Genomic DNA, 144179 nt, shown 5'->3' on the forward strand with positions numbered 1-144179 from the left:
ACCCACTTGCCATTCGATGTATATACAAACTGCAGCAGCATTGAGTGCCGTGTATTATACATTGTGAAATAACTTTATGCTATTAAAACAGCGTAACGTAAAACTGATTCATCAAACAAAGAGTTGACACCTACTTCAGTCGGCGAGCATTCAAGTTTGTGATTACAGCTAAATGTTTAGGAAGACGCAATTATCACGTTGTCACTAGTCGAGTTTCCACTGAGATGATACAATCCTCCACGTCCTACAACGAGACCTTTGTTAACACACGTAGGTAGTGACCGCTTTCATCTTGTGGTTAGTTAGAGTATAGGGCTGAGATGGCCACAGAACAAACTATTCAGTGCGTGTTTCCTTGTCCGAACGTTTCAGGTGTTAGAAACATGAATTTAAAAATACTGATTATATAGCGAATCAGATTTTACGTTTTCGTAAGATAGCTCATACATTAATCACATATATTCCAAAATTATATCATCGTTTTCGTTCCAACAAAGTCAGAGAACACACTGCATTGTTTCCGGTGTTTCAAATACTTTCCAGTCGCCTGCAGGCATTACAATCTACAGACCCTGAATGAAATCTGCGGGCCCATTTTGTTTTAGTCAGTCAACCAATAAAAACAAAATAGACCACATTTCACTATTTGTCTGCAAAATAAATCCATTAGCAAAGCTTATGGTGCAGTGAGAAGATTTTATTCCTTAAAGACTGTGTTAACATTTCAATGCCCGCGAAATTGTATGTTATCGTGATAATTATGGATGATTCATGAACAATAATAACGAAAACAAGAATTGTTTAATTATTGTGTGCACAAAAGCCAGGATGCCTGGACTTTGGACGTACCTTAGAAAATGCACAATAAACATCTGAATATTTGAACACATGAAACGAAAAACGTACGTACGTTATAGTGCCTTTGGTCTTTGGTCCTATTGTTAACTACGAACGTCTCGTGATGAATGGCAACGCAGTACACAGAGTCAGTTAATGAAATATGTGGTAGTATCGAGAGACTTTTCTTGCTGTTTAACACGACAGTCAAGTTTAACACGGTACTATGAGCATGGCCCGATACTGTGAGGAAGGCCCGTTGAGTGGGACCTGACCTGTTTTGTAGTGAGGATCTTTCTCTGAAACAAAAAGTTGAAGTTGTTAAATTGTAACCTGTCCATCATCCAATGATCCATCCTTCCAACCAACCAATCAGCCATCCATTTTTCCACCTATTCATGCATCCATTCATCCACCTATGCATGCATCCATTCAGCCACCTATTCATGCATCCATTCATCCACCTATTCAGCCATCCATTCAGCCACCTATTCATACATCCATTCATCCACCTATTCATGCATCCATTCATCCACCTATTCGTGCATCCATTCTTCCACCTATTCAGCCATCCATTCATCCACCTATTCATGCATCCATTCATCCACCTATTCATGCATCCATTCATCCACCTATTCATGCATCCATTCATCCACCTATTCGTGCATCCATTATTCCACCTATTCAGCCATCCATTCATCCACCTATGCATGCATCCATTCATCCACCTATTCATGCATCCATTCATCCACCTATTCATGCATCCATTCATCCACCTATTCATGCATCCATTCATCCACCTATTCGTGCATCCATTATTCCACCTATTCAGCCATCCATTCATCCACCTATGCATGCATCCATTCATCCACCTATTCATGCATCCATTCATCCACCTATTCATGCATCCATTCATCCACCTATTCATGCATCCATTCATCCACCTATTCATGCATCCATTCATCCACCTATTCATGCATCCATTCATCCACCTATTCATGCATCCATTCATCCACCTATTCAGCCACCTATTCGTGCATCCATTCTTCCACCTATTCAGCCATCCATTCATCCACCTATTCATGCATCCATTCATCCACCTATTCATGCATCCATTCATCCACTATTCAGCCATCCATTCATCCACCTATTCGTGCATCCATTCTTCCACCTATTCAGCCATCCATTCATCCACCTATTCGTGCATCCATTCATCCACCAATTCAGCCATCCATTCATCCACCTATTCATGCATCCATTCTTCCACCTATTCGTGCATCCATTCTTCCACCTATTCATGCATCCATTCATCCACCTATTCAGCCATCCATTCAGCCACCTATTCATACATCCATTCATCCACCTATTCGTGCATCCATTCTTCCACCTATTCAGCCATCCATTCATCCACCTATTCATACATCCATTCATCCACCTATTCACGCATCCATTCATCCACCTATTCAGCCATCCATTCATCCACCAATTCAGCCATCCATTCATCCACCTATTCATGCATCCATTCATCCACCTATTCATGCATCCATTCTTCCACCTATTCAGCCATCCATTCATCCACCAATTCAGCCATCCATTCATCCACCAACCTACCCACCCACCTTTCCATCCACCCCATTAGCCATCCTTCCTTCCATCCATCCATCTTGATAACTATAATTTATCTATTGTGCTCTCGGGACCGGGATGAGTTGTTACCTGGAATTGTCAATATCTGGTAACTTTGATATACACGTAAATAGCCGCGAAGGAAACAATTTTGTATCCACCATTATCTAAATCTGGGTGCAGTTGAACAAAACAACTTTATCGCTGAGACCATCTTAAGTCTATGTTATGTCATCAGTGTTGTACATGCCCCAAAACCAGACCAATCTCAAAAGTTACCAGACCCGTTGGAAAGTTGCCAGTCCAGAATTTTCGGGATTAAGAAAGATAATAAAAAGATAAATAAGAAGAGGGAAACTGCTTCATGTTTTCAAATCTGTTTCAATCAAGGATTTGGTCGTTAAACACAAAGTCATATTCGTCAAAGACCATCGGGCGTGCAACTTTTTAAAACTGACCGTCCGGTCACCAAACTGACCGTCCCGACCGGTGGGGCAGGCGGGAGTTTGCAACGCTGTGTTACAGTATGAGGGTTACGGTCACCTAAGATCGATTTATACAACTTCACCCAGACGTTCTGCGCCACATTCATTATAGTGAAATAATGAATAATCACGGACCAACAAAACACCGACATTACCACTCACTAAAACCCATACTGGAACCCACATTACTGACGTAACATAGCTGCTCAAAAGTACGATGATGATTATTTGGCCTTGAAGCTGAAGAATCTGTAACTACAAGTCTTTGAATGTCATTTAGAAGTGAAAAATGCATAAGTCTACTGAGGACCACCCAACGTCTAACCCAAGCTGAAGATGAACGATACGTCCTGTTGAACGGGGAGTCTGTATGCGTAATAGTTGTAAATCCTCGTAAAACGAGTGAAGAATTCTTTATGCGAGTGTTAGATGTTTCACAATCGGACAATACGTGAGGATTGTTTACAAGACCCATCACCACAGTGCGTCGACAACGCAATATGACGTCATCACAGAGTTCAGTAGGTAATGGTTTGGCTAGGGCGTGAAAGGTGTTTGACATCACTGTCCTACGGAGGTACAATAGACAACCAAACACTAGAGCATCACGGACACCTTGCTCAAATTTGTTTTTTCACCTTTACTTTTATAAAACTAACATGGGGAGGTTTTATTTTTGGACTCGCAAACACATGTTTTTTACACAAAGTTTATTTCTTCGATTACTTGATGGATATAATTTCACTACCATTATAAATATTAGAATAATAATATTAATAACATTAACAGTAAAGAGGATGATAGTAGTGAATCTGTCAGAACCTGATTAGACAGACGCACCTATGGTACCGTGCACGATTTTGATTTAGAGATATTTTTTGTTTCATACATCTATGGATCAACATTCGACATGTACACATTTGGTTCTAACTGTGAAGAACTGTCTATTCTCTTCATGTCAGTTTGTCAGATGACAGTAACTTTAAAAATAAAAAATACTGAAATAAAGGAGGATATCGGAAGTAGGTTACTATTTGACGTGTGTTTCAAAGAGAAGATCCAAACAATCTGATGTTCTCCGCCTATACGGACCATGTCATATTTCACATTATTTACACTACCGACAGTTATATTGTTAAGAATATATTTGCTATTGGGCCGTTGTGTTTTAAGGATATCCATAAAGTTAAGAATAGGAGGACCTTCGATGTTATTTGATATGTATTTAGAAGATGCCGGACAAACCCACAAGACAAACATTTAAGGACCAGACCAGTGTTCAAGGGCTCGTCTATGCCAATGAATTACAACGTCAGCTAGACCATTGGGACTCTTTATTTCTGAATATAAAAAAACCCCAAATATTATAAATAACATAGCGTTACATCTTACATTTGTTCATTGCAAGGGCTTTGAAGAACATTGATATTTAAGTTGACAAATAAAGTATTTAACACAGAGAGAGACTGTTTATTCGTATAGTGGACTCATGACCCAGACTACAAAAATACACGTTTGTTTGTGCGTATCCAATACATATGCATAATTATAGTACGTCAATGTACAGCAGTCAAACAGGTAGGTTTCTCTTCAAATAGATTGCCAGGCTCTTAATAACATTATAACATTATTTGCGCACGACAGCTGCTTAAGAACAGATGCATTTGTATGATAATACCCAGTTATAAACTGCATCCTACTTGTATGGTAGTATTGACTTACTAATTAAAAGTGGTAATCGTCTTCTGCGACATGTAAATGGCACTTATTACATATTGCTGTAGTATTATCTGAAATGTCCTCATTGAAACGCAACTGTTGGACACCTAGTTTGTGCGATAAGCAACGGAAATTACATACGCCTGAAGTCCCTATTTGTTTACAACACAGTTGTATACACTTCTGCTTCCAAAACTGACCTGTACGATGAAAAAACTTGAACAAAGTGACTGCTACAATTGCCACTGCTTCGAAGTTTGGAAACAGACATCCTTGCAGCGTTACCGTTGCTTAAATGTTGCCATAAATATATCTATGTCCCCAAAATCTTGGGTGATCCGTACAAGAGAAAATCCAGATTTAAACAACAGTGAACGCACATGAGAAACCCAGTTAACATTTCCATTATCGTCAAAGACTTTAAGCATTTTATAACAAGTTCATGGATACCTTTGGCTACCCATTCTCACGAGTGTTACTCCAGTACCTGACACAAAATAGTTTACAGCCATTTGACATCTGTCCAATTCCCCTAATACAGCTTTTGTAGACACAAACTTTCCTAAGGCGAAGTATCTCTTGAAAAACGAATCCTGAAGCTTTCCAATATCTGCTTTAAATGTATATTCCCTCATTGTAGCGCCATAAAGCAAAATATGTGCTATTTTTATGTCAAATATATTCTCAGTCATTTTTATGTGACAACATGAGAACCTACATAGTAAGAGACCTCATGTAAAACATGTAGTAATTTGAAAAAAAACACGAGGTAATACAGAATCGGTCAGTTAGACTAAGGGTTAGTCTCTGTAAATGTACAATTTTTATGGTAACAAACAAACCCATTTTAATTGAAAAGGAGACCAAGGGAGACCAGAGATTCAGAACCTGAGGAAATCTAGACTTGCTTTATTTAAGGCTTTAGTACTGCAGAGAGAGCTTGACATTAGGCAAAATAATGTGGTTCAGGACCTGTGAGACAATCGGCCAATGTTTAGGTTCAGATGCTGCCCTTGATTAAGAAAAGGCAACACCTTAGACCTAGCAATTAACTACGTATGGTGATAAAAGTTTCTGTCCCAGGAGAAGGTATGTTATCATACCCTTACAACATGGAGTAGAGGACACGCTATAGGGAATAAATATGTATTTGAATATACAGCCAAGGTCAGTCACCTTACGGGAGAAGGGAGCATTCTCCATCCGCTGTAAAATAGCCATGATTAAATGTAGCATCCAACATTCTGTATAAAAAAATGTCATTGAAAGCAGAATGGTTTGAATAAGGGTGGGATGTCCATTTCTGTGGGATCTGAGGAGAAGGTTTGAATTCAGATATAGTTTGTGGATATTTTTGTGAGATAAGGAGCGTTTGCAAAGAATGCTGGTCTCTAGGGGGTGACTTTGTGGGTTGTACAGGTAGTCGTTTGCGTCTGGAGCAAGGTAGGGTGTGTTGGTGTATTTTGGGTAAGTGTAGGGATAATCTGGGTTGAGTTGGATCTGGGTTGATGCCTGTTAAGTGAATTGAGTGTTTGGGTTTTTGTTCTTTGTCTAGGGGAGATTCGGGGCTGATTTACAGAGGAGAGAAGGATGTGTTAGTGTTAACTGTAGCGGTTGGTCTTTGGTTCGTTTTCGAAGAGTTACGTGATTGTCATGGATTTAGGTTTCTCAGATTGATGCTCATGATGCCAGTCACTTGACTGTTTGGTCCAGTTCCTATTTGCAAACCAAGCTACTCAGACTATAAATTAGCTTACTTAAAAAGCAGAGGTATCAAGAGGACAATGGTTATGACTGTAACTGGCCCTACCCTTCTGTGATTTTTTTTTGGACTAATTCCAAAGCTTATACATGTGTTTGTTTTATGCCCTGTCCCACTCCACCCCACCCCACCTATCTCTAAACCCCCAAAATACAAAACCAAAATGTAATACAAAACATACAAACAAAATAGAAAACAAAAACAACACAAAACCAACAAAAAAAAAAGAACACAAAAACACATCTACGACCCGACACCACCCCCCACCCCCCCAACAAAACAAACAAACAAACCCCCAAGATCACACAAAAACCCAAAACCAATAAGTAGCACCAAAGCAAAAAAAAACAGCAACACACACTCTCCCCTGAATCCCTTTTCCTTCGTCCTAAGATAAATGACTATCAAGCTATACAAATCTGTTGTGATACCTGACGTTTAAAAAGGGAACTGTTCATCAATCTCAAGATCCGAGAACACAGCACGTTACGTAAGGGAAGTTAAGTTTAGTGTTGCGGAAGCAGAATAACATACGTGCTTCTTCAAACAAATGGCTGCTTTGACTCCTGATATAACACGACACGTCATCAAAGTGGAAGTAGTCACACATAGTATGAACCAGTCAGATTTGAGTCCTACACATGACATGAAGGCCGTGGCTTGAATGGCAGTACGCATCAGCATAAGATCAGACTGGTTATTTTGCAAAACATAAAAATAACAGGTAGGGTTAATCTAGATCTAGCGGCAAGACAATTTTGCTATGCGTTCTACAAGTCACTATAGCTACCGAGAACTTTAAGAAACTAAGTTTTCAAAGGGAAAATAGGAAATGCATATGCTATCAAATCGCATTATTTTAATCTATAAGCTTTGTTTTGTTTCTTGTTTACGGTCGCACTCAGCAATATCCCAGCTATATGGCGGCGGTCTGTAAATATTTTATTCAGGACAAGATGATCCAGTGATTTACATGTACATCACGGACATCGATCTATGGAATTGTGATGGGGATTACATAGTAGAGGCTAGTCTCGGGACAATGATGGCCGTTGAAAATAAGATAAATGAAAATATGTAAATTTAAAAATATCCTCCTTTCAGTGTCAATGTATGTTCTGGAGTTGTGACCGGGATAAATTCCTATCACTAACGAAGCGTGTCTGGAACCACTGATATATCCCGCAACAATGAATGGTCACTCGTTTGTGACCGCCATGCAATCAGTACAATGTAATGACAGAGTAATGATAGGTTTCCACCAAATCATTGACTGCTTGTCATCCAGCAGGAAGGCGTATCTTGTCCAAAATATCGGAGTCCCACCATTGATTATATACTGCGTTCCGCTCTGTGATCGTTACTGCCTTGGGACCCGATCCACAAAGCATTCTTAGCAGGGTAAACCGATGGTAAACTATATAGTTACGACAGGTCGCAAGCGGCGAGCCAAATAACCGCCGGCCCGGAGGCCCAGCGCCGGTTGTTATTGTATCGGGCCGAGAGTTTCAAGTATGTGCAGGTCCTTATGGGCTTTAGTAAATTGTCTGTCATCTGGAATGTTTCACCTTTTTTCTGTATTAACTTTCCGGAATCCTCCGCGATCCAACATGCTACGATAACTTACAGTTTCACTTTGCGGCGTTACTTTGGCGTATAGACGTCAACACCAGTCTATCAAATGAAAACCCATCTGTGTGCTATAGACTTCTCTTGATTTTGTAGAAACAATGTGAAGCTGTGCGCAATGTAGTGTATTTTGTTTTTATTGGTTTGACTTTAACCAATGGGCCTGCAGATTTCATTCAGGGCCTATAGATTTCAAAGCCCGCAGATAGCAGCAGGCCCTGATGGTCAGCTAGTAAGTTAATGTATTGCAACCAGTGGACCTAACGTAACGAAATATTTGTGGATCGGGACCATGAAAACACACCATTGTGTTTGAGCTGTAACATAGACTTTGATAAATGAAGCTCTGATGGCATATATTGTAGGACCACTGAGTACATAATATACAGGACAAAACTAGGTAGGGATGTATGTAAATTTTGAAATTGTGAAAAATGATCTATTTATTCATTGAGAGTCTGATGAAACATCGACCATAAAAATACCAATATCCCTAAATTATTTTGTCCAGTATACCAACATGGCTATGCCGACAATTCAAAGAATATACGACTGAACTGGGCATAGATTGTGGAAGCTCTCGTCGTACGTGCCATACATTAACATTACCTTACGACTATCTTAGCGCTAAGAGAGCTTCGAAAATCTAGGCCCTGGGTCACTAACAGAGACATTCCAATGTCTGTATTTCATAAATTATGTGTCCTGAAAACACAGTGTTTGTTGAGGAGCTTTGGTAAATAGAATAGCCTTGTAGCCATGTAACTAACGATGATTCTCAATGTGGACAAAATATGACTGATTGTTGGGGTTGAGGTCAGTGGTGCTCATGTTATCACTCACCGGTTTCTGATATGCTTATCCTATCGTAGGGTGGTACGGTAACCTAGTAAAACGTTCGCTCGTCACACTGAAGACACGGGTTCGATGTCCCACATGGGTACAATGTGTGGACCCCATATGTCTGGTCTCCCCCGCCGTGCTATTGCGGAAATAATCCTACACTCGGTCGTATCGTATAAGCAGTCACAGGTAGCGCATCTTTCAAAATAGATAGGTTTTTGTGAAGTGCGCATCCCAGCGTTCGATATAACCGCCGGCCCTGAGGCCCAGCGCCGGTTGTTATTGTATCGGGCTGGCAGTTCCCTTATGGCCTTCAGTAAATTATCTGTCAATTATTTTTCAACTGGAATGTTTCCCCTTTGTTTCTTTATTTACGTTCTGGAATCCCTCATGATCTATCATGTTACGATAACTTACATTTACACCTCCTGGTACTTCAGCGCTTTGGTGTAGGAATGAGGAATGTCAACACCAGTCTAACAAATGAGTGAGTGAGTGAGTTTGGTTTTACGCCGCTTTTAGCAATAATCCAGCGATATCAAGGCGGGGGACACCAGAAAATGGGCCTCACACATTGTACCCATGTGGTGAATCGAACCCGGGTCTTCGGCGTGACGAGCGAACGCTTTAACCACTAGGCTACCCCACCGCCCTCTAACAAATGAAAACTCCTAAGTGTGACATAAGCTTCGCTTGGTTTTGCAAAAACTGTGTGAAACTGTAGTCTATTTTGCTTTTGTTGGTTTGCCTTTAACCAAATGGTCCTGCAGATTTCATTCAGTGCTTGCAGATTTTAGAGTCTGCAGGTAACAGCTGGCCCTGATGTCCTGCCGATAAATTAAAATATTGCAAACGCTGGCGCATACTTACGGTTGGTATTAATTCAATAATGTACATTTTACATGGCCTGAGAGATTTTCAAGGCCCTGCTTATCAGTTTAGAATAGTAACAACTAACAACGTGCCTTGCATGAGCAACCCATAATTATGAGTTAGGTGTTTAATGATAGGTTTCACGGGAAAACCAGCAGAAATTATGAGAATGCTCTGACGCCACTTTCATCGCATTTCCAGATGGCATCAACTTGTACAAAAAGAATGGACATTTTTATCCTATTTGGCGAATACATCCTGCTCTTTTGTCGTACCGAACAAGCAATTAACCCACTGCTATCTCAGTTAACCCACATATTGATGTCATTGCATCCCAGTTGCGCAGATCAATGCTCATGTTGTTGATCACTGGATTGTCTGGTGAGTGAGTACGAGTGTACGCCGCTATTTCATTGACCCTTTTGGTCCGAGTCTTTATCGCTAAATATTGGGCTATCAGACCTCCCCTTTCTCAGAGAACACATATTGCTGGATAAACCCTTGCGATTTCTTACATGCAGACTTGTCCCCAAAAGTCTCGGTTCGATTCCCCAAGTGGGTATAATGTGTGAAGACCATTTCTGGTGTACCCTGCTGTGGTCCGTAAAACCACTCCTATATGACATTATGAAATGTGTATGAACTGTGTACCACAATTGCAAGGGCAATCACTAAGATTGCACACACTGATAACTCCATAACATTATTAACTTACTTTATTAACCCCAAATCCCATTAATCCTGATCGTATTATCCCATGGCACGGTGCAATACTCGACCTATGTAAGAATAAGAACGTATATATGAACCCGCTGAAACTAGATTGCGTGGTTTTAACGCTGTAACTATGTATCTTTTGATGTTGGCCTGCTTCTGCCATCACTGCCCCATTATCAACGACAGAAAGGTAAGAGGGTGTTAAAAGGGGTGGGATTGTCTACCTGGAGACCGGGCTATCCCGCCGTGTGCTATCTGTTGCCTGTAATCAATTTAAAAAGGATGTTGAAAAAGAAATTAATTTACGTGAGTAAATATTTCAGATGTTGCTTTGTTCTTATCAGTCTGAAGTCTTGTCGAGTGGTGTATGATTATATTTAAACAAAAACAGAAAATATCACGCGCGCGTCGTTTCAAACGAAGTACCAAATCCCATAATAGGGTATAAATAGATATTCGTTGTCAGATGCTCCATATCATACAAAATAATGCCACCCTTTTACTTTGTATACAGTATTAACCAGTGACCTGGTTAAATAACGTGCGACAGTTTCAATGAGATCAGAGATCAATGAGACTTAATCGTGGCATCACGTTAAACGATCAAAGACATAATTTTGGTTGATGAGGGACTATAACCACCGATCTGAAGATCCTGCAGGGACTATGGGTGAAACTGAACAGCTGAGAGTACTAAGGCGCCGATCCACCATTATATGTACATGGTCGAAAAACAACCAAGTTCATGAAAAATGAAAAACAAAATGGACACTGCGTATGAATACGTTGTAAGTTAGGATCTTTGTTGTGTTTAGAATGACACCGGAGTGTATTTCAGCAAAAAAACTTCATGCACATGTACACGGAGTTGAAATATATGGTTATATGATACTGCTATTAGCTGTGTTACTGTTTGAAAGAATATTTTGTTTAGTTTAAACGCGGTCTTTTAAATGAGTGAATGATTTGTTATGGCACTGATGTATGCAATGTTTAGAACTGAAAGGCCATTTAAACGAAACAAAAACATCGAGGAAATATATTAGGGGAACTACAGCGTCAAAACGTTGAACAATAAATTCCACGAGATTGATTATTTGTCGCTGTCGGGAAGTACAACAGCTATTTTTAGACCCGGTTTCTACTGTACGTTTATGAAAAGTTTCTTGACAAGCAAATCCTTCAACCGATACCCCTTTGAAAAGTTTGCTGTCACTGAGTACCAGTGTCCGAACTTGTTAGCCGTTCTGTTAATGAGGTCATCCGCACACTGATACACAGGTATTCTCATCCTAGCCATAGAGCACGAATTGAGAGAGTGAACGCAGGTATTTCAAACTCCACTCTCCCCCTTTCCAACCCACCCACCTGCCTGACCTGTTTAGTCAGTGAGGTCACAGCTTGTGCTCGGTTGAGCGAAGCAGACGATTATATAGTCTACCATCACCACAGGGGCAGGTCTAGCGTATCGTGCACATCTATCGAACTACCATTTCTTAAGCAAGTCGAAGTTTCATTGCTTACTGTTCGCACGGCCATCAGCCCAACGACTGGTGTGATCCAGGTTGTGAAACAATTATGCGTCACATCTCGCGGGAAGCGTTGACACGCGCAGAAGACAGTTTCAGTGAAGGTGTACTGGTCAGTCGCTCGGACTAACTTGGATATAAGTCTCACTGGACAACTGACAAGTAAGTCTTTGTTTGACACATTCTGTTTTGGTTAAGTTTAAAACTTATGTCTATATACAGATGTTGACAATGAAGGTATCCTTTGAATGTTTTAGACTGTAGACACACTGCTCGATCGTGACAGCGGTATGTCTGTGTACACTTGAGTTCTTGTACATGTGGGCGAGGACTTATGAAACTACCAAGTACTGTAGCGCGTTCCCCACTCATGTGTGCTCAGACTATTTACCCTTTTCCGTAAAAACGTAAAAGCAGTAGTTAATTGCTGTGTCACCTGTATATAATTCCTTTTTACGTTTACCTCAACAAATTCTGTGTGATCCGTAATATATTATTTGCTTCAGCTACTACCCATTTATAATGTCGGCGGGTGGGTGTAGGGGTGGGGATGGGAGTAGAGTTGGGATGGGGGAAGGGGATTTAGGTTTGGCAGTGGTACTCCTCCACTGAAAGTTTATTAGATGAGGACTGATACTCTCGTGAAAACGGACGGAAATGAACTCTGCACCGGCCTCTCTCAGACGCATTTCGTGACATTGTGTATGACAACAGTGTTAAATCGACCTCGTTTAACACCATCGGTAAAACATTTATTCAGCAAGTCTGTAATAAACAAGATCTCTCGCTGTATCGCTTGCGGGGAAGTTTTGTGGCAATGCTCCTGACAATTGACATAAACGTGAGGTCGCGGGAATTATACACTTAAACAATTCATTTGACCCCATTTACAAACGTTAGCAATACGTTTCTGGCGTGAAAACAGCACCTAACCTCAGGTGCAAAAGACATATTTTACGAATACAGGGGACATATTTTGGTCATTCTCATTGAACATTACAATTTCACTTCATACTGATTCGCTACTCCTCTCCAATTTTCATTTTATTCATTCATCTTCAAGCAACGTGCCACGATATAATTCATTACTCACATAAATGACGGTAACGTCATCTGGTTCATTACGTGGGATGATGTGCCAACAATAGATTGACTGATATGATGTTTGAATAAAAGACAATAACCCACTCGTCTCTACATTTTCTCTGAGCACAATAGCTTATAGAAAGAATGACCTACTCCCAACTGTGAACTCTGCCAAGGTGTGGAAGTCTAAAATTAATTCACACACGGTATATTCATTCCATGCAGCTAGTAGGTTATTCTCTAAATACGTCTTTGAGATCCAACCATGCCTAAGCAAATGACATATGATGTTATACACGCTATTTTACGGATATGTATTCTTGTTTTGTGTGGGTTGGGGTTCTAATGGTATCCTGTCTCTAACGTCGCTCCTTGTGCTTCATTCCTTGAGACAATATCCTGACATATTAATGACAGCTCGCTCTTTTAGCAGGTGACTCACGAGGGCTTAAAGTGCACTTTCATTAATCAAGATATACATTATAACTGTTCCAGATTATACCCAGTAACAAATTGACTTTGATGGGTTTAAGATGTAAATGTATTTCTTCTCACGGCATTTTGAATATATTTAACATTCGTCGGAATATCAATCATATACGTATATATTTATATTGATTATATAAATTATTTATATTGATTATTATATTGATTATATCGATTATTTGTGGGTTTTTGATGTGCTTACATAATCTTTAATGGGAAACGTGGCTGATGATGAGTATATTAGAGGCACGCCTATCACCTGGTATTTTTGTGCAGCTTTAACTATTTATAAACCCGGCATAATGATTACATCTTAATCACATAACATGTAGACAACAGAATCCTAACTGTTAAAACTCATTGATAATCCGTCCAGTGAGCTTTTACCAGTTTTCGTTTTCATAGTAACGTATGTAAACGATATCACTTCATCATCAAAGGGCCGTGGTTTAGCCTAGTGGTTAAAGCGTTTACACGTCATGTCGAAGTCCCACATTTCCCATATGGGTACAACGTGTGAAGACTATTTTTGGTGTCCCCCTCTGTAATATTCCTAAAGCGGTGTAAAACTAAACTCACTCACTTGCACCAACAGATAGCCTGTTTCACAGACTACAAGTCACATTCCATTCCGTCCAGCCCTATCTGTTATGTAAAGCTCCGAATGAAACATGTCTAGAATTTCCTTACATTTAAGTTCAAAGTCTTCATTCTCACTGGGGTTTCTTTTCAATTTAAATGGAGTTATTTTTTCAGTTATAATTACAAGTATGTTTATAGAGAGTAAATGATAGCAATCGACACATGTTTTAAGAGAGTGTAATATAGGAGATAAGCAGTGAACGAAAGTATGCATTTATTCTTGTGTACCTTCACTTAAATATCCAAGTTACAGAAAATGTCATCGCTGTTTTATTTGCCGTATGAAATCTTTCTACATGTCAAAAATAAAAAAAAAACACACCCGAGGTTAGTAACAGCGTAGTGTTAAGTAGAAAATGGATGAGACAATATGATTCATGAATTTGAATACTACGTAATATTGCAGAAGATTCGTGTTTCAAAGTAAGGCATAACGTATATATAATTTTACGTTTCAAGTAAATGCGTATAACTGTGATTTCAAAATGAACAGTTGTCTTGGCAGTCTTCTTAGTCAAATAATTTATTCGTAATATTAGATTTAAACTTTGACGTAGCTTCGTAAACCCACATGAGAGGAGCCATTTAAATTGACACTCGAGTTATCTATATTTTCTAGCTTCTTTCATTTATACCCAAAGTCACGTATATACGTGACAGAAAAATCTCGTATTTGCGTGACAACTGTGTCTCTCTCGGGTCACGCTATTTTTGTACAACCACCTTTACGAAGACATTCGGAACGAAGAAGGTCAAGTGCATGTAGGTACGTTTACAATACTCGAGAAATAGTTCAAACATACTATATTGCGGAATTACATACATTGAAGTCAAAGACGATAATCGCTTGGAGTGCCACTTACGCTGACATGAGAGGACAAACAATGAACACAAGTATGGAGATGCCTGTTGTTGAGGACATATGGCATCACGATTAATCGTTTTCCAATACACTACTGATGAAACATGTGGTGGTTTTGAATGTGCGACCTTCATATTTCCTTAGAACATCAACGCCCTTTGTTGTTTCATTTTAATCATAAACCTGCACCTAGATGTATGATGACCTTTAACGTAAACATATATAGAACGCTAGGCAGTGAGGGATTTGGCTGCAGAAGATTCTGACATACTTACAGAAATGACATTGTTTTAGTTAGATCACGGTGTGTCAACGTTATGCGACAAGAAAGAGCGAATGATAAAGGGCTCAGACGTTTCACACATCTGGTAATCGTTGACAGATCTAAAAACTCAATCGGACGGAACCAAGATCATAGGTTTCTGGTGTGTGCAGGGGAGGTTACTCTGCGCGGTGAACTGCTAATGTTTAGAGGTTTCACATAAACACCACAAATACATACGGGGACGCTCGCACGAACATATATTAGTGAACATAGACCAGTAATAAATGATAAAACGATAGCATATACCTCATATAACAGACGTATACACAAGCAAACAACTTGTGTAGGTGAGAAGATTGGTCGATCAGATTCCCGGGAACGGCTCCTTGTGGAATACAGTTCCAAATACACAGTCCATCACTCTTTCTTGGTGGTGCTACAAAGGGTTGAGTAGCTTGTGGAAACTCTTATATACGTGGACTCTATATCTATTCTGCCAGGTGTACAAGGATGTGATGTATGAGACGCCTAAAAGAATAACCTTGTTAAGGTATATCTGTATTAGATGGGGCCTATTCTAGTGATATATAGACAGACGAGTGGTCACCAACAGGTCATACGAGGACCCATTGGTCGAGTTTACTACACTGGTTTCGTGAAAGATTTGCCAGGGACTGCTGGTCCAGGAACGTGTATACATGACTGGTATAGTAGCTCTGTGCTGAGCGCCGCACCTCCTCTCAGATACTCTCCGGTTTAAAGTCTAATTTGGAATTGTTCCTTGTAATTGTAAGGTTGAGCCAGAGCAAAGTTATTATTTGCCAAGTTAACCATTTTCTGCGCGTGATATGGGATTATATTTAACTATTCTCTTGGTTAGTCTATGAAATTCATTCATTCATTCAGTCAGTCAGTCAGTCAGTCAGTCAGTCTGGCAGTTTAATTCAATTCCATTCATGCGTTCATTCATTAATAGATAACCAGTGTCAAAGGTCTTATTGGGTAAAGCCCATTACTACGGTGTTATTACTACACCATTCCGTGTTATCCATGCCTGACACAAGTTATCCACGAGTCAAAGAAATGTCCACAACTAATGAATTTTGCCATAAGTATGTGCAATGATCATGCACCGAGATTGTAGAAGCACTATGACTACCAGTTCAAAATATTGTACTACCTGCACGGGCTATATTTGCACTTGTGATGGACATGGCGAACAGTTCGAGTGGTTAGTCTTCAGTGTATACATGTATGTGTTCATTTCCAAAACGTTTAAGTGCAGAACGTCTGTGAAATACACACCATTCATTCATTCATTCATTCATTCATTCATTCATTCATTCATTCATTCATCCAATTCAGTTCAATTCATTTCAATTCATTTCAGTTAATTAATTCATTAATTTATAACCCGTTTCAAAGGTCTTTTTGTGGGAAAACCTTTTACTACGCTGTTTAAAATTTGGAATCTGAAGACACCACAATTCCGTATTATGTATGTGATCCACGAGTCAAAGAAATGTCCAAAATTAATGGAATTTCACCATCAGTATGTGCAATGATCGTGCACCTAGAAGCACTATGGCTACCAGTTTAAAATATTGTACTTCCTGCACGGACTGTATTTACCCTTGTCGTGATGGACATGGCGATCAGTTCGAGTGGTTAGTCTTCAATGCACACATGTATGTTGTTTAGCACATATCCTCGATACGCCAGGTGTGTATATTTGCAATAACACAGGCGAGTAGTTCTACTCATAGGTGGGTGGCCAATCCCTGAATCGCTTTATTTTTTTTCCCTCAAGTCTATCCCTATCCTGCAATGCTAAAGCCCCCCCCCCCCCCCCCCCCCCCCACACACACACACATTTTGGCAGTCTAGATTTTCCCAGGTGTGACTCCCTATCTCCCTTCTCACTTGTGTCCTTTTCCAATTTAAAAGGAATTGTTTCAATAAAAGATTGTATACGTGTACATGTACATGCATATGGCTGTCATTTGTAGGTTTTGATACATTTGGATAAGCAATATGCCTGATAGGTAAACAAAATTTGGCGAGTCCATTTTACTTATCAGATTTCCACTATGTTCAGACACTAAGATTTAGTCTGCACCTCAAAACAAACGGGGGATACAGGAACACTGTGGTAGTGTTGCAGAGCTGTGTTAATCTGTGTTCATTATCAGTCGTGAAAAACGGCATAGATACATCACACCAGAAAATCCGACCTGATACCAGACAAAAGATTCCTGTACAAAGATTACTTTATCTCGCTGCGTTCTCATTTAAGCAGCAAACCAGGCCAAATGCAAAGGTTTATGTGCGTCAACCTGCAGGGTTCTGTATGTACACTTGGGTCACGGACTTTCCTGTTTGCGCATTTTTATGTATTTAACCGTGAAGTCTTTAATAGAATTCGAGAATGACGTCGACGATCGTAACAATAAATTGTACAAAAACACACACTGTAAACTCGTTGCATATTCGACCTCTCCCGTGATATACATACACGCACTGTATCATCCATTTCATATTATGCATCATGCATTGAACAACAGAATATGCATTCCCTTACTGGAATACAGAATACGGACACCCATGTGCTGTCAAAGTAAATGGCCAGTTACGCTTTTGGAATCATTCCAAAGACGACCTATTGTGTATCTTCAATACGCTTAGCTAAACACTTCAATCCTCTGCTGGCGATGTTTGAAATTTAGATTTCCAGTTCTGTGAGAGATCACCATTGACGGTTTTCAAATCGTTGTGAGCAAGTGTCAGTTGCCCAAGGTAACATTTGAATGATGTAAAGGTCGTTGACACACGAACGGCTTCACAAGCTATGGAAGGCCTTTGTCACATCCATTACAGACACAACGGGCAATCCCGTTATAAAAACAGTGTCTAAGATACCTCATTTCATGACACAGTACATGTAATAGACGTGTAATGATCTTATCATAGATTCTTCTGTTTTCTTAATTCTCATGGGTCTTTGTGCCTCAGAAACAAAATCCAGGCTGTCAACAGATTTTAATGACATGCATCGCTCCAGTTGACTTCATCCTTCACCAAAAGTGACTGATTTTAGTTTTACGAAGGACTCAGCAACATGATAAGTATATGACAGCAGTCTGTAAGTAATCGAGTCTACGCAGCACCACTGACGTGTAAAGTCAGCGATCCTGACCACCGGATCCCGTTAGTCGACTCTTACGACAAGCATGGGTTGCTGAAGACCAGTACTAATTCAGATCTTCACGTCTCCCCACATGAGCAGTGCTGGTTATGATGTAAATGAGTTTACAACGTCATTAAACCAACCAATTAAACCTACCATTTATATTAATTGACGTTATTTCAGATACTGCAGACATATCATTATAAATGAAACAAGGGCATCTGATGATGAGCGTTGTCAATGCCCATAGTTGAACTTTCTCCTTTCTTCAAATAGCATTTGGGTAGCATAGTGGTAAAGGTGTTCGCTCGTCACGCCGAAGTCCCTGTTCGATTCCCCAAATTTGTACAAAGTGTTTCTAAAAGCGTCATGTCTCACTCACTGTCATGGGTACAATGTGTGAAGCCAATATCTGGTGTCCCCACCGTGATATTGCTAGACTATTGCTAAGCAGCGTAAACCCTACTCACTCATTCATATATACATACCTTATACTCGTGGTAAATGCCTACAGTGTGGTCAGCTGGGGTATTTATTTCCTACCATAATCGAACTCGCATACTCTCTTATAATAAACTCTCTATATTTGGAGAAACTCTGCGTCAGATGTCAACCACAAATCATATCCTTAGAGCTGCAATACTGACTCATAACACCCACAAAAACAAAAACAAACAATGCTGACCTTCAAACCAAGGTTATCTACCCAAAATACGACCATAGTTATGTGAATGTTTTAATGTGTTGGTTTGCCCGTGCCTTCTGTTTACGATTAAGTCATCTTTATAAGCAAGGTTGTCAGTTATCGCCATAGTTCTCTTTTCAAACAAGAGTCAATTAATTCTGAATAATTTTGTCCAAACATCTCACTATTTATTCGTCCTATTGACAATTTAGGTGGATATTTTGTTGACTATGTAAAGTGATATAAATGTACCCCACACTTGTTTAAAGTTACACCATAACTGTTTAAATGTTTACATAACGGGACTGGGGAGTCGTTTTGCTCATTTATTCTACATCACAGTGTCGTTGTTTGCATTGAATTGAATAGATTCTTTTAAAACGAGATACTTTAACTGTACATGGAAGGGAAGTGAAACCTGTGTTCAGATATGTTTTACGATTAATACGTGTTTTAGGTGCAATTCACCCGGGTTGTAATGAACTCAAAGCCACCACTACTTGTAGTTCATTTCTAGCATACATAGTTCCATAGCATTTCACAGGTGAGTTTGGTTTTACGCCTCACTCAGCAATATTCCATATAGATAACAGCAGTCTGTAAATAATCCAGTCTGGTCAGGCTATCCAGTGATCAAAAGAATGACCACCGATCTGCGCAATTGACACTGACATTAAATAATCGCATCTGGACCAGAAAATAGGGTGATCAACAGCATAAGCATCGATCTTCGCTATTGAGATACTATGTCATGTGTCAATCAAGTCAGCGAACCTGACCACTCGATCCCGTTAGTCGCCTCTTACGAAAAGTATAGCTAACTGATGACAATACTGACCCGACTCTTCGCGTTTGATACGCATTTCCACAGAACTATCGAGCAAGTGGTCTAAATGAAATAGGCAGTTCGTTATAAGAGTGTCTAAACGTTGTTTACTGCTTTGTATAAGGTTAGACATGTATCAGCCATGAGTTACCGTGACATTGTGACATTGTGACATTGTGACATCTTGCGTGTGTAGTGATTACAACAGGGGACATCGATGATAAGGTTGCCATTACACCCGCCTTATCGCACGTGGGCTTTACGCGGCGGTAGCATAGAAATATGCGACACAATCAATCTTGTCAGCCAGGAAAGTAACGACATCTTCAAACCGTTGTCTTATTCGCTCGACAACAGTCATTTAAAAAAACGCACATTCAACACATCTGCAGATGGGGAATGCGTTAGTTAGGTGCCCATGCGAGGAATCGAACACGGGCTTTCGGCTTGACGGACGAACGCTTTCACCATTTGGCAACCACTTGTCGATATCGACCCGTCGATATCAACAATGGCCCTTGTGAAAAAGCGAAGACAAGATAAGAATTAAATATTGCAGTTGATAAGATATGTTTAGCCACATGATGTCAGTATGACACTGCCACGTTGCTCGCAACGTGGTAACGTCATAATGACTGACATGCGTTGCGACATATTGTCTCACTGATGCAGACAGACATTGCTTGGCACATTGCCTCTGCGCACTGAGCTTGTAGCAGGTATTCTCAGGGACACATCGTGCTGTTTAATATGGACAGGAGCAAAGAAAATACGTTTTAAAGGCTTGTAATCTGTCTCTTCAGAAGGCGTTGTAATGCTCCCTAACAAATGATATGGCGCCATGTACACGATCTCATGGTCTACTATATATAACAATTTCAGTGATATCCTTCATGTGACAATCACAGCCACCAGGGCACCAGCTTGTCCCGATACTTTCCCATGTTCCACAATCCACAATCACGGTTTCTGTCTTCGTGACATTACAGGGCGTTCATCTTCATTGTCACAAGACACTTACACGCACCTGTCCATGCGGTTTAATGGTGTAGATTTACGAATTCTGCTTTTTGCGGAACTCTCTCCACATATTTAGGGCGTGTTTGTCATGTTTTTTTTAGCACTGATGACAAACATTGATGTACTTGGTATATTTCAGACACGGTGGGACCCTGTCGCTATACTGTCCTTAAGGGGCTATATGTGTGTTTATAAAAGCCGAATTATGACAGTTTGTAAACCAGACCCAAGGGAGAGCATGAGCCGAGCATGAACTCTTGTGTGTCAAGATCTTTCTTTGAACTTTAGAGATCTTCTCCCCCGACGGGTGCTGCCAATAGTGCCAGATACACTTTTCGCCAGCTCTTGATGTGTTTATTGTGTACGATTTTAGGCCAAGGGATATGTGGCCAATATGGCCAATCTGCAGCCATTTTTGTTCCAACCAGATGTATGTTAGTACGAGTGGCATTATCGTTAACTGTGTATCTGGTATCAAAATCAGTTGAATGTATCAACCGATGTTAAAAATACCCCCATGCACACATACACAACATACATAACTCAGACGATAAACGAGACCATGGTCGATATATATCACCAGTGTCTATTTTATAGCTATCTCTATGTGGACAAAGTGATAGACGTATACATGACAGTTCCCCGTCTTATATCGGGTGCACTCGGGCTTGTCTACCTATCTGTCAAGTCAGTGAGCAGCTAAAAGATATCTCCCATCAAACTGTTAATGGACAAATCGTGTTTTAATAATCTGTCCTTTAACGCCAGTTATTTCCAGGAGGTAGCTAAATGATTTATCGATTATCGTTTAGAATATCGTTTATCGCCAGTGTAAATATTCAGTGTATATATACCGAGAACAAAAAGTTAAGCGCCAGCCTATTTCAAAACTAACACGTGAAACTGTGAAAATGTTAGGCTGAACTGATTGGGAAGACCAATCCATATTTAGAGAAGGTTCATCTGGTAAGTGTTGTAGGGATGTGATAATCGTTTAAATTTACAATCAAAGGAAATATTATTACAGATATGATGACACTGCTTTTTAAATGAAAATACCTATTCCAGTTGTGCTTATACAAGACTATTAAATCTAGGTTTCACTTGTTAAAAGTGACAATCATGTGACCACATAACAGTCATTTCTGATTTTCACTTTTCAAAAGAAGGTAACATTTTTGAGGAAAACAAAATGCATGTTTTCCAAAAGTGCATGCATCCTGTTGAAAGTAAAAGATAATTTCCATTATTATTTTGTTTTTAAACTAAATGTACTAAATCAAATTATGATAGTTTTTTATGAAGGTTTCCAATGTGCCAGCCTATATTTTTGCAAAATATACTGAGTGGCGCTTAACTTTTTATTCACGGTATATGTTCAAGCATATCCTTTTGTATTTATGTTTGTTTCGATTTCCCGTCATGTCACGAAGAACACCCAGGTACAATGTGTGGAGCCCTGGTTTCCCCAACCGTCGTATTAAATATTGCTAAGCTGCATAAAACCATAATCACTCACACGAAGCGCGATCTACAAAATCGACCGCAGCACCACAAATGTAGCAGCTTTGCACTTTGAAATAAACTTAAGACTGTCAATATAAGAGTATTGTCACAGTAGATTGATTTGTTGAATGGACCCGAGGGCGAGATCGATAGACTAATGCCAATACACACGTCCATACGCGTAAGTTACGACCGCCCAAGCGTTAAGATCATTTTGTTGAATGCCATGGTAACTATATATATATATATATATATGGATCCCAGGATCTTTGTACCTCAACATCTGCATTCTGGACGAGGTCAAACTTATTCAGACGACAAAATCCCATATTAAGGCTTTAAGATTATGCATTTGAATTACACAAGGATGTTCTTTGATAATTGTGGCAAACAGGACATTTACCTGCGTTTAGAGACGGAAACTCCGATGAAATATTTAAGAAACTGGGTCAGAAGTACCCAATATAAATATTTTATTCTCATTGGTTGACTATTTCGAAATATGAGGAAGTACTATTTTGCACATTTAAATATACATATGCGGCTCTTTATCTATATCTTCTCTTGTTTAAAAGCAGCCTCAAGTGTTTCCTGTAACTGTTTGCCTGTTTAAATGTGTATGTGTCTATATAAAAGCGTGTGTAGGCATGATGGTGATAACGATTGAAAGGACATTCAAGAAACGTCCATGAAGTCATACTTAAGCAACTGTCAGGAAGTTGTACTGGTTTCTATCGCTTTTGTCATTGTAGTTTACCTGGTGTGAAGTTAAAACCAAATGAGGATATGAATCTTAACATTCATATTTGTGTGGTCATGTGCATGGGATTCAGGTCACAAATCAGCTGAAGTGAAGCAACGGTGTGCGCGGGTGGGTTGACTCTTGAGACTTTCTAGGACTTCAGGCCTGCCCCACAACGAAGCACAGGTGATAAATGTGGCCTCGCCCTAGGCAAGTGAGTTCGTTCAAAATTGCCGTGCAGAATATGGATACCCGGTGGGATAAGTCATGTGACTATAAATTTTAAGCGCCTAAGAGGCAGCTTGGGTTATAAGGGGGAATGACGTGTTAGCGCTTTGAATATGCACATGTGTGTGGAAACAAGCGCTTATAAACTGATATTATTATCTGGCAATTACATTCGCACAAGCCACACGAGCAACAGATATAGAGGTCAAAGTTGATACCTTTAGAGCACAGTCTCAGCAGAAGAAATATTAACAATATGTTTTCACAACCTAATAACTTATTACACAGTAACAACGCTTAAAAGTTTTGATCTCTAGTTAATTTAGTACGTAGTGGTCTCTTGATTTTTGGTTAGAACTGGTACCAAGGAACATATGCCAGTTGTGAGGTTTGCAACTGTGGTGTGGCGACTTGACTGCTCAAAATTTGAATTTTATCCAGCAGCAAATCCGGTATCTTACGGAGAAAAGTAACAACAACACAAATAGCAAACAGATACTTTATCGTATCACCAATAACTAATTACTATAGTTAATAGCCAAGTATTTGCAGAACACTGAATATTGCTGGTTAAACAACAAACCAAGAAAACAAAACATACTATGTGTCAGCGTAAAAATACAATGTTTTACCATTAAGAGGACGATTGAAGATTGTTTACTGACAATGTCTATTCAGCCGTTTTCAAATCGCGGAGTTTCTTGAGAAATCCTAAAATGTCACCAGAATGTACAATCGTGTAACTGTTAGAGGAGATGCATGTCCATTTCTTATCGTATCACTGTTTCCTTGACAAATGATGTCCTGTCGTGTCCGTTTCTCTGCCCCACTGACCTGTAAGAATCGCCTCGCAAGCGGTAACATGATAAATGTATGCCCTTCGGGTGAACAGAATTCTATGAGCACTCCTTTCATCTCCGCCCAAAGGCTCATGTCCCCACAAATGTGCTATCAACAGCATCACGACTTCGAAACATCATATTTTAAAAGAATGTTCGTGTTTGCGTAAAAGGTAAAACGTAACATTTGCACAATTCACATATCCTGAAGGTTTCTTTCTATATCAGTCAATGAGCCAACAATTTTAACGCCATTGTGACAATGGTTACTTATGAACTTGAAATAAAACTATCGTAAAGACGCAGCCTGACTAAACAAGTCATTGAAAAGGTAACACGATGCATAATGATGATTTACATGAACTCGATCTGTAGGCGATGTGCTTCTGAAGATCCGTGTTAGAATTGGTCTTCAGCAGCCCATACTTGTTAACGAACGGAATCGGGTGGTTGGACTTGCTGATTTAGTTAATCACTGGAATGTCTGGTCTGACCTGATTGTAAACCGCAGCCACATATCCGCAATATTGCTGAATGCGACAAACAAACAAAAACGAAAAAAACAGATGATGTTTTCTGATCGGCTGTTCCCCAGGTGATGTTCATTTGTAAAACAAGGGTCTGGTATTCATTTGAGTAGTTGTGTATGTAAAGAAAGACACAGTGCTTCATGGATGACAAGAAGCTGCCATCTATAAATCATGGTGTCTATATTGTTATACTTGTTATTATATAGGTATTAGTTCAAATGAGACTCACAGAGGTTACGCTCCCTTGTACTCAACACCCTCGAATTCTATAGACAGTGCCACGCCTCTACTTTAAATGATTTTCTGTTATGTAGAGTCTGAAAGCGTTTAGAGTGTGTGCAAATCCCAAACATGTTTACATCTAAAAACATTTGATGTGTTGTACCTAACCACCTAATCTAAACACATTAAACGAACTATCCCCCGCGGTCTAAATATCACCCATACGCATCATTATGCGTGTTTGAAATGCTGAATAAGTATATAAAAGGTCTATTGCAGTAGGCATAGTGCAACATGTGCAAACTCTATTGAAATGAAGTGGACATCGATCCACGAAGTTACATCAGCAAAGTCAGCGAAGCTGAACAGCCAGTCACGACCCGTGAAGGTCCGGGGTAGAACAGCCCTTCAGCCACCCATCCTTGCCATAAAACGCAACTATGCTTGTCGTAAGAGGCCACTAACGGGATCGGGAGGTCAGGATCGCTCACTTGGTTGCCACATGTCATCGGTTCCCAGTTGCACTGATCGATGCTCATGCTGTTGATCACTGGATTGTCTGGTCCAGACTCGATTGTTCACAGAACGCCGCCATATAGCTGGAATATTGCTGAGTGCGGCGTAAAACTAAACTTAACCCACTCACTCACATCGTCACGTTAGTCGCCCTTTACGGTAAAGGTTCAATCCCGGAAAGTCGACAAATGAAGATTTACCGCCCAAAATTAGTGTTGTCTCTGCAGGCACCGCGGATAATTGTTGCGCTTGGCTGGTTCCACCCCCACTGACTTAATCCCCTAGGCAAACGGTGAACGCAACAAGAATTAGCACTGGTTTGAAACATTTCATGGAATCCGAATATGCGAAATGTTTCAAACAAATACAAAGCATGCAACGATCAGGATCAACATGTGTAAAAACTTTAAACCAGTGTTTCAGTGAAAACTAGCATTGATGCAGCTGAACACGCATTTAGGTACCCACATAGCCTGCAATGTCTATCCCAGGTGAAGGATAGACGGATTCAGTTTCAAGTCTTTTGATCTCTTCGACATGACGCCATTTACACTCTGTGGGGTGGAAACAACAGCGACGTCTCTGGGTTCCAGGGAAGAGAGTAGCAAGAGCATTGTTGGACGCATTGGTACCAACTGACCAGCTGATGTTCTAGGTTCGCTGAGGTCTGCTTCAGATAGTGTTACGTTTAAGAATTTGCCGTGACAAACGATGTAAGAAACCCCCTGTGAACCAGCAAAACAGAACTAAGACAAGTCTAAAAACATCCAAATTCTGTATTGTTAAGCAACGAGAGCAAGGTATACAAAGTCACAAGTCAATTTCACAATACCGATTTCAAATACAATACAAGTGAGACAAAATCTAAGGTAATGGGTCACGAAATATAATATAGCAAACTCACCAAAGTTTTATTGCGAGAGAGAAACAGTTATGCAGAATGTAACACAGGGAGAGGTCTGACGGCGGCTATGAAGATGAACCGTTGGCAGTGATTGATGATGATACTCCAGTGAATATGAATGTGTGTCCCAATTCAATACAACGACCAGCCTTTTTATATATATTCCGTCATTTCCCGAAAGGTCGATCAAATACGACCATCGCCAACACTGTAGAAATCTCAAGCAGTCTCCCGGAAGTAACGAATAGAAAACAAAGGGCAGATAATTTCCGGACAGCTTAAATGCTGAGCATCTGTTATACGAAATGTGACCCATCATAATTATCATTCAAAACACTGAACGTTGTGACCCAATAATAATTATTACTTAATTAATAACAAAATATACAGAAAATACGCACTCATAACAATAGGTAAACATCCGTGTGTAGGAATCCTCAGTTCTGTCAGTCCACACAAGAGTCCATACTCTAAAAACATCACTACTTAATATATGAACACTACCCGACACAACCTAAGTCAACAAAGGCAGTGCAGGAGCTTAGAATCTGTAAGTTCACAGGCAATTAGTCTCAAAACATCACTACTTAATTATGTAAATACTACCCTGGAAGTCGACAAAAGCAGTAGAGCACCTGTCTTCAAACCAGAACTCAGTTTGTTCACTTTCCGGGATAACTGAAATTTCAACTACCCGGGCGGACACCACGACAAACACGGGTGGCTGAAGTACTACACCAGATAGTAGGGGATCAGTGTCATCTTTTAGCGTCCCGTGGCACGGCGACGTTCTTCTATCTCACGATAATGACTATATCAACTCCAAAACAACGAATTCATGTTTACTGGAACTTGGACTACAACAAATACACAATTCAAACCGGTAACTGTCGGTATTAGGTAACGGAGTATTATCAATAACGAGGTCAATTCAAAGGTTTCGTCTCGATGCCTTTGGGCGTTTCTTTGGCAGGACGGGGTATACTAAAATTATTGTATTGTGTAAATGAATGTAGCTTCATGAATTAAAATCGTGAACGAGATCATGGGGGAGTGTCAAAAATAGATAAACCTCTATACAGATGACGCAAAAGATTTGCGTTCAAGTAGAGTTTATTTGAAGTTCCCAAATCAGATTCAAATAACTGCATGCAATATTTTCTCACATCCTTCAGGGCTATGAGAATAGAAAACGAATCATAGAAAATGAATTATTGAATCCTATTTTGGGTGTGCAACAGTCTGCATGCATTATAAAAAGACTTCCCTCCTCTTCTTTTCACAATGAACTCATTCATTTTAAGCCATCGTTCGTCGACACTCTATATCGTTGATAGTGGCACGATATTAAGATATGACGTCATGTTCATACAAAGTTGTCGAAGGTGTTTCGTCAATGAAATAAATGTTTCTTATTCTAAATATGTCGCCTCTATTTCCTGTGAGGTGCCTTCCTTAGAAAAGCCAGAAAACCATGATCGTGATCTCGAATAAAAACAAATCACCTCAATTATACAGTCACCTTGTAAGGTTTAATCGGCAGCTGCTGCGCAAGAGGGTTTCACTATAGTGCAAACATTTAGTACCGCACAGCTTTCCACCCACACCCAGCTATTGCACTATGATTCTCCTGAAATAATACTCTATTTGCTAACTCATTCAAATGAACGTAAAAGCATTGTTTTAAGCCGTACTTCTTTGAAAATAGATGTTTTGGGGTGACTTTCCAGAATGAAATTCGACATGAATATGAAAAGCAGAGGATGGGTTGTGTTGTTAAGTTGAACGTACTAATGTTGACTCAGAGATGTCCCGAATTCCGACTTCTAGGCTATGTTTCAGCCATCCTATATACCTGATGACGCTGATTCAGTCAGATAGTCAGTATGCGTCACACCACATCATTAAATGGCGTCCACTTAACCCAAGGCAAACATGGTGATGTACTGTTGGCAAGCAAAACACCAACCTCGATTCTTCTCGACTACACACTGTGTACTGACAGGTCGTGTTTCAGGGTTAAGTTAAGCCAAACTAGGTGCTGACCAACCCGTATGTTCAGTGCCTGATGTTTGATGTCGGCCACCTGGGTTATAATCACTTTCTTGCATCAGGAACCTACGGACAAGTGACGTTGATTGATATATGACACACGTGTAATATTACTTTTAAAGTTGCATTCTCACGTGATTGCATATGTGAGTTTAGTTTTACGCCTTCAGCGGCGATCTGTAAAAAGTCGAGTCTGGACAGACAATCCAGTGATCTACATCATGAACATCGACCTACGCAGTTGGGATGCGAGATGTGTCAACCAAGCCAGAGAATCTGACCACCCCATTCCATACTGAATATCAATTCTAATTCGAATCTTCAACGGTTATTGCATAAGTGACACAACCGGATCCATAATGATGTAATACAAACAGTAGACTCCGCCAAAAGCATCCGAGTTCCATGCACCACTGTCGAGTACTGACAATATTTAGGGTTAACCAAAAGGTGTACTTAGTCCGCCCACTTGTGGATGAGTAATCAGCACAGCCCAAAACAAGGGAACTGTTTATCCGGGACAGGAGAAATACTGCATGTGTAAAACTAAGGCATTCATCGAACATCATTTGGCATTGATGCGACAGATTTGGAGATTCCTAAATTGTCCCTCATGACAAACTGACATCTTTATCTAACCTTAAAGTTGTAGTCTAGATAAACAAATTGTGAGCAAGGATCCGCATGGCTCCTTTAAAATTTTCGTAAAAAGGACATACTTGATTGTTTCGCAAGTTTAACTGTAACGCCAGGGACAAGAAACGCCTTGTATGACAACAACAGCAAGCCCCAAAACACCCATGTACAAGTAAACTATCAGAGCCAAGTCTACACCGCACCCAAGTCAAAGCTTTCTGTTCGATGACCAAGCTAAACTACCATGCTTGTCCCTAATCCTCGATTTAGACGTTTAGCAGTTGGTATGGAGTTTTTCATATTACCACTTCGCTGTGATATACATCTGGAACTACACTACCGTTGTCTGTTATGTAATGAATGTCACTGGCATTTCTAGGGTAGGTAATCTGACACGGACTTTGAGCTACCCGACATGTTGAACCGAACACGGCTACCTTGGGATGTGGTGCTTCCTCTATATATTTAGTCTATACATAAAATACTCTTAATTTTGCAATATGAATAGAACAGAGCACTGAAACTCTCATGAAACCGCAATTCACGCTGCCTGTAGTTGCTACACAACTCATAAGTACATTGCGAAATACTTATTGACAGGGTGGTGACGCGAAAGGACTTGATAAAACATGACTCACAAACGTCTACCCCAGCTCACCTAGTAATCCATTAGCCCTACACCTAAAAACCCTCCATAAGAGACATAAGTTACTCTACATAAATAAACGATTATAACATCTTCATCCTAACCGAATGCATTTCATTTGGTAAGAACTAAAACTACAGCTTCAGATGGTGTTTCGCATGCGCGATGCTGGTTATTGCTGTCTACATACTGCAATATTCACATTGTATTTATTACAGGTGGGTATTTTATGCCTGGTTCGCTCAAGTGGGTGGATATTCCGTATAAAGCTCATATGTTAAAACAGGGAGACTATACATATTGAGACTTACTGTGTAGTAGATTATCGTTGGTTAAAAGAGGAACATTGCTATAAAATATTTCTTTGAATTTTCTACATATGTAACGTTCTGGGCCCGCCTTTCACAAACTCTCGTAAGCTTAAGGTGTCGTAACTTTTCTCGTAGCATTACTATTTCCTGTGTTACGATATAGGAGGTACGAATGCGACGACAAAAGTTACGAGATCTTAAGCTTACGAGAGCTTTGTGAAAATTGGCTCTGGTGTCTATAAGTTCGTTACAGGTCTCAGTTTAATGTGCAAGGGCATCCTCAGTTTTACAGTAAGAATAATTTGACGTTGTTTATAGCATACGTTCACCAATATCACGATGGGGGACACTCAGAGATGAGTTTCACAATTATACCCATGCGCAGAATCAAACCCGGTCCTTCCCCGGTAAGAGTTTTCATTTTAACTACAGTGCCACCCTATTACAGAGCCACTCGATCATTTGATAAAGTGTGGAGTGATAAGTGCGAAATCAGTTTGAGCCATTCTCTGCTGTTGACATGTTCCACATGAGTGAGTTTAGTTTTACTCCAAACTCAACAATATTCCAGTTATATGGCCGCGGTCTGTAAATAATCGAGTCTGGACTAGACAATCCTCTGATCAACAGCATGAGCATCGATCAGTGCAATTGGGAACCGATGACATGTGTCAACCAAGTGAGCGAGTCTAACCACCCGATCCCGTTAGTCGCCACTTATGACAAGCATAGTTGCCTTTTATGGTAAGCATGGGTTGCTGAAGGGCTATTCTACCCCGGACCTTCACGGGTCTGTTCAACAGGATATTCGTTTTAACTTATCGTATTTATAATCTGTCTCATGCCCTGGTTTATGTGCGGTTAGATTTACCCATTAAATGCCTGTCTATGGTGCTATGAGGCGTCATGATCAAACGACAGGATATACGTTGTAAACTTGTGGTATTGTATATCTTTCTCATTCTCTGGAGTATGTTGTGGAGTATTTAACATGGGGTCATTAAATGTTTGAGGTTAGAGTGGGTAGGCTACCGTACCGTCTTTTGCGTGTACGTTTTTCTCAAGACTTTGTTAGTGTGCTTTTACGCCGTATCTATACACACTTGTTCTTAACAATATATGTTATAAGACTTGATGATTTTGAGCAGGAACAGGATATCCGTAAAGTTAAATTGAAGCAAGCATGATTGTGTTGAATCATTGAATCATAGATGTAGGATCCTCATAAGTCAGTGGAGGACTGAATTTGAGTTCAGATTACTCTCAAAAACATTTCAGCAAAATCACGTCGGGGAAACCAGACATGGGCTTCATACATTGTACCCATGTGTACCCGGCGTGAGCGAATACTTTAGTTACTAGGCTGGAGATCCTACTCCCTTGCTCACATGTTAAAACATAAACGTAGTCGTGTGTGCATGGAGGTGACTTACGATAAATGGAATGATTTGAATCTTTTTAGATTAATAAACAATAAATACATTCTTTAAAAAGTAGTAAATCAGTTGTGAATGTGTCATATATTTTGGCAAGATGCTAAATATCCGACGGTATAGTATAGTTCCTTGCTGAACCCCGGCTGTGCCAGGTTTACAATTCATGAAATGCATTAGTAGTTATGGCATAGCAAGAATAAATGGATTTGCACAATTATTTGTTTTTCTTGCCTTGTTAGCACTAAGTATGTGACAGTATGTAAGTATTGTTTCTAGGGATGCTAATATATCTAACTTATATGACAGGAGAAAAGATTTGCTCCAGCTTCGTTGGCAAACATTCACTACAGTAGTAATTTACACATGGATTATTCTTCGTATCTTTCCTACGTTGATCAATTGTGCATGTTGACTTGGTTTTGTCTGAAAGATTATTAGGTAAGGTGAATTTTTCTGTTCATTAGATCCTTGTCAGCTACAAGGGGTAGGCGGTATATTTATACACATATACACTCTGCTGGCTGATATTTGGGTGTCGCCCTCAGTGTCAATATATGAAGGATGCTGAAGTATCTGTGGTATTTCCCTGACAAGCTAGGCTAACGAAACTACCCATCCAAAATTTAGACTCACTAGACTCACTAGACTCACTAGAGTCACTAGACTCAATAGACTCACATGACTCTCTTATGTAGCTACTTAACTCAGGCAACTGTTCTGAACTAGATTTTGCAAAATATTCCATACTGTTTCAAGATACTGTTTACACATGAAGAGATGTATTGTAAAACTCGTAACGTTGAAAAGATTAATGTCATGCGTGCAATAAATGATGAAACTCAGTTATGACTGGCGAATCCTTAACGAAATTTACACCAACACGCAGCTACTCACATGCACGATATTTGCACACGCCTTTCAGCAATTTGATGATATGCAATTCATCCGCTTAAAGTTTGCAGTAGGTTCTCCCAAGTTAGTGGAGAACTTCTTCTCCACTATGTAATCATATGAATGTATAACACGTAATGAGTGTTTCTGAACTTTTGATGGGTAATATATGTCTGATCCTAACAACCATTAAACCAGTTGGGAAAGTTTTGTCAATTGTCCTTGGAAGTGTTTTAGCAGCATAACTGATTAACTGGCCTAGGACAATTATTTCTATTTTAAAGAAAGAAAAACATAACATTGTACTTATTTTGATAATCTTGATCATATCTCATACATTACACGCGGATCAAATAAGCATGCCCTCGTGGAGTAATTCGTATATTCACCCTCACTACGATAGTTATTTAAATAAATTCTGCTAGTTCAAAAACCCTCGCAGAGTTTATTTAAATAATTACATTGACGCGGTGATTAATGCATACATAGTCATACGGCAGAGGATCAAACCTTGCGGACAATCTCAGCATTTAGTTTGTTGAAGAACATTTACCAACATGACAGATATCAGTTGGTTATTAAACAGGCGAACACCTGCTGTCAGCCTTTGTTTTCGATTTTACCTTCACACCATAGCATTGCTATTTCGCCTTCAGCTGGGTCATGAATCCGTTAATTATCTGATACCGACGTCATATATTTTACATATAGCAGTTCATTTGTTCATTTGTTACACAAAGCAAGTTCTGTCTTTTAAAATTAAGGTGTATTTGCAATTACACAATTTACGCTTTTTCTTTTCTATGTTAATTTCATATATTTACCGTTGTTACAGGACAGTAAATAAGTAGTTTGGATGTTCTGGTTCCTTATTCTCGGAACTCAAATGCAAGTTGATGTTCCTGAAAGTGTTATTACATTGGAATAGTGTTACATTGATTCATTGCTGTTTTGGGCGATGGGGTAGCCTATTGGTTAAAGCGCTTGCCCATCACGCCGAAGGCCCGAGTTCGATTCCCCACATGGGTGCCGTGTGTGAAGTCCTCGACGACAAATTGCTGGAATATTACTAAAAGCGGCGCAAAAGCAAACTCATTTTTGTTTGAAATTAACTGAATAGTTTTACTCGTCATCTTTCAGTTGACCTCTGGCACCCATATTGTGGAATTCAGACGAGGACTCCAGGAGCGGAACAATGCGGCGAGGATAAATCACACGGAATCAGACCCAAGGATTCAAGGGAGCAATTAAAGGGTATCTGAAGATTTGTGACATCGTGTTGACAACGACTCCGATTAACGAGGTGCACGAAATATGTTGCGGGGATGAGACAGGGGGCCAAAAAGTTGTAATGACGTAGCAATAGATGTGTTTCTTGCTACAACGGCGAACACATGACGTATGATGTCACTCCGCTAAGCCCCATCAGTGTCAATATTTCATAACGGACCACTCAGTCTTTAAGATATATACTGTCTTGGGCGTCGAAGCAATGAAACCAAGCACGTCTGATTGAACATCGAGTAACTGTGAATTGCCTTCGAGAGTATTTAAATGCGGCTTGTTACGGCTTACTAACGAAGACTGTACTGTTACACATGTGAGAATATACGGGAAATGTGCTAAACTGTGCCATGAAGTGGTGTTTACCGTTCACGATGATTCAAAGGAAGAAGTACAAATACATGTGGATTTTACCTGTGTTGATTATCTTTACAACACCTGTAATATGTGAGGAGAGGCCCTACTGTAAAACGAACAGTTGTAAATGTGACAATGGACGAAAGCCTATAATTCGATGTTCAGGAACGGATACTATTACATCTATACCAAAGGACCTATATGCGAATATTCGTGTTTTGTAAGTAGCTTTACATTGTCATATTTGATGTGCGAGTGGGTCAGTGAGTGACTGTGTGTGCGGGCCAGATGGTGGGTAGATGGCTGATTGAAAGTATGGGTCAGTGGATGGGTGGATGGGCGATTGAGTGAATTAGTGGGTGAGTGGATTGGTGATTGAGGAAGTAATTGATAGAGTGAGGCAGCTGTTGGCAGTGTTCCAGCAGTACTGGTGAAGGTGACACTAGAAATGGACTTAGTTCATCCTACCGGAAATGGAAACAGGCTCTTCGGCGTGACGGCTACCCCACCGCCCGCTTCTGTTTCACCTACATAATTATGTACATAATGACCAAATTGCAAATATCGGGCTCAGAAGGTCATACATGCTTCACTGGAATTCTACTTTAGACCCAGATGATATAGAAGCATGGAAAATGATCGCCATGGATAATGGTCATTAAACGGTTTTTCAGAAAAGGACAACTTAAAACTTCAGGCGTGTCAAACCAAAAAACCCTGATATTTTATAAATCCAACATTGTAGATTGTTGATCCGCTATCCCTTCTGACACCAATGTTTTGACAAAATTGATGGGAAACAACGCTTTCTTCCCAAGAGCTTCGTTGCCTCCTCATTGTTCTCGGTGCCCTAGGTTTGTTACCTCTCAAGTTTTCACTCTGGATAATGCAGAAGGATGCACTATTTGTGAGTCTTTACAATCGTAGAGACGTTCCTAGTGAGAAGGGCTGTTATCTCTCATTTGCTGTCTGCAGACAGGACAAAGTCTGATAAAGTCAAATCTCTCCATAATAATACTTGTTGATTATGATTGAGTGAGTAGGCGACTGGGATATAAGTGCTGATGAAGCCACCAAGTGGTTATAGCGCTCGCTCATCAAGTCGAGGACCCTGGTTCAATTTTCCATAGTGGTACAATGCGAGAAACCTCTGCCCTAATTCTGGTAGAGCGTTGCCAGAGTCTGCTTGAGTCAGTTTTTCTACTACGCCATCTTCAACTAAAGGGCACTAGTTTTGCTGGGTTTCGAACCTAAACATAAAGTCGACCATGGATATGACCCCATTCTGTACATGAGATGCTGGCACGCCTAAGGGAGATAACTATGTACAGCAAATTATGTACAGCAAATTCCAGCTCAACTTGATTCTATATTCGTAACGACACGCACAATCAACAGATACTTCGAATGCAATACAGCAGAGCATTACAACCAAATATATGAAACGTAATCGATATTATTTTCTTTTCAGATCACTAACTTCCACCAAGATAACAAGAATAGAAGAGGAAGATTTTAGCACTACAGAGTCTATCGAGACCATGTGAGTTACATATAAATGCATCAGATTATAAATGTGTAACGCTGTAGCGCTGTAACGTCATTGTGGCGAGGTGGGGATTGTCAAGGTCGCTGTTAACACCAAATTGTTAAGCACGCTGGATGCAGAAGGAACCCAAATATCAGGTGTGTCCTTTGCCCCAACTGAATTTGTTTCAAAGAATAATGGAGACTGGTTATTCTCTGGCATTGCCGGGTTTTTTATTTATGTTACACGGTTAGTTGACGTTCATTCATTTGTCGGACCAATAAGACAGGTTTATGGTGTATTTAGCTAAAGGGTTAAACCTATTCAGAGACATGAATATTTGGGTTAGAACTGTTGTCACAACAACTCGATTAACGGAATTGGGTGGTCAAGTTCTTGACTCAAGTCATCGTATCTCAGTTGTGTAAATCGATGTTCATAATGTTGATCTCGACTATTTACAGATCGCCGCCACATAACTGGAATATTATTGTTGAGTGTGGCGTTAAAGGACAGCAAAAAAAATAATGACAAAAAAAGACTAAATACAAGCAACAAAAGTAATGAATTTGGGGTAGGGGCAGTGGGAATTAAGGTTCGAAAAGAGAAACTACCAACGCCAGCACCTTCCAGTTGTTTAACAACAAAACTTCAAAATTAAGGTATGACGCTTGTGTTTGGGTCTGAAAACTTCGATCATCTGAAAAACTGGCGATTGAGTTTAACGGTGTCCTAAACAAGGTGTACTTGATTCCAATCTTTTAACATATTTTTGTAACGGAAAGAAAAAAAACATGACACCATATTTAAGATTTTTTACCACGTCACTTATTTGTACTGGATTTTTATCGTATCGTGGCCGGAAATACTCATTTGTTTCGTAAATAATAATATTGCATATAAGTGCATAAACACTTGTAGACATTGTACCGAGCGTTTCACTGACATCTAACGCTGAACATTGTGTTTCTGTCCTGAAAAGACATCTAATCGTGTTTTGTCCCATAATTCTGGCGCGTTTAAGGTCTAAAAATGTTTAAGATCGTGTGCAAAACGTTTCCAAGTGTTATTTATGTAGGAGAGACCCGTCTTTAGTCACTAAACGTATTTACAAACAATCCAGTAAATGAACATTCAGTATAAGATTCAAACTCACTCCTGTACTTGTTTGAGATCTGAACATGTCTGTTATGTGTGTACATTCCAACGCACTGCTGCAGCTTGGGTCTAAATAACCAATACACAGAGATATACGAATTAAGGATACCAAATCAAGAGGTGTCTTTCCTATCAACAGTATACTTGTCCTTTTTCACTCATTATGTGTTTGTATTTCTGTTTCAGATTCTTGCAAAACAACGAAATAAACTACATTCACCCCTATGCTTTCCGGAACTTATTTCGCTTACAAACACTGTGAGTAAATATGTCACTCTCTCCAGACTGTAGCCTTCTCTGCATGGTTGATGCACCACAGTATAACTACATTTACACATGGTCATACACAGGCTACCCATGCTACACATGGATATGCAACAACTGCGTGCACTGGTAAGGAAATACACCGTCAATATCCCTGTGTCGACAGTCAGTATCACATACCTTCCCCTTTGCTCCAGCAAGACCCGAGTTTACATGTACATGTGTGGATGCAGATGTCCTGTAGCCAACCAGCACGCTGCATAGTTCTTGCATGTTTGTATGTATCCGTCATAGAGTCTACAAACTGCTCACCTGTCACCTATACCACATGAAACATCTATACGTTACTTGGCCTACCAAACATACTATCGTCGTGATGTATCCTTCACTTAGTCTTCACAGACAAACAGGAATGTATACATCGTCATGTACCGTCACTTAGTCTCCATAGACTAAGAGGAATATATACATCACCATGTACAGTGACTTAGTTTTCACATACCAACAGGAATATATACATCACCGTGTACAGTGACTTAGTTTTCACATACCAACAGGAATATATACATCACCGTGTACAGTGACTTAGTTTTCACATACCAACAGGAATATATACATCACCGTGTACAGTGACTTAGTTTTCACATACCAACAGGAATATATACATCACCGTGTACAGTGACTTAGTTTTCACATACCAACAGGAATATATACATCACCGTGTACAGTGACTTAGTTTTCACATACCAACAGGAATATATACATCACCGTGTACAGTGACTTAGTCTTCACATACTAACAGGAATATATACATCGTCATGTACCTGTCACTAAGTCGCCATAGACTAACAACTACACATACACCTTTATGTACCTTCATGTTTATTTGTATGTGTGTGTACGTTTATATTTATAGTGTCAGTTATTTAGTCCATATATGGACTAAATGCTAAAATTTATATTCGTATTTATGACACAGGGCGCGATCAAGTACCTACTTGCTAAATATATCTGATGTATCAGATACCAATATAGATGTATCACCAATAAATGCAACTGATTTTCTAACACACTACCAAATACCTACCAAACTACATGTAAACGTCACTCTTTATTTAGTCAGGTATTTTCAAAGTCACTCCAACTTGCCGTCAGTTTGTAAATGTCGTTTTAGCTAAGCACTAAACTAAGTCTACACTTTGTGTGAAAGTACGAACAGGATCTATGTGTAATGTGTTAATACCTTTTGTGTATGGCATAGCATGGCTACTATTTTATGATTTGCATTTTGTACGTCTAAAGACTTCTTACTGTAGGTCAATAAACGACCGTTGCACCTTAAGGAGATGATTGTAGGATATCAACATGCTTATTATTAGGAACACAGATACGGAGTATATGCTTCCTGCTTCTTCTTTTTTCGTTCGAGGGCAAACAGCTAGCAGTCTTGTTACTAACTCGTCCAGGTGTTATTTCCAGGAACCTGCAACAGAATGCTCTGACATCCATCCCTGCACCTATGTTCCAGCATCTACCCAGTCTAACAGAATTGTGAGTTTCTTGATGCTTTATGCATGTATGTTTAAACATTCATTCATTCATTCATTCATTCATTTTTGAGAAGGGGATATATAGGCTCGGGGTTTACAGTATTATGTAAAATACAATAAACTGCTCTCGTGGTGTAAGTAGCTGGACTACCAAACTCCTGCCCTATTCTGCGGAAATTCTGGATCCAGGTGCCCCTCTCCAGCCGATTGTTCTATCGGTTAAACATCAGAACACAACAAACTATATACGTCTAATAAACAAAACCTAAAACAACAACAAACAAACCTTTTCAGAGCAGAAAAGTACCTGTATACACAACCAGGTTATGACATGCTAGGAACATAACGTTTCTCCTTAGTTCTGGCTTTATCGGTGACGAAAGATAATGGATCTGGGTATATTTTACGACTCTTCTTACACTTGTTGTTATCACGTCAAGTGTGCATTGGAATTCACCCATTCCCATTTCTCCCTGATAATTCTAATTTTAGCTGTAACTGATAAAATGAATTTGACACTACCTTTCGTTTTCTAGTGAAAAAATATCTGCATTGCATATAGTTGACTATATGGACTATCAGCAAGCATGGATAAAACCAATATTCACTCGCTCACTCATTGCATACGACTATCCGGCGCATGTTTTTTTCGGTTATCTCAGAATCTGATTGGACCACAGACATACAGCTGGAATATTGTCCACAAGCAAACAAACAAAACAGAAACTGATTGCTTCAAGATCAACAGTTTTAGTGACTGGGTGTGATCATACCCGGTTCTGGACACTTTTCCAGTAGAAATGAGCTTCACACATCATACCCTGCTGTGAACACTGTTCTAGCAGAAATGAGCTTCACACATCATACCCGGCTTTGAACACTATTTCAGCAGAAAAGAACTTCACACATACCCGGCTCTGAATACTATTCCAGCAGAAATGAGCTTCACACATCATACCCTGCTGTGAACACTATTCTAGCAGAAATGAGTTTCAACATCATACCCGGCTCTAAACATTATTCCGGCAGAAATGAGCTTCACACATCATACCCGGCTCTGAGTACTATTCCAGCAGAAATGAGCTTCACACATCATACCCGGCTCTGAACACTATTCCGGCAGAAATGAGCTTAACACAATCCCATCTCTGAACACTATTCCAGCAGAAAGGAGCTTCACTCATTGTACCTGTGTGGAGAGCCGTATCCCACTCTGGAGCTTGAACCGTTAGGCCCCGGGGTTGTAGGAATTAGGAAAAAACTACAAATTTACGGAAAACACAGTCGTGTTGTTTGCATACGGCGACGTTATGCTGAAGCGTCAATTACCACTTTAGGCTGTATCGAAGCGCAGCTAATGCCAGAAGTTTTAATCAATAAACTGGTACGTTTTCTGATTAGTGTTCATGGCTTACCAAGTACTTCTTTAACGTTTGTTGTTGTTTTTTCTTGGTTGGTTGGCAACCTGCAAACTACATGTAAATGGCATCGATTTGAAAATAATTGAGTCTGGACCAGACACTCCATTGATCAACACCGGGCATCGAGCTGGGATGGGATACTATAACATGTGTCAACCACGTCAGCAAGCATGGATAAAACCAATATTCACTCGCTCACTCATTGCATACGCGTGTCAGCATCTACTCTCAAAATCGCACTCATGTTGTTAAGTTTCCATAGAATTAGGTCCTTTGTTGACATGTCTGTTACCAATGACTACAGCGACTTGTTGCCTCCGGCTTACACATCATACGCATTTCAGAAATCTGATAAAGAACAACATACGGAACATCTCTAGATATGCCTTCGTCACATTACCGGCCAACAAGGATGTTCGGGTGTAAGTATTTTGCTGATGTTTTTTGATGATGTTGATGTGACCTGGAAGTCGTTACAGAAAGAAATGGGTAATGATCTAGGAACTTCTGAGCAGCACTACCATGACACATAACAAATGTATATCTTTCATATGCTCACATCCGGTCATTGAACCATAAATCATTATGTGAAGAGAGCGACTATCTTATTCTGCTTTATTCAGCGACTTCCCAGAGGTCAGATATTTATGTTTGCAGTTGTGTCTCTTATCAGTGCCAGGATCTCCTGCTTTCGGTTGTAAATTCTAGATTCGTTAATGATTCTTTGTTGTAAGCACCATAGCTATGTTTGTGGTCATGTGTTAATTTGTAAATACCCAATGTCTGGTGCACCGGATTCACACACTATATCCCTTGGCGTTTTTCAGGAAACTGAGCGGCAACCCAGTGTATTGTGGGTGTGACATGTTAGCGTTCAAGCATTGGTTAGACGTAAGAAGTGTTGGTAACATCAAGTTCGAGATTGATGATCTTAAGTGCGAAAATGCCAAGGACACGCCGCTGTGGGACGTCCAGGAAGATGACTTCAATTGTGATGGTACGTCCTAGTAATCATTGGTACAATACACTCATTCACCCACTACTGTACCCCTCACTCACTCAATGAACTACTCACTCAAGCGCTCACTCAGCCACTCACTCACTCTACCACCTACTCACTGATGTGTTCATTTAGCCATTCTCTCAACCACTCACTCAGCCACACACTCACTCTACCATCTACTACTGATCTGCTCATTTAGCCATTCCCTCAACCTCTCACTCAGACATTCCCTAACTCAGCCACTCACTCACTGACGTAGTCAACGACTCACTCATTAACTCTCTCCACCATTCACTCAATCACTCACTGATTCATTTACTCACTCAAGTACTCACTCAACCACTCATGTAGGCCACCACTCACTGATGTACTCACTTAACTATTCATGTACTCCACCACTCACTGATGTGCCCACTCAACCACTCATGTACTCAACCACTCACTCACTGATGTACTCACTCAACCACTTATGTACTCCACCACTCACTCCCTGATGTACTCACTCAACTACTCATGTACCCATCCTCTCACTCACTGATGTACTCACTCAACCACTCATGTATCCAACCACTCACTCATGTACTAACTCAAATACTCATGTATCCAACCACTCACTCCCTGATGTACTAGCTCAACCACTCATGTACTCCACCACTCACTGATGTACTCACTCAACCGCTCATGTACCCCACCACTCTCTGATGTACTCACTCAACTACTCATGTACTCCACCACTCACTCATTAATGTACTCACTCAACTACTCATGTACCCAACCACTCACTCACTGATGTACTCACTCAACCACTTATGTACTCCACCACTCACTCATGTACTCACTCAAATACTCATGTATCCGACAACTCACTCAGTGATGTACTCACTCAACTACTCATGTACTCCACCACTCACTCACTCATGTACTTGCTCAACTACTCATGTACTCCACCACTCACTGATGTACTCACTCAACCGCTCATGTACCCCACCACTCCCTTATGTACTCACTCAACCACTCATATACTCCACCACTCACTCACTGATGTACTCAGGCAAATACTCATGTACTCCACCACACGGATGTACTCAATCGACCACTCATGTACTCCACCACTTACTGATGTACTCACTCAACTACTCATGTACCCAACCACTCACTCCCTTATGTACTCACTCAACTACTCATGTCCCCAACCACTCACTGATGTACTCACTCAACCACTCATGCACTTCACCACTCACTGATGTACTCACTCAACCACTCATATACTCCACCACTCACTGATGTACTCACTCAACCACTCATGCATTTCACCAGTCACTCACTGATGTACTCAATCAACCATTCATGTACCCAACCACTCACTCTGTGCTGTACTCACTCAACTACTCATGCACTCCACCATTCACTCACTGAATGTTAGTTAGAAAACTGACTTCTATGACTGCATGTTCTCTCCTCAGAGGACGACCCGTCGGTGTTTGAAGATGACCAGAGTTGCCGAAGCTGCCAAGGGATGGCGTCTACTGAGATGTGTGACCGGCAAGGACAGATACAAGAGTGTTCGTCTGATGAGGTAAGTGAAACTTGATTCCCGATAATAAACGAGTGATTGCTTCATCACGACATATGTAACCTTGGCAAACCAACTGCGGCAACATAAAGTTAGAAACGGATTGGGGATTCGAATCCCAAATCTGAATATTTTTTTCAGATTCGGGATTCGAATCTTGAATGTGTTTGGCTTTTTTTTGTTCATTTTCGGGATTCGAATTCCGATTCAATTCACAGCTCTGGGAGACTTATCGCCGGTAGAATTCGGTAGTAGATGCCCTTTGTAGTGGCACTGGATCGCCACATCCGGGTACAACACCTGCGTCATCGAACAGCTACGGCGACCAGTTTTGCTCAACAGATACCCGGATTGAGATGACTTCCTGCAAAGACCGCCAGAAACAGGTTGAAAGAGGCTGGTTTACGTACCAGAAGACCTTATTTTGGCCGTGTGCTTCGACAACAACATCGTCAACATTCGCTCGGGGGAAGTGTTATGATGTCAATAGAGATTCCCCTCCGTGGGAGAAATGATTTGGTGATAATCCAGGGCAACCTGACAGGTCAAAGGTACTGCGACGAAATCCTAAGCCAGCACCTCTTTCCAATCATTGATCTCCAGAGGGAGTTCAACAGGGTAATGCCCGGCCTCACACAGCACGTCACACTAGAAATTTCCTCCAGAACCACAACATCGATGTGCTACCCTGGCCCTCCAGATCGACGGACTTAAACCCGATCGAACATCTGTGAGATGCCCTGGACTAACGCCGTGACCCTCAGCTCCAGACACTTCAGCAACACGCACAGGCACTACAGGCAGAGTGGGCTGCGATTGGGCAACACGAGATTCTAAGACTTATTCATTCGATGCCGAAGAGTCTCCTTGTGACACGTCTCCTTGTGACACTCAAACCGACTTTCCTCCAGTTGGTTGAAAAGACGGATAAGTCTGCATTCCCAGTGTGCAATTTCGCTATATTTCATTGACTCATAAAATAGACGCGATGTTTCAAAACAAAATTCATATATGCGTTTCTTTTTGGGTAGAGTACATTATGTCTCGTGAGAGTTACAGCGTGTCCTTCAGCAGTATGTTGACATGTTCCACAGTTATTTCTGTTACAACTGGACACAATAGGATTTAATACATTCAAAGGAATTTTTAAAAAGTAAATCTTGCTTTAGTAAGGATTTGATTTTGTCTTTTGCTTCTGTTATTTTTCTCTTTCTTACTTTTCTAGATTTCCAAATCAATGTTAAAATCTAGAAATGTACATTATACAATGATATTTTAGAAAGTGGTCAAATGTAACATACGATGTCATATTTGGGATTAAGCTGCTGACTTTGTGTGACTTTAGGTGCCTGACTCTAAGGGTGCGGATTCGAATCCCGGATGGGACTCCACCAAAAAAGTACTGAAAAACTGTGAAAACTAAAATGTTCCGATACATAAGATAGAAAAATATGTTGATTGTGATAGGAAGTCTATCACAGGCAAAACTCGAGCTCAATGTTTGTTTTATTGACGCCTATTTGTCTGCGTGCCTGTCTGCTAATGACAACATGCAGTGCACAACTTCACTCATGCACTTCACACATGACCCCATGCAATTTGAACTTAACACCTGTCAGGCTATACACTATAAACAAAACACACTACTTTCTGTCTCTGTCGCATTATGCAATTACACAGACAGGCAGATGGGATACTTGCACACATGGCATGTTATTATGTTCGTTGTTTGCAAACGAACTGCATCCATGACTGGATGAAGCGTAAAGTGCAAGTCCTGCTTTTCACCTGGACGAACGACAGTTTCCAGCCACGCAGTAGTTCACCATCTTAGTATTTGATAACTGGTTTCAACGCAAATACAGAGAGCATGTACTTACAAACCCCAGCATAACTCTTTGGTGTCAAGGGTGCTTCGTTCCGAGGGAAGTAAACCCAAGCACAAAATTTTGATTCGCGATTGCACGGTTATAATTTTGTTATTTTTTCACAGTCAGCAATGTACTAGTATATTATACGTCATGAATAAGTGATATAGAAGTACTAGATAGGTTTGATAAATGGTAAAAAATGTAAAATGTAAATGTAAAAAGATAAATATTTTATCACTGGTAGTTTAGATGGATTAATGCAATGGTTAGTGGCTGTTCCATCAAAAGGCGTTGAAGTATTGTAAAATTATTGTTCTCCTGAGAGGGTACGTAAGTCCCTAAGTATTCAAGGTAAATTTAAACCCACTACTAGTTTTAATTATGGTACATATGTTCTTTAAATTCAGGCTACATTATCTGAAATCTGATGGTTTGAGGTACTCTAATCCCCCATGGTTCCAAGTGTGGTGATCTACCTTCGGCTGCTGGCAATATATAACCTGCCTTTATATTGTGTTGCTACACATAGTTAACATATTTTAGAGTTCATTACTAGTTTTAAATGAAACTAGTTAATTTACTCTCCTTTGTTCAGGTAGTTTTATCATTGGCCTTAATGTATACTAAACTAATAACCTATCATCAGTCACCATAAGGCTGAAATGTTGCAGGAGTGACTTAAACTGTTAACTCACACACACACTTCAGTGACAAAAAAGAATCCCCAATCTGGAAAAAATATTCAGTTTCGGGAATCGAATGAGGTTCAAATATGGAAAAGTATGCTTCGGTTGTTTATGTATGTAAGATACCCGGGCTCACAAGGAGCACCTAGTACAATGAAGGGGGTAAGATAATGAATATTGACACTGTTCGTCATATTCCGAATCTGAAAAAAATATTCAGATTCGGGATTCAAAAGCCGAATCCCGAATGTGCAGAAACGGTCTTCCAATGAGAAGACTTGAGGTTCAAATATGGAAAACTGCAGCTTAGTTGTTTATGTTTTTAAGATACCCTCTCTGACATGGAGCTCCTAGTACATTAGAAGGGGTGAGATGTATTGACATTGTCCGTCATAATTCATACATACATACACACACACACACACACACACACACACACACACACACACTCACACACACACACACACTCACACACACACACACACACACACACACACACACACACACACACACACATACATACATACATACATACATACATACATACTTACATACATATATACATCCAGGAGTCGCCATGCTTCTTACTCATGACAATCAACGCCAAACCATACACCTAAAGAAAATCGATTTTTCACTATCCGGAGATAGTTTATCTGACTAAAAAAGAAAGTGCTCAGCGGTATCTCTTCAAGTGGGACAAGGGTACCTGCCATACTTGTCATAACTTAGGTACGCCACTAGCAATACACGTCGGGGTACTGGCAGATTGATTCGTACATGGATAATCAAGCATCTTAAAATATATTTAACATACATATTATTTCCCGTCCTAAGAAAGTTATTGATATCCATACTGATGGTGAATATGTAGAGGGTAATGTCCAAGTAACTCTCCATTCCTTAAACATAGTGGAGCCGAGGCCCCGGAAATGTCAAAATGACAAAATAAAGTCTTAAATTGAAACTAGTACACACCTGTCTATTCCGGAAAAGTAATGGAGCAAGCATAAAATGGAATGACGTCACAAATGTAATTGACCTACGGTTTTCTTTGGATCCTAAATGTCATTTCTGCGTGTTGTACTCCAGAGTGAAACTTCTCTTCTTAATGTATTAGGATGTATTTATAATGTTCGTTTAGAGGATGGCGTGTCTCATTCAACGAAATCAGCTGCATACGAGCTACAGTGCGTGGTTCGCCCGATTTTATTGTTTTTCTTATTAATCAGCAACGTACCGAGTATTGTTTAACGTCGCTTCCGGTGATGTATCTTACACTGTGACGACGTGGGACATCGGAAACGGGCTTCATAATTGTACACATTTCGGGAATTTAGATAAGAACCACGGAGAGAAAGACACAGGAGGGGAGTGGGGTATCCCAGTGGTTAAAGCGTTGGCTTGTCACACCCAAGACCCGGGTTCGAATCCCCACATGGGTACATTGTGTGAAGCCTATTTCCGATGTTCCTTGCTGTGATATTGCTGGATTATTGCTTAAAGCGGTGTAAAACCAACTGAGTCACAGGGGAAAAGTCACATATATCAGTGGGTTGTGGGTAAGCGTTGTTTAACTGTTCCTTAATCAAATAAATTGCTTGATTTATTATGTGTCCTTATTATAGTACTTACTGGATGGCTTCTAGTCAGTCGTACAGACCGTGAAGCAAATATATCCAACAAAGTCTAGTAAATGTGACAAGTCTAGATTTCCACAGCTTAAGAAAATCTCAGGGCCTCGTTTTATCATATTTTATATTTTGTTAACTATGGACTTTTTCCTGTGAAATGTGTTCATTTTAGAGACTAGTTCTTGCTCTATGTGTATGGGGTGGGTGAACAAAGAATTTGGATAGATCTCTGAAAGCTAGTAGAACCTTAAGGACTATATTCATTATCTATTTAAATAACAGAGTGCTGGGATATATTATTCAATTATAAATGTATGATTTATGACCATGATGATATTTTCATAATTTATTGACTTTAATAAAAATGGTTATTGTGACCTTTTTTCTGTGACGTTTTTTTCCCCGGCAAAGGTGTGACATTTTATCCGTGACCTTTTCCCTGTGCCTTTCTCTCCGATCACCACATATCACACCAAAAGAACTTACAGCTCAGATTTATATTTGTAACACTTATCGCATATTTGGATTTTGATATCTTTCTGTGATCCTTTCTTGATCCTCAAATATCGAAAATTAAGGTCATAATAATGTAATTAACAAATATTTATTTCTTGTTTCTCAAAACGTGCCAATATTTTATCTTCTTCAGTCATCGTGTTTGCCTCGCGGCATCCTAGATCGTGTGGATTTAAACACATAATGTATAAAATAATATGAATACAATATTACATAACTTAAAGACTAAATAGTGCTGAACTTGAAAAAAGAGTTAAATAGTCTTTTCTTAAAGTTATAAATTATGGATGCCGACGTCTGTAATTTGAGGAACAAGACGTTTTTCCTACTTCACATATCCCTACTTCATCTTCCTGTCAATGAAGGAATTGCAAACTGCTATATTTGTGTACATGAAACCGCCATAACAACAAATATGATAAGATAATGGAGGTGGACATTTAACAAAGGAAGCTAATCGTCCGCTGACCGGTAACACCAACGAACAATTAGAAGCAGGGCGGAAATCCTAGTGAGAGCAGTCCGGCAGATTATGGACAAAGCGACGGCAAGCGTGTTGTGTTAGCCGTGATTATGATGCGTGGCAGTAGAGGTCTAAATGAATGCATAGCTTTACTGATCCCCCTGAGTAGACATCCATTGTTATTTCACTACAATAACACTGATTAACAATAAAATATCTAATGAAGATGATTTACTGACAAACACGCGTATTATCTGAGATTTTGGTATTTGAGATAACAACATTGGAACATAAGTGCTGAATTACTTCATTTTCCAGAAACGCAATTTTGATCTACTCCAAGGCATACATGTTGTGTTCGAATCGTATTGTAATCTTTCTTATCGAGTTTAGAGATCAACTGAACTATTAACGAATGACGTATGTGTTTCAGTAGTACAGACCAACTGATCAATGTTCTATGGGCCCATTTGTCAAAAACAAAACCGCAAAAAAAACATGGAAAGTAAGTGTATACACGTCAGCAAGGTCACCGAACGGGTCAAAGACTCAAGGGTTGACGAAAGATGACATTCCACCTCAGTGCCTAAAAAGTTGATCTGCTAGACTCACGGAAGAAAACCGTCAACGTTTGGCACTTTTCCATAGAAGTTGACGGTGACGATGGCAATATTCATTTCATCAGAGATGACATTCTGAAATGCCATGCTTTATAAGGATGGAACGTTCTATTTTTATCCAACACATCGGTCACAAATTCAAGAAATTGGAACGTTTGGTACTATTAACAAGACGAATACATACGTACAAATCTTAAAGGGGTAAATTGCGGGAAGGAGGAGAGGGAGGGGGCACTTTCCTTGAATTGTCTCATGCCTGGTCATTTTCTAAATCAATATATAAAGTACATGAAATAAGAACATGTTAAACAGGTAACAGGGATGGATAGCGAAAAATCAAAATGAACGAATTTCTAGCTGATACTTCCTGGGTTTTTTTCACTGCGTATTTAGAATAACATTAGTAAAGACCAGAAACATATATGTCTTGGTCCCTTGTCCTTAAGTTACGTTGCACGTGTTATGTATCCTAGTCCATATGCAGTTGTTCCGCAGTTGTCCATCTCAATCTATTCTTGTACCCAAAGTCTGTTTGCTAAGCACACTTGTTACAAAACGTGTTATGACAGACCAGAGTGATAATGTTACGACAGGCGAGAGGAATAATGTTACGAAAGACCAGAATGAAAATGTTTCAAAAGATCAGAGGGATAATATACTAATACTTAATGTTACGACGTTACGATAATGTTACCAGAGTCTTACTGTTAACACAGACCAGATGGAAAACGTCAAATCAAAGGGAAAATGTCACGGAAAATCAGAGGCATAATGTGATGACAGACCAGAAGGATATTATTACTGCTGACCAGCAATCTTCTGACGTTAAGACAGACCAGGGGGGCGGGGGGTGGGGGGGTGGGGTGGGGGGGTGGGTGTGTGTGTGTGTGTGGGGGGGGGGGGGGTAATGTTTCAAGAGTAATGTTACAAGAGACACATGGAAATTGTTACCAGAAACGAAACGGATAATGTTACGACAGACCAGAAGGATAATGTTACGAAAGTCACAGGAAAACTGCTATGACAGATCAGAGGCCGTAGGGGTAATGTTACGACAGACACAGGGAAACTGTTGTGACAGGTCAGAGGGATAATGTTACGACAGACCAGAGGGATAATGTTACGACAGACCAGAGGGGTAATGTTACGACAGACCAGAGGGGTAATGTTACGACAGGCCAGAGGGGTAATGTTACGACAGACCAGAGGGGTAATGTTACGATAGCCCAGACCACATCATACTACTCCACTTTTCCAAGTGGTATTCTTTGTTCCCACGATGCACAGAATATGCCCCATCTATATTTCAACACGATTTATTCCACGATTTCCACACATTCATCATTCTTTTTATAGATTACCGTGTAATGTGGGACCAAAGTAAAATTGTGGCTTCAGTTGTCTACCGCTCTCGGGCAGGTGATTCTAACATTAGGTCCTTGTAGTCCCCTCGAGATAATTCTGTAAGCATTTTGTGTGCCAGAATGTTCTAAATATACGCTTACATATTTCACCACCCTTTCTGAATCTACAGGTGCGATATATTTTAAGTTTTGTTATACACCTCTGTTCATAAATCCTTCACACTTGAGACAGAATGAACCGGAATGCTGTCGGAATAAAATTTTCTGGAGATCCCTGGAAATTAGAAATGAACTTCAAAACGTCATAATATACTCCTAGTTGGGTCATTTCTTAGGTCAATGCCCGAATGTTTCGAACATGCTCGAAAACTTTCGAGGTACATTCGAAGTGGAAAAATATCGAACGGCTTATGAGGTGCATTCGAACTTCATTGTAAGCATCATTACTGCATTCTGAGCATTCATACTGCATTCGGACTGCATTTTGAGCATTCTGAATACATTCGAGGAAGACTAGACAACACATGCCACTTCCTAATCCTGTCAGAATGCCTCGAATGCGCCTCGATTAATTCGAAATGCATCCTGATTACTGCCTGAATTATCCTTCAAATGTATCGGTATGTTTCGACACAAGTTTGAATACAGCTCGAATATACCTTGAATACACATGGAATAAAGTCAGAACGTCCCGAATGCTCTTCAAATGACCCCTAACGTTATCAGAACGTCATCGCACGAAAACCTGCCCACCTGTCAATGAAACCAGTGATAACGTTTGGGAGTCGCATTCATATAAAGCTTGAAAAATTGTTTATCTTGACATTCTCTTCCGAATGCGGTTCAAATTTTGGAAATATTTCTTTCTGGGTGATTCTCCTTGAGTCCTGTCAGTTCGAAGTAGGTATAGCAAACCTAGGGTAGCATGAATTCACACATGTTAAGCCGCCATACAATGGACCATCCTCAGTCAGTGGATCAGCGAGATGAAGAGGTTCCACTGCGCAGGTAACATAGTGATGGAATTTCTATGATCACATTACTGAAAATCATGCGATAGCCGCAGGAGTCACCGAAAATTACCATGGTAACAATTTCGCCACTGCACAAACTATCGATCTGAAGCGGTATATCTTGTATAGTGCATTGCTACAGTACAAATACAAACAAATTGCCAACGACGTGTGTTATAAACATTTCGATGTTTGAGGACAAACGGAGGAGAAGATTTATGAGTGAAGACCCTCTTCATTTCAACCCACTGCGATTGAATGAATGCGATTCTTGTCTCATTTCATACGAAACAGAATATATTTAGCTATTAACATCAGCTGAATCTGTGAGTGTTCTGCACTATTATTCGATCTGTGTCATTTGTTACACATTTCTCCCACGTAATATTCACGGATCTGTGGGAGACAGGTATTGATTCAGGATTGGTCAAGCACAGATACTTTGTTCAATCAGTGAACACGTGTCTGCATGACGTCAGAATAAACTGTCTTGATCCAACAAGCAAGGAACTTCTCAGTGTATACTCTGCTCTTGCCATCTCTTGACGCCTTGTCGACAGAAGCAGAAGGTATGTCTGTTTGGGTTTTCTAAAAAAAATGTTTTTACATTTATTAATCGTACTACCTTTAGAGCGTGTTACTTCAGACACAGACAGTTTCATCGTGTTTGGCTGTTCTTCTCAAAACAGATCTCAGTTCCTAAAATTCAAGCTAAAGTGTATCTTATAATATAACTAAGTCGATTTTGTTTTGTGGAAGGATTTTGCTAAAAGATATCATATTAACTTGCAAAATCTTTCTCGAAGTTCCTTATAAGTCGGACATTTCAACAAAATATATACATTTTCTAAATCTGATACATGTATCCCCATATGTTATTAATCAAAAGAGTGTTTTGAAACGTCTGTGTTCTTACCTGTTTGTCAATGTTTAAGAAATACACTGATAAGATAATTGCCTCCAGGCTTAACATTTGCATATCAGTTGTGGAAAACAGTCAAACCATCCTGAATTAAATATTTGTAATAATGAGTGAGTTTAGCTTTACGTCACACTCAGCAATATTCCAGCTATATGGCGGGGGTCTGTAAATAATCGAATCCAGTCATCAACAACATGAGCATCGATCTGCGCAATTTTGAACAAATGACGTGTCAACCCAGGCAGTAAGCCTGACCACCCGATCCCGTCAGTCGCCTCTTACGACAAGCATGCTCAACTTTTGTGGCAAGCATGAGTTGCTGAAGACCTATTCTCCCTCGGATCTTCACGTGTGATCCTTATATGTAGTGTTAACACCTGTCGCTGTTTAAGTCATAGATTCACGTAGGTGTATTATCAATACACATTTCAGGGTACATCAGTTAATATGGTTAATCGGTTCATGTTGTAGCATACAGTAGAGTGTCCCAGCGGATGGACGAAAAATGAACTCAATTATTTTCAGTACTGCATGGGCGTGTGTTATAAGACACTGATTTACTTCTAAACTCGACAGAAGAATAAACAAGACTGTCATTTTCGAAACATTTTAAACATGAAATTATTTTGTGTTATGCATGCCGTCAAAGGCAAGAATTAATTAATGAATACTAATTACACATGGTACAGTTACAACTGTCAGTGAGGCTGTGTTTTCTATTCAGGAAAGGAATTTTATGACGCTTCATGAAGCGCCGAACGCCATTGGCATAAGCGTTAAAGATAAATGAAAACACGAAACCTTATGTGCACAAAGGACTGGCATTTCAAATCAGGGTGTATACATATACTTTCTGTCAAACGTTTATACTCACTAGTGTAAATATAGCAACTTACTTCAGGCAACGGTTTTAAACTAAATTTTGCTAAATATTTCATATTGTTAAAAGGTGCTGTTTACACATGATCATTTTTCAGTGTTTCCATGGAAACGATTCGGACTTAGTCTCAAAAGGCAGGGATGGGCTTTGTTTCTGGGACACAACTCGAAAACATCTTAATATCTTTCAGCAAAACTCGGCCGATATGTGAAGCAGACCTTAAAGTGGTGGCTCCTGCTATCTGCAGACTTATATCATTTTTGTTTTCTCGGGTTTCCATGGAAACGATTCGGATTTAGTCTCAGAATGGAGCGAAGGGCTTCGTTCCGGAGCACAGTTCGAAGGCTTCTTAATATATGTCAGTCAGTAACACTTGGTAGATATGTGATGCAGATACCAACGTGGTACCGGTGCCCTTTACTATTTACAGATTTTGGTGATTTATCATTTTTTTTGTTTCCATGGAAACGAAGTCTCAAAACGGGGGGATGGGTTTCGTGATTGTATTGAATAATACATGTAATAATATGTCTCCCTCCTCCTGCAAATGCAAAATGATTTTTAGTAGAGCGTTGGTAATTCCTGCAAGTGACATTAATTCATACCATTCACAACATGACTCGATCATGCAAATGGATTTTATTGTCTAATGATTTATTTCCTTGTTTTCAGTCCAGAAGATATCATGGCGACAAACGGCTCAAACATCCCACTTAACATGTATCGTATTTGTGGCAATAAAAGTCACTGCATTAACTCCGTCTATAACAACGCTAACTCCGAATATTTACAAAATGTAGTCTGCTCGGTGGCGTTCATGACTGTACTGATGGTGGTGGGAACACTGGGCAACGCCCTCGTCGTCGTGGTTTACGCTGTGAAGGGAACACAAAAGTCCGCCCATTTCGCTTACATGATCCTGGGTGGCCTCGACCTCTTTACGTGTTTATTCATCCACCCATATGTAATTTACAAGATGTTTCACCGCTTCAACCAAACATGGGTAATTGTCTGTAAAACGTTTGAATTCTTGATTCATTCCAACCTCTCCATTTCAAGTGGAATCTTGCTGGGTGTAGCCTTCGACAGGTACTTCGCAATGTGCCATCCTCTCCAATTCTACATGTCGTATAAACGAATGAGGATCATGACTGTCTTTGCGTTTGCGTTTGCTGGAGGAATGAGCGTCCCGATCCTTGAATTCTATGGCATGAGGAAAATCCCAATACCAGGATATGAAAATTCCGAAGTTGTTGGTTACAGCTGTGACTACAGCGATGCATATTCCGGATCAGTAGGGCAGTCAGTGTACGGCGGTGTCGTGATGATTACATTTTGTATCATAGTGATACTGATTGCAGTGCTATACATCATAGTTGGGTTGACAATTCACAAGCGCAAAAGGCGGGTGAGCCCTAGAGGAGACACCACTGGTATCAGAACAGTTGCCGGGGAGCTTGCTATGATCAATAAAAGAAACAGTATGTACCTGTCCTCGTTTGCTATCAAACTTTCGGTCAAGAGGAACCGCAGTGTTTCTGTCCAGTCAGCTGACACCAATATCACGGGTTCACCATCCCCAGGAACGTCATTTGTCAAGGACAAAACCACCTCGGGGCCGCCAGTCAACGACGTCAACGTTTCAAAGACCATTGCTAGCAGTCGAACTGGCTCAACCGGAAATACTTCTTTTAAAGCTGCCAAACTGTTTGCTCTTGTGACGGTAGTGTTCTTCTTCTCGTGGCTGCCATTCTGGGTGCTCAAGTTGGCAGACCTAATCAGTCCAGGTATAATACCAAAGGACACTCGATTCCAAATTGCCTTTTACAGTTTTCTTAACCATCTTTTCTACACTAACAGCGCTGCAAACCCCTTCATTTATGCCATCGCTAACCCAAAATTTCAAAACGATTGTAAACAGCTTTTTAAACGCTTCGGTCGCCCCTAACACTCTATGTGTCAAGGAGGAGGGGGGTGGGTAGCCTAGACCTGGGTTCGATTCCCCACATGGGCACAATGTGTGAAGGCCATTTCTGCTTTCCTCTTCCATGATTTTGCTGTAAAACTCACTCACTCACTATGCGTCGAGACATATGTGCATTATGTACATTGTACATATTTTATGTACATATTTGTACATTGATATGTTGTTTAACTAACCACCTAACTTCGTTAGCTACACGACGGCTTTCTGTTAATGAAGTCGGCCAGACAATATAGTGGTTACATGACGTGGGAATAGATCTAAACACTCGATATAGTGTGTCGACAATGTTGAAATAGTTTTAACACGGATGTTCATAATAAAAATGTTGCATAATAAAATCTGATGTTCATTAAATGGTCTTGTCTTACTTCTGCAACGCGAAGCTTGTAAGAACAAGCATACGTAGCTTTTCTAAAACGTCGTTAGGCTAGTAGCAGTGTATCACATTTTTCGAAAATAGAAGTTGTTCTTGCACAGAGTTTAAGTCGTGTCCTTGAATTATTGTTACGTGTCCCTTTTTCTAGCACCGTCGGTTAAAATCTTTGTTTTTACACCAGTAGGTTTTGATAGGAATCAGCAGATAGGTGAGCATCTATAAATTATACGTGATCAGAAATACCTGGTCACTGGTATTTATGGTATATAGGTTATTGCGATGTTTCAGTATGTCACGAACAAAATGTGTTTTGACAGAGAAAAGATGAAAAAAATCAAATTCTGTTCCTGCAGAGTTAGGTAGAATATATCCGTGTTTCCACGGGATTGCCAAGTCACGCACAACTAAAACAATGTTTGTATCGTGTTGTCTTTGGGTCATTGAAACATCGTAACCATGTTACAGATTTGTATTTTTCTCGTATTAAACATATATTCAACCCTACCTACCAAGATTAGTGGACATAATCGGACATACGTAATATGAACCCCAGGGGGTTGAGATTGATAATACAACATGCCATTGAGATTGACATCCAGTGATAAAGTGAAAAAGAAAGCGCCTTTGAGGAGCTTGGCTGGATATCGGCGTTATACAATTGTTAGTCTAATAACAATACGTTACATAATAACTTCTTACTCACTGCAAATCCGGGTAAAATATCTGAAGCTCATTCCGTGTTTCCGCCGCCATGGCAGTGCTTTAATATTGCTAAAAACGGCGTTAAACCCAACTCGCTCACTCACACTTACTCCAAAACTAAGTTAAGCAGCGAATCACGAATCCATGGAAAAAATATATATTGGACTCCTGGAAAATATTCTGTATTATCTGCAGTATACTGCATGCATTAGTGCACAAATACATGAAAAAAACGTGCACAAATACATGCTAAAAACGGCGTAAATCCCAATTCGCTCACTCATTCTCACTCAAATGACGTTCAGCAGCGAATCACGGGTCCTTGGGAAATATATACACCTGGAAATTAATCAAGCAACACCCCAATTTTTTCTATTGGAGCAACTTTGAAGTGTTCTGACAATCAAAATATGCCGGGTTGATATAGTTTGACACTTTTTTATTCAACAGACGATCTCTGACAAACAACTTAAAGGGAAAAAGTATCAAGTCTTTGCTTTATTGCAACGAAATCCAAATTCTTAAAACTGTCTTAAATTCATGAAAAAATGGACACAATTTACTATTCATCCACAGACGTTGTTGTCAGGTGTATTAACACAAATGTCACATGGAAAGAAAGAACAGTCATCTGAGAGTCTGCACACCGACTTTCATCAATATCTAGTGTGTCCTCCCTGCGCACGCACCACCGATTCCAGACGCCTCCTCATTCCTTGGATGATTCTCCGGATCTGATTCTGGGGGATCCTGTTCCACTCCTCATGCAGGGCAGCCGTCAATTCGTTGAGATTATGGACTGGTGGGTCTCTCTGCCTCACACGACGGCCAATAAAGTCCCACAAATGTTCAATGGGGTTGAGGTCAGGGCTCATGGCAGGCCATGGAATTCTGTCAATTGCATTTTGCCGCAAAAAATCATTTACAGCATGCGCCCTGTGAGGTCTAGCATTGTCGTCCATAAATATGGGTCTCGTTGCCAGAGGATGGTTCTCAAAATGAGGTACCACAGCCCTGTCAAGAACCTCCTGTTGGTAACGAACACCGTTAAGGTTGCCACGGATGGTAATGATATCCAACTTGCAGTTCATGGAAATGCACCCCCATACCATAACGGAACCTCCCCCAAAGGCCACAGTCTCCTGGATGTTCCGTGGAGCCATTGCTGTGTTCCTCTGCCTCCAGACCCGAGTACGACCGTCCACCATGTGCAGCAAGAACCGGCTCTCATCTGAGAAATGCACCTTCCTCCAAGAGGCAATGTTCCAGTGCAAACGGTCATTACACCAGGCCAGTCGGGCTGCCTTATGGGCTGGAGACAGTCTGGGTCGCTTGATTGGCCTCCTTGCCCGGTATCCTGCAGCTTTCAGACGATTCCGAACAGTCCTGTTCGAGATGGGTCTCCCTGGAAGCCACTCCTGTCTCAACCGAGAGCTCGAGTCGAAGGACCTGCGCCGTACAAGTCTCAGTAAAGCTCTGTCCTCCCGGACTGTGGTCTTCCTGGGTCTTCCTGGTCTAGGCAGGTCTTTAACTTCATTAGTGGCCCGGTATTTTTTCAAAAGTTTTGAAATTATGGAATGATGTCGTCCGATTTGAGTCCCGATTTGTCTTAGAGACATACCAGCATTCCTCATGCCGATTATTTGCCAACGAGTGGCCTCTGATAATTTCCTACGTGCCATGACATTGAAATGAATGAAAAACCGAATGCAATCGACAACCTGCGCTTGTAAACACCCCAGGGAAAAAGTGCATTTTTCGAAAGTTGAGGTTAAAGCAATGCACGTGCGCTGTGCAAGCTTCACGCGCGTCATATCAACCCATGAAAAGCTCATGCTGTATGTCAATACATCAAAATTGAATAATCAATCATCAAAATTACTTCGTTAAACTTTGTTAAGTTTTTATGTGTCTTTGAATTTGGTGTTGCTTAATTAATTTCCATATGTATAGATATATATTGGACATTGGAAATTATTCTGTAACAACTGCGGTATACTGCATGCACCAGTGCACAAGTACATGAAAATTGCATATCAACGCTGCTTTCTGTTCAGTCATTTCTATTTGCCAGGATCTGCTCATTTTGATAGCCTGTTAGCCAAATGCTAGCTGATTATGAACTGGGCCAGTACTCTACTGAACAGCAAAGGAAACACGACTCAAGTTTTTTGTGAAGTCTTTAAATAAAAGACATAAACATAAACGCTCACTTTTATGGGAAACTTGCGTTTCTTTTGTTGTTCAGTATATATTGTTAAAGCTAGCCGACTGGCTAGTTGAAACTGTCAGATAGAAAGAAATCTTAGTATTTTGTGTTTGCTTGATTTATATTGTTTCAAAGGGGCGACAATGGCTTACCATCTTCAACTACCAAACATCACACCAGTTCTGACCGATGCCCATGCGGTACTGATATTTTGATCTGGGCGAGCAACATTTGTACTTAACCACTGGCTTTTCAAAATTAATTACATACACTGTTTGGGTCGAGTATGCATACTGACTGCGATGCTTGGTTTATGGACAAACCAGCCTGAGTGTGTATTTCCAACATTAAGCTAACACGTCGTCACCAAACCACAGTCTTGTTTTGCGCTAGTTATTACTAAATTTCAACTAACAGTTTCGGATTTCTTGAAAATCAAACTGCATGTACGCTCATTTACCAATATTCCGAGTACAAAAAACACAAACATTTTGCAACATGGACGTTCAAATATTAATGCAAGCAGTGCTGTGTTATTTTAAGTGACTGTAATAATTTTGAGCAATGCTGTAATTGTGTTATACGATTTAAAAATAGGATATATTTTTAAAAAACATTGTCACAATCTTTGGTATTGTATAAATAGATTAACAGTGTAACAAGAACATGTGACTGAGATTTGCACTGGTCTTTGAACGTCAGATCGCGAACGAGTTTGTTTGAGGATTATCAGAACCAAACCAACTATAGTTACGTTTAAAATCGAACTCATCAGTTACTGTTGAATCAGGATCTATTCTTAAGACAATCCCGTATTCGAAGAGGCATACGCCTTAAAAGACGTCCGGTGTCAGCTTGGTTTATTCCATTCCTATTTTTCAACAGGGAAGCGCCGCGCCAGTTGTGTAGTCGGTGGTTGTTGACGATGTAGCACGTGCTACGAACTGCCCAGTGGCATGTCCGAGAATAGCATGTGAAGTATAAACCAGTCACAGTAGTCTCATCCCACACTCATACAGAAACACACCTACGATCGATCTGAACGGAACTGCAACGTTCATTCCGTTCACGCCACACCCTACTGCGACTGCCAAGGAACTCCAAAGGAAAGCTTGATTCACCCCAAAACGTAACATTTGCCCAGTGACGATTGGTCGAACGCTATCGGTTTTGAATCGATGACGTCTTGTTACATGCATGTAGATTTCATCTGTGTAGCGGCTTTCGATATCGTGATTTTAATTTGCTAATTACTGACAATGGAACACTAAGGGTTCATGTCACTATGCTCAGTCTTGTTTCAGCTTCCAGCAAGACAGTTTTACGTAGATGTTCCGTACGTTAGAAACCCTGCATGTAAATATACACCGTGTGATTGAGTGTTAAACACTATCTGAACGGCTTTCAGTATGGTTTTTACTGATGCGTTTCACCGTCAAGTTCGGATCATGTTCATATGCACATCACAAACATGTGCATGAACGAAATTCATAACACGTTGAAAACGTCATTCTAAGTCAATATACAATCATACAACAAGGTTCCAAAATAATATGACCTCAAAATGGTATATCGTGATGTTAAACATATCTTAGTTGTACATGTGATGGCATATATATATATATATATTATTTATAACGTGATTCAGATGAAGTTCTGAATCATCCTGTATCATTTCATCCGAGGCATCTATTGGTGTGCCACCTTTCAATTACAAAAACTGCTACGTACTCAACTGGCTCCACACCTTACTTTATCTTCCATAGTTCAAAGCCGAACATTACCATATGACCCAACGACATACCACTCTTGAAGTTGTTTGATCAGGGTGACAACATTCAAGGCCTCAGAAAATCTTTCAAGAGGTTTTGTGGTAGAAATTTCCAAATGTGATGCATCATTGGCAATGAGCCGATGAAATTCATTATTTTGACAACACCACACGTTCCCGAATTATTGCAGTTGAATAACTGACTAAACATAGCATATGTTTTATGGCGGTAGGAACCGGTTGGGCAGGATACGATCACTTTTTCGCGAACACCTGGTATCATCACTATTTCATTGTGATCCATAAACACATGTGTGTCATTGACTCGCGTGGTGGCAGTGGCTGGATTGTTTGTTACAGGTACGGGTGCCAGCTGACTAGACTTTGCATATGTTCATGACGGGAGCCTCTGGCGGGGCGGAGTACGACTACCTGGTGTTACACATGTCTTTGAAATCATAGCTAGTTTCGAAAATAGAAGTTGTTCTTGCACAGAGTTTAAGTTAGCATCATGTCCTTGAATTATTGTTATGTGTCCCTTTTTCTAGCACCATTGGTTAAAATCCAGTTTTGGATCTTATAATTGTTTTCCTTTCCTGCAGGGACAACATCCTGTCTGCAGAACGACCTTGACCTATGGGAGTAGTGGTCTGACGGTAAAGAGGACCTGTGACCAGTACAGAGAATGTCTGAGACAGGAGACAAAGAACATGGAGACATGTCAGCTGAATAACGTGTTAGACAAAACATTGACATGCAACTACTGTTGCCTTGGAGCCACGTGCAAAGGCGACGGTTATGGAGGTCAGTTAATTAACTGTATTCTTCACAGTTGTTAAAAGTCAAGCTGCGTAGTTTGTAATATTTGCATTTGCGTAGCTATTGTAAACGTAACTTTATTGAAAATGAATTTCGTATTATTTTAGCATGTAAATGTTATCAAAATCTGAGATGTTTGTATCTACTGCATAAATTCTATTCCAATCCCACCATTCAGAAGTTTAATATGCTCATGTCAATTGGCAATCCAGATATTGTGACAAACCTAGATATTTATATGCATAATGCAATGAAACTTTAAGATTCACTCCCATGTCAATAGTATTAGATTTCCTTTCGTGCATTTTATAAATTAACTTATTGTCTTTTGAACTGTATATGCACATATGTGCTGCTCTGAAATCCTGAAGACCCGTGAAGGTCCGGGGTAGATAGGCCTTTAGCAGAAGAGGCAACTAACGGGATCGGGTGGTCAGACTTGATTCTCATGCTGTTGCTCACTGGATTGTCTGGTCCAGACTCGATTATTTACAGACCTCCGCCATATAGCTGGAATATTGCTGAGTGCGGCGTAAAACTAAACTCACTCACTGAAATCCTGAAAAATAGTCTAGGCCTATGGCCTCTACCACAAAGATAATAATGATTGACTGATACGCTCACCTATTAAATACCTGATATGTTCACTATTTGATAAATAGAGTTAACGTCATGCCAGTCTATTTGGACAATACGTATTCAACGAGAAGCTGCCATGGGTGGAAAGAAGTAACAAATTCTAGATTTCCTCATCTGACTAATACTGACACTAAGGCAGCATGGCCATTACATATTTATCACCAGCTTTATTAATATGTTTGTGGGAGGTTGCGACAAAATTGACGCCAAACAGACTATTTGACTATTAGTTGCTTAGCAATCGCATTAAGTCAGCATGATTTCCGGATTTAATTTCATATTGTCTTTCCATAAAACACTTGTTTATGTGACATCATTGACGCCTCTCTAAACCGCTGACAGTTACGTCACAACGCCCATGAAATAACTACGTGTTTATGGAAATATCATTTCATAAACACGATGTCACGTTGAGTCAATAAAATCTGCCATAGTAGTGTTAGGTGACGGCTCCGACCATATTCACTGTCAAGATCCGGGTTAGAACTGATCTTCAGTACCCCATGCTTTCCGTAAGAGGCGACTAACGGAATTGGTGGTCAGACTCGCTGACTTGGTTACCACAATTGCGTAGATCGATACACATGCTGTTGATCGCTGGACTGTCTGGACCAGGCTCGATTATTTACATATCGCCGCCATACAGCTGAAATATAGCTAGAGGTGTTTTTAGGAGAATCAAACAATTGGCAGGTGAGGCTCAGTTGACAACTAGTGGAGGGGCACTGTTTAATGAGAGGTTACTATGGCTACTATTGTTAATGCGCTTCATATCTCCATTGTACTTCGTTTATCTAACTTTGTTTCAATGTTTTAATACAGGCCGATTGAAGGGGTATACTTTCTACCTCAAGTTCTCAACCACTGCTGTTAACTACACGTCTGAATTTGCCGACACAACGTCTGAGACGTACCGTAACATGGCAAGACGTGTAACAGAGGCGGTGAGTCAAGATTTATTCTAACACATGTGACGGTATTAATAAAAGTACCCAAGTCTGAAGTGATATTTATGTTTTTTTCACCTTTTCTGAGTTTGGTTTTGCGATTTTACCTGAACCATATCCATAGAGCAGTTTAGGCTTAAGATTTGGCAAATTCTGACTTAGGTCTTAAGACTGGGCAGGGGTGGCCTTAGCAAGGTGTTTTGACTTATGTCAGTAAACAGCATGACAGCCATAACGATTAGGCGTTGTTTATTTCACCAAAGAAGGCAAAGTCTCGTTGATTACAGCGACCGACCGACGGAGAGCCCACAACCACCCGTAACCACGCACCGGATGCCACACAAAAGTTCTTCGTGGCATTGAGGTGCTTTGCCACTTAGCAAAGTTCTGACTGAGTAGCTTTATGAATAGCAACTTAATTCTCACACTTAGCTAAGTCAGTTTTCAAAAACTTATGTTTTGACTTAGGAAAATCGTTTCTTTTTAAATACCGCCCCTGGTCTATATTCTCCAAGACGTACATACAATCGTATTGAAGTCAGGATTAACTCATTTTCTTTTATACGTATCTGTGTTGGTTCGGGAGCTGCTATTTTCCGTTACAGTCATTAGTGACCCTTTAAGCCTTCAAAATTTAAACGGGTACAGTGAGAAAAGACCTGACTGAAACTGCCCCTATGTTGTTGCTACAAAGTTTCAGCTTCTCGCTCCGTTCGCTGTGAATATAAACGTGATAATTGGGGTTTCTCAGCAATAGAAGCGGGAACGCTGATGCCTGAGGTGTGGGGCGTTGATGAAGCGAAGTGACTGGCTCGTTACCTCGACACCCCGTGGCCCCGGGTTCGATTTTCAACATAGATACAATTTCGAAGCCTATTTCTGGTGTCCTAGGCCGATGCATTGCTAGATTTGCTAAATGCTTGGTAAAAAATCCTACTCAGTCACTCTCACATTATTTGCTGCAAATACGATTGACTTCTTATTTTGGTTTGTTTGTAGGTGCTTCTTGGCGTTCTCTAACTGTGGAATGTATACTGAGGGAAAAAAAGGGGATCACATGAAAGCACAAGTGTTCCCTTATTTTTCCGTGTTTCCTCACCAGCTTTGTATTGCACTGATTCAAAGAAATATGAATGTGATATCCGTGCAGTGTGATGTATGTCCCTAGAGTTGAATACAAAGAAATGTGTGTCTGAATACCCTTGTTTTGTTACAGGTGAAAGGGGCTTTGGATGTGTTGGGCGTTTTCGAGCTATCTGAAATAACTTTCAGGTGAACAAATTTTGTCTTACGTTGTCAGTGAACTATATTGAAAAAGACAGCGATACTGTATGAAAGTAACGTTAATGCATCAACTGTATGTTAGAATTGGTCTTCAGTAACCCATGCTTGTCGTAACAGGCGACTGACTTGATCGGGTGGTCAGACTTGCTGATATGATTGACACATGTCCCAATCGCGTCCCAATTACATAGATCGATGTTGATCACTGGATTTTGCAACTTTGTCACTCATCTTAGAAACCTTTGGTTTCCAAGCTTTAAACTATTAAAGAGTAGAAAAGGACATTCCAGTTGCGGTGCATTGTGTTTTACATGGTGTTTAATATAATCATAAACTGATGCTCGCAAACAATAATTATTGGAATCTTAAATAGTCTACTTTCATAGCCGGCTGATTTCATTTGACCCGTGAAGATCCAGGTTGGAATGGACATTCAGTGACCCATGTTTGACTGAAGACGCGATTACCTGGTGATCAGGCTCGCTGACTAGGTTGACAAATGTTGTTGCATCCCAGTTCTGTAGATCCATGCTGAAGCTGTAGATCACTGGATTGTCTGGCCCAGAGTCGATTATTTACAGACCGCCGCCGTGTAGCTGGAATAGTACTAAGTGGGGCGTAAAACTAAACTCACTCACTCCAGTCAGCATGATGTTAAACAAGACGGGTTACTTTCTGTAAATACTTACCTACAAAATGTATCATTTTTTTTGTAAAAGTGTAGAAGCACTGTATCCTGCGTGTTTGGGTGAAATTAAAGAAAACACACGAAGTCAATACAATATTGGTTATGAAAAGTATGACACATAACGTGTATGTGTCGTTATTACATGCTTAATGTGTTTTTATTCTATTTTCTTCACCTAATCAGGGGCCCCAGTTTCATTATCTATTTCCGACTGAACTGCAACATGTTTATTCGTGTGAGTACCAACGATACAAGGAACGCCATTAAGCTTGCCCTTGATCAGGCGATCATGAAGACACCAGAGAGTCCGATCGGCCAACTTAACATCGCCTCCATTGATGTCAACCTTGACGGTAAGAGATATATGCCGGTGTAGTGGATGAGTGAGTATAGTTTTACGCCGCTTTTAGCAATATAACAGCAATTTCACAGCGGGAGACACTACAAATGGGCTTCGCACATTGTACCCATTTGGAGAATCGAACCCGGACTTTCGCAGTACCATGTGGGGAATCGAAGACAAACGGACGCTTTTTCACTAGACAGCCCCACCACCCCAGACTATGTAATGAGTCGAACCCAAAAATAAAGACGGAAATCATTCAGGACTTGTCCAGCGAGCAATGCTGGACAACAACAATATGTATGCAAAACACCCACGAATCCGTTGGTATATGACCAGATGGTGGCCACATGAATACGTGCAAACACCCAGCAACGTGCAGTGAGCTTGGACGACGTACTGTGACTATGAGTCCCAGTCCACCCAGCTATGAGTGGGTACCTTGTTACGATGAGAGAGAGCCTCAATAAACTCGGTGCGCCAAGTGGCAGCAAGAGTTCTGTACTCCCAAGGGAGTTGAGATTGAAATACGATGTGCTGTTGAGATTGACATCCAGTGATCGAGGGAAAACTACCAGCGCCTTGAGCATGCACTAGTCCGTGGATATGTGTGCTCTATAATTATCCTATATCTATATAAACTTTCCCAAATGTCTGTCTCGCACTCACTGAATTATATAAGTTTGCATCAGACCCAGCGCTTGGTGTTATCCAAAAGTCCTCGTTGGAGCAAGTCTATATTCTCAACAGTTTCTCACGGCTCTGAGCTAACCGAGTGGTTACTGTGTTCACTCGTCATGTCGAACACCCGAGTTAAATTCCCCAGATGGGTACAATGTGTGAAGCCCTTTTCCGTTTTTCGGGGGTTATTATATTGCTGGCCCATTTCTAAAAGCGGCGTAAAAGTAAATTCACTCACTCACTAAGTAGGTTCTGATGAGCACTTGAAAGATATCGTACAAATGAACGTTCTCGTTTACATATCACTTCAGATGACATGTACATAATAATTTATCTTACCTCACACATAAATGTCGTTTTCTGAGCGCTCATCTATTATTTCAATGTACCCCGCTTACAAGCAAGGAACATTTCAACGTACCAAATGGCAACTAATCCGGTACTTCGTGGTAGAGCTGACCCATGAAGGTCCGGGGTAGAATAGGCTTTCAGCAACCCATACTTACCATAAATGGCTACTATGCTTGTCGGAAGAGGCGACTAACAGGATCGGGTGGTCCTGACGTGGTGGACATATGTCATAGGTTCCCAATTGCACAGATCGATGTTCATGTCGTTGATCACTGGATTGTCTGATCCAGACTCGATTATTTAGAGACGGTCCCCATATAGCTGGAATATTGCTGAGTGCGGCGTAAAACTAAACTCACTCACTCATAGTGGTACTTCTCTATCTCAAATAACATTGAATCATGATGCTTGGAATCTTTTGCGAATGCAAATCGATGGAAGTGAGATAGCTCTAAATCTATTTTTCTTGTATCGTCTGCAACATCTAACGCTTGCTTTTGTAGTCCCTGTAAATATAAAGAATTCAATCACACCGTGGCGATTTTACTGAGACAATACCTGCGGGAAACCAGCAAGATGTAAGAGTCGAATCGTTTGATTCACATTTGTTGGCTGATGTGTACGATCCGATACCCATGCTTTAAACAGTTCAAAACATTGAAGTGTGCGGTAGGATAAACACCTTGTTCACTGGTCACTAGGGGCTAATTGGTTGATGTACTCTCGATGTTTGTTTATGTTGCTTCGGGATCAAGGAACATACACAAACATCGAGGGAACATCAACTCATAAACATCAACTTATAAAATATATTTATTATGCCCTATTTTCCATCTGATGCGGTTACTCAAAGCGCAGGCATCAAGAGTAGTACTTTTGGAACAGATGGGTTTTAAGTTTGGACTTGAAGATAGCTGAAGATGGGGATGTTTTGACATCAAAAGAAAGAAAGATAGTTCCAGAGAGAAGGATCACAGAATGAGAACGATCTCTGGCCGGAGGATTTGTGATTGATCTTGGGGATGGTAAACGGATGTTGATCACTGGATCTCAAATGTTTATTTGAACAATATTTCTGGAGAAGTTCTTTCATACATATTGGAGCAAAGTCATGGTAACAGCTGTACATAGAGCATAAAATACAAAGGACATGTGGATAAATATTTGATCAGTATACAAGTAGATTTAACTTGTTACAAACATTAAATGACATTGTTGTTATGGACACAAATATAAGGTAATCATGCAAACAAAGTTGTTTTACTGAGAGATTGGAAGGTTGGGTTTTAAACTTCAGCATAGAGAGCATGGAGAGATGACCAAACTTCCCAAACTTGCTCTTTAATAGTGTAAGTAACAGCACCGAAACGTCGCGCCCAAGGTAATAAAGAAATTGACTATCCATAGAACTTGGTTTCCTTCAAGATGAAAACACTTACATTTTACAGTTGTGAAAATATGTTTTATTTGTTTGTTTATGAGAATGAACTATATCTCTTAGCATTTTAAAATCATGGCTTAACCTCACTTTACTGCATTTGTAAATATTTGTTTTACAATAATAGTGATTACATTTAACGGACTGGTTTGATTTCCTTCAAATCCAAGGATAACGTTCTCATTTGTGAGAAATATTGTCCCATCCACTACTGTATTTGACCAATCTGACAGGTGATTCTTTAATGTATTCACATTCCCATAACACATGGACACTTGTTTCAAGCTAGGTTTCACACAAAATGTACAATATGGAGAGTTAACATGACCCATTTTGTGGATAGAATGGCATGTACAATTTTAAACGTAAACCATTATCTCCTTTCTGTCAAGTATATACTTTCCTTTCCAGAGTCATGATATTCTTTATCAAACTCTTTTTCTACTTCAAGTTTTTAAGGGGTTTTGGTAGCATTAAAAATATTTATTGCCTTTTTGGTTTCCAAGCTTCAACCAATTAAATGGCAGAAAAGAACATTCCAGTTTCTGTGAATTATGTCTTACGTAATATAATCGTGAAGTCAGACTTTCATATCAAACTTGGCCTGTAATTCAACAAAATCGCCGAGTCTTCGTTCATTAAGTCATTAATATAAATTGTTCGTTTTTTTTTCAAAGTATTCTGGATCAATTGCTATATGATTATTATTCCACCAACTGGACTGAGAAAGTACTTCAGAAAGTAGTTTTTACATTTTCATAGAGTTTTGCTAAATAGGCAGCCCCCACCTTGGAGTACATCTCTCCCAATCATATTTGAGACATATGGCAAAACATTTGGTTTTATAAAGACTGGGTCGGAGGGATGGAAGATATCTTAAAACGATGTATGTATATTTTTGTGTATTTTCTGGTATTTTCTTATCCATTTCAATTACTGAGCAGACTTAGTATTTTGTATGACAGATGAACATATTCCAACAAATCAAAATTTATTTTTCATTGTGATTCTCTGTACCTTCCCTCTGGTGCTTTTCCAAATGAATGCGATACGTTTGTTTTTTGGATTTTGTCTGGTTGCAGTAGATGAATTTGGTAGGATGTTTACGTCTCAATCAATTCCCAATAGTTTACATTTTGTCTCTTTCCAGCCTAAATTCCTATGCTTGGATACTTTTATCCGAAATCTCTTTTAGGGGGACCCAATCCAAATTAATGCGTTTTTCTTTTTAGTTTGAGTCCCGAAAATCTTGCAACCCTATCAGAACATACTATAAGCCAAGTTTGAATACTTTGGCCAAAATTATTCATAAAGATATTCTGAATGAATTTCCTATCCACAGAGCCAAACACTACCCCGTAGCCTACCAATAAACGTAAGTGAGATTTCTAATGGGTCACTGTCTTTTCAATCCAATCAAAAGACAGTCTTAATATTTTCCTTCTACATCTTCCAGCCACGAAGCCAACTGGAAATGCATCAAACTGCTGAACAGCATACAACACCGCGCATGTGAACACCTGCGTTTTAGTGTAAAGTGTTAATGATGCGCCAATTTTGCAACTTTGCCACATGTCTCGTAAACCCTGGAATCGTAAATAGTTCACTTCCATATCTCTCTCTTTTCATTCGACCCGTGAAGATCCAGGTAACGATTGACATTCAGTAACCCATGGTTGACTTAAAAGGTGATTAACTGAAGATCAGGCTCGCTCACTTGGTTAACAAATGTCCTCGCATCGATTGCGTAGATCCATACTGAAGCTTTTGATCACTGAATTGTCTGGTCCAAAGTCGATTATTTACAGACCGCCGCCATACAGTAAAAGAAAACTCGCTCACTCACTCATTTTCATCCATAATCCGTTACAGGATCACTCACTGTCTTAATTCATTGGGTCATTAACATAAATTATTCCCGTTTCTGTTCCGATAAATTACTGGTTTCAAACACTTATTATATTATTATTCTACCAAATGGACGAGAAAGAACTTTGGAAGGCAGTTTTTGTTTGCATAGTGTTTTGCTAAATAGTTAGCCCCACCTTAGAGTAGATCTCTCCAAAATTTGTTTGAGACACATGGTAAAACATTCGTCTTTATAAATACTGAGACTGCCAACCAAATACTGTCAATGGATCCAAGTATTTTTTGTATGATTTTTCTTATCCCAAAGTGTTGAAAGCTCCTTATAGTCAGTTTTCCGATCCTTCTGGGGTTAAGATAGTGTTCTTAACAGGTTCTCTGACTTGGTTGACCCATGTCATTGTATCCCTCTTACGTGGATCCATGCTGAAGCTGTTGATCACTGGATTGTCTGGTCCAGAGTCGATTATCTATAGACCGACGCCATACAGCTGGAATACTCCTTGGTGCTCTGTAAAACTCACTCACTCACTCACTCACTCAGTTTCATCCATAATCTGGGGTTAAGATAGTGTCATGTGCAAATTGTTGTAAAATATGTTCTACGGTGTGACCACAAATTATTGTGAATTAAAGATTGTAATTATTTCATTTTTTTCACTCATTACTCACGCATTAAATGGGAAATTAATACACGAACTAAAGAAATAAGGAGATACTGGCTTCGCCTGGCGACAACCTGAACGAACTTCAATATCCATTTACTACAACACTAGACTCAACCCCATCAGAAAGTACTGTAATTCAAATTTGAATACTTTTCTCCCAAATTATTCTTAAAGACATTCTGCATGGGTTTTCTATCCACAGAGCCAAGGACCACTTCACAGGCTATCACTAAACGTAAGCCAAATTTCTTTTGGGCTTCTGTATCTTTTTAATCCAATCAGAAGTTAATCTTGATATTTTCCTTCTATATCTTCCTGCCACAAAGTCTTCTTGGTATTCATGGAGTATTAGTGTACTGCAATTTTAAGACACTGTTTAATTTTATTTTCCTTTGTCAGGCATGTCATCAGTCTTTGTCTTTGTGTTCTAGATAAATCGTAAGTTTCCTATCCATACTTTGGACAAAATTATTTTGAAAGACATTTTGCATGAATTTTCCTTTACGTTTTCATGGATTATGTGTGTAGAATATTATCTTTTTAATTCTCTTTGCTATTGCTGCAGAGGCTAGTTTAGGGTGTATTTAAACGGGATTTTGGACTTCAGTTCTTCGAAACTGCTTAGCTTTATTTTTTCACTCATTACTCACGCATGAAATGTGAAATTAACACACAATCTAAAGAATGAGGAGCCGCTGGGTTCCCCTGGCGACAACCTGAACGATCTTCCATATCCATTTGCTAAAACACTAGATTCAACCCCATCAAAAAGTATTGTAATTCAAGTTTGAATACTTATCTCCAAAGTTATATTTAAAGACATTCTACATGAATTTTCTATCCACAGAACCACAGTCTACTCCACAGGCTATCACTAAACGTAAGGCAAATTTCTTCAGGGTTTCTGTATTTTCAATCCAATCAGAAACCAGTCTTGATATTTCCCCTTGAAATCTTCCTGCCACAAAGCCTTTTCGGTCTTCCTGGATTTTTAGCGTACTCCAATTTTTGGACAATGTTTAGTTTCAGTTTCCTTTGTTAGGCATGTTATTAGACCTTGTCTTTGTGTAGTGGATAAAGAGCAAGTTTCATATTTTAATTGTCCTTCTGGAGATTTGGCAACTTTGTCACTTTTCTTTGAAAACTTTTGTTTCCAAACTTTACTTTATTGAAAGGTAGAAAAAGACATTGCAGTTTGGGTGCTTTATATTTTACATGGTGTTTAATATACACATAAACCGAGCCTCGCAAAGCCTGGAATCTTTAATAGTCCCCTTTCAAATCTTTTTCATTCCACGCATGAAGATCAGGAATGGAATCACGCTTAAGAGACAATTAACTGGATCGGCTTAACAGGTTCTCTGACTTGGTTGACCCATGTCATTGTATCCCTCTTACGTGGATCCATGCTGAAGCTGTTGATCACTGGATTGTCTGGTCCAGAGTCGATTATCTACAGACCGACGCTATACAGCTGGAATACTCCTTGGTGCTCTGTAAAACTCACTCACTCACTCACTCACTCAGTTTCATCCATAATCTGGGGTTAAGATAGTGTCATGTGCAAATTGTTCTAAAATATGTTCTACGGTATGACCACAAATTATTGTGAATTTAAAGATTGTAATTATTTCATTTTTTTTTCACTCATTACTCACGCATTAAATGTGAAATTAATACACGAACTAAAGAAATAAGGAGATACTGGCTTCGCCTGGCGACAACCTGAACGAACTTCAATATCCATTTACTACAACACTAGACTCAACCCCATCAGAAAGTACTGTAATTCAAATTTGAATACTTTTCTCCCAAATTATTCTTAAAGACATTCTGCATGGGTTTTCTATCCACAGAGTCAAGGACCACTCCACAGGCTATCACTAAACGTAAGCCAAATTTCTTTTGGGCTTCTGTATCTTTTTAATCCAATCAGAAGTTAATCTTGATATTTTCCTTCTATATCTTCCTGCCACAAAGTCTTCTTGGTCTTCATGGAGTATTAGTGTACTGCAATTTTAAGACACTGTTTAATTTTATTTTCCTTTGTCAGGCATGTCATCAGTCTTTGTCTTTGTGTTCTAGATAAATCGTAAGTTTCCTATCCATACTTTGGACAAAATTATTTTGAAAGACATTTTGCATGAATTTTCCTTTAAGTTTTCATGGATTATGCGTGGTAGAATATTATCTTTTTAATTCTCTTTGCTATTGCTGCAGAGGCTAGTTTAGGGTGTATTTAAACGGGATTTTGGACTTCATTTCTTCGAAACTGCTTAGCTTTATTTTTTCACTCATTACTCACGCATGAAATGTGAAATTAACACACAATCTAAAGAATGAGGAGACGCTGGGTTCCCCTGGCGACAACCTGAACGATCTTCCATATCCATTTGCTAAAACACTAGATTCAACCCCATCAAAAAGTATTGTAATTCAAGTTTGAATACTTATCTCCAAAATTATATTTAAAGACATTCTACATGAATTTTCTATCCACAGAACCACAGTCTACTCCACAGGCTATCACTAAACGTAAGGCAAATTTCTTCAGGGTTTCTGTATTTTCAATCCAATCAGAAACCAGTCTTGATATTTCTCCTTGAAATCTTCCTGCCACAAAGCCTTTTCGGTCTTCCTGGATTTTAGCGTACTGCACTTTTTGGACAATGTTTAGTTTCAGTTTCCTTTGTTAGGCATGTTATTAGACCTTGTCTTTGTGTAGTGGATAAAGAGCAAGTTTCATATTTTAATTGTCCTTCTGGAGATTTGGCAACTTTGTCACTTTTCTTTGAAAACTTTTGTTTCCAAACTTTACTTTATTGAAAGGTAGAAAAAGACATTGCAGTTTGGGTGCTTTATGTTTTACATGGTGTTTGATATACACATAAACCGAGCCTCGCAAAGCCTGGAATCTTTGATAGTCCCCTTTCAAATCTTTTTCATTCCACCCATGAAGATCAGGAATGGAATCACGCTTAAGAGACAATTAACTGGATCGGCTTAACAGGTTCTCTGACTTGGTTGACCCATGTCATTGTATCCCTCTTACGTGGATCCATGCTGAAGCTGTTGATCACTGGATTGTCTGGTCCAGAGTCGATTATCTATAGACCGACGCCATACAGCTGGAATACTCCTTAGTGCTCTGTAAAACTCACTCACTCACTCACTCACTCACTCACTCACTCAGTTTCGTCCATAATCTGGGGTTAAGATAGTGTCATGTGCAAATTGTTGTAAAATATGTTCTACGGTATGACCACAAATTATTGTGAATTTAAAGATTGTAATTATTTCATTTTTTCACTCATTACTCACGCATTAAATGTGAAATTAATACACGAACTAAAGAAATAAGGAGATACTGGTTTCGCCTGGCGACAACCTGAACGAACTTCAATATCCATTTACTACAACACTAGACTCAACCCCATCAGAAAGTACTGTAATTCAAATTTGAATACTTTTCTCCCAAATTATTCTTAAAGACATTCTGCATGGGTTTTCTATCCACAGAGCCAAGGACCACTCCACAGGCTATCACTAAGCGTAAGCCAAATTTCTTATGGGCTTCTGTATCTTTTTAATCCAATCAGAAGTTAATCTTGATATTTTCCTTCTATATCTTCCTGCCACAAAGTCTTCTTGGTCTTCATGGAGTATTAGTGTACTGCAATTTTAAGACACTGTTTAATTTTATTTTCCTTTGTCAGGCATGTCATCAGTCTTTGTCTTTGTGTTCTAGATAAATCGTAAGTTTCCTATCCATACTTTGGACAAAATTATTTTGAAAGACATTTTGCATGAATTTTCCTTTAAGGTTTCATGGATTATGTGTGGTAGAATATTATCTTTTTAATTCTCTTTGCTATTGCTGCAGAGGCTAGTTTAGGGTGTATTTAAACGGGATTTTGGACTTCAGTTCTTCGAAACTGCTTAGCTTTATTTTTTCACTCATTACTCACGCATGAAATGTGAAATTAACACACAATCTAAAGAATGAGGAGCCGCTGGGTTCCCCTGGCGACAACCTGAACGATCTTCCATATCCATTTGCTAAAACACTAGATTCAACCCCATCAAAAAGTATTGTAATTCAAGTTTGAATACTTATCTCCAAAATTATATTTAAAGACATTCTACATGAATTTTCTATCCACAGAACCACAGTCTACTCCACAGGCTATCACTAAACGTAAGGCAAATTTCTTCAGGGTTTCTGTATTTTCAATCCAATCAGAAACCAGTCTTGATATTTCCCCTTGAAATCTTCCTGCCACAAAGCCTTTTCGGTCTTCCTGGATTTTTAGGGTACTCCAATTTTTGGACAATGTTTAGTTTCAGTTTCCTTTGTTAGGCATGTTATTAGACCTTGTCTTTGTGTAGTGGATAAAGAGCAAGTTTCATATTTTAATTGTCCTTCTGGAGATTTGGCAACTTTGTCACTTTTCTTTGAAAACTTTTCTTTCCAAACTTTACTTTATTGAAAGGTAGAAAAAGACATTGCAGTTTGGGTGCTTTATATTTTACATGGTGTTTGATATACACATAAACCGAGCCTCGCAAAGCCTGGAATCTTTAATAGTCCCCTTTCAAATCTTTTTCATTCCACCCATGAAGATCAGGAATGGAATCACGCTTAAGAGACAATTAACTGGATCGGCTTAACAGGTTCTCTGACTTGGTTGACCCATGTCATTTTATCCCTCTTACGTGGATCCATGCTGAAGCTGTTGATCACTGGATTGTCTGGTCCAGAGTCGATTATCTATAGACCGACGCCATACAGCTGGAATACTCCTTGGTGCTCTGTAAAACTCACTCACTCAGTTTCATCCATAATCTGGGGTTAAGATAGTGTCATGTGCAAATTGTTGTAAAATATGTTCTACGGTATGACCACAAATTATTGTGAATTTAAAGATTGTAATTATTTCATTTTTTTTTCACTCATTACTCACGCATTAAATGTGAAATTAATACACGAACTAAAGAAATAAGGAGATACTTGTTTCGCCTGGCGACAACCTGAACGAACTTCAATATCCATTTACTACAACACTAGACTCAACCCCATCAGAAAGTACTGTAATTCAAATTTGAATACTTTTCTCCCAAATTATTCTTAAAGACATTCTGCATGGGTTTTCTATCCACAGAGCCAAGGACCACTCCACAGGCTATCACTAAACGTAAGCCAAATTTCTTATGGGCTTCTGTATCTTTTTAATCCAATCAGAAGTTAATCTTGATATTTTCCTTCTATATCTTCCTGCCACAAAGTCTTCTTGGTCTTCATGGAGTATTAGTGTACTGCAATTTTAAGACACTGTTTAATTTTATTTTCCTTTGTCAGGCATGTCATCAGTCTTTGTCTTTGTGTTCTAGATAAATCGTAAGTTTGCTATCCATACTTTGGACAAAATTATTTTGAAAGACATTTTGCATGAATTTTCCTTTAAGTTTTCATGGATTATGTGTGGTAGAATATTATCTTTTTAATTCTCTTTGCTATTGCTGCAGAGGCTAGTTTAGGGTGTATTTAAACGGGATTTTGGACTTCAGTTCTTCGAAACTGCTTAGCTTTATTTTTTCACTCATTACTCACGCATGAAATGTGAAATTAAACACACAATCTAAAGAATGAGGAGACGCTGGGTTCCCCTGGCGACAACCTGAACGATCTTCCATATCCATTTGCTAAAACACTAGATTCAACCCCATCAAAAAGTATTGTAATTCAAGTTTGAATACTTATCTCCAAAATTATATTTAAAGACATTCTACATGAATTTTCTATCCACAGAACCACAGTCTACTCCACAGGCTATCACTAAACGTAAGGCAAATTTCTTCAGGGTTTCTGTATTTTCAATCCAGTCAGAAACCAGTCTTGATATTTCCCCTTGAAATCTTCCTGCCACAAAGCCTTTTCGGTCTTCCTGGATTTTTAGCGTACTCCAATTTTTGGACAATGTTTAGTTTCAGTTTCCTTTGTTAGGCATGTTATTAGACCTTGTCTTTGTGTAGTGGATAAAGAGCAAGTTTCATATTTTAATTGTCCTTCTGGAGATTTGGCAACTTTGTCACTTTTCTTTGAAAACTTTTCTTTCCAAACTTTACTTTATTGAAAGGTAGAAAAAGACATTGCAGTTTGGGTGCTTTATATTTTACATGGTGTTTAATATAAACATAAACCGAGCCTCGCAAAGCCTGGAATCTTTAATAGTCCCGTTTCAAATCTTTTTCATTCCACCCATGAAGATCAGGAATGGAATCACACTTAAGAGGCAATTAACTGGATCGGCTTAACAGGTTCTCTGACTTGGTTGACCCATGTCATTGTATCCCTCTTACGTGGATCCATGCTGAAGCTGTTGATCACTGGATTGTCTGGTCCAGAGTCGATTATCTATAGACCGACGCCATACAGCTGGAATACTCCTTGGTGCTCTGTAAAACTCACTCACTCAGTTTCATCCATAATCTGGGGTTAAGATAGTGTCATGTGCAAATTGTTGTAAAATATGTTCTACGGTATGACCACAAATTATTGTGAATTTAAAGATTGTAATTATTTCAATTTTTTTTCACTCATTACTCACGCATTAAATGTGAAATTAATACACGAACTAAAGAAATAAGGAGATACTTGTTTCGCCTGGCGACAACCTGAACGAACTTCAATATCCATTTACTACAACACTAGACTCAACCCCATCAGAAAGTACTGTAATTCAAATTTGAATACTTTTCTCCCAAATTATTCTTAAAGACATTCTGCATGGGTTTTCTATCCACAGAGCCAAGGACCACTCCACAGGCTATCACTAAACGTAAGCCAAATTTCTTATGGGCTTCTGTATCTTTTTAATCCAATCAGAAGTTAATCTTGATATTTTCCTTCTATATCTTCCTGCCACAAAGTCTTCTTGGTCTTCATGGAGTATTAGTGTACTGCAATTTTAAGACACTGTTTAATTTTATTTTCCTTTGTCAGGCATGTCATCAGTCTTTGTCTTTGTGTTCTAGATAAATCGTAAGTTTGCTATCCATACTTTGGACAAAATTATTTTGAAAGACATTTTGCATGAATTTTCCTTTAAGTTTTCATGGATTATGTGTGGTAGAATATTATCTTTTTAATTCTCTTTGCTATTGCTGCAGAGGCTAGTTTAGGGTGTATTTAAACGGGATTTTGGACTTCAGTTCTTCGAAACTGCTTAGCTTTATTTTTTCACTCATTACTCACGCATGAAATGTGAAATTAAACACACAATCTAAAGAATGAGGAGACGCTGGGTTCCCCTGGCGACAACCTGAACGATCTTCCATATCCATTTGCTAAAACACTAGATTCAACCCCATCAAAAAGTATTGTAATTCAAGTTTGAATACTTATCTCCAAAATTATATTTAAAGACATTCTACATGAATTTTCTATCCACAGAACCACAGTCTACTCCACAGGCTATCACTAAACGTAAGGCAAATTTCTTCAGGGTTTCTGTATTTTCAATCCAGTCAGAAACCAGTCTTGATATTTCCCCTTGAAATCTTCCTGCCACAAAGCCTTTTCGGTCTTCCTGGATTTTTAGCGTACTCCAATTTTTGGACAATGTTTAGTTTCAGTTTCCTTTGTTAGGCATGTTATTAGACCTTGTCTTTGTGTAGTGGATAAAGAGCAAGTTTCATATTTTAATTGTCCTTCTGGAGATTTGGCAACTTTGTCACTTTTCTTTGAAAACTTTTCTTTCCAAACTTTACTTTATTGAAAGGTAGAAAAAGACATTGCAGTTTGGGTGCTTTATATTTTACATGGTGTTTAATATAAACATAAACCGAGCCTCGCAAAGCCTGGAATCTTTGATAGTCCCCTTTCAAATCTTTTTCATTCCACCCATGAAGATCAGGAATGGAATCACGCTTAAGAGACAATTAACTGGATCGGCTTAACAGGTTCTCTGACTTGGTTGACCCATGTCATTGTATCCCTCTTACGTGGATCCATGCTGAAGCTGTTGATCACTGGATTGTCTGGTCCAGAGTCGATTATCTATAGACCATACAGCTGGAATACTCCTTGGTGCTCTGTAAAACTCACTCACTCAGTTTCATCCATAATCTGGGGTTAAGATAGTGTCATGTGCAAATTGTTGTAAAATATGTTCTACGGTATGACCACAAATTATTGTGAATTTAAAGATTGTAATTATTTCAATTTTTTTTCACTCATTACTCACGCATTAAATGTGAAATTAATACACGAACTAAAGAAATAAGGAGATACTGGCTTCGCCTGGCGACAACCTGAACGAACTTCAATATCCATTTACTACAACACTAGACTCAACCCCATCAGAAAGTACTGTAATTCAAATTTGAATACTTTTCTCCCAAATTATTCTTAAAGACATTCTGCATGGGTTTTCTATCCACAGAGCCAAGGACCACTCCACAGGCTATCACTAAACGTAAGCCAAATTTCTTATGGGCTTCTGTATCTTTTTAATCCAATCAGAAGTTAATCTTGATATTTTCCTTCTATATCTTCCTGCCACAAAGTCTTCTTGGTCTTCATGGAGTATTAGTGTACTGCAATTTTAAGACACTGTTTAATTTTATTTTCCTTTGTCAGGCATGTCATCAGTCTTTGTCTTTGTGTTCTAGATAAATCGTAAGTTTCCTATCCATACTTTGGACAAAATTATTTTGAAAGACATTTTGCATGAATTTTCCTTTAAGTTTTCATGGATTATGTGTGGTAGAATATTATCTTTTTAATTCTCTTTGCTATTGCTGCAGAGGCTAGTTTAGGGTGTATTTAAACGGGATTTTGGACTTCAGTTCTTCGAAACTGCTTAGCTTTATTTTTTCACTCATTACTCACGCATGAAATGTGAAATTAACACACAATCTAAAGAATGAGGAGCCGCTGGGTTCCCCTGGCGACAACCTGAACGATCTTCCATATCCATTTGCTAAAACACTAGATTCAACCCCATCAAAAAGTATTGTAATTCAAGTTTGAATACTTATCTCCAAAATTATATTTAAAGACATTCTACATGAATTTTCTATCCACAGAACCACAGTCTACTCCACAGGCTATCACTAAACGTAAGGCAAATTTCTTCAGGGTTTCTGTATTTTCAATCCAGTCAGAAACCAGTCTTGATATTTCCCCTTGAAATCTTCCTGCCACAAAGCCTTTTCGGTCTTCCTGGATTTTTAGCGTACTCCAATTTTTGGACAATGTTTAGTTTCAGTTTCCTTTGTTAGGCATGTTATTAGACCTTGTCTTTGTGTAGTGGATAAAGAGCAAGTTTCATATTTTAATTGTCCTTCTGGAGATTTGGCAACTTTGTCACTTTTCTTTGAAAACTTTTCTTTCCAAACTTTACTTTATTGAAAGGTAGAAAAAGACATTGCAGTTTGGGTGCTTTATATTTTACATGGTGTTTAATATAAACATAAACCGAGCCTCGCAAAGCCTGGAATCTTTAATAGTCCCCTTTCAAATCTTTTTCATTCCACCCATGAAGATCAGGAATGGAATCACACTTAAGAGGCAATTAACTGGATCGGCTTAACAGGTTCTCTGACTTGGTTGACTCATGTCATTGTATCCCAATTGCGTGGATCCATGCTGAAGCTGTTGATAACAGGACTGTGTGGTCCAGAGTCGATTATCTATAGACCGACGCCATACAGCTGGAATACTCCTTGGTGCTCTGTAAAATGAAACTCACTCACTCACTCACTCACTCTCTCAGTTTCATCCATAATCCGTTGCATGTCACTTACTGTGTTTATTCAATAGGCCATTAACATAAATCATTCCTGTTTCTATTCTGATGAATTACTGGTTTCAGTCACTTGTTATATTACTATTCTACCCAATCGACGACAAAGTAGTTTGGAAGGTAGTTTTTTCCTTTGCATAGTGTTTTGCTAAATAGTTAGTCCCACCTTGGAGTACATCTCTCCCAACTTTGTTTTAGATAAATGGTGAAACATTTGTCTTTATAAATACTGAGACTGCCATCTAAATGCTGTCAGTAGATGGAAGTATTTTTTGTATGATTTTTCTTATCCAAAAGTGTTGAAAGCTGCTTATAGTCAGTTTTCTGATCCTTCTGGGGTTAAGATAGTGCCATCTTCAAATTGTTCAAAAGGATGTTCTATGGCATGACCACAAATTATTGTGAATTTAAAGATTGTAATTATTTGAGTTATTTTCACTCATTACTCACGCATTAAATGTGAAATTAACACACAAACTAAAGACATGAGGAGATGCTGGCTTCCCCTGGCGACAACCTGAACGAACTTCCATATCCATTTACTACAACACTAGATTCAACCCCATCAAAACACGTACTGTAATTCAATTTGAATACTTATCTCCAAAATTATATTTAAAGACATTCTACATGAATTTTCTATCCACAGAACCACAGTCTACTCCACAGGCTATCACTAAACGTAAGGCAAATTGCTTATGGGTCTCTGTGTTTTCAATCCAATCAGATATCGGTCTTGATATTTCCCCTATATATCTTCCAACCACAAAGCCTCTTTGGTCGTGTTTCAGTTTCCTTTGGTAGACATGTTATTAGTCCTTGTCTTTGTGTAGTGTAACTTTGTTTGAGAAAAATGATGAAAAATTTGTCTTTATAAATACTGAGAATGCCATCTAAATGCTGTCAGTGGATGGAAATATTTTTGTATGATTTTTCTTATCCAAATGTGCTGAAAGCTGCTTATAATCAGTTTTCTTATCCTTCTGGGGTTAAGATAGTGCCATCTTCAAATTGTTCAAAAGGATGTTCTATGGCATGACCACAAATTATTGTGAATTTAAAGATTTTAATTATTTCAATTATTTTCACTCATTACTCACGTATTAAATGTGAAATTAACACACAAACTAAAGACATGAGGAGATGCTGGCTTCCCCTGGCGACAGCCTGAACGATCTTCCATATCCATTTACTACAACACTAGATTCAACCCCATCAAAACACGTACTGTAATTCAGTTTGAATACTTATCTCCAAAATTATTCTTAAAGACATTCTGCATGAATTTTCTATCCACAGAGCCAAAGCCTACTCCACAGGCTATCACTAAACGTAAGGCAAATTTCTTATGGGTTTCTGTATCTTTTTTATCCAATCAGAAATTTATCTTGATATTTTCCTTCTATATCTTCCTGCCACAAAGCCTTTTGAGTCTTCGTGGATTATTAGTGTACTCCAATTTTAAGACAATATTTAATTTTATTTTCCTTTGGTAGGCAAGTTATTAGTCTTTGTCTTTGTGTAGTAGAGTTTCCTATCCATACTGTGGACAGAGTTGTTTTGAAGGACATTCTGCATTAATTTTCTATCCACAGAGCCGAAGGCTTTGCCGAGGCAGATGGAAAACAGTAAGCCAGATTTTTTGTATAGGTTTTCGTATAGTGCTTCAAATTATAAATTACTCTTGTTGTTTCCCCAGTACATTTTCTTTCCAGAAATGCCTTTTGGTTTTCATGGATTATGTGTGGTACAATATTATCTGTTTAATTCTCTTTGCTATTGCTGCAGAGGCTAGTTTAGGGTGTATTTGAACGGGATATTGGACTTCAGTCGTTAGAAAATGTTTAGCTTTATTTTGCCTTTGGTAGGCATGTTATTTGTCATTGTCTTTGTGTGATAGATAGAGATTCAGACCCATATTTTATAGTTTAATGAATTTATGAAGTATTCCCCTAAATCATTCCAAAGTAATTTGAGATATAAATCAGCTATGGTCCATGACGGTAGCAAACTACTGTAAGTCCCCCATGGTCCCTATAGTGGCGGGTTACTTTTTCAGTTGTTGACGATCCTCATCCTTTTTTTATATTGTAATGTCCTAATTTGAAGTCTTATTATAGAAACATGTGCTAGTTTTATTTCTTGATTTTGTGATATTCTAGTCGGTATTACTGTCCTTTGTAATTTTGCATTTTATAGATTATCATACACTACCATGTAACACGATTAAATGTCCTCGTCTTGGTATGGCTGAAATATTGGCCATGTGACATTCAAGTCTGAACTTACTCACTCACCAAAAGAATTTGATCGAATTTAATGTAAATCCAACCGGTCCCGGGATTTTTCCATTTTTTAATATTTTCATGAGTCAAAAATGTTAGATCACCTGTTGATTGCCCTCCTGGATAGTATTTGCAACTTTATCACCAAGCTTTAAACTTTTTTTTTCAAAGCAACCTGTACAAATTCGTTGCATGTTATGCAACTTTTTATAGTAATGTTTTGTATCTTCTAATACCCTTTTTGGCCTTTCAATATTTTCCCATCACTTTTATGCAATTGTTTTAGAGATGTATTTAGAACATTTCAATATCACCAAATGTAAAAAAATCCTTACGTGATTTTTTGCACGATCGTATTTGCTTCAGGTTAAATAAATGCTCCTTGAGTTTCAGTCAGACTTTTGAATTATTTCAAATTATATTTGACTAAATGTATCTCTATGAGGATGAAGAACAAAATTCCAATTACCACACATGATTATCTTGTCGTTTTCCAACAACTCTAGTTTCGATTTGGTTTCCTGTTAAATCTGGCTTATGTTTATTTGGTCATATATATATTTACAACAGTATACTTGCAGTCATTCACCATAACACTTAAGTCAACATAATTTGTCTCCTTGTTGTCAGTAATTATTTTCTAAATTTCAAATTCAAAATCATATTTGAATAAAATTGCTGTTCTCTCTTGCATTGTCTTTGGACATTTCATTACAAGACAATCGCTGTTTTCTGAATGGTCACTTGCTTGATAACGGCGTTAGAACTGGCACCGAAACGTCGCTCTCACAGCAGTTAGGAAGCTGTTCATCCATATATTATTATCCTTCCTGGAGGATATTTATTTTGCTTTTCCTTGGAAATGTATACACCTTGCTTCGCTTGAAGGAATTATTCAGTCCCCTGCAGTTGATGGACAATAGTTTAAGATGTTCTTTACTATACATTTGCATAATATGTTTGAGTGTAGATGACTTTTGTTTATATTGATATCATGGCAAATGCCACAGGTAACATGGAAAGGGACATTTCCATCAAAGACAGTTGTGAGCTTTACCAGTTCTACAAGATATAAAATATTAAAAATAAAATAATAAAGGGGCGTCTTCCTCATGGCAGTTAATAAGAGTAAGGTTTGACAAATATCCACCTCACACTTCATGAATATAAAGAAATAGAACTCGGTAGCCTAGAACTAGATTAATGTTGTAGCGAATAAACATTTTATGGGCTTTATGGTCTTTTAAAATTTAAACATATTAACTTGTACAAACATGCAGAGATGTTAATTTTTCAGACTGCAGTTTGACCAGTTACGTACGTCGTTACGAAAGGTTAACACATTTACACAAAAATAACAACTAACATGGACACTATACCTTCTCGTACACATTATATTCTCCTCAGCTGTGGACAGCCATATGATTGTTTGATGTACCCAGCTGATTACATAATATGTGTATGAAAATAGTATTTCTCAGGAATCGTAACATAATTTGTCAGTGACAGCTGACATGGTTTGCGTTCTGTCCTCAGCTCCGATGTTCTGTCAACCCGAGACAGAGAAAACTAGCAGAGGTTCTTTCGAGTGGCCTGAGACATTAACTGACAAGACAGCACAGGTCACTTGTCCGCATCAGACACCCGGTCGCGTGCTTCTTCAGGGCTCTCGAAAATGGTAAGTGATGATAAGGAAATTATATATAATGTTGCTATTTCTTTAGTTTTGCCATTTGTAGGGCGTAGTAACGTCCCTTACATATGAATGGATTCTATGATCGTAGGTTCAGTTACCACATTCGGCAGGATTATGATTCTTCATATCACTTGATTGATCGGTGTGCACATGGGGCTCACTGTAATGATGTAGGACCAAAATTTGCATGTTTTCCATTACAGTTGTTACATTTTACAACTTTGTCAATGACATTGTGTATTCATAACTATCGGCCTTTCGGAACCGTGGCGATTCCACTTGTCAGAGGGAATCACTTGAGTAATCTAGACCATTCTGACTTTCATTTAGTCGGTAGGTGTCGCGCGCTGCCTGACACTGGGAGTGTGGGTTCGAATCCCAGTAGGGATTCAGACTGAAAATATTAGGTTTTGAAACTGTAACATTGCATGCAATTGTTTTAAATGTTGCAGTCACAAACACTGTCACACAAGACCTCATAGTTATCGGTTCTGTACTAGAGTGTAACAAGTCGCTCCAGTTACCATCACCACCTCTTCTTCATCTACAACTACCTCTTACCCAACCAAAATTACCATTTCTATATATGCGCCGCTGTATAGCTCTTTGGCATACATGTTCCATGTTTCACATGTTGCAGCGTCAAGGTCAATAACAGGGCGATTTGGATGGACTCGAATCTTGGAGATTGTCCGTTCGCTAGCGACGTCACCAGACGCTTAGAAGACCTCGCTTTGAACACAGTAACTACTGGTGGGTAAAAGATTCTTTCTTTTCAGTTAGAAGGTGGCATATATAAGGGTTGCAGGTGGATGAGCTTGGAGACTAAACGTTAGCCACAAGGGCGGATACCGCTTTTTGAGAGGAGGTGGGGATGAGATGCATAGTTCACATTCATCCGAGTTTCAGTGGTCATTTAACAACGATGAAGGCAAAAGGGTGAGTGTGCATATCTGCAACCACTTCCCCTTGTCAGAATTTGCTGAGACGATTTCACAAACAACAGACTCACTTGCTGAACTCGCGTTTTCAGACAATGTGCTGGAGGTCTCCAAAGAGTTGCAGATGATAACCACGAGGGCGGCCAACTTCACAGAAACTGACGTGAACTTCGCAGTGAACATTGTGGAGAAGATCGCTAGGCTGGAAACGTCTCTCAGTTCGAGAGAGGTATTCAACAATACTCTGGCATCGGTGAGCTACATCATCGTCGTTCCCGGCGATGTCCTTCTTGAGGCGGAACAGAAGAAACAAGCAACTACAAGGTACAGGGCATACAACCGCTTCAACACCCACACCCCCAAACTGTGGATGGTATCCATACAGATTCTGCCGAATGCGTTGTAATGGAAAATCCATACATATCCCCCTTGGAAATTGGCGTAGGACTGGATTCATGAGCAACCGCACAAAATTTACAATACATTACAATTACTTGAAAACGCTTATATGTTCTCCTTGAAACTTGGGGTGGCATTCGTGTAGAATTCACCCTCACGCCGGTGTCAGTTTGTATACATTCATATATGATTGATGATTCTGTGTATCAAAACATTGAGCTAAATGTAAGGCCGATTTATTTTGGTGTAGTGGGAAGTCCAACTGGAAGTTAAGACCTGTTTTCTGTGCAACTGAATATATTCGGTCTGTGCCCCGACATATGAGCGAATGACAATACAATACCCTAATTGCAAAAAAAATGTTTCTTGTATGACTCTCGTTTCAGTCTGTAGATGGGTACTGTATAGTGCCTTAACTCATCAAGCGAATGTACCATTTAAAGTTTCAATATCTGGTTTGACTTTTCATTTAATTTAAACCTGAAATTATCAGATGGCATAGTGTATTATCAATGCGTTATAAGTGCGTGAATAATAACAGATACCATGTCTATCATGTTGCAGACTGATATCGTCTGTGAACTTGATGACAACTTCTTCATCCCTGAGTGATGGGGATCTTCTCCTAGTTCAACCCAATATTGCCGTGGCTGCCGTCAGTATCGACCCTAGGAACTTTTCTGGGGTTTCTTTCGTCACGGATTCGTCTAAATCTAACGATAGCACGCTCACTGGGGATACGGTAGGGTACATTCATACGTCCTTTCACATTCACATCATACGTATAGTCTTTCGTATAGATGTGTTTGGTATGTTGTTCTGTTTGACCGAAATGAAAGCACATGTTTCGCAAGAACACTAAGCAGGAAATCCATAGAAACACATGAAGATAACGTGATCCTAATAAATGAAAGTCACCAAAATGTTATTGAGCTTGCTTTATTCATTTTGTTTGAAAGGTTGAGGTCAGAAAGGGAAACAACCCTGAAGGAGAAGACAAAGCAATGGCAACAATCATGCTTCCCGAGGGCCTCTTTGCTTTTGTACCTGCTGAGGTCATGACGAAAGCAAACAGGGTTATATTTGCAGTGTATCCGACGGATAAATTATTTACTGTGAGTGTACATGAACATGCACTGTTGCATCGCAATTTTATATGTGCTGACAATTTAATGTTCGTTGAGGTTATCACTGAACATTGACTTTGTGCAAACACACTCAAAGTTTACTACCATTCTTTAATACATCTTGACTCCCACATCCATTACGTATAGTCACATGCCCTTGTTGTTCATACTATCCATATTAATTAAATACTAGTTATCATGGATTTTTATGACGCCTGGTATCCCACTCGGAGCTGTTCCACGGGTTATCACAAAGTCTTCACCTGATAACCGAAGCTGCCTTCGAGGCATAGCCACATGATTTATCCCACAGGGTACCCATTTTCTTCTGATGTACAGATGTACAGATTCAACACTGAACAAACTCACTTGCCTAAGGTGAGATTACTTGTATCACATATGCTTCGCTATGCGGCAAGACAGAAGTTCTAGAAACTCTCAGGAATTGCCGAACAAGGTCTCTCCGCGTCCAACTTTGCTTAACGTCAACTGATTTGTTACTTATGCACTATGCACAGGATCACACATAACCACATGCTTAAAAATGCATTTGAACCAAATACACAACCAGGCAGTATATTTCCCCAAGTTAGTAGGTACTACCCTTTAATGACAATGGCCAGTATACACTGCTACGATGTCATCAAGCACCTTCACTCCAACAATCATACATGTGAATTTATGTCCACGAGGGGATTATCCTTCCTCCTTTGCCACTGGTTAGAGCGAATCTTCACTCGAACAATCATGCATATGAATTGTGTTTGCTGACAGGATACGAATGATAGATGGCTTTGAATTACGAGTTGATTTGTGAGTAAGTAAGTAAGAAGTTACTCAAAATACTTCAGACACGACGTGAATAGAGCCTTGCTTTCTTCTACACAAGGTAAAGCTATTCAAAGATGAATATAGGAGATGTTTTGATGCTCATATACTGTTCATGTCAACCTTGAATTCAATATTCAACTCAATACGTTTATTCTTCAACATTTCTATGCAATAACACGTTTTGTGTGTTTTCGTCTGCACAATGCACTCTCAGTTTAAAGGACTACACTGTGTCATGAAGGTTGTATGCGGGTATATACAATACAATTCCCTTCCCTCTCTCCTCAAGGTATTTGAAAAGGCTCGACAAGGCCCAAGTGTCAATCCGACCGGAAGAGCAGGAGGTGTTGGGAGTATGGCCCCGTCTTTACCAGCATCAAACGGTGGTTCTGGTGTAGGGAGTAACGGTAGCGGCGATTTGGCAGTGACTGACGGGGGACAGGGTAAAGTGACCACCATGATAAACAGCAAGATCCTCTCAGCTAGTGTCCCGAACGTCATCATCGCCAACCTCACCGACCCCGTTATCTTACATCTACCTCATCTGAAGAAGGTAGGATAGCGTCATATGCTGATATGAGGTAATGCATATATGCCTTACATATGGTGCCGAACGGTCTGTGGAAATTCATTTCAAGACTTGTGATACTGGGACATAACTGTGGGGAAATGAAAGAAAGTCTATTATATAGGTATATAGTTACATTATATATGAAGAAAAGTAAATCTACATGACATTTGCAAGAATTAAATCTTAGTGCCACAGGTATGTTGAAATACAATTATTTAAATCTACAGAAGTTAAGTTGCTTCAGATCACCAAAACGCTTCTTCAGGTTCATATGTGCACTATTGTGTGGTGAATTGGCCAAGTGGTGAATGTGTTCGCTCGTCACTCTAAAGACCCGGGTTCGATTCCCTACATGGGCACAATGTACGAGGCCCATTTCTGCTGTCCCTCGCCGTTGTATTGCTGGGATATTGTTAGAAGCGGTGTAAAACCTAACTCACTCAATTCCTACGTCTTCTCATTCACCAGTTCCTCATCAGATGCTGGTTGTAGACTACATGCAATGCATTAACTGATGTTAATCTAATCTAACTGATGTTTCATCTAAAACATTACCTCGACTTTCTTACTGTTTACTCTCAGAACGCTGTCAACCCCCGTTGTGTGTTCTGGCGAGACAACGGTGCAGGGTGGTCTACAGATGGGTGTGAGGTGAAGGAAGATGTCAAGGACACGTACACAGTCTGTGCTTGCAACCATCTCACTAACTTCGCCCTGCTTATGGTTAGTTATACCCGGAGTAAACATTGCTGTTCCTGTCTCTTCAGATAGTGGTTCAGTTGTGACACCAAAGACTCTAGTTCGACTCCCCAAGTGGGCGATGCCCATTTCCTGCCGTGTAATTTCTGGAATGTTTATAAAAACGGCTTGAAATCATGTTCATTCACTCTTTTAGATGGATGATCAAGGCTTGTTGTTTTCTTGCGTTGGCGTTATGATTTTTGTCTTTTTGTCCCGTTGCTCTATTATTTGGTATTTTACGATGTTTTAGGAAACATATCGTATTTCGCATAGCTGCTATTTCAAGATGTCACTGTTGTTTCGAAACGTTTTAGGATACGTTTTGTACATTCCCTAATTCCTATTTCAAGATATCGATAGTATTTAGATGCATTTTAAGATACGTGTCGTACATTCCAAATGAACTATGTCACGATGTGATTGACAGTTTACATCGAATCCCAGTTGATGTTGATCCTAGGACTTTCTGGTCAAGATCCGAATATTTACTGACCGCCCCATTTAGCTGGAATATTGTTGAAACTAAACGCAGTCAGTCAGTATTTCACGATGTCTATGATGTTTCGATACGTTTTAGGATACGTATCGTGATTGCTTTTTCACAATGTCGATGATATTTAGATGGATCAAATACCGTACATTCCAAATTAGCTATGTCACGATGTCAATGATGTTTCAAAACGATTTAGGAGACGTATAGTACCTTCAATGATAGACTAACAGCTAGTCTCTGAAATGAACATATTTTACTGAAAAAACGTCCATAGTGAAAAAAAATAATATAATGAAATGGAGCCCTGAGACTTTCTTCATTTTCCGCTCTTTCCTTCATTTTCCTGAAGCTATGGAAATCTAGACTTGCCACATTTTCTAGACTTGCGTGGGCTTTCTTGGATTTTTATACTTCAGGGTCTGTACAACAGACTACTTCAATGAATGCTATTCAAGATGTCGACTGTTATTATGTAGATATGTTTCAGGATACACTTTGTGATATATATTTCAGGATGTCTATGAAGGAGGTACTAATATATCTGAAACTGACCGTGTGGCGCTGTCGTTCATCTCCTACATCGGTTGTGGAGTCTCTCTGCTGTGTTTGCTGCTCACATTGCTCACATACATCATGTTCAGGTGAGCTTCATCAGAGAAGGAAGACTGTAAGTGAGTTACGTTTTACGCCGCACTCAGCGGTGTGGCGGCGGTTTGAATACAATCGAGTCTGAAACAGACAATCCAGTCATCAGCAGCATGTGCATCGATCTAGGCACTTAGGATACGATGTCAAGTCAGCGACCCTGACCACCCGATGCCTTTAGTCGACGCTTACGGTAAGCACGGGCTGCTGAAGATTATATGGAACCCGGACCTTCAGGAGCCAATGAAGGAAGAATTGCATGTGTGTTCTTAAGAATGAGTGAGTGAGTTTTATGCTACTGTCGCAATATTCCAGCACGACAAAGAACGCCAGAAATGGGCTTCACACATTGAACCCCTGTTGGGAATCGAACCCGGAACCCAAAATGTTTATTCACGTACTGTAGTGAGTGAGTTTAGCTTTACGTCGCAATATACCAGCTATATGCTGGCGTTCGGTAAATAATGTAGCTTACTTCATACAGTTCACGGTGGTATATTAAGTTCGTTAAGTCGTATTATAGATGCGACAGAATTATCCACTGTGTATTTACATAGACCATACAAAGCACTTCACCACCAAATGCGTATTAAACAGATCATCTATAGTACCAGGTCGTAAACTATTATTGGTCTCTCACGATGGCTTTAACAAAATGTTAAATAGTACGCATATGTATGTATGTATGTATGTATGTATGTATGTATGTATGTATGTATGTATGTATGTATGTATAAGTGTGTGTGTGTGTGTGTGTGTGTGTGTATGTATGTATGCATGCATGCATGTATGTATGTGTGTATGTATATACGTATACATGTGTGAATTTCACAAGGTTTAAATTGCTGGAAAGCATGTATAAATTTTCTACATGTAAAGGGCTGCAGTGATTTGTTTTATCAATGACATTCATTAAACTCATGACAATACCCATTCCAACGTTACGAATTTACTTTACAATAGAGTTCATCTGTAAACAGTACATTTCAACAGTATGGAATATTCTACAAAATTTAGAATAATTACCTGAAGTAACATTTGATCTAAACATGTGATGGGAAGTATATTCACATCTATGAACCCGTAAAGGTCGAGGGGTAGAATAGGCCTTCAGCAACCCATGCTTGCCATAAACTGTGCTAGTCGTAAGAGGCGACTTAAGGGATCGAGTGGTCAGATTCGCTGACTTGGTTGACACATGTCATCGGTTCCCAATTGCGCAGATCGATGCCCATGTTGTTGATCACTGGATTGTCTGGTCCAGACTCGATTATTTACAGACCGCTGCCATATAGCTGGAATACTACTGAGTGCGGCATAAAACTAAACTCACTCACATCTATGTTATTGCAGTCGAAGCAGTAAGATCGTTTTCTGAAACATTTACCACGACAGAATAACAGCAACAGCCCCCAGCAGTGTGCTCATTATGACTAATGTGTTTTGTTAACAGGAAACTGCGTCGGGACAACCCCTCTAAGATTCTCATCAACCTGTGCGTCGCTCTAGCTGTGGCTAATCTTATATTCCTTGTGGGTATGCAAGACTACACCTTCAAGAACGCCATTGCATGCAAGGTAATGGATCTCCATTATACCAAAACACGGCATGGAGTGAGTGAGTGAGTAAGGTTTTGAAATCGTTTATGTCTGACTCTGGTGGATACCAGAATTAAATTTAAATTAATTATACAAATACCTGAATGATAATATTATGTTCTCTTTCGACAAGGGCCAGTAAAGCAAACTGACGAGAATGAAGACACAGAATGTATTTGACTAATAGAAATGAGTCTTTCTTCGTCTGTAATATTCCGATGTCATGTATGCAACTGTTAAATACTCATCCGCTACATACAGCTGACCCAAGAAGATCCGGGGCAGAATTGATCATCGGTAGTCCATGCTTATTGTATGAGACAGCTAACGGGATCGGGTTGTCGGGCTTGTTGACACATGGCTCCAAATTGCATAGACCGATGCTCATGCAGTTGATCACTGGCATGGCGGGAACAGACTCCATTATTTTCATATCTCCACCATATAACTGGATTACTGATGCGTATGGCGTAAAACTAAACTCACTCACTCCTATATACATCAGTGTGATTGGACGATCTTTACACCATGAGAAAACAAATCTGCAATTTGTTGGCGTTTTCGTTGTAGGCCGTGGCAGTGATGCTGCACTACTTCATGCTGTCAGCGTTGACGTGGATGGCGATAGAGGCCTTCTACATGTATCTGGCACTGGTTGTGGTCTTTAAGACATATTACACAAACTTTATGCTAAAGTGTTGCGTTATTGGTTGGGGTGAGTGTATTTTCAATACAGCTATCTGCCTCGCTTCTTTATACCTTCAAATATGTGTATCTAACATTTACATCTGGGAGAGAATTATCACAGTGTGGCTTAGGTCCGAGGATCTGCGTGTTAAGACGAACAGTTCAACAGTTCGGTATTATCTGTTATACTCTGCTCAGGGTTTGTGCACATCCTACATTAACATACATGGCGTTTTGTTTTTAAAAATAAAGTTAATGCTTTGAAATGTGTGATTGTGATTTACCTTGTTGCTCAACATTTACTTAAGAACAGTTCACACTCCCAGTCAATCTTCCCAACCATGCCCTACAAACATGGCCATTACTTACCTTATTGCGATAGTAACAGTTTTAACTGACTTCTATTTGACGTCAAAGGATTGGCAATTTCATCCCGGACAATACAAAGTTATCCATGAATGTTGTTAACAGACATGGAGCTGTTTTTGTGTTCTGTTGTTGTTTATTGACAGGCGCCTGTTTTGCAAAGTTCCAATACGAACTCTTATTGGTGAAAACAGAATTGAGCAGTAAATAATTCAGTCTTGCTACGTGATTTTCTTTGTTGTGATACAGGCCTTCCCATCGTAGTGGTAGCGATCACCCTTGGGATCAACGCAACGGAGAACTATGGGGAACTTTCTTCCGGAATGTAAGTTAGTGCCATATATGCTTTACACAGTAGCCTAATCAACATGAACAGTCCACAGTCAGTAATAAAGAAACATATACAACCAACTCCAGATATGTGTGTTCAACCAGTAGATAATAAGTCAATAATAAATAAATAATACCTATATGTTAAGTTACGCATTTATCACCCTGTAAGCTGAATTACAGCGAACCCACCAAGATCCGGATCAGAACTGGTGTTCCGCAACCCATGTTTGTCGTTTTTGTTTTCTTTTTAATGTCGTTTTTAGTACTATCCCATCAATATCACCAAGAGGAATACCAGCCATGGGCTTTACACGCTGTAGCACTCAACCGCTTGTCTCAAGAGGCGACTAAAGGGATTTAGCGGTCAGATTTGCTGGCCTGGTTGACATATGTCATTGTATCCAGGTTGTCATTGTATCCAGGTTGTCATTGTATCCAGGTTGTCATTGTATCCAGGTTGCGTAGATCGATGCTCATGATATTGGTTTCTGGATTGTCCGGTCCAGACACTATGATTTATATACTGCCTACATAACGTTTGAATGTTGCGAGTTAAACAACAAACAAAACAAAGTAAAAAACTATAAAAGCGAAACGTATATAAAATGGTGACTGTATGTAATGTTGTCTGTGATTGTATGTAAAGTGGTCTGTGATTGTATCCAAAGTTGTCTGTGATTGCACGTACAATGCCCTGTGACTGTATGTAAAGTGGTCTGTGTCTGTATATAAAGTGATCTGTAACTCTATGTAAAGTGGTCTGTGGTTGTACGTACAATGGTCTGTGACTGTACCATCTTCTATTTCCAGCTGTTGGATCAGAAACCCGGCCTTCTATGCTGCATTCCTCGCTCCAGTCGCCGTCATCTTGCTGATCAACTTCGCCGCCTTTGGCCTGGTATTACGTCAGATTCTTGGACTGTCCAGCAAGAAGTTGAACAAGTCGGACAATACCAGCACCATGACTCAGCTACGGGGGGCAGTGGGCGTGGTCATCCTTCTTGGCCTCACTTGGGTGTTTGCGGTCTTTGCCATTGACCGTGCCAGCACAGTTTTCTACTACCTGTTTGCCATTACAAATTCCCTCCAGGGGCTTTTTATTTTCATATTCTACTGCATATTTAAGAAAGATGCACTCACAGCGTGGAGACGAAAGCTACCATGTTGCGAAACTATTGATGAAAAATCCGGAGAACGATCTTCAAGCAAAGGTAAGTTTGAAACTCTGGATCGCGAATGGTCTTCACTTAAAGCTAAAAATCAGCCTGAATGTTAAGATTCTATCACGTCCTCGTGTTTAATATGTAATTAACATCACGAAATTATGTCTGTATGTTTATTCGACAATCAGTATAAATTAATGAATATTGAATTTATTAAAAATGTTAATTCATAATATACCATTCAGAAAAGTAAGGGGGATTGTATTTGCAAGATTGATGAAAAGCAAATAATGAAGCCAAGGAGAAAACACATAATGAAGAGAAAATAAGGGAGAATGTGACAATGTATTCCATTCCTTTTGAAAGGTTCCATGTTTGTATATATGTTCACTATTTTCTCATTCATTGACATTGATTGGTGGTACATTCGCAAAATGGAATATCCCCTTCCTTTTTAATGGTACATCAACAAAATATTCTAACATGACATTTCACGCTCTCTATAAATCAGTATTATCTTACAAACCACTTTCCTACCCACATGGAATGTTTCTTTCTCGCTTGTATTCTATTGCATATAGTGCTGCTTGTCCGAATAACTTTGGTTATTTGTATATATGCATATATGTACCTGTTGCCTGGGTCCAAATACCGATGAGTGGTTACCCACTAGCGACACAACATTACATACAAAGCGCTATCGTCATTACTAAGATCATTTATACATACGATCGATGATGCTAAGGCATTGCTCTCTGTTATTCTTAAGAGGGAAAGGTGATACACTAATGCTTGATGTTCCAGATCATGACCTGTTGAGTTGGCTCAAATTCCCACGTCCTAGTGCAGCGTCTAATAACATTAATGGTCACGTTAATAATGCCCTCGATGTTGTTGGCACATAGCGCGTATGATTTCGTTATCGACAGATTATGATAATGTACGTAGCATGATAGACTGACGCTTCGTCTTTTTTATTCAAGATCATGGTAAATTACGACAATTTTATGTGCTACGTTTCGACATAGATTCTTGTGTTTTTTATCAAACAAGTGGAGACAACGAACTTACATTAGGACTTACCTCGAAACGACGCCAAACAGAATACTAAGTTATATATCCATAAAATTGTCTCATTCTTTAGCTTGGCCTCTGAATATATGTAATTTTGTTAGAAACAAATAATTACTTTCAAATTGAAAAGGAGTCCCAGTGAGAAAGGAGATTAGGACCCTGGGGAGATTTGCTTCATTTAGGGCTTAAATATAGCATAGGGGGTTAGGCAGAAAGGACAATAATGACGTTCAGGGACTGTGAGACAGACTATGATAATAGAACACAGATGACCATTAATGCTCATTGATAATATCTTGAAGCAGTTTACGACTGATAATTTATTATCTGCTGATAATTGGTAATTAGAGTTATAAAATACATTGTAGTTCTCTTTAATTTCTTGAATGTTTGTTCCATGTGAATCGTTAACCCTCTCTGGTCGTTTTTTCCGATTCATTTATTAGTGAAACGTCTCCTTTTTCTACACGTGTTAATTATATCATTAGGGCTAATGTCATCATGTATTATCAGATACATGAACTAGCCGATGTAGTTCGTGTTCGAACACACTTTCACGAAGATATAATGGTGTATATCTGAGAAGGAAATTAATACAAAAAACTAATTATGTTGGTATGAGTATTGATTTATTGTCAGGTTAATTTGACACAAACTGATAAATCTATGTGCACTTAACGATAATGGGATTACGACATGTCGGTTGTTTGAATATCGGCTGATGGCGACTGCCACTGTGTAAGGTGCAGCGTTCAAGATTGCGGCGCATACATCTCGATCGACGTGTTTATATGTGTTTGCTTGTACAAATCCGGATTTATGTGTTTTATTGTCGAATCCCTCCGAGTTACCAGTAAATTAGCATGCATCATAGCGACAGAGAGATATAGTTTATTTAGTGTCACATTATGTACACGAAGATGAAGAACAATAAACACATATTACCCATCTTTACATACATCAGCCTTAACAGGCTTAGGAGATTCTGTCATCTATACATAACTAAAAGGAGGTCAAAATACATGATAGCATTATTTTTATTATACAATGACAGTGTATGTATAAATATTTTATGGAATACACGCACACAGATACACACACACGTTTTCAGATTTTCATGCACTCACCAACACAAGTGTTCTGACATCAGACAAACATATGATGACTCCATAGCTATTACAGATGTGCGTCGAGTATGATGACACTTAGTTTGCATTGCACAGCAGAAGAGCCGTTGAACGGCAAAAGATCTTGTGCAGATATAAAGGAGTTTGGGGCCAGAAGAAATATAATCGATTCATCTTACATATATATTCTTTTAAACTTTTCATTGACAGGAGGTGATAAAGTAGATAAATTATATGGTCCTGATGACAAAAGTATTTTAAAGTTGTAACTTAAAGTCGCTTTCAAAAAAAGGAAATTTCTGATAAGGGGGTGGATTTCAGAGTAACCATGCCGTAATTGAACACTGGTACCACGTTATCATGATATAGACATATACTGGACAGACATGATTCCGACTCAGAGACGACCAGTCCTTAATAATACACGCCGGGCAGGTAATCAACAAGTGCCAAGTTTAACTGATTGTAGCTTGATGAGACCACGTCTATGAAAGAATGACCAGGTTCCAGTTTCACGAAGCTATCTGTTGCTCTAAGACTGTCGTACCTCCTATATTGTAACGTAGACATTCGACATTCGTAGCGCTACGATAGCCTTGTGACACGGGGTCCTGTTCTTGGTTGCATACGAGGTAGGGATATTAGTTCAGTTTAAGCATTCTGTCTACTGAATCCAGTGATTTATATAATTAGTTATTTAATATATATATAATTAGTCATAGTGGTTGGGATCTTTGTAATAAGTATCCGTGAGTTCTTTACATCCGTTGTTTTAGACGTCTACGCGTGTTCTGATGTACGTAGCCATATGCTGTAAAACTAATTTAACGAAAAAATCAAATCAGGCCCCCAAATCTGTGCACTTTGTACATGAGGATTTTGAGCCTTCCGACATTTGCCGCAGTGCGGTGATCACCAAACCCCACGGTAATTCCATCTTACCGTTTTAATGAAACATCATTTGGTTCAGGACCCACCCTGTTGAATACTGGGGATACGTTTCCACTCTACATCCACCATATCTTTTTACTTACCCACCCAAAACCCCCACCCTCGAGGTCATCGTTTTCTCGTTTTTCTTGTTTGTTTTCTGATACACAAATAATTGTGATTAGAAATTGTTTTCAGCTTAGTAATACCCATTTCATTGTGTTGATTCAGACAGTATTTTATTTCCCGAAAAACATTCTGTGCAAAAGTAAATGGGATCAACAAACAGGCTGCATCAGCCTGTATAAATGTTTCTTCAAGACATAAACGTATAACGAATGAGTTTGTAAATACATTTATGGAAATACAGAAAATGCTTGCAACTGTCTTCATAATTCAGTTATTCCGAACAAAATACAGCACATGGTACCACAGTTTATGAAAAACAATGTCAGTAAACTTACAGAAGTTGGCATTTTTGTGTCGCCATTACTAGAACGCTTGGATATGCATGCTGTATAGACTTTGGTGCTTTGACAAGTCTATTTTGTAGATCAGACTGCTTTATCTATATGTTTTCTGGACAACCTGATCACGGTTCATTTCTTCTTGATGCCGCTTTTTATCACCCTTCGTGTTCTTCATTCTCTTTAAAACAAATTCCCCATAAATTGCAGTACTGTAATGGGAATAACGAATTGCTTGCTTTTGTATTTGGTACTATTACATTTTCTGCTTTTACATGGCAGTGAAATGAAAATGTATGTTTCTTAAAACAAAACTCTTTTGGATCATGAAATGAGAATGGTACTAAATGCAGACTTGATCCCGTCACTATATGGCTAGACTAATGCCGATATGACGTAAAACACAACTCAACTCAACGTAAAATAAATGCTGTTTTCAATCACAAGGAGATATTTAGATCACCACCACCCCACCCCCCACCCCCCACCCCCACCCAGAGGTAAATGGAACAATCAGTATGTCTCTCAATGAAATTCGGTAGTAACCCGGTCCTTTTGTAAACCAGATACCCGCTTATACAAAAAGCCTTTGGATGTCCATCGTGTGAATGGACATCCGCGCCACTGGCAAGCAAATAAAGACGAACCATTCTTTTTCTTCCATTCTCTCTCAAGGCACACCGCTCTGATCTAACGCTTACGCTGTTCCATAACGTAAATAGCAAGCCCGATAACTAAATTTCTTTTTAGAAATGTTTCATATGCCGTAACAGGCTCTGCAAAGTGACAATTATATAATCATTTCAGTGGAAAGAACGGTATATCATGTGGCTAGAACGAACGATCAGGATCAAGTAACTTTACTAACATTTACACCAGGTCAGTAAATCTACATCTGTTTGACGAGGCATACATTTTCTGATAGGAGAGCAGGGCGCGATAAATTAAAAAGCGATATGTATTATGTATAATTAGTCTTTGTATTTATCCTCCAGCTCGCATGAAACATAGCCCAGGTGACTTTGAAAAAATATTTTTGTTTGTGTGTAATACCCTAATTGAATTTATTTTTATTTGTTTGTGGTGAGGGCATTCTAATCACACAAAAAACATTCTGTTCATGTGGTTCTGTTTTCATGCCGCTGAGAAAAAGCATGTTTATCATCGTCGCTAATGTTAACACAGAGTGTAAAGTACATAATTTTACACTAGTCGATGCATTGTTTTCATCGACTCTGCTTGTGAGTATTTCTCATAAACAGGGGAGGCTCAATTGCTTTTATTCATTGAGGTGGTGTGTACTGCGCATGATGTCAGTGATAAAGAATCCTGTGCATGGCTTGTGGGTGAGGCAGAATCATAAAGCAGATTTAAATGTATTGTTGCATTTTTGTTTTCGTCACAGTTCAGCAAACTTTACGCTTACCCCCGTTTTCTCAACGTGTTTGTGATTGTGTTGGAAGGATTTTATGTGCGCGTTACCTACTTGTTTAACCATCTTTGTTTATGCAATTAACCGTCTCGTTGTTTGTATAACAATGTTTTCAACTTTATTACTATCATTATTTCTACATTACTGTTCTAACTGTCTGCGATACAAACTGAACTTCTGTATCAGTCTTTTGAATTATCATCTGACTGTTCCTCGATCTATATTGTTTGGTTGGTTTGTTGTTTAACACCGCACACAACAATGTTCTAACTGTAAGGAGGCGATCTGTGGAACTATTGAAGCGTAAAGAATGTTAAAAAGCTTCCGTAATATGCATTAGTGGATACGATATTAGGTGTGATTGTAGGTTGTGCTTAATCGTAACTCGTAACTGCACCTTGCTCGTATATCCGTTTCATCATATAAAAGCGATGTGGTTTGTTTGTTTTGCATTTCTATCTCTTTTCTGGACAATGAAGATTCATCGTAGTTTTTAACTTCAGGCTGTACGACCCCTGTCTCAAACAACACAGTTAAAAACTCGATGGCGTCGACTAATAGTTCACAGAACAGCAATGATGACGTCAAGATCAAAAGTAAGAAACATTGACAAGCGTCAGTAAAATATTTTCAAAGGCATATAACGCTGTAACAAGCGAGACAATTTTTAAAAGTCATACTTTTTAAATGTTTTTGCCCAGTTATATTTTGTAATCAAGGAGATTGAACTCATACGTTTCCAGGATAATTACAACCATTACGTTTGCCGAAAAAAAATTGTGTCCACTTTTAACATGTTCACATTTTTGTTGTTTCAGAAAGGACAGAACTATCATCAGACAGCGATTTCCAGAGCAGCGGAGGGGTTGAAAACTCTCGCTCATCTACATCCATCTAACCTGTCAGATTGAACAGATCATCTCAAAGATATTTATCCACGATCTCAGCGAGCTAATAAACTGTAAAGTAAACGTCTATGAGGCACGAACAGAACTTGCCCATCTGGGGTAGGTCCAAGGTTAAATTGTCTGGGCCGCCTGAGACGACTATGGTGACTGTGCATGCAAAGCATGGGTTACCCGTCGTTGCGGAATCTGTGTCTTATTGTAACATGTCTAAGACTTGTTTCATGACATGGCCGTGGCTTCTCCACAAATTGCTATGATTATATGTAAGAATCGATGCGACATCAGTGAAGACTTCTTGTCAACATTGGATTCAGTTCTGGATGGTGACAAAGGCTATATCTTTTGTTATGGGACACAGGCCTAGCATTTGCCTCAGGAGGCTCTTGTACAATGTTGCAGATGGGTGATCAGAATCGTGTAGAATATTGCAGACTTTGCACCAAACTCTTGCACAGAGGGTTCAACTAACTCGTTAAAATATTGCACATCTTGCATCCGATTCGTTTAAAATGTTGCAGAGGGTGCAACAGACTTGGGTAAAATGTTGCAGATGGTGCAACAGGCACGTGTAAAATGTTGCACATATTGCATCCGACTCGTGTAAGATGTTGAAGAGGGTTCATCAGACTCGAGTCAAATGTTGGAGGGATGCTACACACTGGTATGAAATGTTGCGTGTTGCATCCCACACGTGTACGGTTTCTATCAATGGAGAACACATGGTGTACCGATAAGTAATGATAAGTCCATGACGCAAATGAATCACTCACGTAATATGTACAACGACCATTGTTATTTGGGGCTGTAATGAAAGACGTCCTTGTTGCATCAGTGGTATCCATGGACGTGTCGTCATCAACAGTAAGTGAACGAAGGCTTATAGCATATAAATACATCTCAATGTCAATGACAATGACAGTTATGCAACGATTTGTCACAAAATTTCGGTTGTGAGATGAATATTCGCCAAATACGATATGTCTTTCATTGCCATCACGCTTGGGGCAAATATTCAGACATGAATGTTCAAAAATGACTTGTGTTTCAATGGCTCCAAGCATGTTGTATGTAGCAAACATGTTGCAGACATGTTCCAGTGGTCTGAATTGGGTAATGCCAGACAGTCTTGAAACAAGTCAGAATACTTCCAATGTGCACCAGGTTGAGTCTTGCACACCTTCCTGACGTCATCTTTGTAGACGTATACAGGACTTAGTCCTTAACCAGGACCAAACATGACAGTCATCACAAAAGTGAAACAGGTCTAACACCGCTTTAAGCAATATTCCAGCAATATCATGACCTGGAGACCGAGAACTGGGCTCTACACACTGTACAAATGTGGTTAATAGAACTCGGGTTTTCGGCGTGACGAAGGGACGCTTTAACCACTAGCTTTACCCACCGCCTTTCGCGACAAAAACACGTTGTCTATGCTGTCAAGTAAGGGTGTATCATAAGTTGTCTTAAAGCTTAAAGATTCTCGAGAACAGCGATAATATAGAATACACACAGCTTAAACTGACAGCCATCCTCTAATATGCATGTATTTTGAATATTTGCTTACTACGTGTAGACATATCCTCTTTTTACATTTATGTATTTATATGTTGTTATACATTTGACGTTCCCGTATGATTCCTATTGCATAATCATGTCGTATGATTGTTGCTCAAAATGCCTTTCTTTGGTGAAATTTAGCCTCAGGTTTACACAAGTTTAATGGAAACTGTTTGGTGCTAGTCATTCACATGCATACATAAACCTATTCTCCTGAAGGAAAGAGCAATATATCTAAGGTATGGTATACGACAACACTACCAGATTCATATATCTGTTTGTAACTATTATTGTTCAAGGTAATGTACTTACTGCCCTCAATAGGCTTTTTTAAATATTCTCCTGAAAATTGTGCCAGCAGCACCTATATTTACACGTAGTGATATGAATCAATATCACTTTTTCATCTTACTTGTTGCCTTACGTACATGTACCTGTTCCAACACCGTGCCCAAGGATGCCAGTGGTGGTTTCCATAGTATGTAGAGTTGTGTCCCTTGGTTACTGGGATTCGTACTGGTTTTCTGGTCTTGTCGGCGCTTACATTTGTGGGGATTCTGGCGTTATTCCAACTGTCAATGCTTGTCCCTAAAAGCGAATAATAGGATCAGTGATCAGAGTCGGGTTTTTTTCGTTTACAACATGTTATCGTAATTCTACGGCGTGGACTGTTGCTCTTAATATCAATCACTGGCCTGTCTGGTCATGACTCGATTATGCCGTCATATGGCTGGGTTATTGCGATTTTGACAACATATCTTAAATAAACGACTTGACATCTTGACTTTGGATATTCCTCAGACTCTAACTTGTCGTGGAATACCTAAACTGCTGTTCAAGTCGGAGCAAATCCAAAGACACTATGCCCCGGGCACAATGCCCCATGCATAAAGTCATGGCAAATTGTACTTCGGATTTGAATTCGCTTACTAAACTACCATGGCACAGCATAGTTGTCTCCCTTGTCACGTTCTCAGAAAGGAAACATTTTCCCTTTGTTGTCATTACTGGAGTAATGTGTGTATGAGTAACAAGCCGTATGACTTTATGAAGTATTCGCAATATGTTTACTAACATGTGTTATTGTTTTTATACATTGACTCGAATTAACAAATTGCCATTTCATCAAAATGTAGTATAGTTTATACAATGTGAACAATTTGTCTGTATCATTTTGCTGATGAATAAATACTGATTTTTATCCAGGTTTTTAGTAATATATTTAAGTTGTTAATTCATGATACATAAAAAACAGTAAGCAGGACTTACTAATTCCGGTAGAATCTTTGACGGACGTTTTACTTCATAACATATTACTCGTTGTCAGTCATATGTTAATCCGAATATTTGTTAGCATGGACGAATTCAATGGAAACCTCAGCGTCTGGATTAACAGGGTTCTATATATAAATATTTAATCACTTTCCATTCGAATAATGCTGTCATCGGGTATTCACGCCAGTGTTAAATACATTACCGATGTATCTGTATAAACAATAGTCCACATTTTGATCATGACCTCTGTTTAAAAAACCTGGTTAATACAGACACGGTTCACAAATGACAAACACGAGAGTAAACAGTTTTATTTCAAACTGCTATGTGTGCACTGAAACACCTACATCTATGGGTTCTTTCAGGCACACACCAAAAAAATGGTTTCCGAATTGAATAAAAATTCGGTTAACTTCAAATCAAAAATTAATCTGTTCTGGTTGAAATCTCTTGTGAGGTAACTTTGCCGATAAACGCGATAACATTATGAACTATTGTCATCTCTACCCGACATCATCACTCGTTAACAGGAAGCTTATCTCTATTTCTTGGGGCCTATCCGTTGTAGGAAAAGCTTCTAATTCCTCACAGAACCTACCATTGAGCCATCGTAATCTCAGGATTAACCCCGAACAAGCGACAAAGTGAGCAGTGTCACATCGTAGAACCCGCTCCGACGCGTGCAGTGAAACCCATTTATTTGGTGGAAATCTTGATGGCTCGCCGCATCAGTGAACCCATGGAAAGGGAAACTGAAGAGAAAAGAAAAAAATCATCATAATATTCAGTCATTATTTGTGACGAAAAGAAGCGCGATGAACCCATCCCATTCAATTACGAGTGCACTTGACGGATGAAATCCCATGAGTGTGATAGAAGGGCAACGTCAAACGCAACGAGAAAACACACCAGCTGTTTATACGATTGTGAATGGACAATTAGGAAGAGAGTATCGGCCTATAGAAGCTCATATCCCCAATACATGCATGTTTCAGTGGAGAATGACAAAACCTCAGGTAGTTTATGAAATTCCCCCCGACACTACCAGGCCACCCGCTGGTGTCGCTCCCAGATCAAACACGTAACAGGTTCACTGGGTACGGTAAAGTAGCTATACGTTTATACCTTTCGTGTTTTAGCACAAAGATAGCAGTCGTTATGGCTGTAGGTTCTGCCACCCAGATCGCACAGCTTTGTCTGGACGGTGACTCCACGGGCCTCAACCTCAACCTCTCCTACTTTGAAACCACGATGCGCTGTCCTTACCCTCCCCACTCCCAAACCAAATGTACAAAGACGCTTATTTCATCCGTTTACTTGCTTGTTACACTGTATTTGGTTATTTCGTTATTTTACCTTTATCTAATTGCTAATCGATTCCATCACCGTCCCTTGACGTTTAGTCCATATGTTCACTTTACTTTCTTTTGAACAAGGAGATCCCTTACTCTCGCAATTACGAATTCTAACCAAGAAAATTCAATTAACAAGTCTCTTCCACCAAGTTCACGCCAACACAGCCCTTACCTCTGTGCCAACCCCACCCCTCCCCCAGCCCCACCCCAGCCCCTCCCCCTCTCCCCTACCTTCAACTACGATAAATCTTACGTTGCTATTTCATCATCTTCACCCATGTACAACTGACAGGTGGATCTAAAATTGGGATTGGATACACTTTCTTTGAGATAAGGATCTAAATTCGCTTTCGTTTACCGATCCTATATTTAACATTTCCTTTGTTGTGTCCTTTGGGGGTTGGCTTCATAGCACGTGCATCTATTTTGCATGTCAAAAGGTTTGGAGGGCGAAGCTGAAAAGATTAGTGCATTTTTCTTTTGATCTGTCATTTTCCTGCCATTATGAGAAACATGCAATGGGATTACCTAGCGATTATTATCGGGGGGACACAAATATTCATTTGGAAAATAGAAAACGAGTAATTGCTTTCTGATTTATGAAATTAAATGTCTAATCATGCGCACTTTAAAGTATTCTTTTTCATTCTAATACCTTTAAATAAATTAAAAAAGACACGGGATATCGGTGAGAAATAGCATGTTGTCCACCGTGTATGCGCTCCTTGTGTTCTCTGACATCTTAAAGTCGACAGTTAAAAATCGTCTCAAGAAAAACACTCTTCTAAAGGGGCGATGCGGTAATTGAAGTTTTCGATTGTTTTTGTCGAATACCCGAGTTTAACTCCCAATGCGGATGCTCTTTGCCGAGCCCATTCTTGATTTTCAGAGCAAGTACTTTGGAAAAGTGCTAAACTTACCTCCCTTGACACAAACACTTGTTTTGTTCGCGTGGCAATTGAAAACCTGTATCCCAAATAAATCTAAAAGAGTTTAACACAAATGTGTCAAAATTTCAGCTGCAGGTATTCTGGGTCCATTGTTCAAAGCGATCCTAGCGCTAAGGCTGCTGTAACTCCCATACCATAACACACGCTTAAGGTAATCTTGGGGACAAGATTGTTTTGTACAACGGTACTCTGGTCCTGCTCAAAAGTTGGATACATCGTCCATGAGGACGTTTGTAATTGCATGAGCGACGAAATTATTTCCGATGCAATTTCGTTTTGATTTGCAATGTAATAAAAATGACCATTCATAAAGCGCCTGTTTTCACACACTTGTACATGTTTAAAGCTCCCACCAGGTACCCATTTTCTGCTGGGTGAACGGAACAAACTCACCTGCCAAAGGTGAGACCACTGTAAGACATCTGCTTTGTTGTGGGACAGGCAGGGCTGAAGTCTTAGAAACACTCAGGGCTCAAGCTGTCAAACACCAATGATTTTTCCACGCAGGAGGCTGCCAAACTTCAACTGCTTTGTGACTTACAACTTGTGTGTACAGGACCACACACCACCGTCAGAACTATGTTCACGTATGTTGTTTTCAAGTGAGAACTTGACCTGCATTTGCATGTGTTTGTGGCAGTAGCGACCAGTAGGTCAGAGTACGCCCAGCTCTTCTTTAGCACCCGGTATCATCACTGTTGATACTAATTCGCATAAACAGATATCGCTGGGAAGGTCTTCAGGAATGTCTAGTGGTGTTATTATCATGAGGGCTTTTGTTCTTTTTTATTAACATGTCGGAATGAGTGAGTATAGATTGTACATCGCATTTAGCAATATTCCATCAATATCACGGCGAGGATACCAGATATGAGCTTCACACATTGGACGTATGTGGGGATTTGAACTCGGCTCTTCGGCGTGACGAGCGAATGCCTTAACCACTGAGCTACCCCACCACCCCTATCAACATATCGACAGGTAGGCTATACAGTAACCCCGATTTCGTGTTGTGAACATGCAGTTACACAGCGTACGGAAATATAGATTTAAGTTACTGTTGATTTTATACAACATGAGATTATATTTTTGAGAAAACAAGTGACAGAAATGTCCAAATTTGGGGCATGCATTACAAACTATGATCTATTTAGGTGCGATTCATTGTGCTCATTTGTACCATAGGTTCCCCTACTTCATAGGTGAAAAAAATGACTTGCCTTTGCTTGTGATGGTGTCACCAGCTGGAAACAGGAAATAAGGACCTTTTAACAAAGACCATGTATTCAGAGGTACACCATCCTATAGTCGGAATCGTACAATGGACTCTTTTAATGGTAAAGGGGGTGGGATTGGAGAAACATTCTTTGAGATACTGATCGGGTGTTATATTTACAAATGCAAATTCTGTTTGTTTTGGTGGATTTGGTTACTAGGTCATTAAGACACTAAGTCACAATGCCAATTCGTTGACCTATGCTAGTTTTTTTATGTCATTATTTGATGGATGAATCTTTAGCTGTTCACGATCTTTAGTCCCTTTCTACAATATTGTATTGTTAAGCGTGGTGAGATATTTCCACACTAGTCTAGTCATGTTATTGTCCTTTGGTGACTGTGTGTATCTACGTTCATGCAAACTTTCTCTTGCCACGATACTGCTGAATTTTAACTCACTGACCCTTAACGTCTGTATAGCCATAACTTGTTCTCTGCCTGTTTCACCCGCTGCAGTGACGTCATTGCTGAATATTGGCCTCGGTGGCACATATGTATATGATCCTTGGCGGTCATTAAATGATCTTATAAAAACTTCACGTCAGGTTTTTGTCAAATGTTCTCTTTCTACTCGCGAACGTAACGATGCAAAATCGATTTCCTTTTAGTCTTTGCAGTTCTTACATGGGCAGGATACGCTAATCCTTTTCTCAATTCTCAACTATCCATTCATACATGTTTACTCCCAGTTTGCCTTTTACTCCTCACGGACCTGCTTCGTATATACTCGAGAATCATTAATCACATTCATGAAATGAAACATTTCTAGCCGCATTCCTCAATAGGTCTGAGTTTATTTGACTGTTCAAATCTAATTTGTCGGTGGTTGACCTTTTATATTCCAGTTACCGGAATTACATTTACCTTGTTTTGCACTTACTTGATAACTCTGTCTGAACGGTCGTAGAAATGTCACTCCTGATTACAGGAAATTTGTTCATCCATCCTAACTTAACGCTCTTTATGTCTCTCGCGAAGATGTTACTAGTCAAACAAGAATGTCTAAGAAGGTCTATGCATGTTAAAAACTATAAACTATAAAATTCGATAGCCATTGGTAATCAATAACAACTACGTACTTATTAAATGAAACTGTCGCAACTCAAGGACTGTCACTAACCGGTCTCGAATATAATGCTGAAGGTAATACTTGTACATTCTCGAGGCAGTGGGCGAAACATTGTTGTAAGAATTCTCGGGAGAATATGAACGTGCTGAGATTATTAAAGTATGTCTGAAACGGTTGTCTGGACCAATGTAAGTGTATGTTATATATGGCTGTGAAGGATAATATGATGATTTGAAACTAGTACTCCTGAGCAGGTTCATTTCAAGGGGCTAGATAGTAGTATTGATGGCATTTCAAGTCATATATGACACCCGTGAACATTCGGGTTAGAGCTAATCTTCAGCGACGCACGTAAAGCGGCGACTAACGAGATTGGGTGGTCAAACTCGCATACTTGCATTGGTTGAAACGTGATTAACGTATCCCAATTTCGTAAAGCGATACTCTTACTGTTTATTGCTGCACTGACTGATCCAGCTCTTTTATTTACAGACTACGCCTATGTAGTGAGTGAGTTTCGTTTATGCCGCACTCAGCAATATTCCAGCTATATGGCGGCGGTCTGTAAATATTCGAGTCTGGACCAGACAATCCAGTGATCAACTTCATGAGCATCGATCTGCGCACTTGGAACCGATGACATATGTCAAACAAGTCAGTGATCCTGACCACCCGATCCCTTAAGTCGCCTATTACGACAAGCATAGTCGCCTTTCATAGATGGAATATTGCTTAGGGAGGCTTAAAACTTAACTCACCACGTTTAAGTTCATACATGACTATAAAAGTTTTACTTTTTGTTTGTAGTATACGTAATGCATGAAAATCGTTATGCGTTTTCTTATTCAGTCTTCCATATTCAAGTTTTATTGCCGACACATTTCTTTACCATCATCGTACACCTCACAACAAGACCGTAGTAGAAACTAATATTCATATTCATAGTTCATTCAAGTGATCACGTCGTTTTCAGGTTATATTCTATCGGCAGTCGCACAGGGAACATTTGTTAATTGGGAGCAAATACACCTTTTTGCAGTATACCTTTAACCGTAACCCCGGGACATTGACATTTTTAGGTCGTTTCCACTTAGAAATACAAGCCTCAAACACACCCGGGAGAAAGACGTTACTTTTGGGTGGCAGAAATTTCGTCATTTTCTGAACGAGTGAGTGTGTTGGGTTTTACGCAGCTTTTAGCAATATTCCAGCAATACCAGTAGACACCCAAAATGGGCTTCGCACACTGTAACTATGTGGGAAATCGAACCCGGGTCTACGGGCGAACGCTACCCCATCGCCGGAACGAGGCTATGAAACGGAATGGAAGCATGTCTCATAACGTAAGCATAATACACGGGTAATGGCGATGAGTGAGTGAGTGAGTGAGTGAGTGAGTGAGTGAGTGAGTGAGTGAGTGAGTGAGTGAGTGAGTGAGTGAGTGAGTGAGTGAGTGAGTGAGTGAGTGAGTAGAAATGGGTGTCACACATTCTACCCATGTAGGAAAAAGAAATCGGGCCACGAGCGAATGGTGTCACCATTCTGCAACTCCTCCGCCCATATTCGATGATGAGGAACATTTTCTCATTCGTGCGGCAATATCCACTGTGCCTAAATCGATTTGATGCCAATCATCGGACCAAAATGGTCACTCACTCTCCTTCGTGGTTCAATTCTCTGTCACTCTTCTAGAGTGCTGTTCATAAGCATTGAGCGCACGACGTGTTTCCACGAGTGTTAATATTGCACTTATCACATGACTGCTAACATATCGCACCTGGGAAGAAACAAACAAACAAACAAACAAACCTACTATCCAACGAGAGGACTGCGATAATTACGCGTGTCGGTAGCCATGAAGGTAACGTTTGTTTTGAAGAGTGTGAATTCCCCTCATCAGTGGAAGCTGACTTCAGTGACTAGATTTGTTATTCATAGATAACTACAGTAAGATGTTGGTTTTATTGTCCAAGCATGAAATAAACTGCCCCAAATTTTCTCAACATAAAATTGTGCAGATGTTTTGAAGTTTGAAACTGATGTGAATAAGTGTCCTTTGTTCGTGAATACAAAAACATTAATGCTTTTCATATATATTCTTGTCACAAAGACCTGGAATCACTATTATATCTTTTACGTGTTAAGAGTACTTTTTAAAAGCTAATCACGTACAACCTGCTACATTTTATGCACGCTCCCTTTCGTGCTTATCAAATATTCATAAGTATTTACATGAGCACATGTCCTTTGTCAGCAGAGACGAGCTGGAAGTGATACATTTGACAATCAGGGATGGTGATGCATGCTGTTTATGTAATGTCATTGTTGAGCTCATAAAGATTGTCAAGCAGTATTTTTCTTTCAAAAGGTTAAAATATGAAGTATTACATTAAAAGTTTTTAATCCTAAAAGAATACAAAGCAGGGTATATGAACCTATTATTAAAATATCGTTTCTAGTGTTGCCTTTGACGACACATTTCAGATTGAAGTTTGCACGTTAATGAGTAAATCCTTTGATAGGAAACTGTAATTGTAATTTGATAGGAAACTATAATTTCATTTCATTTCATTTCGTACGAGTAGGCATGTACAATATTAGACTTGTGCAAACTGTGATCGTCACCAAATGAATACATAAGAGGGTTTGTCATGTAATTCCTAGCACTACATGTTTCTCACATTTCTCACATTTCATAAAGTACGGGGCATACCCTTCCATAATCACACCCTAAACATCGGTTACAAGTCTAACAGAAGAACTACTATTGATATAGCAATGTTACTGCATTCTGTGAATCACTGTTATCCCATACATGAATAGTCATGTACTATTCAAAATTACTTCTCATTGTTAGGTACACAAAACATTCACTGTAAAATGTAGTCATTGTCAAGTTGGTCAGATCACATTCTTCACGGCATTTACATTTATTTTGAAGTAAAACAGAGTAAGGAATTTCTGCGAGGAGTTCAAAGTTTACTCATTGACAAGTATAACACTCAAAGTTTAAAGATGTGGTTTTAATTTCTTATTTGAGCTTTATATTCTTGTGTCTTTTCGGATGAAAGTTTGACGTGTCTATGCGTGTGTTTGCGACTGGATACAGTTACCCTTTCGCGAACACCTTGTACAGTCACTATCGATTGTGGTTCGAACACACAAACACACACTGACATATAATAAAGTCTGCTGTTAGTAGATTTTTCACACGAAGTTATCACATCTTATATGTCAATGACATGTTTCATGACTTGCTATAGTATTTCACCATAAAAAAGGGAATTTATTTTGAATCTCCAAATAACCATATATCATTTGAAATATTCATTCTTTTGCCAAATCTTTTTATTATGGAAATTGAATTGACCTATTTATTAATCTTTAAAAAAACTAACCAGTAGTACAAATATTGTTTTTTCATCAACCAGCTGTAATACACAGGTGAAAATGATGGACTATAGACGAGGCATTATACAATGAATGGAATATTTTAAAGATAAGAATATTTAACACACAAATAAACAGTCCTGAAAAATAAAACAGATCAAGGGTTTTATACATATTGCTCCCAATCAATACATCGGGTTTATTCGTGTCTTTTGACAATGGCCATAGCCATCAATTATTTGTTTAACATTACATGCTTTGAAAGCAACACAATGGGATGTCTCAAACAAAATGGAACAGATTTCCAAACACTATACCAACCTCATATCATCCTTTATGACAATGGTGACACGACAACTCTCGACATCTTGTTAATCCTCAAGGCCTTTTATCAGTCTTTCAGATTTATCTCTCACAACAGCACGCGATTGATTAGCCATTCAGAAGATCAGCTTTCGTATAAAATTAAATTATCGCTAAATGTTTAATGTGGGACGCTGTGCCCCAAACACAAGGTACTGACAAAAAAAACAATCGGCGTCCATCCCATTGTCCGTGAATACCTAGTCATTAGAACTAGCCACCACTGGACAATGAAAACATTTTTATATTCCTGGCCTCTGGCCTTTATCTAGCTGTCCGTGGGGTATTGATTGGTCATTGGGCCAAGGGAATGAAGACGCACCCCATTTCAATAACCCCGGATTTATTTCATGCGTTGACTATACATTGTAAGGGTCCTGTGAATGTGACACCCTGCCCCGAATATGTGTACAAAAGTGCATAGTATCTGCACATTTAGTTTTGTGAAGTTTAACAGTATCAGCTTCCACTGATCAGGGAACATCTCAAAAGACAATTCATGTGAGGACATGTTTGTATTTGAAGAACCTAGGTTAAACATAAGGTTTTTTTTTCAATTTTCAGTTGACTATTTATCTGGATATGTGATACATATATCATTTAATTTTAATTGGGGGAGGGCGGTGGGGTAGTCTAGTTGTTTTAATGATCGCTATTCACGCCGAAGATTCCCTACGTGGTAATTGCTGGAACCCCCACCCAACCCCCAACCCCAACCCCAACCCCCACCACCACCAAACGCCAAACAAAGCGATAAGAAAATATTTGCAACAACAGTCAAAGGACAAGCTTCTTTCTAACACAAAGTGGCGCGTAAGATGCAAAAATTCGATGAACACAGTTGGTCCTGTCTGAAACACCAGTGGCTCGAATCCAGGTTCAACAAAATTAGGGTTCTAAATTTTTCAGCGCCATACCCATTCGGGTAGGTTTGACCAATGCTGTAAACGTCTGACATCTGTATCAGTTTGGGATCCACTCGCATACTGACTTCTTAATGTCGCAGAACCCGTGAACAAGCCGTGACGCTCTTTGGACTCTCAGTTGAGATTTCCCGAGATAACATAATTCTTTATATTCAGTGAAAGTTTTCATCTGATCATTTTCAGGGGGCTGGGAAGGGGTGGAGAAGAAACTTGTACATATTTTAATGTCATTTAGTCCTTGTTTGATGAATTCAATGCATATTTTGTAATCAGTGTAATAGTAAAGGTGGTAAAACCCATTTCATAGTCACATGACACCCTAACCAGAAGCAGAGGTACTTGACTGTACAATTCCGCTTGCAGCATTGGCAGATGTTTTTGAATCTCTGTCACATAGGGATGATGCCTGGCGTGACATAGTACAAACACACGCAAAGGTAAGTCAGTTATACACGGTAAACCATGGTCCAAATGAAAGTCTTTGCTGCCTTTCATGTCACCCGGGCTCTTTAAACAGTCAACGCTATTGTGTCCAACCTTGATGTACCAGCTCCGATGTATCTCGAAGTAATTTTGTTTGCCTCTGCATGTTCCTATTGTTTCATCCAGTTTTTTGTGTCGAGCAGTTGATAAGTACTGTGTTACACAGACCCATAAAGATCAAGGTTAAAATTGATCTAAGACTTCAGTAACCCATACGTGTTGCGACTAACGGGATTGGGTGGTCAGGCTCACTGACTTCGATGATACATCATCGCATCACAGTTGCCTAGATCGATGCTCATGCTGTTGATCAGTGGTTTGTTTGGGCCTAGACTAAACTGACTTACTCAACTTCGACATAACAGCCATTGAATGTAGATGACATGAAGCGGTTTCTCTGATTGTTATTATATGTTGCTCAGCTGGGTAAATCAGGGATGGAACCCTGCTTTAGGGAACAAACGATCAACCATCAGACCATCAACTCACCAAAAACCGATGTTGAAGATCTTGGCAAAATGTTTATTCAAGGAAAGAAGTTTTCACCAACCATGAGTGCGGAACTGTGATATACAAAGTTAAAACATATAAAATCAATAACAGCGACACAATTAAACAGTAATCATGTTTACATATTTCATAAGCATATATTTCACGCAGGGAAATGCATTATGCCCATCTGTTTTCATTATTTGAAAAATGAATGATTATGACGTTATTTGCATGAGTGTTGTCTCCCAGATTACAAATTATTTCAACATCAAAAACCAAGAGTTAGTTTCCACCACTGTTCCTTGAGCTGTGGTAACACATTAAAACTACAACGATACGCAAAAAAATACATAGGCTATGAAGTGTAACCAAGACAAATAATGAAAGCAGCAAACGAACCTTTCATATCATTGTACCACTTGCCACTAACTACGAGCCTTTAACGGTTCCGTTTACACATAAAAAATTGAGACAGAAATATTTAGTGTGATGTGGTGGTAAAAGACCAACGATTGTGGCCTGTTGTCGAAAACGTTTCATGAAACTTGATGACTATTCATATGTCAAAATACTTGACAGATGTACGCTTGATTCATAATTATCTATCTTTGAATCCTTTTGATACATTCCCCGTGTCTTCTTCATTATATTTTCACATGATTGGTCAGTTCTGGCAGCTGTGGTGTGCGGTCAGTATGGACACGGGGCAGTTGGTACCCGGCATTGTATCGACTGACGGAGGGAACATCTGTCCTCTCAGGCAATCAGACAACTGTGATTATACAGGGTGTCGGGGGTAATTATTGACACACGACAAGCAGGAGACCTCCTCGTGACCTCAAACCACCTGTCCCAAAACCCAGGGTAGACTGGGTAGATAGAGAGTAGGTGGATTATAGAAACCGCTGTAAAGCGATATAGACAAATTGTTGGCAGATGGTCAAGAGGATTGAGCTTGTCGATCTGTCATGATCGTATAGACGGAATATAGACGTGAATGATGTACTCATTGTCAGATATGTCAGAAATATGCAGAAAGCTACATTTTGTGATTATCCCTAATCTGACATCCGAGGTACACCCACAGCTTGGAACACAATAGCTGGACGAATAGCCAGACCGAATTTTAATGTCAGATGCTGGGCTTTGACCTGTATAAATTACTGGATGCACAGCATCATCACCCGGAACAACCGCAACTCCTTGTCCTCATCACAATCTTAATTCGATAATCGATTTGCTGTGAAAAGAGCTTATTGTTTAAGTTGAAACATTACACTGATTACAACTTGGAGGACATTTTCCGAAATGTATGCATCAAAGATAAAAGTATGCCTAATAACAGTGTTTATGCCCTCTTGTATTGTGTACGGCTGAACAATAATGCGAGTATTTATGATTGGTGCAATCTCACTCCTTAGCAACTACCAAATATTACCTGATTCACTAATTGGTTACGACTTCCGTGTGTGGTTATGATTAAAATTCACTTCTACAACTCAGTGAGAATCGTAACATGGGCACCTTGTCAGATTTGTAATGAATAGGGAACGGATGTTCTTGATGTTACATATATTTTCATTATTTTTACAATTAGAATAATTGATTCCGAACGTGTGTGTGTTTTCTGATTGTATGTCGCTGTTCCTGTTGTGTTTCTGGTATATCGTCAACACCTTTTACCTTCACTGCGTTACTTGAACATCAGGAAGGTGCGCACTGCAAAACTCTCCACAGCGCCTGTAAAATAACCACGCTGAGACGGAAACTCGATAAACCACCATGATTGGCTGACAGGTCTGAGCATGCGCAGATTAAACATGCAGCAGCTGAGGAGAATCCGTGACCGCATCCATTTTCATATTGTTCATAATGAAAAATGTTCCAGCGAGTCGATTAAGGCCTCATACACATAAATTTCCGATAAACTCCGGCAAAATTGGGGCACAAAATGCGATATTAACTTTCAGATGCACATTGATTGTAACGGAAAACATGAAGCTCCATTAAGAAATCATAATTCCTAGGTATTTTTCCCAGTTATATGTTTTATATGATATCCATGCAAAGCTATTTGTACAAAGACACCAAAAGAACCTGTTCACCAATGAAACGGTAGATATTAAGCTTTGTTAACCGCCTTCCTGGAAGGCAGGATGCAAGATCGGAAACTCATGACAAAGCTTTCCCGCCAAAATAATTGTGAGCATGTAACAGTGTCGTCTGGTCTGTAGAATTTGTCAGAAGCAGACGATCAAGATCGATAAGAGGGCAATAGCTGGCTTTCACCACCGGTGTCACATCGCCCAACAACAATCACACGTTAACAAGCGGGACATTTTCACTGATTTCCAATAACTGGATAATATGCAGATGATATAGAAATCACGTTCGTTTGTCTTGGGAGCTGAATAATCTTTGGTAGGATCTTGAGTTGTAATCGTCCCGGTCTCTAGTCTTTAGACTGTTTTATCACAACGTCTGTTACTGTCTGAATCAACCGCTTCTGAAGTTCCGTTTGTGATGTATGTAATGTCCTGCACACCAAAGGAAAACCGATTTTTAGACGAAGTCGTATATCCGTAAATCTCAAAATTGACACAAAATAGGAAACTCTCTTTTTCTTTGCCATTTTCTATGGCATCCGTAAAGTCTTTTACTGAATATGATCATTATGAAACCACATTTCGAGAAATGACATATGTTTGCAACATGACTCATATTTTTTAGAGTGATACTTTTTCAGACTTGATACTTTCCAAGAGGGTGACATTTGTTCAGGTTTTAATGAACACTTTCTTTGGATCTAGCTAGATGTTTGTTACACATATATAAGGAGCCTAACTAGAAGTTTACAAGTCATCTATGAACAGTCTTCTACCGTAGAACAGTTCACTCTGTACATCGTGAGTGTAGCAGGTGCTCTGAAACAATACTTACTCGCATGAATTTTTAATTTTAAGAATTTAATTTAAAGTTTAAGTCCACTAAAGCTTACGTTTATCGTGGCGTGGAAGCCTGATTTTGAAGACAAACGGCACAGGTTGTTTACCACTTTGACAAAAACCCCAAACACTAGGTAAATCACAGACGTCAGTCTTATGCGTCATTTACATTTTTATTGCATTTTGCGAAGAACGCTTAACCGCGAGTGGCAGCGTTTACAAAGATAAACGTTAACTTTGTAATAGTGCTCTGCTTCTTCACCCATAGGATAGCCGCTCTGTCGTGTCCTATCCCGGAAGTTTGTAGTATTTGAGACATAGATAAACCGAAAAATTATTTTTTTCTGTGTTTTGATGATTGTTTTTCCTTTTTCCTTTGAACGGGTGGGGTTGGAGTGGAGGGGTTGCAGCAAACCTACAAATACACATGCAGTTATCAGATGACATGATTAGTCGTTAAAACTGTTTCCTTGCAATCATTAGTTTCACTGAAGCTAACGCCACATTGGTTTATATATATATTATGTTAAGCTTATTTATATACAATGTTTATCAACATGTTCTCGTTAAACGTAAGTAAATGATCATGTTTACTTTGCATGTAATACTTTCAAAAATTTCAATTTGATTTTTTTTCATAAAATATTAACATTATCCACAACATGATGTCAAAAGGAAAACTTGATAGAGCTGTTTCCAAGGTTACGGTCGCCCCAATCAGCCAGTTTACGTTGTCTGTGGTATGAACGCTAACACAACTACATCGTACTTATCGTTCTTTCACTGATACTGACATCATTGCGTAAGGGTGGGAGATACCATATGCTTTCTCCTCATCTATAATCAAAGCATAATAAGGCAACATTCTTGCATCGCCAGGTTTGATAGATGCTGACGTACCTATAGGTGGAGGTCTAGAGAACATTGTCGATTTACCACCATCTGGTGGAGGCAAGTATTTTACGAGCAGCTCGTTCCGAGCTTGAATCATTTTCTTGCAGGTTAAACCGATTCCGCGAAAGTGTTTTGTTGACAGATGGTTAGACAATAAAAGCGATAAAAAGCTTTCCATATGTATAGGCAGGTGTTCTAAATGCAGAATCCATCGATCGAATCCAATCTATCTTGAGCATATTATGAATCCCTCTCAAAACGTGATTATATCAGGTGGTCGCACAAAAGGTGAGAGTATCCGGCTACGGTCACAAACACATGCAAAAGCAAAGCAACTGTTTAGATAATGAAATGGTCTGTCAGCCTAATATGTGATTAAAGCTATGGCTACCAATTCGGGACGCAACTCAACACAGCGAACTCCAGCCCTTGGCGGATTGTGCCTTCCGTGCAATCGTGGTTATGTGGAGATCGTGATCACTGTCACCTATGTAGGTAACTAGTTTCAGACCTTTGGCTTGAGTAGTCATAACACATGGTCGTCCTCTAATGACACCCTTGTCTTTACGCTCATTACTCATAGCTTCATACGTTATCATCTGCAGTGTATGTGTACTAGTAAACATACCAGTAATTCTATTCAGTGTAGACTTAAAGAATACTGCACTGAGATATCACTGAAATTGTCGAAAGGTTTTATAGCAGCCTCGTGTGGGTCCTTTACCACGCGGGCACGTCAGTGACAAACATCATTTTTTCCCTTTTTTGATTTGTATCACACGTTCCCCGGTTTTCCTTCAGACGTAACAATTAACTTGCCCTTGCATGTATTTATGACGAACTCATGGCTTCAGACCTGGTATCATCAGTATGTGATCAAATGATTTTCAGATTGTCGGAATCGAACACTTGACTGTGAGTCTTTTGCTACAATTGTGGGAAGGGTGTGTTACACTACGCACACGAGGTTGTTAGGCAGCGGGAGATGAAACAGGTTAAAGAATTGAAAGGAGGTGGTGATAAGGAAAGATATCATTATTATTACACAGTTAACACTTATTATAGGGGTACACAGAGCCCCACTCTACACTGCTAGTTGGCTGACTTTCATTTGTTGGAAGTCGCGATGACTGAGCGGGTTAGGCGGCTGACTGGCGATTGGACGCCATCCTCTGAGGGTGTTGGTTCGAATCCCGCAAAGGATTCAACTCTGCTAAGAGTAATCCCAAATATAACATGTTATAAACGGTAAGGACACTGCAGTTATTTCTTCTCATGTTACTTGTTCACTCTTCAGTGTTTGCTACTCAGTTCCATGATTTAAGTTCATGGTGACCACAGTATTAGATAACATTATGGTTCTCGTGGACCAGTATTAAGCAGACAAAGAAACATAAAACATGTAGCAACTTTCATCATATATTGTCATCACCTACACCACTTGTCAGCAACTCTCACCATATATAATCATCACCTACATTACCTGCCAGCAACTTTCACCATATTATAATTACCTACATCACCTGCCAACAACGTTCACCATATATAATCATCACCTACATTACCTGCCTGCAACTTTCACCATATTGTCATCACCTACAGCAACCTTGGCAATAATAAACAGAATTTGCCTCAATGATTATTCCCCAAAGCATTTTCCAAAACTTTCTCAAAATATAGTACGTTCGTGATATATTCATGTGATCTCAGTTGGGGGTCGTATTGAACATCGGAAAAACGCATGTGTGATGCGTAAAATTTTATAAGGCGAAAAGACATGGCAATCCCTTCAAACAAAAACAACAAAATGTAGGAACGCCCTAACAGGTTGGAAACATTTTCGTGTTCATTGTTCGTGTTGACGATGTGCACGGATGAACTGGATGGGTTCAGGCGCATCCTCATTCCAGTCCACAGCTGTGTGTCCCAGCGTCCACGTGCAAGAAGGCCACAAAACGCAGAGTACACAAAACAAGCTCATGAACACCCGCGTCTTTCATAATACTGTACTTACTGAGTAGTGATACGGGTGTTATTAAAGGTGTACTCCGTACAGTGTGAAGAGTGGTGCATTTACTTACAGGTGCACTCCGTACAGCGTTATTGGTGAGTGGTGCATTTATTACAGATTTATTCGGTGCAATATGAGAGGTGTGTTTACTGCAGGAGTACTCCTTACAGTCTGATGAGTGGTGTATTTGCTACAGGTGTAATCGGTGCAGTGTGATAAGCGGTGAGTTTACAGATGTAGTTGGTACAGTGTGATGAGAGGTGCGTTCGCAGCAGGTGTACTCCTTACAGCGTAGTGCGTTTGCTACTGGTGTTTTCCCTATGTTGTGATACGTTTACTACAAGTGTATTCCATACAGTGTAATACTTGGAGGGTCAGTACAGATGCCTTTCCTACAGTGAGACTTGGAGGGTCAGTACAGGTGTACTCTGTACTGCGTGATAGGTGGTGGGTAATGTGTGGGTGGTGGGTTACTACAGGTGTACTCCATACACAGTGATACGTGGAGGGTCAGTACAGGCGTACTCTGTATTGTGTGATACGTGAAGTGATGCACTCTAGTCATTTGCAAACATAGCATCAATAACACATACACCATTAAACCTTTGCAGTTAATGTTACAAAGAGTAGATGCGAGTTTGTTAAAATCAGGAAACAGGGAATGAGATACGAGGTCGACTAATTTTCTGAATGAACAATGACATCACCATTTTATGGCAAGACACAGACAAACCTTTTGTTGATAGTGAACAGTTGTTAATATGTTTTTGTTGGAAATACTATACTGTGTGGGTCACGTTTCAAATGTTTGCTTATATACTGCGATACGTGCTATGTGTGAATCGGTAACTACTGACATTAACCCCTACCGTGGCAGGACACTTTCGCCGCTATGCGAACACCTGGTGTCATCACTGTTTTACATTGATTCATAAACACATGGCTTGATATAATCGGAAGTGTACAACTGACTCGGTTTTTAACAGAGATATCTCCTGAATGTGTAAAGGGGTTAGCCGCATAAAATAATATCATAACCGTGAAGTAATAAATAACTTAGAAATATTTAAAAGGCAATTTTGTAGTTGGGAAACAAATGGAAGAAGTACACGTATGCGGAAATGGATCATTGAAATGTCTGACGGATCTATTCCGATTTACGAGACGTTCAATAATGAACGGCCATTGGTTTTCAGCAAAGTCACTCATACATATCACCCCACGATATGAGAAGTTTATAAACTATCAGAAGCATGGCATTGATCCAAAAACTGCGATGCTCCTCCTATTAGCTCCTCCCACTGTTTTAGCAGCCAGCTACAATTCTGCAACATGAACATTGATTTTTCTCCGAACAGTGTCGTAAACAGGTCTCGTCTCCTTCCTGCCATCAGCATGTGCAGGGAGCAGACGACAGCCTACACGCAGCTGACGTGACTCTGCCCGCCAACCCATGAGCATCAAAATAATCAATAGACTTGCTCCCTGCATCATTCTTACCAACAATGACACAATATCAAGACATACAGTCTAGGATCATTTTCGAGGCAACTTCGCTTTACTTGGCAACTTCTCTTTTCGAAGTCAATATACATTTACAGCAACAGAGCGTACATTGGCATTTCTCATGTTTGTTCTGATATCATACTCAGTATTTACTTTTAATATTAACATCTACATTCAAATATTCAACCTCTCAACTCTTAATCGAAAGTGCGTGAATGATTGACATTCAGCTTAATTCCAACAACAAACTATTGATACTAACAACGGAAATAGATAAACTGACACTACTCCAAATGTGTGGATGCGTGTGCGTGTGCATGTGCATGTGCGCGTGCGCGTGCGCGTGCGTGTAAATGTATATCTCATATCAGTTGTTAAACGGTTTGGTACTCTTAGTGAGTGTGTTTCTATTTTTCTACCTCATATACAAAAATAAATCCTCTCAGTAGAGGTTTACAAAACGTAAATCTTATAGCCTTCCTGTGTGAATTTGTATTAACCCAGTCGGTGAATAAAAATACGAATGACAAAAGAAATTTTTACCTTGCATACTCAATTTGTAGAAAAGATAACACGAGACAAGATAAGAGCATTTCAAAGGCATAACATATTATTGAAATGGTGATTCCCTACTTGTGTCCAATAACCATCAACTGAGCGTTATGTGAACCGATTCCCTATTCTCAGACAAGACATACAGATTTATCTAGATAAATCCAGATATACCTCCATTAATATCGGCTGGTACATAAACAACCCCTCTCAGTTTAGTTAGCGACTTCACTTGTTATTGGCAAAGGTTTCGAATATACAACCTACTCCACGATTAATTATCTTTTATCGAAGTTCATGCATAACGAGAACAGCTACATAGTTTTCCTCCTAACAACGTCCAGATGTTTATATACATCAGACATAATGAATTGATATCGTTCTACGAGTATGTCTGCCAATCAAAGCTCTCTAAATAATATGTCCATTCAACTAATGTCAATACAATCGTGTTATATCAGTATTATCCTCTTGTCAGCCTCTCCAAGTAATCAATCAAGCATTGTCACGTGACAACATAGCCTCGCTTTGGTTTGGGTATATAGATCGGAAATGAAGACGATGAAGAATGAAAGTGTTTCTATGAAATCTTACACTGATGACAAATATTCTGACAGAAATGTTCTGTGATCTGAAAGATATTCTTAATATTCCACAATTTATGAAGTATAACTGCACTGTCCATATCACAGGCGAAAGGATGAACGTACAATCGACTGCATGTTCTGTGAAGAAGGCGCACAAAAACAGAATGCAAAGTTTTAACTTTTGGAGATAATCGACTGACGGCTATTTCAAAAAGATGAAGAACATCTTTAATTCGATATGAAAATGCGTAATGATTCATCCCTCTTATGATAGTGTAGCTTCATGTTTTTCGCAAGTGAAAAGAAACACATATTTCTGAAAATGCGTTTACATCAAAATATTCTGTGACATAATGATGCATGTAGTCTAACAGCTAGTCTCTGAAATGAACATATTTTACTGAAAAAAGGTTCATAGTGAAAAAAATAATATAATGAAATGGAGCCCTGAGACTTTCTTCATTTTCAGAAGCTATGGAAATCTAGACTTGCCACATTTTCTAGACTTGCGTGGGCTTTCTTGGATATTTATACTTCAGGTTCTGTACGACAGACTATGATGCATGCAAATGAAGGGGTTTAGTTATTCAAATTAGGTCCTAAATTTCCATACAGGAGGTGGGCGGGGGTCTTCTAAACGGTTCCTTCAATGTCAATTCCAGACAGTGTCTTATAACGAGGTATAATGAATATCCGATGGCCATCTCCTTACCTCACGCCATGGGTGTCGGAGTGGTCAGCTGATAGATTTGGACACTAATGCCCATTTGTCCAGTTCTTGGCTAGATACACGCAATGGTCAAAGACTAGGATCACTATCTTACCAGAAATCACTACAACTCTGCCTCGGGCTGTTCACGAGAAGAGATTCTACGTCACTTTCTCATCAATATCTGAACACGTCACTCGAAACAAGTGGTCAGTCTGCGCGTGCCATGGGCAGTTCTCCCGGAGACTCACGCCACTGTATGACCACTGTACACCATACACGGCTGAAGGTATCGATCGAAGTGACCATAAGGCGACCTCACAGGGCACCAGTGGGGCATTGACCGTTGGAGAAAATATTGATTTCAGACACTGGAAATTGCTATGGACACGACTAATGAAATCCAGGAACGACCCTGGAACTTGCCGCGTCGGCTATTTCGGCCACCTGTTCTTACTGACCATGCAAACGAGAATAGGCATAAAACAGCGGGTAATAAAGGGGGATCAATCCAGCGGATAACGTGGTGCTGGCAGTACAAGGAGGGAACTCAAAAGTGGGTTGAGGGTTATATAAAGAGCAATATTGCATAGAGGACAGTGTGATCAACGGAAATAAGTTCTCAACCAATACACAGAGATACAAAGGTTACATGGCCTTAGATATGCATTATATTAACACTAGCGCTGTGTCCGTTTCCTTTAGTATTAATGAACACGCACAGAAATATTTCGAGAAATTGTTCGATTTGCGTGAAGTCCTCTAAAGCCTTTTCCAGAAAAACCTGTTCTATTTACATTGGCTTTTAATGTTTCTTCTATTCTGTGACAAATGATTTCTCCTGATGAATATCGTCAAAATAATCGAACAAAGCCAATGTGAAATCCCCTTTAAAGCAGAGTTAAGCATTCGGTTTGGAATCGCTATCGAATAGGGATCATACGAAATGCATCCAGAAAATTCGAGCGTATCCTGCCACATCGATGACACACGTCAAACACACGTGCAGAGTCAAGTTAAAAGATGACGTAAACAGACCCGGATGCTGTCATACAGTCAAGATAAGGATTTGCATCAAGCAAAACTTTGGTTTTGTTTTGAAGATCACAGGCGCCATGCTACGTTTTCACGCTCTTTATATTATGCATTGACGTTAATATTTTTGACAATATAAACAAATGTATTTTGAACAGAAATGTTTAATGTTTTATTTTAAATAAAAGTGGTTTAGTGCTGTAAACTGCAGGACTTCATTCAACATTACCTTCTGCATTTATTAGGAAATTACAGAAATTTCATTTTTTTTAATGAACCCGAATGCTTTTAAGTATATTTATAAATCGGATATCTAAATATCTGAAAGTATAAAAGCAAAACCGAATGTTCATGCGAAATTGAATCTGTTTTGTGAGATAATCGAGACTAACTAACCTGGCACATATCTCTACGTTTTACTGTTTAATAATGTAGCATCAGTATGACCTTTCTTGATATCTGGATTTCAAAACAACTTATCATGCTTTACGCGAGCAAGAATAGACTGCAAACGATCATATCTGTTACATGAAAATACAACCAGAGGTATCTATGAAATAATTAACTACTATGTAAGAAGATATACTGAAGAGTATATATACAGTGAATGTCCGGGCTAGAATTAGATCTTCAATTCAGTTCAATTCGCGAGAAGCGACTAAAGGGATCGGGAATCGGATGGTCAGGCTTGCTGATTTGGTTGACGTGTCATCGTGTACCAGTTGCGTAGATCGATGTTCATGCTGTTGATCACTGGATCATCTGGTCCTGACTCGATTATTTACAGATAGCCGCCAAGTAGCTGGAATATTGCCGAGTGTGGCGTAAAACTAAACTCACTCACTTCCTTTTTTCTTGAACACCGTACGGATGGCGGGACGGGCAAGACTTGTTCACACGCTTCGCGGACACCTGGTATTATTACTGGCTTTTACTGTCCATAAATTTCATTTTCACCGAAAGGGAATTTACAAAGACATGTTAAAATCTTTCTGTACTATCTGTAGATTCATTAAATGAAACTTCCCTGCCAAGACTTACGGCATGGTCAAAAGCTCTCATATAAATTCTTGCCTTTAATGAATCACCTGCGAAGATGATATAGCAATCGTATTTAGTGTTGTGACAAACGGAATATTTAAATGTTAATGTGACAAAAATCGTCTCTGTTTCTCCTGCCAATATATATGTTAATTTTAAAATACTCTCTTGAGAAATGACACACTGTTGTTAATTTCAGTTATTCCTTTGTAGATGGGTTAATAAAAATCAGAACTAACATCGCTTTGACAAAAACGAATTACGTGTATATGGTATGTAGGAAATGTTCAATCCAGTTGAGTTACTACAATAACAAAAATACAAAATATCCAAAAAAGTCTGAAAGGCCCCGGTTACTAATATCTATTGGTGATCGATACCCACTGCAACAACTGATACTGAATATCAGATGTTAGACTAACAGCTAGTCTCTGAAATGAACATATTTTACTGAAAAAGCATGCATAGTGAAAAAAAATAATATAATGAAATGGAGCCCTCAGACTTTCTTCATTTTCAGAAACTATGGAAATCTAGTCTTGCCACATTTTCTAGACTTGCGTGGACTTTCTTGGATATATATACTTCAGGGTCTGTACGACAGACTAATCAGATGTGAATATCATTTTTAAAGATAATATACCATTCGAAACAAGTAGGGGATATTCCATTTTGCAAGCATACCACTAGACATTGCCAATACATTTCCAAAGGCCGGGCAGGGCTCCAGATAATTTTTCAACATCAGGAGTAAATATTCCGTATTTTGTCAAGAGTACTGGAAAATTTTATGAGTACATTTACAGTGCTGACTGAAATCTAATGGAGTAACAGTAATCTTGTGTTTCGTGTTTATATGCACCACAACATTGCTACATTGTGTAAACAGGTGCACACAAAAACCAGAAAATTATGTCTGTAAATGATTCTTATACCGTAACTCACTGCTGCAGTACGTACCTGTTCCGTTTTCTAATTTCTCTCCTACCGCATCGTGCGTGTTTTTTATCCATACGTACGCCCATACGGTCCGATCTGGAGCCCTGCTTTCAAAGGAGTGGAACAAATTGTGAAATTTTCTCTTAGTTTCTCGTCACTTTTGTGTCCTCCTTTGCTTCATCATCTACATTTTATCAATCTTGTAAATCCGATACCCCCTACTTTTTTATTGGTATATATTTTTTACATGCAATATATGTTAGCCGAAAGCATTTTGACAAATGTCAACTATGAGATGGCATTTAAGACACGCCGTAGTTTAAAATTTAGAGGTACTAACACAAGCAGTCAGTGTGCTCATTGATCGACACATGTATGAGGTATGTATGAAGGTGGGGTCAACGGAGGCGGGAAGGAGATATCCTCAATGACGAGTACGACTGACGTAGTGGCTTGGCTATTGTACGGACGCCCATCCTTCTTCGCGAAGCTGTTATTTCCCGCAGATATCTCACAATCCTCTTTTTCTTTTTTTCTTCTTTTGAACGAGTGCCATCTTTGACATCTCTACTGTCCATCTGTCACAGAGAGGCCACGGGGTCCATGCCGCGTGTAATTGTACGTTAAGCTTTACTGTCGTTCTTCATTGTCAGATGACCTTTAAAGACTGGTGAAATGGAAATCCACAACGGCTGACATATGTTCTATTCATTTGTGTTTTTATCAAATTCTCTGTGTTGTGTTCGTGAATGAAATCGACAAAAAAAGTGTTTCCGTTTATTCAGCAACACGAGTTAATCGGCATGTTTACATTGGACTTAATCGAAAATATTAATATTTGCAAATGTGTCCATATCAGATGCAAGATAACCCTAAAATATCAAACTCAAATCATGCATGAAAATATGTTATATTAATAATATATTTATTTGGTTTTGGGTGTCTTTGCCGATGTGAAATGACGTCATCGATTATTATTTCGGTTTGGACACTATTTTAAAATCTGTTAAGTTTTGAATAAGGATACGTACATCGTATTGGGGTATTCAGATATCAAATAACAATTTGTTCCGTTTTGTTCAGATGATAGTTTAGGAAGGAATGCAGTTCAGACAGGGGGTAACTATTCCTAGGCCAAATGTAAAGATAACTTCAAAATCAGATAATATCATACCAAGCCTTATCACCCATACTGCATATCTTGACCACGTTGAACACCAGTGCTTGTCACCACCCAAAAGGCAATGTGATCAATACTCAAGCAGTTTGTCTATGAACATGTGGACACTGTTTCAACAGTGGACTGAAACCCGTTTAGTTTTTTGGAAACCTGATACTTCCTGTAACTAGCTCCACATCAACAAGAATGTTTTGGAGGGTGATAGGTGTCATACTAGTTACTAGATAACACGTTTACTGCTGCTGAGAGATCCTAAAAGACAGGTACTTATCTAGCATTTGGCCTTGGACTATAACACTACATAGTGTGTTACTCAAATGTCAGTTCAGCTATATAGCTATGCTTCGGTATTCAGATATCAGATAAAAACACTGCATGCTCTAATACTCAGATCTCAGTTGAGATATATATATATACTGAGGTATTCAGATATCAGATAAAACGGTATGCTGTTTTTTTTTCAGATGCTAGTTCAGACAGATATGCTGAGATATCCCGACGTCGGGTAACACTACATACTGTTGTACTCAGATATCAGCTGAGATAATTATCAAGGCGGTATTCAGATATCGGGTGACACCGCATGCTGATATGTTCCGATGCTAGTTTAGACAGACATGCTGAGGCAGTCAGTCATCGGATAACACTGTAGAAATTGATAATTCTCCTGAGACACTGAAATATAGGATACAGTTGCATACCCTTATGTGCATATGTCAATTAAGATATGTATGCTGTGGTATTCAGATATCGGATAACATGCGTAACTGCAAATCATTTTGCTCAGATTAGACATATGGTTTAAGCGCTCGGGTCAGATGTCCGGTACTCGGATGTTGATTACACAGAAAACCGACATAATCAAGTGTTATTTTGCACAGAACGTTAGCGTGTGTAAATGTCCAATTTATGCCCAAACTTAATCTGAAGCTCTTTCAAATCGTGTTGAGCACTCCGACACGAGTGAGAAAAAATGTTACATTTTTTTTAATCCAACAAAAAAGTCACAACTTCCGTTAGCAGCAGCGTAATTCAGTATGTTACGTGATGAGTGAATTCACAATGTAGTTTTACGCCGCTAAAGGTACATTCCTGAAATATCACGGCGAGGGACACCAGAAGAGGGTTTCATGCATTTAACCTATGTAAGGAATCGAACTCGGGCCTTCGGCGTGACGGGCGGACTCCTTAACCTCTTGGCTAGTCCACTGCCATCTTTACTTGATGGACAAAGAGGTGAGGTGATAGGGCACTCAACAAAGTACCAGCATTTATTTTGGGGAACAATTACAGCCAAATAATTAGTCAGAAGCTCTGAATTTGTTTGGACTCGAAGATTTCCCTGTCTTGATCCATCCGTGCGAAACGATTCATTTGTACATAACCTAGTTTTATTTCTCAATTTTCTGTGACTAAAATGTTAAGTGCCCTTGACAGGAAAGATCAATTCACATTTAAAATGTAGTTAAGAAAGGATTGATACCGATCTTAATCAAGTGCACATGACTCATCTAACAACTGCCTATTTTATAGAATAAATTACATCAACAGCACTTGGACACTAGGAAAACTCTAGATTTTCTTCACTATCAGGTTCTGAAGCTCACAGCTCTATCCAGCTACTTGTCAGTTTTAAAAGAGCCTTTGGTTCCAATCAACATTACATATTTTCAGACACTAAGAGGTAATCTCGCGAGTTAACTTCCCTTTAACTTAGGACATTTCCACCTGACATGGATCAGCCCCTGTGCTTGAGTAAGTGAGTTTAGTTTTACGGCAGTATTTAGTTTAATGGCAGTGTGTAAATAATCGAGTCTGGACCAGACAATCAAGTGATGAAAAACATGAGCATCGATCTACGCATTTGGGAACCGATGACATGTGACCACCATGTCAGCTAGCCTGACCACCTGATCCCGTTAGTCGTATCTTATAACACGCACGGGTTAATAAAGATCAATTCCAACCCGGATCTTCCGCGTTTAGCAGCCCCAGACACTTGAAGTAGATGTAAACAAGAGAGGACCAGAGTGAGTCACGACCTGCATGTAGTGAAGTAAATACCGTGCAATAATCCCCTGTTTGACTTCAGCAATGTATGACATATGATTTGCGTTTTATAACTTAAAGACACAGATCAAAGTGGATTACAGCATTGAGGGTGTTCTGTGTCCAATCACCCTGAAATTCTTTCTGCTTCGCTGGGACGACATACGAAAGGATATAGAGTGCAACGAGGTCAAACAAGATTTGGATGGTTTGACTCATGCAGCGACCCCTTACCAATCAGAAAACTGCAGGAATTCCAACCATGCTATAACGTCCATCGTCCCATCGCAGGGTTAGGTGAAGGTCAGTTTTCATCGTGTACGAGCTTGCTTCAGCGTAACCTAGCAAGCATGTCGAGGGACGATCGTTTACCTTCCTCCTTTGTGGACGACTTCCTGGCTCGAGGTGGACTGAGCTGTCCAGTCACATGATTGGCGGAAACGGCCGGAAAAACACGAAATGGATCTAACGCGTACAGGCTGTGCTACCAATGGAAAGGTTCATTATCAGCAGTTTAATGAGTGCCAAAGTGATTTGTGTATCACGGTACATGCTGGATGTCGAGATATGGACGGGACAAGTGAATATGTGGTGTGACTAGTATGAGCGATGGACATGTAGTAGTAATGGTGTCTTGTTGGGTAGATTTAGCCTTTGTCCACAGCCATCATGAAAGCTGAGTCCATAGATGAACTGTAGTACTGTCCTTTAGAGAGGCAAATCTAGACAAACGGACACTACAGGATGCCAGTCTACTACTTATATGTTTTTCCGAATTTTAACAGAAATCATTAATTATTACCTTACAGACTTGTGCTAGTTATAGGTACATGTTGTAGCCGATGTTCTCTTTCATCAAATCTGCATGATTATTGAGATAAAAAAGATAACTGTTTAGCATAATGAACATCGCAAAACCCTTTCCTAGTTCGCAAGAAGCCGACATGTGCTGGAGCAGTCAATCAAATCATTTGGATTTAATCATCTCTTTTGCAAACATTGTTTTATAGGAAAAGTGATGACGTCAGTGCCGTGGACTACATTTTACAGCACCAGGAAGACTTCGTCTACAACAATAACAGGTTTGTATGGATCTCTGAGGCAATTTTGATGACAAATAATTAACACCCTAATCCATCAACGCAGTTAATCATTGTTAGGGTGAAAGCATTTTATCTATCCCTTGCACCACAGGTCGTGTGGCATTGTGTATCACTACATGCTTCCATATTAAGTGAGTGAGTGAGTGTTTAGTTTTACGCCGCATTCCGCTATGTTTCAGCTATGTGTAAATAATCGTGTGATCAACAGCATGAGCATCGATCTTCTTAATTGGGATACGATAATATGAGTCAGCCAAGTCAATAAGACTGACCACCCAATTCCCGATCCCATTAGTCGCCTCGTACAAGCATTAGGTACTGAAGATTAATTCTGACTTGGATCTTCACGGGTCCTTGCATGTTACGACTATTATATGCAGTGCAGTTGTTTAGAAATAATTGCTTGAGGCCTACGTATTTATTTTTAAATCCTCATTTTGTTGGAGCATTTACGCTGGTCTCTTTAACATCAACAATGGTATTTGTTTGTAGTACGCAAGCATCGTTGCATTCAACATACGTCATATTGCTTCCAGTTGAAATTACACCAATAAGGAATACATGTCTTGACATTTAAATAATGAACACCTTCACATACAAGTAAAATTAATTTGTGTAGCATCTAACCTTAATGTTGTATCGTTGCGTATACATATATCATGCTTCCAATGTAAATATCAATATAACAAGATCTCATACAGATATAGGTATTTGCAATAAACACCTCTACAGGACACATATGCCGCTAAGAAAATTCGCGTTAGAGTTGATCTACAACAACCCAGTGGTAGCTGTAATTGGCAACTACGGGGATAGTGTTCAAGCAAATGCCTACTGCGTATCATTATTGCGCAGATCGATGCTCGTAACGTCAACCCCTAGATCACATGGTGCTGACCAGATTATATGTCAGATGGGGATCGTGTAACGGATATATTGTGTGGTAAACAAAACACAAAGAAACATCATAAACAGGACATGAACAGCAGGTAAAGTTTAGTTGTATATAGACGCGAAGATCCGGGTTAGAACTGGTCTTCAGTGATCTGTACTTGTTGTAAGAGGCGATTTAAGGGATCGGGTGATCGGGGCCGCTGACTTGGTTGACACATGTCACCGTATCCCAGTTGCAAAGATCAGTGCTCATGCGGTTGATCACTGGATTATCTGTTCCAGACTCGATTATGTACAGACCGCAGTAATGTAGCTGGAATATTGCTGAGAGAGGCATTAAACAAGAAACCAACAAAATAGCATTGCATATGTACATTTCACACGACACTTGTGATGACTAACCTATATTCAGCTGAACCATGTTACGGGACTTTCGTCGTCTCCAAACTCACAGCTTTGTAATATCATAAACATGAGTCCACTAAAGTTTAATCAGGAAGAGATCGGAAGAAAAAATGTATTCTAATACTGATTTGTTTTAACAAAAGAAAATACAAAAGTTTATTAACCTAATCAAAACTGAGATAAATGTCTGTACATGTATTAATTATTTACAAATGTCATACATTTCTTGGTATGACCTTCGAGGGTAAACCAACATATAGCTTCTAAAGTGAACACTTTTACAGACATAAATACGGTTCATAAATAATAAACAATGAAAATTGGTCTACCTGCTTTATTTTCAGAAACTGAAATGCATGAGCATTCCTGGATATATTTGTTCCACAGTCTGTATGGCCGACTACTTCAAGGGCAGTAGGGTGGGACAGTGGTTAAAGCGTTGGCTCGTCACACTGAAGACCGTGTTCGATTTTGCATATTGCCATCCCGCGGTCTAGCCGAGCCTGGAACATTACTTAAAACAACGTTAAATTCAACTTAGTGACTCGCTGTTTATGTTTCCAATTGCATGAAAAGAAGCACAAGTAGCGCAATAGATTGGTATCGTAACAACACTTAAAAATCCGATTCTTTCATATTACTTTATTTACACTCAGTAGCGATTATCTATGGTAGGATCAAACTTGATTTGACCAAACTTCGTAGAAACCAATGTTTGTGCACGGTCATATCGATGATAATCTTGCATAGAGAACAGCCCCCAGATAGGATATATTACATATATTTCCGTCCTCGTCGCCATGATAACTATCTACTTGTGATTCTATATCCTTACATCAAGTTAATATTGTCCTAACAACTTCTTAGCTATCCGCTTTGTGTGTAAAGTTAAATTTGCCATTTTTAACGAAAAAAACAATATTTAGTAACCCCCAGTTATCATTGTTCGATTTAATTTTTAAAATGTTATCAGACTTTATCTTTTTACTTCAACTTTTAGGTGAACATGCGCTTATCGCGACCGTACTCCATTGATAAGAACTGTAAATAACTTTAAATAACAGTATGTATCTTTATTTGTACATGAATAAATTATTCCGAACCTAAGAAGATATCTGTAAATGCAAATCAGAATTAACTTGTGAGGACATGTGATCCTAATCGAAACTAGCTGATGAATAATATCTATAAAAGGCCGATATGCATGCTTATCACGAGAAGATATCTAAATCTGTTCTTTCACATAACGATATGTGATGTTTATTGGATCTTCGTGATAAATTATCAGGCGCTAAACTCTGTGATACACATTAGATATCAACACTTTGCAATTATATCGTAACATTTTCCTCGTAAGGACTGTTGTTAAATACATAAATTAAGTATATAAAATATAAAGATAATGTGTAAAATAAACACTATTGAAGTTCTTGGAAGGCATTTAGAAACTGAACGAACATGAATACATGACACTTTTTAATGGATAACAACTTCTTTTAACTCTCAATACGACGATCAGGGCCGTAGAGCTAATTCATGCTATTGTCAGCGCACAGACTGAATACAGATAAAATGTGTACACAGCAAAGTTGTGAGAATGTACAAAGATAAAGATATTATTAGGAAACCAATTAAATATAATTGAGCACTATTGGTTTGGAATTAGCACATTTTTGTGTTTGTACCACTACCATAGTGGAATGTTCAGATGATTTTTATTAGAATAAGTGTTGGTTCATTTCGCTAACACGTCCAACTACTAAACTCCAGTGCACCGTTCAAATAATTTTCATGAATTTTTCACCAGATGGAATCGATTTCATCTGATAATCAAGGTCCATTATTCTCTGTCAGTGATGTTTCATATTTACGACTGCAATTCCACCCCTTTGAAGAAGGGGGGTATTATAAAGTGCCCTTGGACTACTTCTTCTTAAGTCGGGGCATGTGAACCCTTGTGGACAGAGCTTAAAACAGCTGAAGCCCTTTGCTTCTGAATCCCAGCCGAGCGTGATTTAGTGGTAAATAATGCACTGGTTTCTATTTATGGTCCTCTACCGAGGCCGTTCACGGGTCAGGGGATTGTTTTGACTGGACCTTGGTCACTAGTAGGTCGTTCATCTCACGTGACTAATCTCAGGTCAAGGCCACTCCGGGGTTAGTTATGTAACTTTTAGGCGATAATGGTTCAGTTGCCATGGCAACCCGTTTTCCCAGCGTATCGAATTGTGGTAGCCTATTTGCTAATTACAACCCCTGCCCCGTTTACTGACCACGGATAAGGTGCTTAATACCACTCCAAACAAATGTTACATAAGAGATGATAGTGGATGCCATTAATGGCCGCTTCTTTGTTTGGATCACAGGACTAATCACACTTTTATCTGACGTGTTGGACATTTTGTAGCAACTTGGTGAACATTGACTGGTTTTAGTTTCAAATGAACCTGAAATGCCAATAGATGATTATGTAACACAACTGTAATACCCTTAAAGGTACGTTTTTCGAATATCAATGAATAACAGACAGGGAAAACAGGACGTTACCCCAAACTGAATTGTCTGTGACAACTATGAAGGAGGTTTCATGTCCATATGTTAACACCATACGTAATGTAACTGACCTTTACTTAAACCCTCGTATGAAATGGTGTTAAAGTATGTGCGTATCACCACACACGACTTAACTAAACTATATTTAGAGCCTTACGTATAATGATATTAAGCATATACACATCACCACACGTGGTTTAACTTAACCGTCCTTAAATCCTTGTGTATAATGATGTCAAGTATACACGTATCACCATACCTGGTTTAACTGAACTATATTTAAATCCTGATAAAATTGTAAAATGCTACAGTATACACGTACCATTACACGTGGTTTAACGGAACTATACTTAAATCCTTGTGTATAATGATGTCAAGTATACACGTATTTCCACAGGTGGTTAAACTGAACTGTGCTTAAATCATTTTTGCGTATAATGGTGTTAAAGTATACACGCATCACCACACTTGGTTTAACCGAACTATACTTAGATCCTTGCATATTATGATGTTGAAGTATATACGTACTATTCAGTGGCATACAGGTGCAATAACGAATGTTCTTTTAGTGATTAATTCTATTGACTGCCATGGCTATTTTATCCTTTTCGTTCAACGGAATTGCGACTAGTTACTCTCGGTCGTTAACTATGTATAATGTTTCCTAAATAACAACCAGTCAAATGAACATTTCCATATAATCAGAAGGTCGACCTAAACTCAAATGAAGAAAAATGACGTGATAGTGTATCTTTAACGTGCCCGCATACTTTTTCTGTGTATGTCGATTGTTAAAAGGAAATCTGATTGCAAATGTATTCCCAGGAAACATTATAACGCCTTTAGAGCGACTCAAAATGTCGTTTAACTCCCAATATTTAGTTGGTAACGTGACGACATGAAGAGTGTGAATGCATATCATTTGCCCTTCTCAAACAACTCTTGAAGATGAACATATATTCTGAAATCGATCAAGTATATTCTATACCGGATACCTCGGCTCATCTTACCATCACGTGGCGAAATGTTTGCACGTGCATTGTGTAAAGTAAACCTTGTCTCTAGTAAGTTGCATGCGTTAACAATATATTTTTCTGCGAGGCATTTTTATGAGGTGCTTAGACCTAAATATTCTGCCAACAGGTAATTTGAACAAGTATATCTTCTGCAAAATACAGTAAAATACATGCATTCTGTTTGTCATTTAGAGATTGGGTTACAACCAACTGACTTTACGTATTTTTGTTTTACATTTATGTAAAATTAATTATATTTTTGAAAAATGATAACAGCTTTCTGCTTAAACTCTCAAAAGACAATGCGATGCGATTTTGTTTCTGATTGTCATTATGGAAAGAAATATGATGTTTAATCTAACAAAAACCTTTGCGTTGAAATATATATCGGGAATACTGCCATTGTTAAGAGATTTGGCTTTCTCCGATGTGAACATCTGGTAGTCAAATCAGCGCAACTTGCTTAAAGATGACATCTTTATCTAAATTAATTCCATCTTACCTGGTCATTTTGTCTATTTCAGTCACGTCAAGTGTGCCTCTAGAATCAAGACTGACGTTGATGTTGTTACACTGACTTGTAGTATATTTGTGATTCTGTAGTTTTAATCTGCCCAGTCAAAGACACTCGTTAATGACTGGCATATCTGCGTGTCAACTGTGTCAGCGGCGCTATTTCCTATTAACATATAAATTGTCGTTATCGTCCGCTCGTCAATTTTATTTTAATGTATTTTAGCATTTCCTTGTGTACATATTGGCAGTTATTACAGCTAGCACATAACAAGTCAAAGGAAGGAAATACATGTACACTGGAATCTATATTCTGCAGCTTTAAGCAGTTTTCGTATGAAATGATCGTTAATGCTTCTATTATGCATTGATATCCTACACAAGCATTCTTGAAATAATCCTTTGAAAAACTACGAACAAAGGAGCCTACAAGCCATGTTTTCATATATATTCCGTTGATGAATGACCCCGGAAATATTATATATAACAAATATCCCTTAATTATACGATGTGCCCAAATCTGACATTGTGGATCTATGTTGAGTGGGGGATAAACTAACTATGCCGTGACGACCATCTGTCGTGCTCGAGGAGAATAGGAAACCAAGGCAAATGACCACTGTCTGAACTCCTGCTGACCCCTGGTCAGTCAGACAGCCATGTATTCCCGGTCTGATAAACCCTGCCCGTTTCCACAAGGTTCACTACACCATGAGTTCTTTGCATTAGAAGTCTACATTTTCTTGGCATAAATGTGTTATGGTTAATCCAACTGGCCAAGATACAAGGTATTTATAAGGTGATCATCCGATCCGATCCGAAGGAGAATTTCTGGAAGTGCCACATTTACTATTCGTGAACGGACCCATAACAGGTGTTTCAAACTTATTGGATTTTTTTCTTCAGACTTTCTTGTTGTACTTTGAGGTAAATAAATATTTTCTTTTTCATATTTTTGTCATGTGTTTATATTTGTCTTCATGCATAAATTGTGACAGGTGTGACTTCCGAAAGATCTTCACATAGGATTATACGGTATTTTGTCTTCTATGTTTAATCTCCTAAATATTGTTCGGTTAAACATTTTCTAAACATGTTTGGGCAATATATGTGTGTAGCAGTAACACGACGTGGGGATAAAGTTTCAGTCTTAGAAACATTGCTCTCAGGAAATTGTACTTCTTGCAAATGCAATGAAAATTGCATATACTTCGACAGTTTAAGTAATATCCTTTATTGAATATGATATGCATGATATGATTTACTATTGTATAGTTGGTCTTGTGTATATTCTCGACTCTGTGGCATTGTCAAAATAACGGGGTTCCATAAATGCGATCAGAATAAATGAAGACAGGAATTACAGGCATTCTTTAACGGTTCTCTACCCGACAGGGATATTCCTCCGACTGGCAACATTACACATGAGTATTAATTTAAGAGGAATAATCATACATTTATTCCCACAATCTGTAGGATCTTCTCGCCGCAATTTATTTATTTATTTATTTATTTATTTATTTATTTATTTATTTATTTATTTATTTATTTATTTATTTATTTATTTATCGAATAGTTGTGAAGTAGGACTGTTGACAATTTTCCATATCAGAAATTCCCGTTACTTACAGAAATATTTATGAAATGAATATTTTATGACAACACTCCCGTCTTGACAGGAGAGAAATATTATTTGTGCTAAGATACTGATAGATATATCGCTACTAGGCAACCTCAGTTTATGGGCACGTGTACTGAAAATATGTAAAATCTATATTTGTTTGTTGTAAATATTGATTTTGTCATGGCAACGCGTAAGAAAGAAGCGTTTGGGAAAATACCTTTCACAAGGAACCAATGAATTTTACAACAGCTGAACTGACAATATACCAGTTAATCAGTGTTTATGTAACGCGTGTATCCCCCAACATATGGTGCTTTTTGGAGCAGTTTTACGAGCTGTGGCCTTCACCACTCTTTGGGAATTCTCTGTCTTGTTGAAAAAATCATTGATGTTCCAATCTTCAAATAAATATTTTAAGAGGAAGGTAAGAAATAATCCCAGTTCATGTATCGAAATATAATTGCTTAGAATTTAATCTCGCAATTAGCGTGTTTGCGCATAGCACATCGACGTAGTTGTTGTATAAAGGTATATGTTTATTCTGATTTGCGATTTTCAGGTTGTATACTCGTATCAAGTTGATTGCAAAATAAATGACACATTTGAATTGTTTGGTAAACTTATCATTAACATTATGTTTAATTTTTTTTAACCAGAAAAATGTCGATGAAATAAACTATTTAATCGATATGTATAAATGCAATGGAAAAATTATATACTGATAGAACGTGTATGCACAAAAGAACAAACAGTAATTCTTGGTGTAAAAAGTAGGGGTGGCGCACAGGGCCTTCGAGGAAGAAGGGACAATAACGGGGGAAAGGTTTAACGGTAGCTGGATAATGTAGACAAGGAACCCATTATCAGCCAAGAACGCCCCTATGAAGCTCGCATCTTTATTGCTGTATAGAATATGTGTCACAATCATTTATGTTTGACAGACAGCCCTTAATAACTGATTTCTGTGCTTTACAATCTAAATATTATTAATAAAGATAACACGCTCCATTACCTATGATAGGCTTAAAGCATTAAATGAGATATCAGGTTGTCAGCTTCAGCCATGTTGGAACAGTGGAATCTGACACGTGTAAATAAGAACTTCACAGCTATCTACTCTGTGGATTTTGGTGAAATGATTTCTAAATTATATATTACCGAGAAACTTCGTTGTTGACATGTGTTTCTGTTGGGTTGGTTTACAACCCTCTTTATCAATTTCTTTCAATAGCCAACCAGATCACGTGACAATCTCACAAATTATGCGTGATACCCGGGAAGATTTGCTTATTTCACAATCGTCACAAACGCGAACCACATTTAAAAGTATTACGTTTGTCAAAACGATAAATTCCTATGTCGTTGATAGTTGTGTTTAGTGGAAGACTTGAAACGTCTTCCATTACTCGTACAAATATACAGCGCCTTTCCCAACATTATCATAATGACGGGATCATTGGAGCAAATATAGGATACGGGACAGCTTCTGTTAAACCTTTCTACTTATCAGCAGGTGATATCCAAAAGCTGCCGTTTGCATTTATTGCCTCTGCGACCATGGTTTAAGCACCAGGATACACTTGAAGTGCAAACTGCTTTAAATACCTACATTTTCGTGAAACCGATACTGTACGACATCATCATAAACTATCCATATATATTATTGTAAAGTTATTCAAGGCGAATGGCCTCGTTATGTCCTTGAGACGATTCTTGTCGATGTGGGTATAATCTGTTGTTAGATTGTCAGCTTATTTCTATACTCTGTAGGAGATGGGATTGTCAATGGTTACTTACTCGGATTGGGTTTTGGGTCGATATTCGTAATAATAAAGTAAATAATGTTTGGGCACTTAATCGTAGACATACAATCGTACACGTCATCTGTGATTGTTTAGTTTGATCATTTCATTGCACTGAAAAAAATAGTTAGAACAGATAAGTTCTTTTCGAATATATTTGATTCACATAGAAAATTGATCAGACACAAGTTTAACTTCTACAAATGACATGCAATTATTCTATAATTTATTAGCTGATTTGCATAAACATATATTTTTAGGATATATTAGCATTCCAAATATTCTTTTTTTAAACAACACAGAAAAATGTCTTTGTGCCTTTTCAAAGAATTACCTTTCAATTGATTATTTTTACAATTATATTTTTCGCTTTAAGTGTAAAACTATGACTTTCAAGTACAAGGACTTAATGACTTTGGTAGGCTGACAGCAATGTGTATATATTCAAATAATTATTTTCATTCATTCATCTTACCTATTTTTCAATGTTTGCAATGAATGCAATAAATCTTGTATGTGAAGAGTGACCTTCGAAAGAGTATCGACAGCCTGAAAGACATTGACAGCGGGTACATGGAATGTGTATCACACCCAAGATTCTGTGTTGTAATTATCTATTTTGACCTACGTTTTTATGTTTATGAACCACGTTACGGGTTCCTTGTGTGTATATAGAAAGATATGACAAGACTGAAGCAGAATATAACAACGTGTAATGTACTTCTCGGAGTAATTCAGAAAACGAACCACTTTCCTCGTAGACATCAACTCATTAAGGATTAATGCACACGAAAGGTCTAGACGATTTCATTTCTGTGCTTTTAGTTTTGAATTTTAGTTCTAAGTACCTCAGGATTCATTTCATACGTTTGTTTGTCAGTTATTTAATGCCGCAATTTTCAGGTAATATGAGGCTATCTGTGAATAATTGTGTCTGGACCAGATAATCCCGTGAATGGCATCATGAATATCGGTCACAGCAGTTGGGCTAAGATTAAATTCATCAACCAAATCAACGAGCCTGTCGCTTTGTACGACAGGCATGGCTGTATGTAGACCAATTCTGACCAGAATCTCCATGGATCAGTTTCATTGCGCAAACCCACCTTAAAATAATTTTATTAGTTTTAAATGTTGTTTTACAACGCTTTAATTTAATCTGAATGTTGTCGTTGCTCATGTTTAGAACCATGATGTGTATCTTTGAGTTTTTGGTTTTTGTCTTGTGTACGTCTTGAACGTTCTTTTGGTCCTTTACCTGTTTCTCCTATCGTATATTTTCTGGTCTCTTAGAAGTTATATATATGTTTGTGTCTAATGAAGCAATGCTTTCTTCCCCTGTTACTCTTGGTTTTCTATCAAGCTTTTCCAATGTTCTTCTTTGACTTTCATTTGGGACATTTCTAATCCAGGCCACCTGGTGTCATCACCGATTTTTGGCGAACGATTCATATATTTCCCTTCACACTTATATGATTTTATCACACTCAAAACATGGTATTCTTTCGCGTCGACGTTTTTGATTTAGGAAGGGTCGATTGGTTTATAGAGAAATATCTCTTTGGCATTTAGTCTCATTTCCTGTTAAAGCGGACACACACACGTACACCAACACAGACAAATATACACGTGCATGTACATACACACACATATATATATACATGTACATACGTATAAGATCGCATAGATTCACATATATGCGTGAGTAGGTTTGTGTGTGTTCGTCTCCTACAACGCAAGAGACTCAAACAAAGGCGTATTCTCGACAGATTGAATCAATTCAATCACACAGACACCTATAAAAAAAGGAAAACAACAATGATTTGAACATATTTTCATTATGAGCACATGAATCTTTATTCCGCTATAATGATGTAACCTTGTCCCTCTGCCAAACCCTCCCTCACCCACAGCGAGTACACCTCCAACCACGACCCCCTACCCTAGGGAAACCCTACCCCCAATACGGGCGGTATACAATACGGCCGAGCATTTAGCCTGTCACGGCGCACACGCAGAGCGCGAGGGAGATTAAAACGTGCAAAGCATAGCCCAAGTTTAACGCTGTAATTATGTAAAACATAATGTTTTTATTTGTGAAAAAATCATTGTGAACCCATGGATCCCTTCTTTGATTTTACCATTCTTATTACTCATAATGCATATCTATTTTACATTGGCTGTCTTTAAAATTAATTGCCTGTAAGTGATATACGCGAAGTTTGGTATCTGTTACGTAATGCGGATAGCAGATGTCAAATAGAATGACAAATGCTTCTCTTTCGGATATTGTAGATTACAGACCAGGGGAGAGTAAGGCCGTCAGCCTGGCTTTAAGTGATTATTATTCTCTGTGTAAATTGCAAAACCATCAAGGGAATGATAAATGTATCTTTTTGGTGGACACCTGCTTACGTCATTCGACAAAGACGACGTAAAAAAATCAACAGAATCTTCAGAACAATCATTCTTTAAGAATATCACATTGGCCCTTTATGTAACAGAACAGAAGACTGCATACAAACTACGATCAAACATTAATCATGGCGAACAGGTTTCACTTTAATTAATATTTTATATTCCCCAGCATTCCTTTTATTAAACCCGCCTGTCGCTTATTTTGAAATCTTTAATCTTATATTTTTAAATGCTATCTTATCGTTCAGATTTTTGTGTTGTTTTAACCGCACATAAAGTCACAACCGGTCTCTTTGTGATAGAATCTGTCTATGTGACAGAAAACGACAGTAATATGACATTAACTGACAAAGCGCATGTAGGGTGTTGGTTGGGACCTTCGTTCGTCACATACTACGTTTAATCATCGTTTGTATGGCGGGTTGACTCACCTCCCAGTACCGTGTTGTTCCAGGACGTATGTACATCACTTTATTAAGATGTCCACTTTCACCATATGTTGATTCTGTGTAGTGCTGTGCAGGGGCGGTGGGGTAGCCTAGTGGTTAAAGCGTTCACCCGTTAAAGACCCGAGTTCAATTCCCCACATGGGCACAGCAGTGAAAAAAGTGAAAAGTGAGTGAGTGAGTGGTGATCATGTATTTATTATTTCCAAACACTGCTCATCATACAAACACCCCTTCTCGGATAGTCTATGATACCAGGTTCAGGAAATGTTATTTCTATGTCCTGACTACGGCGACTGGGCAAAGAAGGCTGACTTGCAGTCTCAGCATACATATTTTTACACAGTAATCACAGGAGTCAGGAAACATTCTTTGAACTCAATAAACTGGTAAAAATGAATGACTTTAACTTAACTTTACGCCGGCTTTAGCAATATAGCAGTATCCTGGCAGAGGACACCAGAAATGGGCTTCAAACATTGTACCCATATGGGAAATTGAACCTGGGTCTTTGGCATGGCGAGCGAACGCTTTAACCACCAGACTAACCGACCACCCCTAAAATAGTAGTACAATAATTATATAGTGACAGTCAAAGTAGAATGCTTCTCTCTAAAGAGGAGGTAGGTGCATGTCAGCGGACAGTAGACAGTTACCACTGTGGACCAGATAAACTAGTGGTTGATATCAAAATCACACCGTGGATGTACTATACACAATATGATCGGTATTGGTAAGGTATTTTTCACCGGCTCTTATGCCACATATTGCAACCCAGGATCGTCAGTCCTCTGCAGCTCCACATTCCAGTGGCTGAATTTAATAATTTCACCAGAAACATTGAGCATGCTATTTTCCAGCACATTGTTTATTCAAAAGTTATTAACCATGGTTATCTCATTGCATGCCTTAGTGTTTCTCTCTTCTGGTAGATATGTGAAGGAAATACCCAACTGTGAGCAACCAGTGACAACAAAGATGTTCGATGCAATACCTTATCTAGTGTCTATGTTTTCAGGTGAAGAGTTGACTTGGTTTTGCCTGTATTTGGGACAGGCACCCTCGGTGAAGTAGAATATGCTTAACTTTTCTATTAAATAATTACTATTTTGATAACAATTCATAACTGATCAAATATTGTGCAGTCGACTCAAAGATTTATGTAGATATGGGACAGTGTTTGTCGCTCCTTATTTTTATGTGTGAGAATTTGTATTTATTCATTTTTCTTGTTAATGGTGGGGAGAAGAATGTATGACAATATGAACAAAACAATATGAACAAAACAATATGAACAAAACAATATGACGAATGATGATACCCTTTATGGATACAGAACTTCTTTATTGTGAAAGGCGAAATTTTGACATAGATTCTAATGTCATTGTCAAGCAAGTAATGCTTGACAACGAGATTAGAATCTATGTCACTTGCTTGACAACGACATTAGAAATGTCGCCTTTCACAACAAAAACGTTGAATGATAAAAAATACCTCGACTTCTAAAATGCCTATCAAAGATGCAAAACAATATGTTCAAACGCATAGTGGTACGCTGAGATGAAGCACCCTACTGATGAGAGTAACCATGGCACCATTGATCATCCGTAATATGCACCAAACAGAACAGTCCCAGAAATGACAGGGTCAATGCAGATTGCTGAAAGGGATATTTCATTTACGACAGCACCATCTATCATCGATCTACATATCGACTTTCGACCTTGGAGTCGTGGGAGATGGACACTATGCTGTTATGTTATGGAGGAACACGCGCTAGTCAGAAAACTACAACCACGGTGACTTCAGGAATGAATACATGCAGCAATGGCTGAGCTTCTGAGTCAACTGAAAACCTGAAGCATTAAACTGGTATCCCAAGTGTATAGATAGGACAATGTATAGGACATTTACAAGACACTAAGAAAATACTTACTTATCACCAGTTACATCTTTAAAAGCCATGTAGAAATGTGATGCAAAAGAAAAGCAAGATGTATGCATGCAAGCTTTTATATTGTGAATAGCCCGACATATCAAAACCTCATGAAGTATTATGGGCTTGTTTTCTCCCATGGGACATCTTTCGACAGACAGATGATGCAGGATATATAGCCCGGTCCTATTTTAGCGAAACAAAATGAGAAAAATATATGCAGCGATTATCGGTGGGATCTGGGTAAGTATTAGATCGCTTAGGGGACAAATATGATCAGATCTCAGAAATATGACATTCCGACTTTTAAAGTTGTAATATTAATCTAACAGTCTGTCTCATAATCATAACATGACACTTGTGTGTATTTTACCGCCGGGGATAATTAAAGAAGTAATGAATATTTAATCGGTGCATATATTTATTTTTTACGGGTATCATATCTCTGCGTTGATCCTAAAATCTGCAGTGTTTCGGGGACTGCCTTAAGCCTAATAACGTCTTGACATTGTTTTCGTCAATTCCAATGTCCAAGAGTCTACTTCCTTCCCCCGCAGTTTAGGCGCGCATGTACCGTTACATATCAACGGTTCTCACCATTGTCATCGGATGTTGCGGTTAAGGTAAGTATGTGTAATAACTGTGCTGACATCATTTCCTTCCAAAGAGGCCAATCCTGTAGAAGTTAAGTATGATTGCCGGGGTAATTTTTAAATGCAGATCCATATACAAACGCAAATGAGCGGGACTGATTTTAGGTGATTTGTGAAGATTTGGTCTTTTTCGATTTCATTTTGTTATTCTTTTGGCTCAGCATTTCTCATTATGAAACAATCAATAGCTCTGCTACTAGATGGACCCGAAAGCAGCACCGTCGACTCCATCAGCCTCTGGGAATTGCAGATATATTCTCTGAACCCTTGGAAATAATTACATGTTTCTCTCACTTCCGGTTCTAAATATAGCCACGAGGTGGAGATAAGATACTAATCCTCTCTTCGCTGCTCTCGGCCGCAACATCAGCGCGAGCCTCATCTGAATATCAACTGGTAGATACGCAGCCGTGGGGAGATGAATTAGCTACCTCTTGCCCCAGTTGACCAGCATTAAGGGATCAGTATATACAGAGATATAGCATTAAAGAAGCAACAAAATACTTAATGGGCTATTTGTAATTGAAAACGTGATTGATGACTTTCTTGAAACGTGAGACACATTGCTGATCCCTGTCCATCCTACGTAAGCGAAAAAAGGCCTATAAAATCCACATAAAATAGAAAAGGTGTCGTATTGGCATGTTTGCATTTCTCATTACAGGTAATCTCATTGAAAATGCTAAATATCTCATTGTGTGACCATTCTGTTGGTGTTTCAGAATGCGTGCCACACTGACAATGTCTTTGAGTGGCAACGTCGACTCGTAAACCACCTGCAATTGAATTGGTAGTGGGGCATCAGGAAGCTGGAGTGTTTTTAACTAACCGAATATTTATTTTGCTCTTGAGGGGCAGCAGTAATGTGAGTGTAAATGGACTTTGCCACTGCTGTGGATTGTGACCTTTCCACGACCTTTCAAGAAGGTGAAATATGAAAGGCCGAGTTGGGGTCACCCAGCTCTGAGTGTGGTGTTCAGTGTGTCTGAAACAATTAGAGGTGACTGTTCCTTGCTACTGAGAAAGATATAGGATTGGGTCTACTGATATTGTAGATGTGACACACTGACCCATCGCTGGTACTAATATGGATTACATCGATGACTTCTTGTCCAATTATTGCACTTAACATTATACATCACATGATCGTGTGCATATGATGTGCTATTTGTTTGCTCTATCTTCATCTC

The 144179-nt window shown here is 39.1% G+C and overlaps 2 protein-coding genes across 4 annotated transcripts; both read left to right on the forward strand.

Annotated features, from left to right (window-relative positions):
• Positions 1-11944: 11944 nt before the first annotated feature.
• On the forward strand, positions 11945-101798 carry LOC137287072 (adhesion G-protein coupled receptor G6-like). 3 transcript variants are annotated; one of them, XM_067819189.1, is made up of 28 exons: positions 11945-12182; positions 33679-34399; positions 35651-35722; positions 37052-37123; positions 38609-38680; positions 40445-40522; positions 40928-41097; positions 42567-42679; positions 60293-60494; positions 61971-62092; positions 63312-63367; positions 64251-64420; positions 80819-80851; positions 83045-83186; positions 83845-83957; positions 84238-84469; positions 85109-85286; positions 85504-85659; positions 86792-87055; positions 87656-87796; positions 88821-88948; positions 90406-90529; positions 91121-91265; positions 91853-91928; positions 92747-93147; positions 97505-97576; positions 98633-98725; positions 98948-101798. In XM_067819189.1, the coding sequence occupies exons 2-28, from the start codon at positions 34173-34175 to the stop codon at positions 99025-99027; spliced, it is 3732 nt and encodes a 1243-aa protein (XP_067675290.1). In that variant the 5' UTR covers positions 11945-12182; positions 33679-34172; the 3' UTR covers positions 99028-101798. The 3 variants fall into 3 exon arrangements, with proteins under 3 accessions (XP_067675290.1, XP_067675293.1, XP_067675291.1); XM_067819192.1 differs by lacking the exon at positions 97505-97576 and adding an exon at positions 97693-97713; XM_067819190.1 differs by lacking the exon at positions 80819-80851.
• On the forward strand, positions 53361-54924 carry LOC137287074 (cholecystokinin receptor type A-like). Its single transcript, XM_067819194.1, has one exon. The coding sequence runs from the start codon at positions 53364-53366 to the stop codon at positions 54591-54593; it is 1230 nt and encodes a 409-aa protein (XP_067675295.1). The 5' UTR covers positions 53361-53363; the 3' UTR covers positions 54594-54924.
• Positions 101799-144179: the final 42381 nt, after the last annotated feature.

The sequence above is a fragment of the Haliotis asinina genome, chromosome 6, assembly GCF_037392515.1.
Source record: "Haliotis asinina isolate JCU_RB_2024 chromosome 6, JCU_Hal_asi_v2, whole genome shotgun sequence".
NCBI classification, from domain to species: Eukaryota; Metazoa; Mollusca; class Gastropoda; order Lepetellida; family Haliotidae; genus Haliotis; species Haliotis asinina.

Excerpts from the sequence above, each read along its gene's own strand:
- LOC137287072 (XM_067819189.1), top strand. The coding sequence starts at position 34,173 with ATGAAGTGGTGTTTACCGTTCACGATGATTCAAAGGAAGAAGTACAAA. Across the intron at positions 83,958-84,237 it reads TTTGAACACAGTAACTACTG|ACAATGTGCTGGAGGTCTCC; the intron begins GTGGGTAAAAGA and ends TCGCGTTTTCAG. Across the intron at positions 93,148-97,504 it reads AGAACGATCTTCAAGCAAAG|TGGAAAGAACGGTATATCAT; the intron begins GTAAGTTTGAAA and ends TAATCATTTCAG.
- LOC137287074 (XM_067819194.1), top strand. The coding sequence starts at position 53,364 with ATGTATCGTATTTGTGGCAATAAAAGTCACTGCATTAACTCCGTCTAT.